Below are 137,542 nucleotides of genomic sequence, written 5' to 3' on the forward strand. Positions count from 1 at the left end.
TCAGAAGATTTTCTTTTTGAAATATTATCTCTAACACTTGTTAGAATAATAGATGTAATAAGCTTCACTCTATTCTCAAGCATTTCATTTGAGATATCTTGACCAGAATTTCAATATAGCTCATTCTGTCTTTCAGATTTTAACAGTTTTATACTTTCTTCAACTGCTTTTCAATCAGCTTTTTCAAAGTTATACTGATTAGAGAGAAGAGGATTTTCACTCATTTATTTTTCACTCAGTTCAATATCAAATTGAATAATCTCATGACCTGATTCTGATGTCTTATTTGAATCAATAAACCAGTTTACAAGTCTTCTTTCCATTAGATTTTGTGACATGAATGTTAGATCTATAATAGACTTCTGTTTCATGCCTTTTCTAAAGAATATTTATTGATCAGACTTATTAACCAAATCTATTGAATGCTCAAAGGTTCATTCAACCAGATTATCAGCTCTCACTGCTCTCTTGTATTCTGAATTCCATCAGAGATGATGTGCATTGAAATCTCCTACAATTATAGAGTTTCTTGATGAAGTTATGTTCAGAAATCCTCTATCAATTGTCCAGATATTGTTATTTTTCTTCAATGACTTTTCATTATAGATATTTATGAGCTGTATAGTATCAAACTCATTTTCTTTATCTATAATATCACTCACCAGAATATCAGGGTCAGACATGATATCAAATCTTAGATTAAATTGATATCTTGATCTCTTTCTTTCATAGATCACTACTCTTGACTTTATCTCAGACTTTTGAGGTAAAAAGCAGTAGTAGCTTGAATGAGAAATGACATATTTTTGCTCAGCATCAAAATTCGGCTCCTGAAGCAGTACAAAATCAACTTTTTATTCAAATGCAATTTGAAGACAAGAATAAATGCAATTTGAGTTTCTATCCACATTATTTTGAATACATTAAGTGATTTGTGATAACTGACTTAAGAAGAATTCTAGAGAAGAGATCTATACTTCTATCATCACTGATACTGTTAATCATATTCTTTTTACAATAGCAGCACTACATGATTGAATACTTTATCAAGTGAATATAGTGATGATATATCTTTATAAGCATCTCACTAAGAAGATCTATATAAGACAACTTATCAGATTTGAGACAGGTTCACTGAAAACACTTATCTGCATAGTTGAGAGTAGTCTATACAGTCTGAACTCTGTAGTGAAGATCTGATATAATTACTTAACAGCTCTGTTAAGTGATCTTGAATTTACAGTCAGTGCTTATAATTCAGTACTCTGATATTATACATTCAGATATCATCTCTATATAATAATTTATATTAACAATCTCAACATCATATCTGAAGCTTCTGAGAATGCTGATTAGCTAGTGAGTATACTCAGTGAGAAATTGAAAGTCAAGAATCTATATCAGTCAATCAAGTATTTAAGTATGAAGATTAATTATTCAGACAAGAGAATTGATTTAATACATTGTTAATATATTAAATATCTTATTAAAGATTTCTATCTTGATAATACAGCTGTTATTAGAATATTAATGAAGAATGAATTCTGTATTGATAATTTCTCTATATCTGAGAAAGAGGCTGATTTCACAATTCAGTGATATTAATATAATGTGAGTTGCTTGTAATATCTTACAGTTAAAACATATTCTAATATCACTTGCACTGTCTCACTACTTACTCAATGAAACATTGATTTAACATCTCAATATTGAAAGACTCTATTATATGTTATACATTATTTAAAAGAGATTATGAATCTGAGTATTTTCTACAGATATAATCTGTATAAGAGGTCTGTTTCTACTGATCTTTTCATTTCTATCAATCTTTTCATTATCTCTGATTTCTCTGATAATTTCTATTTACTCTTTGACTACTCAGATTCTGATTGAGCTGACCTCTTGAATAATGATAGAAAATCAATATTCAGCTATATTTTTAAGCTTGCAGATGACCTGATTTCATGGCATTTAGTGAAGTAATCTTGTGTATCTCTTGTGATTCAAAGATTGCTTAAGCCAGCGTACGATTACAGGCGTACGCCAGCTTCTTATATATTGAATCTCGTACACTAAATTAATTAGTGGCCGCTAGAGCTCTCTTTACATTCGTACACTAGTAGTTCAGAAGTGACTGTGCTATTATCTGACAATCATACATTCTTCTGAATCACATTCTCTCTTATCAGATTCAGTCACACTCATGTGATCATGTCATACACTCTAGCTTCATGCAGATTAGCTCATCACTAGTGTTTCACAATTGTGTGACCTATTTCTGATTCAGCTAGCATTCTGTGTACATTCTCATAAAGAAACTTTCACTATATTATATCACTCATTCACTAACTTTTCTCATTCTTCAATCATTATCTTCATCATCATTATCATTGAATATTATCATCATTTCAGATTTCTACTTTTTCTTCTGTTCAACTCTTTCTATCTGTTCATCTATCACATTGTATATGTTTCTGGTAATGGCTCTCTGTTCTCATAACAAGTGTTATCATAGTGCTCATACCAGGCAGTTCATTAGCAGTAAGTGTAACACATTGTGAAATATGATCAGAACTTGTTTATCTTCTAACAATCATCAGAACAACATATTATCATGAATGACACATCTTCTTCATCTTCTCATATGCCTCTGATCATTTCCTTCTCAGTGAGTTTCTGATTATGTTTTCTGACATGATTTTACATGAACACAGATGCTGATGTTTATTTTTATTTGTGTAGAATCTTCACACATTGACATATTCACATTCACTGATGATAGTGAACTCAATATTGAATCATTGATCAAGAATCTGAAGAATGTGATAATGAAGGAATTATCTGTGTCATGTGTGACTGAGTCTCTCATGTCTTCTCTTACTTCTTCTGCTGCTTCTTTCTCTGCTGCTTCTCTCTCTGTTTCTTTCTCTGCTACTTCTCAATCTTCTACACTTGTCTCTGTGTCTGATTCTCCTGCTTCTGCTATCTCTGTTCCCGCAATTTCTACTCTCACTACTTCTGGTTTTACTGTCTCTGCCTTTGTTACTAGCTCTCTTCATTTCAAGAAGATGTTGTATAGACTCAGTAAATCACATTTCTCAGCATATACACTTCTGCCCTTCTTATCAATTCCTAGAATGATTTATTATATGAAGATGATGTATAACATGACTATCTGAAGCTCAGTTATGAACACTGATTATTACATTCATTTTAAATATTTATAATAAGAGAATTATTCATTCATATCAGAGAATCACTTCTCTTCTTAACAGTATCAAGATTGTAAGTCTTTTTCTTTTTATCTTTTCTTTCTGATACTGATTTTTCTATTCTTAGAAGAAATCATTCTAAGTTTTACTATACACAAAGTCATGATATTCACAGATATCAAGAAACTTTTCATAATTGTAAAATTTAATATTATAAGAATATCTGCTCTGATGAATTTCTTCAGAATGATAGATTCATATCAGTCTATTCTCTAGTATCTATTATCTGACTTTGTAGTGCAGGCAAAAGATATCTGTGTTTTCAGAAATGAGAATGTGAATATCATACTCTTTTACACTCACAGATGTGAGGCTCATACATCTTATCTGAGATGTTATTGTAAAAATGAGCTGTTTACACACTATATTCTGCTTTCTGCATTCTCTCATGTCTCTCTCTCTCTTTCTGAGAAGCCTCATGCATGTTGTAATTACATGTACAACTCTAAGATCAGTGAGTGTTCATTCAGTAACTGTTCTCATCTCTGATTTTACAATTTTCATATACTAATAATGATTCTTAGTTGCTCTGATGTCAGAGGTCATTCTGATCAAAAATAATAACACTGCTGAGACTACTCTCTCTCACTCTCAAGCTTCTCTCATCACTTTCTCTTTCTTCTCTGCAGAGAAGGTTGTGTGCATACTGAGTTATAAGCATTCAGTCTCAGATGACTTCTGTCATTCATCTGATTCTGCATCTTCTTCTTCTTCTGTTTCTTTCACCTCTATTCTCTCTGCTCTGACTTCTGATTCTGCAGACTCTGTGCTCTTCTTTAATTTCTCTATGCATATATGTGCGCATTTCTATATTGGCATTTCAGTCAATCTTGCAATAAATGATATTAATGTCATACACAGAGTGATAGAGAAATCAGAGACATGCACAGCATTGTTGCAAGAGCAGCTTACAACTCTCAAATTTCTTACAGATCTCAAGTTTTGAGATTTTCTTTATTTTTGATGTTTTTCAGATGACATGATGTTGAAAATAGATTAAACATGTGATGTATGAAAATGAATAAAGTGTGTATAATAACATTTATCTTTTACAGTCAATTCTTACAGTTGATGATCAATTCATTATTTCTTTTCTTATACTTTTTCTTTATCTGCTAGTCACTACTCTTACATGACCTCTATATAATACAGCATTCAGTGACTAAGTTCAGCAGCTTTCATCTTTTATAATTCTGTCTCATGCATTATACTGTCTCTCTTCACTCACTCAGATCACTACAGTGAACAGCTCATTGAAACTAATCTTATCTGATCTCTGAGCATTCTCAGAGATTGAGATGACTTAATCTCATGCATCTGTGAATGTTTCAGATAGTTCATTCTCTGTGATCTTCACAATTGAACTGATATAAACAGTTAAATTCAACTCTGAATTTCTTTTTCTTCTGTGATCTGATTCACATGTAAGTCTGCTGCTTTGAGACTGCTCTTTACTGTGTTGCACCTGCTGTCTGCAGTATGTTATTATACAATCAGCTACAGTCTCATCACTTATTGAAGTGTGATGTTTGTCTGATTTCTTCATTTCTTCCCATTCTTTTCTTATAATTGTGAAAAGATTGAAATAAGTGAGATTATCTGATTTATAAGCATCTATGATTTCTCTTACTTTGTGAGACTTTTTAATTGTAAGTCTCTTCTTTTTCAACACTGATAATAGTGCTGTGAATAATTATAATCTGCTCAGATCTTGTATCTTTGCTTTCATAAGTCATGAATCATTGATTAAGTTGTATAAGACTCATTTCTCTGATTCTTTCAATGCATACATTCTCAGAGAATATGATTTGAGTATCTTATATGACTCAAATCATCTAGATTGAAACTTCTCAGAACTCTTATTATATATAAGAACTTACATTCTTATCTTGAGACTTGATTTCTTAATAAGTGAGTCTCATATTCTTTTTGATTGAATTGCTCAGTTCAGGAGTAACTCATTAGCTTTTGTATGTATGTGACTGATCTCTTTCAATCTTGGTTCTGCGTCCGTGACTGCTGTGTCTGCAACTGCTGTTCCTGCTGTGTCTGCAACTGCTGTTTCTGCTGCGTCTGCAACTGCTCTCTCTCTCATCTTTTCTGAAGCATTCTCTGAGATGCGCGGATGCAATTCATACAACAGATAGAATGGTGAATGCTTGAAGACTGCATGCTGTTAAATCTATGTGATCAACAGTGCCTGTCTGAGATATTCATTTCATAGTCTCATAGACTTACTCACTAGATATTTCATCAGCATATTGCTCAAGATTTTATTCAAGCATTTCATCTTTCTGTTTATTGACAGATGATATGATATTGTTCTATGATATCTTGTCTGTAACTGACTCATGAAATGTCTCACTGCTTCTCTCACAAGGTTTATATCATTATCAGTTAGAATCTCATGCAGTATTTCATAGTTGACATAGATCTCATTATATAGAAACTTTGCTACTATCTTCTCTATCATCTCTGAAACTGCTTTCATGACTAACCAGTCAGTAGTGTAATCAATAGCAGTGATTATTCATCAATTTTCATTTGACATTCACAGTAATATGTCTATGAGATTCATTCTTCATCATTTAAACAGTTGTATTATACACTTCATCTGATATTGCACTTTCTCATATTCTAATTCTTTCTTAGATTCTTTCACAACCTGACAATTCAGGCACTCATGAGTGTATGTCTGAATGTTCTCAGCTATGCTTGACTAGTATACTCTTGATTTAAGTACACTCATGAGTTCAGAGCTTCTTAAGTGACTGAATTTCTTGTATATATGAGCTATCAAGTTGCATCTAAATAAAGATTCTAGATAGAAAGCTTCTATGTATTCTAGATTACAGTAAAGCATAATATCATTTTTCAATTTTCTCAGCTTGAAGTTCAGAAGCATCTCTTCTACTACTTTCATAAGATGCTTGTTATCTGATATCTTATTATTCTCTAAGCAAGAGATTATAGCATTCACTCATTCTAATTTCTTGCATTCTCTCAGTGCATTTAATGTGAACATTTCTTATACCTGATTTGCAGAACTCTTATCTATGAAATCAGGTCTGTGACTGATTGCATCAGATATCACTGTGTTCAATTTCTTTCAGTATTTGATATGAAGATTGTATACTTGAAACTCTGAGATTCAATGTACTAAGCATTTGAAAGGTTTTATCATTAATTGTAGATAGACAAGACTTTCATGATCTGTAATTATCATTGTTGTATACTCATTATTAATATATTTATCTTACAATGTCAGTGCATGCTTGATCACTAGTAATTTCTTTTCATACACTGAGTAATTGAGCTCAGTGTCTGATAGTTTTCTACTATTATATATTATCAGATGCAGCTTGCTGTTCTTACTTATCTGTAGAAGAGTATCTCTGATAGCTTATTCAGATATATCTGTCTCAATGTAGAAAGATTTATTATAATCTGATTGAATAAGTACTGAAGATGTTGTTACACATTCTCTCAGTGTGAGAAAAGCCTCTTCACACACAGCATTTCAGATAATTGAATGAAACTTCTTCTTTCACAGATTTGCATCTGTTTCTCTTAAGAGATCTGAGAGTGATACAGATATTCATGCAAAATTCTTGATGAACCTGTGATAGTATGAGATCAACTCAAGAAACTGTTATATATAATATATGTTTCTCAGCTGCAGCTAATTCTCTATGACATTTAATTTCTCTGAAATGAGATATATACAGTCATCACTCACTACATATTCTATGAACTTTAACTCTTTCATTTCAAACACATACTTGATTGATTTGATATAGAGCTTATACTCTGTCAGAGTTATAAGCACTTCATTGAGATGCTTCAGATATTCATTGTATGAGTTTGAAAAGACTAGAATGTCATCAAGATATATAAGATATGAGATTTCATTCTGTTTATAAAGAATTATATTCATCATTATTTGAAAGATGATGAGTGCATTTATCAGATTAAATGACATTGTCAGGAATTTGAACTTTCTTCATTGTGTATTAAACACAGTCTGTGAAACTGACAGTTCATCTACACAGATCTGTCAGTATTCTGAGAGAAGATTGATCTTTGATAGATATCAGGCATTTTCAACTGTATTCAACTGTTATTGAATCTGTGACAGTGAATATTCATTCTTGATTATAAGCTTGTTAAGTGCTCAATAATTGATACATATTCATCACTTCTTATCTGCCTTTTTCACAAATAGAACTGGAAAGTCTCACATGCTTGATAAGAGTTATATAAGATTATATTCTAGAAGATTAATGATCTGACACTTCTATTCTTCAAGATATGTTTGTGACAGAGAGTATGCATTCTGGTTGACTGATTTTGCATCTCTTATATCAATCTCATGTATAAATCCTCATTTCAGCAGCAATTCTGATGAAAGATCTGTTCAAAAGATCTTCTCATGCTTCTTCAGAAGCTTCTTCATATGCTTATTCTTCTGTATATTCTTTATCTTGATTTTCTCTGCTTTCAGGTTCTGTATAATATACAGAATGCTTTTGAATGAGGTCTTGTGAATCATTCTCTTTGCTTATTAATGTGTAAGCAGATTTAACTCTTCTATATCAGAGATGTGAAATGTTCTTCTCATATCAGTTGATAGAATTGTATGAACTGTTTTCTTTCTATCAGTCAACTGTATATAACATGTACATTATTGAATCTGCAGATTGAATCTTTGAAATTAATTAAGTCTGAGAATAAAATCATATTTCACATTCTGCAGCTCTCACACTCAAATATAGTAAGATTATTCTCTGAAGTGCAAGAGAACTCTTACTTTTACAGATGATATCAAATATCAGTTATCAGATAATCTTATATATCAGAGATCTTTCACTCAGTGAATCTCTTTCAATCTTTAAATTATATAATTATTAATATATTGTGTTGAAGCTTCTGTGTCTGCTAACACTTTTACAGCCATCTCTCAATTCTTACTCAAGTGTCTCTTATACATTAACATTTCAGGTCTTAAGACATTGAGATGAGTGTTCACTTTATCATTCTCATCTATATCTCATTCAGAAGTCTGCTTCTTCTTTATATTCACAGAATTCAGAGAGTCATCTAATATAAGCATCTCTTTCACTTTGAAGACTTTTTATAGAATATCAGTGAGTGTCTCTAAGCTCACTGATTCTACTAGTTTTTTAACTCTCTTACTTCTCTTGACTGTATAGTGTATACACTGAGTGTAATCTTTTGCATCATGATTTTGACATCTACAGTTAAAGCAAGCTCAATACTTATAATACTAAGATTTTCACTCAGAGAATTTCTTTTTCAGAGAATTCAGTGCTTTAGCAATGATATTCAGATCTAGATTCATCACATTTAGATGTATGACTTGTGTTATAGAAGTCTGATTACTCATTCTTTACTGAGATATACTCAATTACAGTATTTTCTGTTGTAATTGACTTACTTATTCTCATATAATGAGAATGTTATATACTTTCTTCACTGTATCTGACTGTGAGGTTAAGCATTTCTATTTCACTCTTAACTTGAGTGTAAGATCATGAATGGAGATCTGTAAATAGAAAGATGTTAAAAGCTCTTCATTCAACATAAGATAGTATAAACTGAAGTGTGTGAAGTATAATGTAAGATCACTCACTTGTCTACACTCAGTGAAGCATTCATAATACTTATCTCACACATTCACTTTCTCAAAGTTATGCAAGATTCATTTGAAAAACTTATTTCATATTCATGAAAATGAATATCACCAACAGATCAAACCGCTCCACCACGAACTCGCTCGATTTTTCGAATAAGAACCCGCCGATAGATCCATCGAAAAGCCCTCGATCATACGAGCATTCTGACCCCATCGCCGACCGCATACCCTGTGTGGTGGTGGAGTTATCCAGCCAAACGTGAACCGGACGTTGTTCGAAACTCCTGTGTGGGAGTATCCCCCGTTCTCCCCTACCACACCACAACCCCGGGCCAAAGTGCCATACAAATTGTAAGGTGAAGAGACCTAGCCATATGCACCAATCTTCTCGATTTTGGAAGATCCCCGATCTGTAGTTGTGGAGATATCTGAGGAGCGACCTCCGCGAAAACCCTGTCCATCTTTGATGTTCCAAAACACCAACGCCAAGTCCCACCGTTGTACCGCCCTTCCTAATCTGGCCCATCCCCAGCAGAAAAATACAAAAAGATACCTCGGCAATAATATCAAGCACATAACCAACGGCCACTTCTGAAGTGCAACCTCCGCGGTCTGTCTTCAGTGTATCTGAACATCAACGCCAAGTCTCGCCCTCGTACCACCCCTCTCAATCTGGCCCATCCCCGACAGAAAAGTATAAAAAGATACCTCAGCAACTGTACTCAATACATAATCAGCAGACACGACAACTATAAAATCAGTATACTTCAAGGTCTGACTGAGCCTTTGATCCCTGCACAGTGAGATATATTAAATCTAGTTTTAATACCTCAATATTCAATAGATTCTGCAAGGAATTGAGAACAGCAACACTAGGTTTCTATTGAATTTGAGAATTAACTCTATATTGATATAATCATTGACAAAGTCTTCTATTTTGAGATATAAATAACCAGTTCCTCTACATCCTGCTGGCAATATTTATATTATCATATAGAAACAGACTTATATTCTCTATAATATCAAGACCCTGAAGAGAGAAAGTCTTGATAGAGAGTATACAGTAGTGCATATCTTAGCAGTTTCTATCTCATTCTTCTGCAGCAGTTAATGCAAAAAAAAGATTTTAGAAATAGTTTTTTACTTCTCTTAAAAAAGTAAGGTGTTTTTCTCTGGGTTTTACACAATATTCTTACAAAGAATTAAAAACAGAGTTGTTTTCTGTCATAATTTCATATTCTTTTAAGTAAGAATTACTTTTTCAGTGGCTGAAGAGCTTTCATTAATACTTAATTCTTTTTTACACTCTTTATTAACTGATTTGAGTTGCACACCTGTTGTGTGAGGAGAATTGAATAATTTAGAATAAAATTGAATAGTTTTAATCAATTTCTCTTCAAAAAATTGATTTATTTTTTATCAGTTTTTCTCTCAAAAACTGTCATATCATCTGATTTACTATCAATTGATATCATACTTTTCCTCACTGTATCCCAAGAAAGAGATTGTAAAGATTTTATTGATTTATCTTAAAAATCAATTTTAGTTTATTAGATTCTCTTCAAAAATCTAACCTAGTTACTGAACTAGTGTGAAAAAAATCAGGTGTTTTATACATAAAAGTCTGCAATTCTTCTTTTGAAATAGTCTGATCAACTTTTCAATTGAAAACAGACTTAGAAACCTCTTAATTGAAACAGTCTGATCAACTTTTCAATTCAAAAGAGTTTAATAAATATCTCAATTGAATTAGTCTGACCAACTTTTCATTGAGTAAGAACAATGAGTTCAAAAGTACACTCAGTTGATGTGGAAAAAGATGCTTTCTCAAATACTATCTCTGAGATTGAAATTCTGAAGAGAAGAAAGAAAGAAGAGATAGAGAAACAACAAGTTCTTGAAATACAGGAACTTGAAAAAGCAAGTAAAATTCTTGAAAAGCAGTGTCTGAGTGAGATGAATGAAGAAGTTCTGTTAATTCTTCATGCTCAGGCTAGACAACTACAGGAAGTGATCAAGTTCAAACTTGGAATTTCAAACACAGTTCAAAAAACTTTGAAAATTTCTAATACAATCACTGACTCTTCAGTTTGCTCTTCTTTCTTATCTACTTCTTCTTCTTCTTCTTCTTTGAATCAGAAGAAAACATATGCTCAAGCAGCTGAATCTGCTGTCTCTAAACCTGCTGTCTCTAAACCTGCTGTCTCAAAACCTGCTTAAAATCCTGAGAAAACTGAGAAGAATACTGCTCATGCCTCTATTCATAGAAAAGTGGAAAAGAAAATGCAAAAAGAGAAAAACTTTCAAATCTTCAGAAATAGAAGACTTATTCTCAAAGTCTCAAACCAGGACATTCTGCAAAGAAACAAGCTAAACTCAAATCTCATTTTCAGAATCAGAAATGAAATTAATCAGCAGTTCTTTTCTCAGTTGATGACTGATATTGAAGTTCAAAAACCAGTTATAGCTTCAATTGAATCATCATTCTTTGAAAACTCCATCATTCTGACTACAATGCCTGAATTCAGTGCTGAATTCCTTATTCAAAATGAGAATCTCTGAAAGTCAGCAGTAGAATCTTTGTTAAACACAATAATTCTATCTGAAAGAGATGAAAAGTGGGACAAATTCATTCTTCATGATATTCCAGTTGAAATTTTTGACTGTGAAGAAGAAATGCTACTTCTCAAAAATGAATTGAAAGAATACAACTCTATTCAACTAAGAAAGAAGCCTGTATGACTAAATTCAATTGAGTTCAGACAAAGCAGGAGAAATGCCTCTATTCTAGTATATATAAAAACACTTGAACAGTCAAAGATCTCTGAAGTAAGAGTAGCAGGTTTGAAAATGAGAGTTCATGAATACAAAGACTCAAGAATGAATCTCAAAGCTCAAACACAGTGTTCAAACTGTTAAAGATATGAACACTTTGCAATCTCATGTTTTAGAGACTCAAAATGTGCATTCTGTGCCAGAGATCACAAAACTAGTGAGCATAAATGTGAAACATGCTCAAAAAGAGGTGAAATTTGTCAACATACTCTGCTTAAGTGCTCTAATTGCAAAGAAAAACATGCATCTAGCTCAAAAGAATGTATATTTGCTCCTAGAACTTAAAAGAACTGGAGAAAAGAAGAAGCTCAAAGTCAATCTAGAACTGAAGAGAAGAGTCAAGTCAGTAAACTCACAACTGCAAGCTTAAAAAGAAGAAACTCTCAACTATCTAAGTCTTCAAACTCTAACTCTCTAGCTAAATGTAAATAGAACTTGAATTCTCAAACTTCTGTTAAGATTAGAGAATTGAGAAATGACTCTGATGATAAACTAGATATAATGCAAGCAGTTGAGATTTCTACTTTTCAGAACAGTTATAATCTACTATCTGATGATAGTGATTAGATTCTACTCTACTCTCTTTTAGTATGAATATACAACAAAAACAACAAAAAAAGTTTAAAAACTCTTTAAAAATCACATTTATTCAAAATAATGTGAATAGAAACTCAAATTGTATTTATTCTTGTCTTCAAATTGCATTTGAATAAAAAGTTGATTTTATACTGCTTCAGGAGCCGAATTTTGATACTGAGCAAAAATATGTTATTTCTCATTCAAGCTACTACTGCTTTTTACCTCAAAAGTCTGAGATAAAGTCAAGAGTAGTGATCTATGGAAGAAAGAGATCAAGATATCAATTTAATCTAAGATTTGATATCATGTCTGACCCTGATATTCTGGTGGGTGATATTATAGATAAAGAAAATGAGTTTGATATTATACAGCTCATAAATATCTATAATGAAAAGTCATTGAAGGAAAATAACAATATCTGGACAATTGATAGAGGATTTCTGAACATAACTTCATCAAGAAACTCTATAATTGCAGGAGATTTCAATGCACATCATCTCTGATGAAATTCAGAATGCAAGAGAGCAGTGAGAGCTGATAATCTGATTGAATGAACCTTTGAGCATTCAATAGATTTGGTTAATAAGTCTGATCAACAAACATTCTTTAGAAAAGGCATGAAACAGAAGTCTATTATAGATCTAATCTTCATGTCATAAAATCTAATGAAAAGAAGACTTGTAAACTGGTTTATTGATTCAAATGAGACATCAGAATCAGGTCATGAGATTATTCAATTTGATATTGAACTGAGTGAAAAATAAATGAGTGAAAATCCTCTTCTCTCTAATCAGTATAACTTTGAAAAAGCTGATTGAAAAGCAGTTGAAGAAAGTATAAAACTGCTAAAATCTGAAAGACAGAATGAGCTATATTGAAATTCTGATCAAGATATCTCAAATGAAATGCTTGAGAATAGAGTGAAGCTTATTACATCTATTATTCTAACAAGTGTTAGAGATAATATTTCAAAAAGAAAATCTTCTGAGTATTCAAAACCTTGATGAAATGAGAATATCTCATCTAAAAGGAAAGAATTAGCTACTGCTAGAAGAGATTGGAAAAATGATATAATATCTGATAAAGAGTTCAAAGCTGTCAGAAATGAATATTTTTCAGATATCAAAAGAGCTAAAACAGACTGCTGGAATAAATTTCTTGAAGAAGCATAAGAAAAGGAAATTTTTAAAGCTTTTAACTATACTAAAACAAGAAGTGTAGCAAAACTTTCAGCCTTAGAATATGAGTTTCAGAATGAATCATATACAGCAAACTCTTTTGAGAAAAAATGTCAAGCTTTCATGAGAATTCTCTTTCAGAACTTATCAGACTCAGATTCAGATTCAGAGAAAGAGAATATATCACTTCTCAACTACATTGATGAAAATGACTGGGAATGACCTGATCTTACACAAGATGAATTAGAGTCAGCTATCTTCTCAAGTTCTGTTAAAACTGCTGCAGATCCTGATTCAATTAATCACTTGATTATTCAAAATATATATTCCTACTTAAAGAATGAATATTTTGAGCTCTTTTTCAATCTCTTGAAAAATGAATATCATTCTGAATGCTGGAGAGAAGTCACTGGAGTGATTCTTGCAAAATCTAATAGAAAAACTTCAATTTCTAAGTCATATAGAGTAATATCTCTTTTGAACTGTTTAGAAAAGGTTTTAGAAAAGATAATAGCAACTCAACTATCTTTTATAAGCTCTATAGATGATTCTCTTTTATTCAGTGAACAAATGAGAGATAGAAAACAGTGTTCTGCAATTGACACTGTTCTCTCAGTTGTTCATGATATTCAAATAGCAAAGCATGAGAGTCTGGTCTCAACTGCAGTTTTTATTGATATAAAGAGAGCATTTGATCATGTTTCAAAGCCAAAGTTAATTCAGACATTGAAGATATTAAAACTGCCACTTTCTCTAATAAAATGAGTTAACTGTTTTATATTTAAAAGAATTATACAACTCTTCTTTGATGAAATGAAACAAGACAAGACTGAGATAAAAATAGGAGTACCGCAGGGATCTTCAATCTCACCCATTTTATTTGCAATATACACTGTGTATCTATTCAAAAATAGAAATATGAGAATAGTGTGATCTCTGAGTTATGTGGATGATATTGATCTAGTCTACAGCTTAAAAACTATCAAAGAGAATTTAAAAGTAATTGAAGAAGCTGTAAAGGAAATCTTTGTTAGAGCAGGTATCAATCAAATTCAATTTGATATGAATAAAACTGAGTTAATTCATTTCTTTCCTAGACTCAATGAGAAAGAACTATCTCTAACTCTTTTAAATAGAGAGATTAAATCCAGTGTAAATGTCAAATGATTAGAAGTATGATTAAACTCCAAGTTGAATTTTAAATATCACATTCAACAAAGAACTGTCAAGGCAGAAAGACTATTGAACAACATAATCAGACTATCAAATACAGAGAGAGGTCTATCCTTTCAGGCTATGAGACAGTTATATATAGTCTGTATTACATCAGTAGCTGATTATGAAGTTCAAGTTTGATGAAATAATCAAGGGAATTTCACTGAACTCTTTCAAAGTCTGCAAAACAGAGTCTTGAGAAGAATTCTGAGAGCATTCAAATCATCTTCTATTAAAGCAATGAAAATTGAAGCTTCAATTCCTTCTCCTGCTATTAGATTTGAAAAGGCCTGTATGAACTATGCTCTGAGAGTTGTAAAGATGAGCTCAAATTATATAATCAGAGAAAGAGTCTCTTCTTCATTTCCATCAATTAACTCTGGAAATGAACTGGATTGGAATAGATTTCTTGATTGGAATGAAAATAATTCTTCAAAGAAAATGTCTTCTCAACTGTACAGACTATGCTCTCTGATTAAAAATCAATTTTCTTCTTTAAATGTTGAAAAAGTTGATCATGAGAAGTTATCTCTCTGAAGAGAAAAGCTTGAATCTCTTATAGACTTACAAATAAGTGAACTATCAAAAGAGAAAGAATATGAACAGCATTTGAAGAGAATTTCTACAATCAATATAAAAGACTCTATTCTGGTTTATTCAGATGACTCAAAAAATGAGAACTTGAATAGATTAGGTGCAGGCATTGCTTATACTGAAGATAATATTAATTTTATCTCAGATTTCTGGAATCTAGGCTCTGAATGTGAAGTCTTTGATGCTGAACTATTTGCAATAGTGAAAGCTTTCAAACTCATTGAAATAAAATCTCATAAAAGAGGAAATTGTTTGAAAGAGGCATGAATATTCTCTGATAATCAAGCTGCTTTAAAAAGACTTAGAAATAGTCAGATTCATAATGATCAAATGAATCTTGAACTGATCTTAAACTCTGTTTTGAAAATTCAAAAGAGAAGAATATCAAAGCTGATAATCTATCTGCACTGAGTTCCTGCTCACATGAATATTCATGATAATGAATTGGCTGATTCAGCTGCAAAAAAGAGTGCAGAATTAAGCAGATCTATTCAAAAAATTGTGTCCTGGTCTTTTATAAAGAGAAAAATAAAAGAATCTTGTTTAGACAAGTGAAATGAAAGCTGGCAGAAACAAAAGAAGAGTATACATTATTCAAGATTTGAAACAAAACCCAAGTGGAAATCTTGTTCAATTAAATGTAAAAAGAAAATATTCTCATCTATAATACAGCTGAAACTAGGACATGGCTATTTCAAATCTTATATACAAAGATTTGATGATAGATTTGACTCAATAGAATGCTCATTCTGCAATACAAATGAGAATCCTGAGTATATTGTAATACACTGTGCATTATACAATAGTCTCAGAGCCAGATTGAAAGAGAAGTATGATCTAAATCAATTAAATATGAGATTCTTATTCTCAACTGAGACAGGAATTAAATACTTAATAGACTTTCTATCAGAAACTCAAGCAGCTACAAGAAAATGACTAAATTCAGAATTATCTGAGTATGAAGAGGAGGAAATTAATCAGATATAGTCTGTTAAAACAGCTATACACTCTCTTTTAATAATTTGTTTTGTTATAGTCTCTCTTTACTTTATCTTTTTCTTTATCTTTTTCTTTCAATTTCTTTCTATCTATTTATTTAATGTGTCTATCTTTGAGACTGTGTTCTTTTTCTCTTTTCTTTTGTCATGATATTGTCAAATGGTTTCAAAGTATCAAAAGATGTTAAAACACTGCAATTTGTAAACAGTTTTTGTATTCTGAGCTGGAATTTTCTGATTTTGCATATCTGAAATTGATGAATGTATAATAGTTAACTTTACAGATATAGAAAAAAAAACTCTGAGAACTAAAGTTCTCAGGTAGATATCATAGTCTCTGACTGCATACATCTATAATTGAAGAATAATAATAATAATAATAATAATAAAATGAATATCACTCTGAGTCTGTAAGATTCATCTTTTCATCAGTCATTTATAATGACTTCACTTTTTCACATAGAAATGTGACAGATCTTAAGACTTGTTGAAATTTTATTAACTGTCTGTCTGTGAGTTCACATTTAATTTAATAATATAATCACATCTGACTTAGTCAGCTGATTGCAGCATCATTTTTTCAGTCATTATTGAAGTTTAATAACTTCAGCAGATCTCTCAGCTTAATATATCTCATGCTCAGATTCTCATTCTGCACAGCAGTCTTCAATAATATATACACTTCTGAAGAGATCATGAACAATTATGATAAGATCTTCAGATTCAGTATAATTGTCTATCTGTGTAAACATTCAATCTTCTGCTGCAGGTCTAAGATCTGATTTTCTCTATTCTTATTAATAATGATGATTGCATCAGTGAAGCTCTTCATAGTGAATACTTGATTCACAGTGAATGTCAATTGTTATTTAACTTCTGTCTCAGCCTGTCACTGCATACACAAGGTCTTAATCTTATTTAGAATTCTCATATATGTACAGAGCTTCAATTTCAGTTCAGTGATCTCAGTTACTTTTCTTACTACTTTAAGTAAACTCTCTAAGAGATTCTGTATATCTTCTGATTCAGATAGCAGAGAAGAGTGTTGTTCATATTAACTAGAGAAGATATTCATTTCAGTGATTTCTCATTAATTATACAATGTCTATTGTTATATCACTGTATTATTATATCACTATATTATTCTATCACTATATTATTATATAATTTCTGTTATCATTGTATGACTTCAGTGAGAATTAGACTGGCTGCTGAGATCATGAATTTCACATTTGATCTCATTTGATCTGGTTCCATACATTTCTTGGTGTGAATCCCGCTGGGACTGGCTATTAAAAAAACATGTAAAGTGACTAGACTGGCCGGCGGGACCATGAATTTCACATTTGGTCCCATTTGGTCTGGTCCCATACATTTCTTGACGTGAGTCCCACCAGGACCAAGCCTCAAAAAAATCTGAAAATGGACCATTTCTGAGAGAAATGGTGTGAAAAATGACCAGATTTAATTCAAGAACAGTGAAATGAGAGTAATTTTCCAGGATAAACTGTGAAAGATGATCATTCTTTCAAAATCAGAATGGGACTGGGACTGAAGATCAAAATCAGTCTCATTCAGTTCATTCAGTGATTACTTATATAATCAGAATTTGATAACAATTATTGATAACACTCATGAAACAACTAAATACATTCTTGTGTAAGTTTATTCTTCACTTTCTCATGAAAACTACACTCCTCTGATATACTGTGATCAGAGATATTAAACTGTCTGATAATTCCATGTTTTACAATCATGAGTTTCTTAATTGTTTCTCCTTGTAATTGTCCTCAGCAATAGTGATAAATATCTCAACTTGAGTTGAACTTTCACTTCATTCTCATCTCTGTCAATGAAATTGTCAGAATATCACGCGCCATCAGTGCAACAGTTGAATATGTACTCTCAACAATTTTTCATAACTCTAGAATTGATTTGATGTGTAAATTTGTCAGATTATCTTGAAGATAGCGGTCAAATTCAGTTTTATAAGTATGTAGTTTTGCCTGATTTTCAGTTGCAATTAATGTATATAAGTCCTGTTTCAAAGTTAGTATTATAGTCCTATGTGATATGGAGTGTTACCAAAGATCATTACTTACTAGGGAATTGTATTTCACTGTCTTCATATCTTGAACATCTGCTTGTTCAAATCTCTGATAGTTGGCATTGTAGTAGTCTCAGACTAATTTGACATATGAGTCTCATTTCTCCTCTGTTCAATCTTGAGAAGTGTAGATATTAACTTGACAGAAGAGATCTAGTAGAGCTGCTACAGCATAGTACTCTGCAAAAGATTGTTCTATTTTGCTGTAGTAATATGCCAGTTTATCCCTTGCAGTAACAATAGCCTGCACTATAGCATCATCCCAGACTGAATTTCTTTTTGAGTGATTCAACTGCTTCTCAAGATGAGTAAATAAACTGTTATACACTCACCAGGCTGACTGCAGCATTGGTGTATGAGTGATTGAGACTGTCTTTGTTATCTTATAAAACTGAAACAGTAAATCAATCACATATTTCAACTGAGTTCACTTCATATCAGAAAGTTTCAATATCTGAATCTTTTCTCAATCAGAGTGTTGCACTCAATGATCAATCATCTGATACAATCAAAGAGCTCAAACAGTCATCTCATATGTTGAACTCTACCATGTTCTAACATTCTGTATCATATTCAGTGGTGTGACTGATTTGTTTATTTGTTGAATATCATGAAATCATTGTTGTTATTTAGAAGAGATACAAATCACATTAGCAATGTTTCAAATCTATGATATTTAAATTATTAGTCAATCTATTCAAAATTAACAGTAGTGTTATCAAAAAGCATTATCAAAAAGCAATATTAAAAAGTGTTGTCAAAAAACATTATCTTTTGCAAAGTGAATGCAAAAGTTACTTGAGTAATCACTTTCATCTCATTCTCATCTCAAGAATCAGTCATCTCATTATTCTTCACCTTGATGTTAAGATTCTTTATCAGTGTTTGCATCACAAGTTGAACCACATGAGCAATGCAGGGGATATGACCTTGTTTATCATTCTAGAAATGCAAAGCCAATTTTTGCTTCAAGCTCTTCACCATAGTGTAGTTATTCACAGCATTGTTAGTTGTAATTGCAAGAAGACTGGGACTAATATCTCAATAGTCATTTTTAATCACAGTTATTAATATCTCTGTCATATAATCCCCAGTATGACTACTGATCAATGATTCAAATTCAATTAATGTCTCTTGATAAGTTCAGTTCTCATCAATGTAATAACATGTAACTCTCATAAATGCAAGATTATTTATACTAGTTCATGCATTCACTGTGAGAGACACTCTTCAATGATTCTTCAACTCTGATTCTAGATGTTGCATATTGACTTTGTAGTGTGTCTCAAGGTTGGACCAAAGACAGAATTGATGTGAAATATGAAGATTTGAATTAAGCATTTGAAGAAGTGTTCAGAATTCAGGGTTTTCAATTGATTGAAGAGAAAGATTCAGAGATATACACATGCAAAGTAATTGTTCACAGAAGTTATCAGGTGAGAGTTGTGGAATCAGAGTACTGGTACAGAGTTGTTTTTGTATGATTTCCTTCAAATTAGAAAGTTAGCATTATCAAAAATCATTATCTGGTAGAGCAACTTACCAGCTCAGTAGTAATTTTCTGATTATTTTTCTTTTATTGTCTGCATTCTGATGACTTCAGATGTCAGAAAATTTCTTCAGAGTCATAATCAGTTCATGATGAATATTTCTGAATGAAGTTGCAGTGATTGCAGTAAAGAGATGACTCTTCAGTAATCTACAATACAATCTGTTAATAATTATTCCATAGTTTATCTCAATATTTGTGTTGAGTTTTTCATAAATTTTGTGACCTGGAATCAGATGTGAAGAATGAAGTGATCATTCATCATGATTGAAAGAGAGCATTCTGTGTTGAATTGTAAATAATGTAGACTTTGTGATTCACAGTGATTTCTTGAAGAGTTTATGAATCTTCAATAGAAGTAAAAGAAGTGAAAGAAGTGAATTCAGAAGACATGATAATAATTTGAGAAAGATGATAATTTATTTTCAATAACTGATCACTGATGTGTGTAAGAAGAATTAATATAAGAGAAAATAATCTTGTTTCTTAGCTTAGTTATAATTTTAGTACTAACTCAGATTGAATATCATTGATGTATAAAAGTAAATAAACAATCTTGATTAATCTCTGTCATATTTCTTGAAATATATTAATATTGTGAAAGAGAGTGTTATCAAATTGCATTATCAGATGATATCATTAAAAATATATTAATATTATGAATATCAATGTTGAAAAAATGTTGATACTTATACATTATAGTGATTTATGAATCATGATAGTTAAATATATATATATATATATATCATTCCTGACTTGATTACAACTTGTACAATAATTTTTGAAAACTCAAAATCAATTTTAATTATTAATAATTAAAAACTTAAACTTATAACTAACTAATATAAAAAGAAAAAAATCTACTTCTTCTCTTTCTCATTCTTCTTATCATTCTTCACAATTCACTTCTCATTCTTCTTCTTCTTCTTCTTCTTCTTCTTCTCCTTCTCCTCATCTGAGATGATAATCATCTCAAAATCTCTCTTCACTGTCTTCTCAGAGAAGGGTTTCTGCTGCTCCCTCTCAGCCAGGTCAACCTGTGCCTCAAAATCCCGCATTTTCTGGTCTGCTGCCTTGGGTTCCATCCCAGTGATAAGCAGATTGACATGTTCAGAGAGCAGGGCTGTCTCCTTAATATCCTGAATCATGAAGTGCATTTGAGACCTGAATAAGGCCTCAATCCTCTCCTTCTCTGCCAGCTCCTGCTAATCAATTAGAGAACAGAAGTATTATCAAAAATTGTTATCTCTTAATAAAAAACTTATCAGTTTTGGCTTCTTTGTCTTCTACTTTAATACCTTCTCAATCTTCTTCTGCTGCTGCTTATTTACAGTAACACTCTTCTTCTCTCTCTCTCTCTTCATCTTGGCCTTAAATCATTCTCAGAACTTCTCCTAGTTTCATCACTGCTGCATGAGGCTCTTCACTGTCTTCTTTTTCAATCTCTCACAGGCAGTGTCATCTGCATTATTCCTATACTTAGTTCAGTCTAAATCTATCAGAAGTGTTACTTAAAATCATTATCATTCTGCTCTCTTGCAGAGCCTCTTCAAGACATTATAATATGTCTTGTGATCTGTCTCCTCGTGCTTGAATGCCTTCTTCTCCTCTCCCTTCAATCTGTGACAGCGCTCACGCGCCTTAGTGGTCCACAGGACCGCAGAATATTTGAAGAGGGATAACATGATTGGTTTTGATGAGTGTTGAAGAAGGAGTGGAGGCAGGCAATGATATGATGATGATGGTGATGATGATGATGATGATGGTGATGATGATGATGATGATGATGATGATAATGATAATGATGATGATGATGATGATGGTGATGATGATGATGATGATGATAATAATGATGATGATGATGATGATGAAAGGGAGAGTGCATCAGAATATATTATTGACTTATCAAACATAAAGAGACAAAGAAACTATTAACAGCTTTCAGAGATGTACAGAAACAGCTACAGTGTTGTATAGCAATATTATCTTCATTCAATGCATGCACTATTGATATTCTTTATATGCATTTATCATATAATCTATATCAGGGATACATGCAGAAAACAGATCTTTGTTACTAGGAAGAATGATTGCAGCAATTCTCTGTTTTCATATTATAAAGATAAGTTATTCTCATTTCTTTCTTCTCTCTTTTCTCTTCTTCTTCAATTCATCACTAAGTTCAAGCTGATATGAAAACTATTAAAACACTCATAGAAACTCTCAAATTGAAGAGTATAAACTAATCAAATTTTAAATGCAGATGAATCAAATTAATTTAATAATACTAATTATTCATTCTTCTCTCAATAAAACAACAGTCATGTCTTCCTCTCCCTCTCCCTCAAATGAAACATGGCTCATGAAAAGTGAGTACCATGCCAGGCCATAATGGCCAACACAGCCTCAGCATGCAGGGCTGCATACACACAGTGTGTGCTGAACTGAGAGGCTGTCTGGGTTGCAAACTGATGACAGCATCTCAGGGAGAGCTGTGCAGTGTGGGAAAGCTGCAACTCTCAGTCATGTACACAGAGAGTGAATCATCACAGTAAGTGCATATGCATTGCATGAAAATAACACTTTTTGATAACACTCAGTCTCTGATATCATGAAAATAGAGTCTCTCCATGAGATCTGTTTTTACCAGAAGTCAGAGAATCTTATATTTCTCAAGACCACCTTCACATGCCTTGTCTGTGAAATTGATGAGAAGAATCATTGATTTCAGTGTTCTGTCCTTGATACTATTCAAGTAGCAGCAGAGTCCACTCTGACCACACTTTTTAAGTGTATGTTTTCTAATTATTCACATTTATACAGATATATACTGATTATTTATTAGATGATGTTAAGACAATAGCTCATCACAGTCATATTATTCTCACTGTGAGAAATACACAGTTGATGATGAACATTGTGAAGACTCTGAGAAGTGAGTATTTTAGAGATGCTGCAGCTCTGTGACCTTGATTTTTTTCATTTTTATTTTTTGTTTTTTTCTTTTCCTTTTCTTTTTTTTTTTTTTAATGTGATTTTTTCTTGTGTTTGTTTTGTTTTTTGTTTTTTGTTTTTTTTTGTATTTTATGTTTTTTTCATAATTAAAATTATATGAATTATAATCTGTGTTCAGAAAAGTAATGATATTTGATAACACTCTCTGTTGAATTTTCAACAAATGAGCACTATGTTATGATATTATGTAAGTGAGAAGTGATTTCATGATCTCATTTGATGTCATTCTCAATAATGAGATCAGAATGAAAATGTGACTAAGAATTCAAATATATTCTTTATCTGAGACTAGATTTTTATTTGAAAAGTGAATCTGAGACCTTTAATATTTGAAATAATGTGATTTGAGATCAATGTGATGAACACAAACCATGATCAGAAGTAATACTTTTAGGCAATGTGACAACTGTAAAGTTTAATCCTGGTCTCAGACACAGTCACATGATCAGTCTAAAAGTGACTATATATCAGATCTTAAAATGAAATCATGACTTGAAAAAAATGAGAAAGTGATCTCATTTGATCTCATTTAGTCTCATTCTTGGCATAAAGTTACTATTTTTAGACATTTTAAGGTTTTTTTAAACTATTTTTAATTTTTTAAAAAGTAACACTTTTTGATAATGCTTAAATAAGATTTAAAGTCATTTAAAGCCATAAAAATAATTTAAATTGAGAAGTGGAAATCATGGTCTCATTTGAAAAATGTGATAAGAGTAGACAGTAAGTCTTACTGAGACAGTATGAAACTACTATCTAATGTTAAAACTGTGTAATGAGATCAGTCAAATTGATAATAGAACTATCAAAAAATCTGGTCCTGGTCTCAGACACGGTCACACGGTCAGTTTAGTGATAATCACTCTCTCTTTTATTCTTCTTTTGAGTAAGGAGTGAACTTCTTTGAATCTGATTCACTGCTCTTATTTTCTTTCTCACATCTCATCTATTCATATCTTATACATGGCATTTGCCTGAGTATGGAGTTTTCCCTTAACAAGTAAAGCAGTATTAATCAGATGCTCTTTCACTCACTACTCTTCATATACTATCTTTTGAGACATTTCTAGAACCACACTGGTATAATAACTATAAATCACTTCATAGATGAAATTATCACACTCTGAAGAAGTCTGCACTTCTCATCAGTTTTTAGACATGCTATCAGATGTGATTCAAAGATTGCTTAAGTCAGCATATAATTACAGGCATATGCCGGCTTCTTATATATTGAATCTCATACACTAAATTAATTAGTGGCTGCTAGAGCCCTCTTTACATTCGTACGCTAGTAGTTCGGAAGCGGCCGCGCTATTATCCGACAGTTGTATGTTCTTCCGAACCACACTCTGAGTTTCAATGAGACTGAATATATGACTCTTAGTAAGGTGATCTGTGAGACAACATAAATCTGAAATCTTATGATTAAGCTTGACTTCATCACTATATCTCTGATACAGATTCTCACTGATAATAAGAGTATCATAGATCTTATAAAGATAGCAGTCATTACAGTCTGAAGTAAGCATATTGACATGTATTTCTATTTTTCACATTAGCAGTTGAATTAAAGAATTCTTGATTTAGAATATATTCTCACTACTCAGATGATAGTGAATGAACTCACTAAATCTCTAGATACTGTGATATTTGCATAATTCATGATTTTACTAGGTCTTACAGATGTAAAAGTTGAAAATGTTTAATTTTACATTTGTATTTAATTTTGACAGACTATCTTGATAATTTAAGTGTTTTTGTATGTAATTCTTGTTATCTTGAGAGAGAGTGTTGACTCTTACAGCTGTTGCAGTTAGCAATCTCACTAGATCACATGACTCATTACTATAATATATTTCTATAGATAGATCTATCAATACAATCTTTAACTATTCTACAGAAAACTTGACCTTGCTAAGTGCGTCACTTGATCTTATTACATAATCATGACCCCGACCTCGCACAATACAGTAATAATCAGTTGGTAATTGACTTTCAATCTTTCAATTCACTCATTTATTCATTCATTTAGCTCATTAATCAATTAAAAAGCATGTATAACTAATTCATAATTAATTAAATAAATAGATAAATTCATATAGAATATAAAGAGATGTTTTACAGAATTTTAAAATATATTAAGATAAAAATATTTAATAATTGATTTTAAATTGATTTTAAATTGATTTTGAATTGATTGTAGAATTGATGGTAAATAATTGAGTGGTTTCAAATTACAAGAAAAGATGTATTGAGCGAGGTCAGGTAGTGGCACGGGCCACATTTGCGAGGTCAGCTTACATAACGAGGTCAAGTGGCGCACTTAGCCAGGTCAAGTTTTCTGTATACACTTGACTCTCGCACGCCCTTGGTTTTTCGTAACTTTTACCCGAAATGCCTTTTCTTGAGTTGCTCACGAATGTCGCGCTCTCCCGCGAGCAGAGTAAGGATCTCGCCTTATCGCTGTCCAAAACAGCAGCAGAGATCCTTCAAAAGCCCGAATCTCTAATTTCAGTTCAAGTTCGTGCCGATGAAATCTTGACTTTTGCAGGCACCCACGATCCATGTATCTAATCCCATCCATACTTGTTCTTTCGAAACCATAATTTCACAGTGTTGACCATTTGGAACAATCAGGCTTCCAGCTACGCATAACATCTCTGGGAAATCTCACACCCGAAAATAACATTTGCTACTCCGAGGCCTTTACGGAGTTCCTGAAGGCCAAGATTGGAGTTGAAAACAGTCGAGGCTATATCGTTTTCTACGACCCGAGTAAGCCATACCCAGATCTTCTTTCGCTTGCATTTCCATCTATCGACTTCACTCTAAAGAGAGAGCCCTGGTCTGGAGTATACAGATTAAATTCTGACGTATCTAGTAGATTATCCAAATATAGGGTACAAGGGAACAACTGCTGCCAAACTGTGGGGTTAAAAACACACTGATCCGATATGCAACCCACCCACATGCACAAACACACGACAGCATACAGGCAGCTTGTATCGGAGCTTCTTGGTACACTATCCTGGTATTGTAACGAGCTCTCCTTTGGCTTGGAATGCCTCAAAAGTATTGACATATGTGGCTTACTGATTGGAAGTTGTGTGGTGGATTGACGCAAATGGGTGTTCTAGTTTCATGTCTACAGAGCAGGCGTGCATTATCTAATTATGTATGTGTACTGATGAGATTTCAAACCCTGTATTGAGACTTAACAGAAACCTGGTTGAATTTCTCCATGAATTCCAGCTCAATTGTTCCAACAAATAGTAGCGCTCAAAAGGTGAATGTCGGTAATGGACATAAATTAAAGGCTTTGCAGAGCAAATGCTGGGGAGTTGGGGCAAGATATCACGTGGTTTACAGCATCATCAGATAAGATAAGATCGGATTATCATTTGACCGCGGCGATAAAACCCTAAATATTTTTGAAGCTTCAAAATGTTTCCCAGCTGTATCAATGGTTCTTGAAGACACCTTCGTTTTCCAATTTGGCAGCCTGCAACATGGCGACAGCACATTCTGGGCGCCAGGGCAAGCCTGCCAAGCTCTTAAAGAAGGGCACAGCTACGACAAAATCCCACCGATTCGAGTCTTTCTCCCAGCGCGTCGCCAAATTAAAAATCGATCCTATCCATCGTGTGCGACGGGCCAGCGTTGGCGATGACAGCGACTCTGAGTCCGATTCGTACTTCAGGGCCTCCCTGGAGCACTGGGTGGAACTTAACCTGTCAGAAAACTTCACTCAGTTCTCCCAGCGAGTTAATCGGCTTTGCGAAAGCTTACCGCAGATTCTGCATCATGAAGATCGAATAATGGGATTATTGGCCGAGTATATCGGGAAAAGAGATGAGTTGAGCATGGAACCGCTGCTGAGTCTTGTAGCTCAGTTTGCGCGAGACTTGGGCCAGCGATTCGAAAGACACTTTGCGTCGACCGTCACGTTGGTGGCCTCCGTCGCAGCCACACATCCAAATATCGAGGTTATAGAATGGAGTTTTACATGTCTGGCATGGATTTTCAAGTTCCTGTCCCGCCTCCTTGTTCCGGACTTACGCCAACTACTCGGGATAATGTCCCCGTACCTTGGGAAGGAAAAGCAAAAACACTTTGTGACAAGATTTGCTGCGGAGTCGATGTCCTTCCTGGTTCGGAAGGCCGCGCTTGTCTACTACAAAAATAAGGCGCCACTCGACAGAGCCGTTACGTTCCTTTTTGAGGATCTCGCCAGCACTGATGGGGAACGTCAGATTTCAATGTATCAACAAGGCCTTATGTCAATGTTTTCTGATGCGATTAAAGGAGTGAATGGTGGTATCCATTCGAATGGAGCTGACATCATACGTTGCCTAATCAGTGCCGCCGCTGTGAAAGATGAAGCCCAAAGCGCCCTCGCAGAGCAGGTTCTTAGTGGGGTTGTAATTAATTTGGTTCATCACACATCCTCAAACACCTTTGGTTCGGTGCTTGATGTGATCTGTGATCACATTGGATCCGCTAAACCGAATGGTAACATTGCAGCGACGAAGATTGACATCCGCTTGATTTTTGTTGCCGTAACCGCGCGCAAGGGTTCTAGAGTTAGCAACTGGAAAAGAGTACATCAAACTCTCATGACCCTTCTTGGTCGCATCGCTAAATCGCCCAATATCCCGGCGGATTCAGTTCAACTCCTTTTAGCTTCCGTGGTGACTGCCGTGCATACGTCCCCGATGGACGAATTGCTGTCGTTTATGCGTCCTATTATGGAGTTAATTAGCGGCGACCGATTGCGGGACTACTTCTTCCCGTTTTGCTCGTTATTCTCTACTTTCGGGACCGATCGATTTCAAAGCGTTGTACTCCCATACTTTCAGCGGTAAGTGACTCGTGAATCAAAATATCATTTCGATACATCTCATGACATTTTGGCTTTAGGTTCATTACTTCGTTCTGGAAGGATTACGAATCTGGACTTTGTCAGATATTACCCAAACTTCATGCCGCCCATTTCGTCACGTCTCAACCTAACAGGCCCGGATCTTTAAATTGCCCTGGTGGCTGGAAGGAGGCTATCGTGGAAAGATTCAGCAAACTCGATCCCACAGCCGAGGATATCGCTTTCCTACATTCCTATACCAAACTCCATGAGGCTATATCACTCACTTCCGAGCCCTCGATTCTTCCACAGCTAACCCACTGCCTCCACGATCGGTTAAAGATTGCTATGGCACTCTCCCCCAACGTTGGAGAGGGCCAGGTCACATTTGCCCGAGGCCAAGGGTTTTTGGCTTACGTCCGCCTTGCTACGGAACTAGGCTCACTTGATTTAGGTCTTTGGAGTATGATAGTGTCCAACGGCCCTGAGTGCTCAAATTGTCCGGTTTTCCTTGAAGCAACCTTGGCTTATTTGTCTGCTTGTACCAAATACGAGCAGGTCCCGGACGCAGACCTTGAACCATTTGCTACAACTCTGATTAATAACCTTTCTGGCCCATCGCACGACATCAGACAATTGTCACTCAAGATTCTCCAAGTTTTATTGTCCAGGGTGAACGATAGCGACAGTACTTGCATAGAAATAGCGATCGAAATCGAACAGAGCGAGCTTACTCTGCATGCATCAAGGGCTCTATCCATGCAGGTACGCAAACTTGCGATTGCATACCCAACGGTGTGTTCCAAAAAGTGGTTGGATCGAATTATTCCAAATTTCTGTTTTGGTTTGCTATCTAAACGGCTCGCGTCGCTGTGGGATGACGCATGTGAGGCAATCAAGGCAATTTGCGAGGTTCCAAATGGAGAAAGCATTGTTACGGAGCTCGCCATGCGCGGGCTACAAGAGCCTAGTCCGCTTGGAACCAATGCAAATACCCCCGAAGAAGAATCCGCTGAATCGCATATTTCGTCGGAATTCGAATGCTTTAACGTTTCAAATGTCGAGAAAACTATGTGTGCGACTTTCGCTGACTCCCGCAACTCTAATTCGTTGCTCGCAGAAGATTTCAAGCGTGCTCATGTTACGGAACCTCAACGTTCTACTTCTAGTCGAACACAGGCCCTCAAGGTCCTGGGATCTGTACCTCAAGTGGCGGAGAAACGATCTCGGCAATTTGTTCCTCTATTCCTGATATGGGCAGCTCATGATGATGACATCCCTACCGCCAACGAATCCAAGCCTTCTGGTACAAGTGGCACAGATGATAGTTCTGTTTCTTCCTGGAATCTGCGTGACCGGAAAGCTATGCTGGACATCTTCGGAAAATTCGTCAACCCCAAAGTTTTATACAAAGCAGCAGAGGTCCATGAAGCTTTGCTTGGCCTTCTCGGTAATGGAGATACTGAAATTCAAAAATCTGCACTGAAGGCTATTTTCACATGGAAGTCACCTGCAATTCAACCTTACGAGACGAACATTTTGAATATTGTGGATGATGCGAGATTCCGAGATGAACTATCAGTGTTCTTAAATGCTGGCCAGGAGGCTAGTACGATTAAGGAAAATCATCGTGCTGAGCTATTCCCTATTCTGCTGAGACTTCTATATGGCAAGATTGTCGCCCGTGGGGGCTCTAGGGGTGGACAGGGGACCCAAGAGGCACGCAGAAAGACCATTTTAAGAACAATATCCCAACTCTCTGAAAGCGACTTTGGTCACTTCGTTCAAATAGCGTTTGGTCCCCTGAGCGATATTCGCGTCCTCGAAACCGACCCTGGACATGGCCAGTGCCTCAATCAGGAGGTGATGGGTGTTAGAAAGCAATATGGCCTTCTGAAGATGGTGGAAACTATGTTCGAAACCCTGAAAACCAAGATGTCACCTTTCGTTGACCGCTCCATGAACGTAGTTCTATACTGTCTTGTCAGAGCTTGCAGGCAGTTGAACGATGCCAGTTCAGAAGAGAATCATTCGTCTCTCATCCGCAATACTCGGCAGACAGGTGTCCATTGTCTCGATCTGATATTTTCTGTTTCGCCCGATTATGATTGGACTCCATATATACCCCTGATTTTAAACGAGATCATCAGCCCAAGATTAGGAAATTTCGCCGTGGAAACAGCGCAAAGTGTGTCCGGCCTTCTTCATCTGTTCCACACCTGGGCGTCCAGCCCCAAGTCAGCTCTCTACTTCCTGCATGCTGACCAACAGGTCATTCAACGAATTGTTGACTGCCTTGGCGTTGAATCTGCTCGCGAAGACGTCAAGATATTTGTTCTGAATGAAATTCTTAACAACCTCGTCAGTCGCGCGAATGGCGAGACAGACGACCCAGAGAATTTGCCAGATGCCGCAACAACAGATCTAATCTGGTCTAAAGTGCTGGCACCCAATGTTGAACACATATTGACACATGTCGAATCCCTGCTCAGGAATCAATCTACGCGGCAACTTACGATGGCTGCAATTGAGACCCTATCTAAACTCGCGCCGTTTGTCCAGTCATCGCAAGAAACCACGAAACTAATTAGTACGGCTACATTTCTCCTTAACGAACCTGCAGATCGAGTACCCCCCAAAGCCAAAAGCGGACTTCTGCGTGTTATGCATCATTTCCTCCCCCTATATGATCCACGCCAAAATGTGGACCTCAACCAGCGAATCTTTGAAGTAATTTCCTCCCTATTCGATTACTTCAAAGATAACCCGAACCGTGCTATGCTCTCATCCGTGTTGTCTGCATTTGCAAACCACGAAGTGGACCTAAAAGGTGTTGCCGAATTATGTGCAGACCTCAACGCTATATCAGAGAAAAAGCTTGATGAATTAGATTTCGACCGACGGCTTAGGGCATTTAACACAATAAACGAACAGAAGTACAAGGAGTTCACAGCTAGGCAATGGCGCCCGCTGTTATTCAATCTTCTATACCATGTTAAAGACGAGGAGGAACTTGCAATTCGATCAAGTTCATCATTTGGACTGAAAAGGTTTATCGAGAGCGTGGGTTCAAAACCAGAGGGTGATAGCGAAGACTACTCATTTTTGCTCGAGAAAGCTTTGTTGCCTGCGTTGAGGAACGGAGCAAAACACCCTGCCGAGATAGTTCGGGCCGAGTTCGTCTCTGTCTTGGGTTATTTCATAACGCATAACCCGAACCATCGGGCCGTGACCGACATGGTGGACTTACTAGCAGGTGGGGATGAAGAGGCATCGTTTTTCAATAATATTCTCCATATTCAACAACATCGTCGTCTTCGTGCCTTGCGGCGACTGGCTACTGAGGCTAGACAAGGAAAGTTTGAGTCATCAAATATTAGCTCCTTTTTCTTACCTCTTATTGAACATTATGTGTTTGATCAGGCAGAAGACGATAGTGCCCATAACCTGGCCGCGGAGACAGTTACATCTATTGGGGTGCTGTCTGAAGGGCTGGAGTGGAGCCAGTTTAGAGCGATATTCCGCCGATACAAGGGATATGTACGAAGTCGCCCTGGGATGGAAAAGAACGTTATACGTCTTCTAGGACAGATGACCGATGGCTTGTCTCGAGCAATGAGTATTGATAAAGAAGAACAGCCGGTTGCTGGGGATGGAGAAATGGAAGGAATTGAGAAAGAGTCTACGATTAAAAGCACGCTCTCGAAGACTTTGCCTGCGGAGGCTCGCATCGGGACAGAACTGAAAACCAACTTCATCCCTTTCTTATCCGAGTTTGTACACCAGAAGGATGAATCCGAAGTTCATCTCCGTGTCCCAGTCGCAGTCATAACTGTTAAGTTACTCAAACTTCTTCCTAAGGATGAAATGGCACTTCTTCTCCCATCGGTACTGCTAGACCTATCGAACGTTCTTAGAAGTCGGTCTCAGGATGCTAGGGATATGGCCAGAAAAACACTCGCTGATGTCGCGCTTATTCTTGGACCTTCTTACTTTGGATATATTCTGAGAGAATTGCGGAGCACGTTAACAAGAGGATACCAACTCCATGTGCTGTCCTTTACAGTCCATTCGATTCTTGTAGCCACCAGCGACCATTTCGAGCCTGGTGACCTCGATCACAGTCTCGACGCACTAGCAGCCGTGGTGATGGATGATATTTTCGGCACCGTCGGCCAAGAGAAGGACGCCGAGGAGTACGTGAGCAAAATGAAGGAGGTAAAGAGTAACAAAAGCTATGATTCAATGGAGCTACTCGCGAAAATATCGACAATCCGCCATCTCTCGGCTCTTATTAACCCAGTGCAAGCGCTTTTGCGAGAGAAACTTACGGCTACCATCATCAGAAAAGTCGACGAACTGCTTAGACGGATCGGTGTCGGCCTGCTGCGGAATCCTGGAGCTGAAAGCCGTGATCTTTTGGTTTTCTGCTACGAGGTGATAAAGGAGTCATACAAAGCAGACACACCACAAATTGAAACACAGGAGCAAGGTAACAGGGCCCGTTTCATCGTCAATTTGCTTAACCCGAGGAACCGTATGAATCGAGGAAGCACATCTTCCTATTCCTACAAGCTTTCTCGCTTCGGACTTGATGTTCTCCGCTCCGTGCTAAATAAGTACCAATCTCTCATGACAGCCGCCAACGTTGCAGGGTTCCTTCCCATTATTGGAGATGCATTGCTACAGAGCTATGAGGAGGTCAAACTGTCTGCCATTAGACTCATATCCACGATCATCAAAGTCCCACTTTCCGAGCTCGATAGAAACTCTGATGTATATCTAATGGAAGCTATTAAGTTGGTCAAAGAAGCTCCGAACACAAATACCGAAGCTGCCCAAGCTGCCTTGAAGCTCATCGCTTCCATCCTACGTGAGCGTAAGAGTACAAAGCTCAAGGACTCCCACCTGGGCTATTTGTTGAAACGAATAGCTGCTGACATCGAGGAGCCTGACCGTCAAGGAGTGGCTTTCAATTTCATTCGGGCAGTGATGTCTCGCAAATTTATTGTTCCCGAGATGTACGAGCTTGTCGATAATGTTGCTGCGATGATGGTAACAAACCACACAAGAAGTGCTCGCGATCTCGCAAGAGGTGTCTTTATACACTTTATGATTGAATACCCTCAAGCTAAAAGCAGGTGGACGAAGCAACTTGGATTCCTCGCCAAAAACCTTGACTATCAACATAAAGAAGGCCGTCAGTCCGTTATGGAAGCAGTTCATCTTCTTCTCTCCAAGACCAATGGCGACCCTGCTCAGGATATTGTGGGTAACTTTTTTGTGCCAGTGGTAATGGTAATGTCTAATGATGAGGCAGTTGAATGTCGAGAGATGGCTGGTGTTCTTCTTAATGATCTCTTCAGCCGTGCTGATTCAGAGCAGCTAAAGTCTATGCTCTCTCCTCTTCGCTCCTGGTTGGAGCAATCCCAAAACACACTGCTCACTGCCACTGGGTTACAAGCGATCAGGATATTCTTTGAGTCGCATAGGAACAATAAAGAAGGCGAAATGCGTTTTGTTACGGATTTATTGCCTCGAATCCTTGGCCCCGCAGTGGAGAACTGCGAAGGGGAAGAGTGGGAAGTCCTCTACCATTCGCTACAGCTCTTTACAAAACTATGCCAGCTCTATCCAGCGGTTGCCATGTCCGAGGATTGCGAGAACATCTGGCGCTATGTTTGCGAAAGCCTCTTCTATCCACACGCGTGGATCAAGTCATGCGCAGCAAATTTAATTGGAATATGGCTTGCAGACGAAGCGAAAGGAAATGCCGTTACTGGTTATGGCTCTGTCCCACTCATCGGCGCATCTGGTCTTAAGCTCGAAGGCTGCATGATGTTAGATATTACGCGAGCCAGTCTGCTATGTCTGAAATCAACCACTATTTCCGAAGATCTCGCAACTCAGACAATCCGGAATCTGGTGTTCTTAGGACGCTGCTTCAGCCAGAATAACCTTGCGTTTTCGAAGAAGGCTGAGGAGCTGGCTGGTGATTTCAGCGACGACAGCGACGATGAAGACAACATTGACCCAGCTACGGTGAATTCCGCAAAGCAAAACAAGCCAGCAATTGAATATATTTTCGAACGAGCTGCTGCCATCCTTCGACGAGAGCCTCGAACCACCCGTGCAGACTCTTCAATCAATAAAACGGCTTGCATGAAACTTCTCGCAGCTCTCTGCACTCATCTTGACGTCGCTCAAATTACTCCGTCCCTCCAGACAATCCTTCTTCCGTTAATACATCTAACCGACCCATCGATCCCTGCGCCTCGCTCCCTCGATGAGCAGTTCCAGGCTACTTACAAAGCCCTTGTTAGCAGCAGCCAGGAGATCCTCGATTTGTTACAGAAGAAGTTAGGTACGACTGATTTCGTGACGCAAATGGCGGCGGTTCGTGAGAGTGTCAAGTCAAGACGGGAGGGTAGAAGAGTTAAGAGGCGCATCGAAGCTGTTGCTGATCCTGAGAAGTTTGGCAGAGAAAAGAAGCGGAAGAATGACCGGAAGCGAGAGAAGAGGAAGGAAAAGGGCGCAGAATATCAAGATCGGAGACGTGGCTGGTGAATTATTTTCTTCGTGTTTACGATAACTTTAGTATATTGCATTTTTATCCGTTTTCTTTTTTGTGGCACTTGGGAAGTTTGTGTGATGTTTGGGATAATATAGGCTAAAAAACTGGTCTGAAATTTTATCAGGTGACAAGACGAAGCGGCGTTTTATATCCCAATTATTCGTGTGCAATGTATTGTTATATAGTACATACATAGTCGAACGTGTCTAGAGAAGTCGTCAGCAGGAAATTCTAGCCCTGGTATCATATGTCAAAACATCCAACCAACGCCATAGTATGAAAAGAACCCGCACCCTCTGTAAATATAAATATTCATAGCCTATATAATGACACCCTAAAGGGGAAGTCAAGATTGGTGCTATCTATGTCCCGGTTGCTTGATTTCATCCGGCTCTTGCTTCTGCTCCTGAGTCCGTTCCTGCCCCTGTGCAACACCGGCATTGTCTTGTTGCTGAGCCGTCTGGCCGGTCTGCCCCTGTACGTCACTCGCAGGGCCGCTTGCAACAGCCCTTACGGTGCCGTCTTCCCACCACTCCATATCACCGTCCAGCTTCCCCTTCAAAAGCGTCTGTCCGTGCTCCGACAAGATATCCTCTAGCGTAGACTTTTTATCCATGAAGATGTTCAGATGGTCGCTGATGACATGTCGATTCTTGCAACCTGGGCAAGAAATAAGCACTGTGCCTTTATAGTAGCCGTGTTGCGAGATACGATGTGATGAGCGGTGGCCGCATGGCTTGCAAGTGAATGTAATTTGAAACGCGCGCTCTTCTGCGCGGCGTCGGGCATTCTGCGCGGCATCTTCGGGGGTCGCAGGTTTGCTATCTGTGAGAGGCTTTGGAGGTCTAGTGGATGTTGTGTTGTATCTGCAAAATTGTGAGGAGAGGAGCGGCGGAGGATTTGGGCGGCATGCAGGAAGTCGGGATGCAGTGAATGGACGTATCCGGGATGATATGAAAGATTGAGTTCTAGATGACTGTGAAGTGAGAGAACTATGATTTGCGCGAGTTGCCAAGCTTTGAACCAGTCGTCGAGAGGAAGCCATGATTTGTGACAAGGGATAGACCGAACGAATTATTATATTGCGTCGTCTTCGTATGCTGAAGGGGGTTTGGTTATACAACTTTCGTTCCGCAGTCCGAAGTACTTTTTTTTTTTCTCTCTTTGGAATGACATAATTGGATTCACGTGGTTCTCGGATAAATAATATTCCTGTCATCTGGACCGGAAATATATTGTTCCGGCGCGCCAGTGATATAGTTCGAGGCAGCATCAAATGTGTTACGCCCAAGCAACAATTCCACCAGCTCCCCGTTGCCGCTATAGAGGGAAGAGGGTGAATTCTATATGTTTTTCAATGCTATTGGGCTATGGAGAACCGATATTCAACTTGTTTTCAAATTAATTGTTGTAGTTGGAGCTGGCTACATACCCTCCTTTCTGGCGTCTTCCGCTCTCCCCCGCCAAGTTCACAGTTGTCTTCATCCCAGCGGCTCACTCTGTTTCTTCAGCTTCAAGGGTGATTTTGTTTCTCACTAGGAATGATACTTTGCCATTTTAAGTGAACAATGGCGATGAAACCGAAAAATAAGATTCGCGTTCCGCGACGGGTATGTTTTCTCATCCGACCCCCGCACGACCTCCGTTCCCTCCCCGCTTTTCACCAGCCCAAGCGCAATATTTTCTCCATGGAATCAAACACGCTATCGGGGCATTTGAGTTGACTTTTATTATTTAAATTAGAGCATGGCCGCGCGAGACGGCTCCGCTGATTTCGATACCTCGTGGGCTTTACTGGCTGCCTCGCTTCAAGAAATCCATACAAAAAACGCCTCGAACCTATCATTCGAAGAATTGTACCGGAACGCATACAAACTCGTTCTTATTAAAAAAGGTCCAGACCTTTACGATCGCGTAGTTGAACTAGAAAGGAACTGGCTTCAAAATGAGATGCTAAGAAAAGTCACCGCAATTATTTCCCCATCACTTGCACTGGAGGGAGACGCGGTGGACACCCTGGATCAAGCCAACGAGAGAAGGGTAGCTGGTGAACGTTTTTTGTTGAAACTGAAAGAAGTATGGGAACATCACCAGCTTTGCATGGGCATGATCACAGATGTACTTATGTACATGGTAAGACTCTCACTTTGTTCTCTAGTTCCGAGGCTGCTACTTGTATGTACTAACACATCTCCAAAAAGGACAAAATAATCCTCCAGGATAAACTCCGACCATCGATTTATACCACTGCGATGTGCTTATTCCGCGATTACGTCTTGAGATCAGACATTGGAGAGGATAGACCAATAACAGTTGCTGATGTATTCGAAGCAACGGTACTATTCATGATCCGGCTAGAACGAGAAGGCAACATTATTGATCAAGCTTTAATACGGCATTGCATATACATGCTTGAAGGCCTCTATGAAACAGAAAAGGAAGAGGAATCTGGGAAGCTTTATTTTACCTCTTTTGAGCCCGCTTTTTTGGAATCGAGCCGGATTTTCTACCTCGGAGAAGGCCAGCGTCTCCTTGCTACAGCTGACGCCTCCACTTTCTGTAAGCGGGTAGCTGAAAGGCTACAAGAGGAGGAAGACCGCTGTCGATATACATTATCTCCTGCGACAGAGGACAAAATCAAACAGGTTATCGATGAAAATCTGATTGAAAAACACATCGGAGATGTTATATCTCTGCCAGATAGCGGTGTCAAATACATGCTAGACAATGATCGATTAGACGATTTGAAAAACGTCTACGAGTTAAACTCGAGGATTGACGGGAAAAAGAGGGCCCTAACATCCGCTGTACAGGCGCGGATCATCGAACTAGGGTCGGAGATCAATAATGCAGCCATTGAACTTCCTCAAGGCCCTCCACAAAGTCAAAACCCGCCAGACCAGGCCCAAAATGGAGCGAAAGGCAAGGGAACTGATGACAAGGGCCCAGTCAATCTGCAGACTGCAGCTGCAATAAAATGGGTGAACGATGTTCTGCGGTTGAAGAACGTGTTTGATAAAGTTTTGGAGCAGGCTTTCAAGCAGGATCAAGCAATGCAGTCCTCCATAACAACAAGCTTTGCAGATTTCATCAATATAAACTCTCGAAATTCGGAGTACCTGTCACTTTTCTTCGATGAAAATTTGAAAAAGGGAATCCGAGGTAAAACAGAGGAGGAAATAGATGCACTGCTGGATAATGGAATCACTCTACTGAGGTATATCCGCGACAAAGATTGCTTCGAGAGCTACTATAAGAAACACCTTTCCCGACGGCTCCTCATGAAGCGGTCCGCAAGCACAGAAGCAGAACGACAGATGATTGAAAAAATGAAGATGGAAGTCGGCAATACCTTTACGCAAAAATTAGAAGCCATGTTCAAGGATATGGAACTATCCAGCGGTCTCACGTCCAACTATGCGAACTACCTGTCACAGCAAGAAGACCAGAATACAAAACGGATTGACCTCGAAATTAGTGTGCTTACAAGCACAATGTGGCCGATGGAAATGGTAACCAGCTCCAATAAAGACGGCACGCCTTCGATGCAATGCAATTACCCAAAGCACATCGAACAGCTCAAACAAAGCTTCGAGCACTTTTACTTAGGACAACACAATGGGCGCAAACTTTCATGGCAGTCTGGCATGGGTACTGCCGATATTCGGGCTACTTTTTCGAGACCCAATGGAAAGGTTGTTCGCCACGACTTGAACGTTTCCACATACGCAATGGTTATTCTACTCCTATTCAATGATTTACCTGCGGACGAATCTCTCACATTCGAAGAAATCCAAGCCCGAACGAATATCCCAACCAACGAACTCTCGAGAAACCTGCAATCTCTTGCTGTGGCGCGGAAAACTCAAGTTTTAATGAAGGAACCTATGAGTAAAGACGTGAAGCCGACGGATCGATTCTCCTTCAATGAAAAATTCCATAGTCCGTATACCAAAATTAAAATAGGTGTCGTCAGCAGTGCAGGCAACAAGGTCGAAAACAAGGACGAGCGGCAAGAAACCGAAAAGAAAATGAACGAGGAGCGCGGTGGTAGCATCGAAGCTGCCATTGTACGGATTATGAAGTAAGTTTTTCTGCTCCCCCTCTGAATCCACGAGGTTGATTTGCTAGAGACCCTATCCACAATATCTACCCCAACAATCTACTCCCAAAACCTCCAAAGTGTAAATAGAGAAACAACGCTAACTATAGATCTCCGAACCTATCAACAGACAAAGAAAAACGCTTTCTCACTCCCAATTGATTGCGGAAGTAATCTCGCAACTCGTCTCCCGGTTCACCCCCGAAGTGAACATGGTCAAGAAGAGAATTGAGAGTCTAATAGACCGCGAATACATCGATCGGATTCCAGATTCCGAGCCCCCAGCTTATGTATATCACGCGTAGACAATACACTCACACGCACGCTCCCAGCGAAAGATGAGGACTACAACCTTTTCACGTAGTTTGATGATGACACTAGATGACCCCCTCTGCATTCCCCTCTTTTTCTGATTTCTGGGATCCTGAGAATCTTTTGCCATAGCCTACCCTACCTACCAAGGACTAGGTAACCAGTTAGTGCTTCAAGCGGGTTTGTCTTCTTCCATAGGTTCACGACTTTCCCTTCCAGGCTCATGTTCTCAGCGACATATGCTCATTTCCATTTCTTTTCTTCTCCGCCAAACTTTTGGGTTACATGGGGCTGGTATCATATGGGAAATTGGATGGTGCGAGCAATATTGATTTTTGTCTTTTATATTTCTTCATATTTGTTCCTGAACGTGGTAATGAACTTACGGCATGCATGAGAAAGAATATTGAATAACCTCAGCCTGGACTTTATATTCAATGGATATGTGCACTTTCCCTCCGCTTTAACGATCTCTAGTTTTACTGCTACCAACCCTCTGCACGCGCTCCTCCCATCTTCGGTTTTTTATTTATTTTATTTTTTTAATACCTTTTCCGAATCGGAGTAAGTCCTCTCACTTTTTATTTCGACGTAAAATGTTAATCGCCATGCCCACATTTCCCAATCATTCCACATACAATTAATTCTCCTTCCTTGTCTATTCGGTTTTACTTTGCGAGCTGTAGACTAGAAATGTCCTCTTCAACACGATGGTAATGAATTTTTGTGAACGTGTCCATTAATCCCCTCATCTTCTTCCTATTTCCCATTCATAAAATCAACACCATCGCCAGGCAATGCAAATGAGAAACAATGGGACAAGTGAGGGCTGTAAGCCGAGTATAGAAGGTCAACAAAAATGGGAACCCATCCATCCAAGACCATAAAACGCCCTGTAAACGCCGTCCATATCTATATTTCACATCTAGTATTCTCTTTCTCTATATATATATAAAGACCCAAACCAGCTTGACAATACGCCTCACCATCCCAAAGAAAAAAAAAAAAAAAAAAAAAAAAAAGAAGAAGCCAATATCATAAAACCTCCACCTCTCCCCTGGCCCACGCCTCTTTAACCCCTTCCCACCGCGCAATCCAAACCTCCCCCCACCTCATTCTCCTACCATAAACATCCCCATCGCCTCCCATCCCATCACCCTCACCAGAGGGGATGACAATCCTGACCTCATCCACCAAACAGCGCACGAACACCACCTCCTTCGTCTCGGGGCCTTGGATCATAGTTGTCCCACCAGCATTGTCATCCAATCGCCGCAGCTGTGCGGGGAAAGTTGAGAGGAAAGAGTTGTTGTAGTGTGCCGTTAGGAGGGATTGGTGGGTTTGGAGGAAGGCGGATTCTTGCGGGGAGAGGAGGGGTTGTTGGTGTTGGTCTGTGGTTGATGATTTATAGGCGTTTGTGGCTGTGCGGTGGGGATGGGTGGGTGTGGGTGTGTTGAAGGTTGCTTGGGAGGATTGTTCGTGGGATTGTGAGGAGGCGACGGATGACGAGGGGAGGGGGGTGGAGAGGAGGAGATAGTGTAGGCTGTGCTTTGTGAGTTTTGAGAGGCGCTGGCGTAGTAAGGAGCGGATTATATATTGGGTGCGTGAGAGGTCTGTTTGCAGGATGGAGAGTTTGAGGTTTGTGGTTGGGTTTGTTGATGGGTTTGTCGCGGAGGGATCGGAGGCGGCGGCGGTGAGGTCTTCGATTTTTTCAATCTGGAGAAATTTATAATATGTTTTCTTTAGTTATCATTTTCCGCCGACAGTATTTACAATATATATATACATATATATATAGTATGTAATTCTCAGCCGATAAATATTCCGGGGCTCTTCTCCCCGCACCACCCCACGCGGAAGCAAACCCCACCACCACTGTTTCTCACAGAACATATTCAAACCAAATACTCCGGAAATCTCAAAAGCCTCAATTCAATATAAATCTCACTCACCTGTCTTCGAACCCTCTCCATAACTCTCTCCATCAGCGGGCCCGGCCATGGCAACAGCTCCGGCACGCCCCTCTCCGTCACCCAGAATCGCGTCAGTTGCTGAGCATCGAGCGCGGCGGCCTCTGGCGACGTGAAGTCAGGTCGATCGACGGAAGCGAGAATATCATCAATGTCCATTTTCTTGTTTTTAATATCTGCAAATTGGGGTTGTGGTTATAATTGAGGGTAGAAGGTCTTGTCCTTGGCTGTTCTGGAGCGATTGAGCGCGCGGTGAGCTTGTGTGTTTTTGTGGTTGTTTATTGGGTGAATTTCCCAAAACGGTTAAATTGAATCGCGTGTTTGGTTGCACCAAAAATGCGTTTCGCGATGCGATGGACAAGCTCATGAGAGCCAGTACGGAGTACAGAGCATACAGCCAACAGTATGTACTACAAAGAAGGACTGTTAATAATTTATAAATCTTTTTTTTTTTTTCATTTTCATTTGATTCTCTAAAGGTATTGTAATATTTTTTTAAGAGATGGAAAAGGAAAAGGAGGAAAAGGAAAAGGAAGAAAAGGAAAAAGGCAAGGGACATCCCCGGAACGCTCCAACCCGCCAGTGGTAGTCCATAGTCTGTCAGAACACCATTCTTCCACCTCGCACATTCTTCAATAATTCAGTCACTGTTTTCTAATATCCCCTCCACACATCCTGATGATTGAGGGCGCGGGCAAGTGCGCAGCCATAAAATCAAACGAATGGAAACCTCTCCATCTTCCATTTCAGGCAAAAACAACATGATGGAGCCCAGCCAATCATAATCAGGTTCCTCAGTACCGCCCCGGTTTGATTCAAAAATGTCTGATCTTTTCGCTTTTCACCGGATTATACGCATCATCGGTGAGAAAAAATGGTCGCAAAGAACAGTAGGCAACACGCGATAGTTAAAGGCCGGTAGAGTTAAGAACCATTTCGAAGAAGGTAATGGTTAGAATAAGGGCCTTGGTCAAACAGGAAAATTGAGGTAGGTATTATGGTCGAGAAATATAACGTAATTGAGGAGTGTTGAAGTCAAGCAAGCAATTTCGGAGAAGCAAACCCAGGACAGAACAAAACATAGGAAAAGTTTTTTTTCAGCAAGTCGAAGAAATCGGATATGCTTCTGTAGCAGAGAAGATTCCGGGATCGGTGGAGGATGGATGGATAGGCAAGTGTCTCAATTTGTTCCTCGCGCGTGTGGGTCGCGCTTAGATATGCAGATGCAAACATAAGAAATAAAGTTCGATGCGGATGAAAGTGGTTAAAGTATGTCATATCGTAAAAGCTGTTTTTGTCGAAACTTGAAAGGAAATGTATAGGCCGATGGCGGCGAGGTAATAACTAAACCACTCATTATGAGTGAGATATCGCACAATGTGGATGGATAAGGTATCGAATAATTAGTAGTGGAGGCTCAAGGCTGGCTAAGCCAATAACTGTAATTCTCCCAAGTATCCTATAAGGGGGTAAATGTTTTCGTTGTCCACCGCAAATTATTCTATTAGAATAAAAGAGTTTGCTTGGTCGACCTCGACGGTGGCGGCATGGTCAAAAGAATGATAAGGTAGGTCTCACAAGTATATTAGCCATTTCGTCTTGTTCGAAAGCTGTTGAGATGTCAAAAAACGTCGGCGCGGGGGGGTGAGATTGAAAGGATAAATTGAAGTGGTCCAAGATTCAAAACGCGGGTGTTGGCAGTGAAACACCATTGAAACAGGAGAGGAAAAAAGGTAGCAGGCAAACGTAACTCCATCAAGCGTTTAGCGCCATAATTCAGGGATCATTAAGAGAAAGATGTCAGTAACTGAACATGCGCCGTCCAGGCAAACGTCCAGGTTCCGGGATTTCCAGGGACAGGTTGCGGTCACCACCAGTATTCCGGCAGCGCCCAGTAGGGCTGTCCTCCATTTGGGCGGAATGCTGCCCGAAGGCAAATGTCTGGGCTCTGGCAAGCTTCGACCGTTGTTTTACTTTTCCGAGACCCCGTTCGCAGGCAAAAGCGTGCTCCTTTGCGGCCATCTCGACATAGTTTTGTGGAATGCAGAGAGTGCGGTGCACGGAAAAGAAAGCACTGTAACCACCATCCAGGATGTACATTTCGGGGTATGTGAGTTTGGGGTATTCGTCGATATTGACCGCACGATCTTTGTGCCGAATATACTTGGCCCTAAATCGATAATGTGTAAGAATGAGACGACGTAAAAGGATGTTAAAACGTGGAGCAAGGGAGTTCCAGACTCACATAATAGGGGCACGGTGGGCAGAATACTCGCAATGAAACACCAGCATGGTGTTTGGCTTCATGCCCTCGGAGAACAACTTTGAGGCGAGATGGTCCTTGTCATTGTAATTGACAGCACCATTGATATGGCCACCTTCATATTCGTACTCAAATCTGCAGTCAATAATGATTATGTCATTATATTTATCGTTATACTTCCCATCAAGAATATCAACTAGAACAGCACTCTCAATTCGGGGGAGACTGTCAGGTTGATCTTCGGGGATAAAGTGAGGTAAATGTAGGGTAGGTGTCTCTTCCATGTCGCTTAAAGATTGGATATTCACACTGGAGTCGTCGTCTTGATTCATTACATCGTCAGGATGTTCAAACATGCTGAGCGATCTTCTACACTGTTTCCTAGGTCGAGCAAAAGGATTAGAACCCTTACGCACGGCACCATGCCCTGGAGAACCGTTTCCACGAGATTGTCCGAGAGAACCTGAAAAGGGAGCTCGTGGGCGAGGCGGTCCCATGTGTTCATTTGCAACGTTGGCCCGCGAGGCCGGCCTTTCCGGTGACCCCTCAAATATCTCAGACAATGAAAGCGATGTTGACGTAGAGAGCTTACTGCTTCCATTTCCGAATTTCACCAACGGTTGAGAATGGCCCCCTGCTGGACTTTTAGAGATACCACCATGAGTTTTGGTCCGCATTAATGAAGGGCGAAGGAAAGCAGAACGTTTACGTCTAGAAGGATATGAGTATACGGAAGTAGAAAGAATTGCTCTCCGTATAACACGGCGGGGGAATACGGCACTTACTCTGGTGGAACATTGTGATGAAAAGGCTCTATTGGTGAATCTTGCAGGGGACTAGGCATGTAGATATTTGGCTTCAGGTTGGAGAGATCAGTCGTGGGAGACTCCAAGTCACTGTCCGATTGGTGAGAGTATGGCAATTTGTGCGGCAGGGGGGACATGTCCATCATATCAACAGATATTGCTGGTGAAGATGATGGTAGAGGGGGCGTTGTCATAGTATCTAGTTGCTGTTAGCTTCACTGGTGTGTTCTTCGGCTGGGTGACAAAGATGGCGTATATACCTCGACCATTTTCCGGACCAAATAAATTCGCTGAAAACAGCGATCTCCGGGGCGTTACTAGTTGAGGACTGCAGCCCAAGTTAGCAACAAACCTAGGAAAGAAAATGGCGAGAAGGAAAAGAAGGGATTAACTGGTAATATTCCGCTCGCGATGTACGTACCTCTGGTCAATGTGGAAGTTCTGCGAAAGATCAGCAGCTAGACTGGCCGTAGGAGAAGATCCTCCAACGGGCTTCACACTGAAGTAGTCTGGATTCCCTTTCTTCTTGGAGAGTTCCTTAAAATTGAAGCTGTTCGGGCCAAAATTCCGCACCGCAGGGAACGATGTGAATGAAGTAGCTGCTTCTGCTCGAAAACAATGTCCGAAAAGCATAGAGGGTGGCTGCATAGCAGCAAGAGGAGACGAATGTTCCATAGCCAGCTCTTTAGCTCCGCAAAACGAGTATTATTCTATCACCTTATATTTTTTCCTCCGCTCAATAAACCAGTACACACAACCCTAGCCAGTTCCAGCTCGAGCGTAGGATTGTCCACGAGGGGAGGTAGGGAGGACGGAGGGAGGAATGGAGAAATGGTAGCAGTCAAGCAAAAAGTCAATTGGCCTTGAAATGCAGATCTGCAGGCACATCCAATGCACTCGGCAAGACGTAGACCCCTCCTCAAGCTGGTTTTTCAGCTGTCTCAACTTTTCGTCCGAAAAAAACGAGCTATGCCCACCGCAATGACTTCGAGATCCGAGCCACCTAGGAAGACAGGCGTTAGATGCCGAATTCCAGATTAAAATGACATCGTTCAAAGTCAAGAGTGAGCAAGGTAAATTGGTTGTAAGGCGTTGTGAGGAGGGAGATCGAAAGCAGGAGCAGAACCGTGCAGCTGCAGCAGAGAGCAGAGGGACGACGGGGGGGAAGACCGTCGACAAGGTTGTAACGGGGGGCGGGGAAACGAGAAGAGGACTCCTGGACTGGGGAGAAGAAGAGTGAGCACAGAAGAGGAGGAGGAGGAGAAGGAAGAAGGAAGAGGAAGAGGAAGAGGAAAAGAAGAAGAGGAAGAAGAGAGGAAGAAAGCGGAATCGTGGGTTGGGTTGGGGATAGTTTGAAGCTGGCGGCTGAACGTGTTGCAATGGGCAACGGTACGCCGGAGTGGGGAGGGGGAAGTCTTTGCAGGTCCCGCGCCCGCCAACAATGCGTGGCGTGGTACTTCTAGGTACATGGCCAGCCTTAACCAGCGTTGCCTCAAACCTCCTTCCCTTTTGACCTCGCAGCAAGGCCTAACAAAGCGAGGCGGATCCAGGTACTGGAACCTAGGATGCAGGCTTCAAGCTGGACTGGGAAAGGTACCGGTACATCGGACACCTTCAGCTTCCCTGATCCCAGCAGTCTCTCCGCTGTTGCTGGCTTGGTCTGCTCCGTATCTCTTCGTTCTACGCTGCGACTGGCCCGCCTGGCTGTTCTCCTTACCGCCCAGTCCAATAAACTACTGCATAGTCTTTACCGGAACCTTGCTAGTAGCTTCTTCCTACTATCGTCCTCACTGGAAGAGCCGCGATCTGGTTGCTGAAGCGATGGCATGACGTGCAGCCCCAGGAGGAATTTCTTGCCAAAACGACAACGCATTCATGCACGGGAAAATTTTGAAAAACTCACACAAAGCAAAGCTGGATGGAGGTAAACAAACCCCGTTTCCTCCTTTAGAGAGGCGTTATTAACAAGGAAATAATCTACTTTGGCATTCCTATGATTAAAAATTACACGCTGGAGAAGAGCGGGAGAAGAAAAATAAGCGCAGAGATGATTCAGAAACTGAGGGTTCCGGAAGCACTTCCTGGTTCGTGTCGATGTAGAAGAGAGCATTCCAGGCTTACGATGAATAACTACGCAGTATATCATGAAACAATAAAACAAGGATATCATTCTACATCAAGCTTGGTTTTACATCACCACCTCCACCTACCCTGGCTAACTATACTTAGCACATCACTCCGCTAGAAAGCGAGTTGGTTATTCCAATTGCGCCAATATGCCAACATTGCTGTGGAGAGCATTGACTGTGTGTCTGTCTACCCGCGGATCGTCAACCATGTCTCTTTGCTCAAGGTTAGAAGCAAACAATATCTGCGTTCATCTCCAAATCTTATTTTTGCAATCAAATGGATGGAGATCTACAGTTGCCCTTTCATCGGAATAGCCCCCATGGTAAAAGAGAGGAAACCTGAGATTCTTCCCATCATCTGCCTTGCTTCAAGTTGCTTGACGATCCCATGCCGTGCGCCTCTTCCCTGGTCACTAAAAAACGCTTCAGCTCTTCATGGCGCAAGCGTCGGCCGTGGGTATTTATCCGAAAACAGGGAGACAGGGAGACACGGAGACAAAGACAAGGATGTTGCTATGGAAAATAGCTCTCTTTAACCAGATATTTAGCGTATCAACAGCCACGATACTTCGGAGAGAGACTCCAATTCAGCCAGCCTGCACTGATGGATCCTGGTCTCACGATCCACTTACGTGTACCAATCCTCCTGTCTCGACTCTCAAGCAGGAGCTTTGGCTTCAGCGTTAGCCAAAAATGATCCTGTTAGTTCTTTTTCGTAACAAGGCCTGCAACAAGAAGGCAAATAACACCGCACGCAACCACAAACTGGGGTTCTACTCTGTATTCTATTGTGCCATGGCCCTCGGTGCCACCCCTTACTGACACCACCGGAAGCACCCGCCATTGAGACCGAATCCGCAAGGCTCTGAATGAGATTAAATATTAACCGAGAGAGGAAATGCGAGCATCCAATCAGCGGTAGCTAGCTAGCCCGCGCAGAATTCTTCCTTCGGTCACCACGACACAGCAAGAATGATCATTGACTGTATTCGCTCTAGCTAGCCCTTTAATAGTATCGTATACAGTCTTTGTCGCTGAACTTGATTCTCTGTTCAGGCTTGGAATCATTAAATGCAGCAGTGGGGTCACACTGTTTATTTCTCTAGCCCATGTTGATGTCATGAGATTCGCGGGTCAGCCCTTCTCGTCCCTTCCCCTCCTTTCTCCTTGGGCTTCTGCTCTGGGTGTCAATGGGCACAGCAGATGCGGGCATTTGCTCCTCATCTCCCTCTTCTAAACCAACCATGTCGTACCAACGCAACGCCAACAAGCAAATCACATTCCCTAAAATAGCAAAAGAAAAGAAAAGAAAAAGGGACGAAAAGGATTCGCGATGTTACTCTCCCGTCGGCGTTTCCGTCCCAGCTGACTCGCATGTTCATCAATCACATCAATCAACCCCATCTCCAACCGCCCATCCATCACTTCCAGCCTGATGGCGTGCGGCGGCACTTATTAGTTTACTTTCGCGATATTCTGGCGCCAGGTTAACCAACCCCGCACCGTTGCTTCCTTCGGCCTTGTTTCAGTTTCTCGTGTCCGTGGGGCATGAACTATTATTATTATTATTTAATATTTCTTCCTTCTCGTCACTGTTGTCAGCCATGCCCACGGTTCCACGCAGCGCCGCGGCCCGCGTCTTGCCAAGAGGTAAACAATGCGGGTGAGCCACGAAATCCCGTGACACACCAGAAGATTTAGCCCTAGTCCTAAAATGGGAACTGGGAACGGCAAACTCAGCGCTAGCTCATGAATTCAATCAAAAGGAAATTGTTTGCCAGTATCAGGAATGGACCGAAAGAGATTGAGAAAACATATCCCAGGCAGAAGAAAAGGTTGGGACGCAAAGAGAACGACAGAGTTGAAATTCTTAGCATATTTTTTGCTTGCTGTCGTTCTCCGATCAGATATCGCTGACCGGGCGACTATTTCGATAGTCCATCGACTAGCGAAACGAACTCAATTTACAGCGTGTACAGCGAGTATCTTTTTCTCCGGACCGGATCTACCCTTGGGTGGATTCTTTTTTTTTTTTTTTTTCTCCTTCATTCGCCTCTCCTGAGGACCTGTATTCATGCGCATGCACTCTGGGGCGCCTATCTTCTAGAAGCCAATAGTTTGTGTTCGCCGGGAAATTGAGAGCTTTACTCATTGAAGCAAGGCGTGGGTGGCACGTCGTTGTCATGGTGAACGGGAAAAATTTTTCCTCAGCAAAGATGCTAATTGAACAACCCAAAATCCTTCCGTGGTTACACGTTCGTGGTTACATGTTCCCTGACATTCACCTCAACAATTTCGGCGATGATTAAAGGCCGGAGAAAGCCTCGGAGTGGCTCCACTTCTTTGCTATGCTGACTCTTGTCTTCAGACGACTGAGACGAGACGTCTGGGTATCGTGAAGATAAAATGCTCTGGGATTGGCGCACATGTTGCTTGGCCCGACATGCAGCTGCATATTGTACTCCGCTTATTGTGTGCCATGTTACCCTGATATGAATACTTACTTATTCCGGTATCTGACCAAGAGCTTTGCTCGTTCATTCTTGAAACGGTGTTTTTATTCCATCACTTCTCTTCGTTGTTTTCCAAGCATAGCTGCTCGTTCTTTCATAGTGTCCTCCCTTGAGGACATAAGAATACTCTCACGTTTTCCCGTCTCCAGCTTCAACAAACATAGATGAGCTTTTCATCAGCTGGCTTGGAACAAATAACTCGATTTGGAAGTCTAAAAATAAGGATATATCTATCGCATATTATTGACAATTATTTTCTACGAAAACCCAATATTTAGGTCCCCACGCTGACTTTTTGGAGTGGTGTTGAATAACATCATTTAGTTGCTTGTATGCGAATGGGGCAAGCTACAATTCTATTGACAATATATATTACTATATAAGGGTTTATGAACGCTACTAATTAAATATAACTATTCAAGCACGTGAGCGCGCCTCTCCAGAAATTTTCTTGCGGTGTACTTCGACAAATCGGGGGTCGGACAACCCAGCATACAGCAAACCTATCACCGTCACGGTCGTTTAGGACTCTCGTCTGAGATGAAAAATAGTTTCGAGAGTCCCCTCCCTCTCTTCTCTCTGGCTACGGATAGCTGCCACATGTGCGTTGCATCTCGTCATCATGGGCCATGTCGATAAGGGAAATTCCCAGGGATGAGTGATCAAGAAACGCTTGGAGACTGCCTTAAATGTTCAGACCTCATCCAGTAGCCATTCATTCAACTTCATCCCAAGTTGTCTAGCATTGTTTGCCGGTTGCTTTCCTTCGTTGGGATCAGGAAATGATACTTACAACGGCAGATGCGGGACGATTTGACAAGCCACCCGGAGTTATCATTGCCCCATTTTTATTAGAACCGTCTCAATTCGGATTTTTCAGATTTTAATCTAAGGTTTAGGCATTGGTCTCTGTTTTTTATAACAGGTCAAAACGCGCAGACTGTCACGAACGTGCCAGCGGTTGTTGAAGGATACCTCCCATCCCTAAAAACCAAATCCTCATTATCCAACCAGTCAACCTGGCCATCGACCGTCTCCGTATCGCCCGTCCGACAATCCATCGCCACAAGATCAAACGGGTAAACATGATACAAAACCGTGGCCTTAAGATTAGGCATCTGCCTCGCCGCCATATTCGCCCCTCCAATCATCTGGTTTATCAACACATCCCTCCTGCAATGTGTACCAGCTGAACACAGCTTCGCAGACTTTGCGCTCATCACCCTCTTCAATGGGTCATACAGGCTCAGATGGAACACAAAATCCTTCCGAGCCGTCGTATACTGATTATCATTCTTACTACCAACGCCAAAAACCTCTGGGCAGATCTTATGCATCCTCACTCTCAACCGCTGCAGGTACGGCACATACCTCCCTATAAGCGGGCAGATATGCTCATTTTCCGAAGGATGTCTTCCCTCAGCACAATCCGCACCCGCCTCCATAAACGCCGATCCGCATGTATCCAACTCCAGAACCCTCAATCGATCCGCCGGGATACTCCTGCACATAAGCGCAACCGCATCCGCGTGTAGATAACTCTTCATGTGCTCGAACAGATGCGCCTGCGCGATGCCGTGCGAGTTTGATTCTCCTTCGGCCTGGAATCGGAATCGGGTCAACGTCTTCAGTGTGCCCAGCCAACTGGAAAGACGGGTCATATCCGCCCTTGTCCTTTCGACCCAGTCAGCGAGGATCTTGAATCGTTCCGGGATGGCCTGCTGCGTCTCAGGGTCGATCAGAGTAGACCATCCTGAGTAACCGGTCAGGCGGATGGAGAGGCTTGTTGTCTGCGTTGGCGTGGGCGTAGTGCACTCATTCACGGGAGATAATTCCGAATCTGATTTCGTTTCTGCTCGTGTACTTGTAACTCCCAGGTGTTGATGTTGATATTGAGATTCATGGTCCGGTATATCATTCCCAGGTGCAGTCATTTCTAGCTGCTGCAGCGCGAGGAATTTCTTCAAGCCGGTCGCTGAGAGTTTCACATCTTCCATCAGGACTGTTGATGCAATGCTGTGCCAGTATTTGCATATGAGTAACATGTCTAGGTTGTTGGCCCTGAGCTCGTCGGCGCCAACATATTGGAGAATTTCGAGGAGGATCTCCGGGGGGAGAGTCGTTAGATAGCCCCTATCTTTCCCAACGCCGCTGCTCGAGTTGAGGGTGAGGCGAGTGTAGTCATGGTAGTCGTCATCGTTGACGCTGACCTCGTCTCTCGCTAGCATGGTTCGGCGGATAATGATGTTTCCTATCTCGGCCCAATATATTTCCTATTTATTCCCTTGCGGAGTTGGCACTTTCGGCCCAAGTTTTGTGCGGGTGGTTTGACGTAGGACTAAGTAATAGCAGTAAGGAGAGGGGAGTGTTGTTTTCTTTCTACCATTCAATGCAAATATATAAATAACTAAAGCGGGAAGTGAAAGTCATACGAATAAGACAAGCACAAAAGAGACGGGAGAGATGCTGAATGATGATATACTGGAAAATGAAACTGACAGAAGAGTATGATTGAAGGGGAGGATTAAATATCAATATAACAACCAAAAAAAAAAAGTTTTTAAGCAACAGCTAACCTCTACCCGCCCTGCAAGACGTAGGATTATTATCCTGGATTTCAGCTCCGGCTCTAGGTACGGATCGAGGCATGTTTAAGGAATTACTCAACACCTCAGCCATCAATCCCAAGCCAAGCAACAAAAAAGCGTAGACGTCCGAGGAAGGTGTTGGTGGGCCCTTTGTTGCATCCAGCAGACGAAATCACGCCGGCGCTGAAATTCAGTTGCGTTTAAAGATTTTTCTATATATAAAACCCTCCCCCCTCCCCCCTCCCCCCCCCTTGGCAGCCTGTTCGCCGCTGGGTGGAGCGGTTTCAAGATTTTCAGAAACATACCGAGCCGACTGCTGACCTGCAAATCACCCGCTCACGTCATCGGCATCCTGCTCTTTTCTTTGAGGCCCGTGTGAAGGCCCGGATAGCAAACACCATTGCGATCATGTGATGGCTTGAGTGCTGATTTCAACAGTGGATTTTCTGTGTTAAAGAGGGAATATGGGGTAGCACAGGGGGAGGGGGGACTGGAATGATATTTTGATGGGTGGTGGATGGGCCAGGTAAGTTCTCAGCAGGACAGGTTGGTTTAGGTGGATAGTTGTTCAAGCTTTATTATTTAGTGGAAGATGGGGAGAGACAAGGCGCTCTCCTCCTGGTCTCGGCCTTTTTAAATATCTATATAAGATCAGCTGTGAATAGTTAAATGACTAGATGTCTGAGAGTAATGTTCTACTCTTCGTCATAGCCAAAGTCGCTTTTTCACACAATATAGTATAGTGGACCAGATATATATAAAGATGTTTCGTTTCGGTCAGTGGACCGGCAGCTTACAGAGTAACTTTCAGATATGTGAAATCCTGAGAATGATGGATGCGGTTGGCAGCAAATCTCCGCTCTCGGCTATTCAACCGGGGGCTTCCCTGCTTGATACAGCCGGGATCGATCGCTATGAAGATGGAATAGACGCATCCTAAATACACCCGAAGCATTTTTTTCCTTATCCTCCTGGATGTCCGACTGCCGCGTTGTTCTCTGCAGCATTGGTCCCCGGCAAGGTGTACAAGCTGGTGATTATAACCATCTACCTATCACCGAATAAACAGAGGAGAAGAAGAGAGGCAAAAAAATGAGAAACCATGTCTTCCTCAAAACCAGCGAATGATGGCGCCGCGCTCCCGTGTTACAAAATAGCAGCTATACGTGGGGACGGCATTGGGCCTGAGGTGATAGAAGCTGGTAACTATCAAAGTGCTGAAGAAACTAACCGCGTGGCTTGGATACTTTTGAACTGGCCTTCGAGAACTTTGAGTGGAGCAGTGCGTATTACAAGAAACACGGCAGATATCTCTCCCATTTCATCTTCTACCTTCCTCTGGTTCTCGTTTGTGAACACTCCAGACGTACCAGATCATATCTCCCTCTAAGGTCTTCGACTAGCAATATGCCAACCAGGGTCTTTCACGGCATCCAATCGCCGCTCCATCTCGACTGGGTGATCGTCCGTGAGAACTCTGAAGGGGAGTATGCGGGTCACGGTGGGCGCAGCTACGCCGGCAAGCCGTGGGAGGTAGCCACGGATATATCCATCTTTACCCGCCATGGCGTGGAACGGATCATGAAATTTGCATTTGAGGCTGCGCGGAGTCGGGCGAAGAAGCACATCACTGTCGCCACGAAGAGCAACGCGCAGAGAAATGGGTTGGTGGTGTGGGATGAAATTGCGGCGGCGGAGGTCGCAGCGCAATTTCCCGATGTGACGTGTGATAAGATGCTGGTGGACGCCATGACGGCGAGAGTGGTGCTGACTCCTGAGAGTTTGGATACCATTGTTCCGACCAATTTGGTATGTCGGTTTACCTTCCCCTTTCTTTTAAGCGGGAAGAGATGGACTCGTAGGGTCCCGAGCTGGGTGCGTGGTTTTTCATTATTTGATGTGAAGTTTGACATGCCTAATCCTCTACCCCCCACGCCCCCCTAGCACGCCGGTATCCTGTCCGATCTTGCATCAGCTCTTGCAGGATCAATTGGCATCGCTCCCACGAGTAACCTTGATCCCACGCGCGAGAACCCATCCATGTTCGAGCCGGTTCATGGGTCCGCTTTCGATATAGCCGGAAAGGATCTTGGTATGTCCATTTTTGGTTACTTCCCCCAATGTGATGTTATTCTATACCGGCTGACAGGAAGAAATATATTCATTTCACAACATAAATAGCCAATCCCATAGCTACTTTTTGGACAGTAGCTGAAATGCTCTCTTGGCTGGGACAAAAAGGAGCTGCGGCTGAGCTGCTAGAGTGCGTGGAATCCGTCTGCAAGTAGGGGATTGTGGCAGTGGATTTGGGTGGCAACAACAGCACAGCTCGGAGTCAGTACCTAAACTGTCTAAGTGCTTTTTTATTTACTCCGGTTCCTAGAAGGGAGAGGGTTTGATATGAGGATAACAAAGGACGAGGGGTTTGTAGAACAAACAACGTGCGAGTTTTCAAGGGTATTTGACAAAGGAAGTATTCGTTCACGAAACACGAATTTGGTCCCAGCCATTGCCCTGGTCAGAACTGACTACACTGATGTTGATGTATATGGTATATTTCCACAATTGAAGATAGAAAATCCACTCCTGCTCAGCTGAGACCTTGAGCCAGTTCTAGAGAAGAAAAAAATAGAAAGAAACAAAAAAGAAAAAAAAAAAAAAAAAAAACTACAAAAAGACTCGTCCCTGGGAAGGCTCGAACTTCCAACCTCTCGATTAACAGTCGAACGCGCTAACCAATTGCGCCACAGAGACTTGTTGATGTCATCCGGACCCGGCGAAGGCGAATATCCGTCGTATAGTTATTTATCCGAGTATCGAATCGAGATAGATAGTTACTTTTATTAGCCCTAACTCACGAATCCACTTCCGTATAAAAGGAATTAAGGAACGACTACAGCAACCACGCACCGAACAGGTCCCTAATTCTTACGCTCGGAAACATCGCTTTTTGTAGAGAGCAGCCAGGTCTACTCCACTATACGGAGTACAATCTCATATGCCTGATATCTACATGTAACTACGTTTACGGCAAATGAGCCTTTCTACCCTATATTCAATATCGAACCTGAGCAACAAAACATGCTATTTTCCCTCCACCTCCCTTAACACCAGTAAAAAGAAAGACAACTTTCCCTATTCGTGCTCTCCCCCGTCATATCGTGTCATATTTATATATTTGCCCCTTCCATCCCTCGCACCTCTCGGCATCACCATGCCAGCTCCATCCTAGACCCTGTAATCCCCGTAATGAACTTCCCTCCATCGTTCTTCCTCGTCGCCCCATCCACAACTTTTACAAGCCCCTGGATCGACTTGTCCAGATTAACCATAATCCCAGCCTCCACCATCTCCTTATAATTCACCCCCCACTCACCCGCAGCCTCAACTCCCATGTCCGTCGACACCCAGCCCGGATGAACCACAACACTCACTAGCCCCTCACCGTCTCCATCCTTGCCAACAATCTGCTCATGCAAGCTCTTCGTAGCCCAATTCATGGCCACCTTGCTCATAGCATACGCGGAGCCGACGAGCGACTCCATGGTCCCGATCGAAGCTACAGAGGATGAAATCATGATGAACTTTTTCGGGCCCTCTGCCGCCCTTAGAAGCGGCCACAGGGCCTGAAACACCATCAGCGGCGCGATTGTGTTGGTCTGGAAGCACGTGCGCAGATCCGCGGCGGTGATGGAGAGCGTGGGCACCATGGGCGTTTTCATGGCAGCGGCGAGGATGAGGGTGTTGATGTGCGGTACGTTCTCTGTACCGGCAAGAACTAGCTCGCGAATTTTGTCGGGCGAATCCGTGATGGTTGGGTCGGAGAAGTCGAGCTCGACCGTATAGAGGATGCTGTTCGCGCCTCTGGTTTCTGCAGTAGTAGAGGTAGCTTCACGAAGCATGCTGGCGCCAGCGCTGTTGCGTACCATGCCTATGACTGTGGTGTTAGGGCGGGAGAGATAGGTCTTCACAAGCCCCAGGCCGATGCCCCTATTGGCGCCGGTGATGGCATAGACGGTGTTGGTATGGGCGTTTGAGGACATCTTTAATATGGGGATACTCTTTTTTCCTTTCGTTAAGGTAGGGTTTGAAGCGGGATAAGCTGTTAAATGGGCGATGTTGAATGGGGGGCCTGAGGAGAAGAAGAGGGAAAGTTGGGACCTGCACTTCCATTTTTATAATAGTTGGCATAGGCGGACAGATTGCATCCAACTTGGTAGGGGCTGTGTGCCCGCTGCACATCCAATTGTGAGGGGCAAGTCTCCGAGACGTGTTGTCTGCGTCATTTTTGATATGAATGCGTTGTTGGCTTCAACTAAGTGCGGTACCTACTCATAGTAAACTCCCCCGGCCGGATGTACGAGGCGTTGCTCCGTCCGGATATGAAGTCGTCCGAGTTCTACGCCCTACAGTTTTCCCAGAATGCATGATAAAGTTTGCAAAAAGCAAAAAACGAAAAAAAAAAAGGGCTCGACATTCTCCTCTCCTTGGAGAATACTACATGTACTAGATGACATCCCGGCGCTAAAAAGCCCCTAATTTACAATTAAGTTCTAAGCACAAACATAAAATATGCGTAGTTCTAGTTAATTGGCTAATTCATTCTCGACCAGATCATTTCTGAACTCAAGAACGACCTTATCACCCTCTCCATTCCAACAACAACCACTCTGTTCAAGTCTTTCACTATCCAATCCGGCCCTGGTAGTCTGATCTGCTCGGCAGTATGTGCTAGAAACCACGCCCATAACCTTGCAGGCTAGTCTGCCGCCTTCCCAGCTATGATACCAGCAGGGGTATCCTCGAAGACAAAGCACGTCTTTGTGTCTTTTGCTTCAAGTCCCAACGACTGGCGTCCCATAAGGGCATTCTCCGCAAGAACCATGTGCTTCGGTTTGGGGAGACCCAACACTTTGAGCCAGCCAGTTACAAGACCAGTCGTTCCGCTCGTAACGATCGCCCAAGGGACTAACTGGGCCTCAGCTTGGTTCAGGAGGGCTTTTGCGCCGGGCATTTCCTGGGCGTCAGACCCGTACTTCACGGGGAGAGCTGCCTCCAAGGATTTCAAAACACAGGCGCCCTCCTACGAACCTTCAACGGCCACTCTGGTGCAGTGTGGGCGGGCGGTGGGCTTCTCTCCAGACGGAAAAACAGTCATATCTGCTTCTTCTGAGGACAGGCAATTATTCTCTGGGATCGAGAGACAGAAGAGGCCATTTGGACCGAGTTAGAGCCGCCGTCTTCTCTCCAGACGGCAAAATGGCAGTATCTACATCCGAGGATAGGACGGTTAAACTGTGGCGCTCCGCCACGGAAGAGCTATTGCAGACACTAAAGGTGACATCTTGGCCGCGTCAGGGCGGTTACGTCCTCGCTGGATAATATGTCAGTTGCGTCTGGATCTGTAGATCGGACTATTCGGCCCTGGGACTACCGCACAGGGGGGAAGCCCTGCATCTCCCTCAAGGAGCATTCCAATGGAGATGGGCAGTGTCCTTTTCACATGCCGGCAAACTGATCCTCTCTGCATCTGCAGACAGGGTCATTATTAAAGTCTGGGATCACCCCACGGGCGCTTTTTTGCAGACTGTCGAACATTGTTCGCCTGCCGGTAAGCTCTAGGGGAGGGGAGAGGATAACTCTGTCAAATGATATGGCCATTTTGATAGAGTCGAAATGGCGTGGTATGCTATACTCTTGAGCGGCAATTCCGGAATATAAATATCAATCGACCCTTTTCACTCCTCAACGATGCGGAATGCCGCCCGTTGCGCTTATTTTGGTGCACGTATGTGCGGAGGCAGTTGGAGAGGGGGGGGTGGTGATCAGGTCGAGTGTGGATGAAGTTGTATAGATGGAGTCATTAGTTATATATCTAACTTTCTACATGAGCTTTTGCATCTTTGACCCTGGCCGTTCAGACAACTGTTGATGGGCCATGACGTGTGTGTGCCGTCCCTGGGGGGACTTCAGTGATTTACTTACTGCGAACAAAATCTTTGCTCACTCCATGATGAGGGATTGTTGCTCCTTATCGATTTTTGGCTTGGGAGGCTGTGGTTTCACCCGCAGTCCTTTTTTTTTTTTTTTTTTTTTTTTTTTTTTTTTTTATTCATATTTGCAAATCTTTGTTGACTTGTTGTTATTTACAGCTATATACCCCAGTTGAATACTTTGTATCTGTTAATATGAGATACAGTGTACAGTACAAGGAGGAGGAATATCCCACGTACTCCATATATACTAATTAAAACCGGGCTTTCGTAATTCATTCTCATATGATTTTTTTTAGCAGTTCGTTCTCTGTTCCTCTTGAAGCTGCTTTCTGCTATTATACAGCCATCTCGCTCTTTTCAATTTTACGCATCTCCTCTCAATGGTTATACGGAGTACTTCAATTGATTTAAAGCTACTAAAATCGTGTCACCGGTGTTTTCATTCATACCCCATTCATTCACTACGTCATCGTTATAGAAATCGTCAAACTTAGTTGTTTGAAGCTCCGTGCGGAGTACAGGATGTATGTACAATTATTGTATCTTCAAAATTAGCTAACCAGGCAAGAGTGCTATGCTAGAGATATCTTAAAAGAAGCTATTATCATCATCACATCATCACATTAAGAAGTGGCCCCATACGTACAGTACATGCGAAGAAACGACACGACACGACACGACACGACACGACACGACATGACACGACAGGGCGGGAGAATAGTTTATTTGACTCAATCCCCCTTTCCAATCCCAATTTCACTTCAATACCCCCCCCTCCCTTCTTTTTTTTTTCTCTAAAACCTTCATTCAAACAACCCAGCAAGCCACCAAACACCTCACCAGCCCCACCGCAACGTCCCTCCCTAGATGGATCCCCTCCTCGTCCGTCCGTCCAGGCACATGCAGGAACACGACGCTCCGATTGCGCCGTTCCTTGTACGCATGCGCCAGGCTGGTATAGTAGATGAACTCGCATAGATAGCGGCCGGCATCGTCGGAGAGGCGCACGTCAGCTCCGCGCGGGGCGAAGGATTTCCAGGCGTTGAGGAAGCGGGCGTCTGGCGGGGAGGGGGAGGTGGGCGTGTGGGAGGCGGTGGTGGTTATGGTTGTTGTGATTGTGCTAAGGGGGGGGTTTGTGGCTGCTGGGGCTTCGGTTTGTGGTTGTTTGGTGGGCTGGTCTGGTGCTGGTGACGGTGATGATGATGATGATGATGATGATGATGATGATGATGGAGGGGGGGAAGTCGTTGTCGTCGTTGTCGTGGTGGTTGTGGTTGTGGTTGTGGTTGTCATGGCGTTGGCGTTGGCGTTGGCGGCGGGTATTGTGATGGTAGTGTCAGTAACGACAGTAGCTGATATCCCCCTGGTGGTGTAGACCGTGGTAGACGACTTTCTCTGCGTAGCAGCACTTCCATCACCCTCACCCACCGCCTCGCCGCCCCTGGTCTCCTCATCATCACCATCAGCATCACCAGGCATAGTGCGTGGACCCGGCCTAAGCACCTCCGGCAAACCCGCCGCTTTCCAGATAGCCTCACCATCCTCGAAGCCCAGGCGCCCCTCTACGTCTGTGTAGTTGTACCCGTCGCGGCGGGCCAGGGTTTCCACGGCGTAATAGTCCCGCGTGGACGCCATACCGATGTGGATGACGAAGTCCGGTGGGCGGCCGTCATGGTCGTTCTTGAAGGCATCTATTATGGCGGGGATGGCGGAACGGACGGCGGAGTAGGAGACACGGATTGGGGCGGGGTGAGTGTGGATGAGGATACGGCGCGGAGGGGAGGTGGGGGTGGTTTGTGGGAGAGTGATTATTTTTGGAAGGGCGGAGGTGATTAGATAGGAGGGGTTTAGAGGGTTAGTTTTGAAGGGCTGTTAAGTTGATAGGTGTTGGTTGTTGGTTAGCTGGGTGCTCTTTATTGGTGTGTAAGTCTGTCTTATCCATCCACTACTTGCCCAGACTAGTACGGCATTGGGATGGAGATGTGATAGGATTGGATAAGTTTGATAAACTTCCACATACACCAAAGCCAGTAACTAGCACATGGATGTCCTGAACGGACTCCTTGATCACAACGAGGCTATCGCGGAGCTGTTCTCGCTCGTCGGACACCGAGGGGCCAAAATCACCCATGCTGGCTGTGGATGTCGGTAGGCTGTGGAAACAAAAAGCGATTGATACCAGGATGCAGCAGTCAGGCTCCTGTGCGAGAGATGGAGATGGTGCGAAGTGAATAGCGATGGCAGGCAGCTCTCTCTCTAGAGGTTGGAGTTGAGGCAGCTTTATATCGATTGTAACTTTTAGTTGTGAGTTGGCGCCTTTAACTAACATAACTAGTTAGTTAACTAACATAACTATCTTATCTTATCTAAGCGGACGCCAACTTCTTCCCCGCATTTTCATGTTCAACAGCAAAAAGAACAACAACTCACTCAGTGCAAGCTAGCTAGGGGTGGTGTAACTATCTCTACAAGCTTCCAACCGTCTAGACCAACCCAGATATTTAAACAGCCGACCCTGTCCATGCCGGTATTAGAGATAGATGTGTGGAGAAAATAACACCCTCTGATATCCGACGGGGTCCTACTACTTTATTTGCCCCCACAACGCGATAAAAACCGAGGAGAATAGTATGTCTCAAAAGAAAGAGACAGATATTCCGCTGAGGGACTCTTCGCAACACCCTCGCTGCCGGTTGAACCCAGCCGTTTGGTCGTTTTCCGATATGATTGGAGAGAGTCACATAACAACGCTCAGATCTCGTTCTCATTCAGCGCATTCAGCCAGTGGATGGCGGGGTAACTAACTTAACTAGGCCAGCTAGTTTATCTCTCGGACCCCGTCAATATAAAAATGCTATCCCAGACTTTGGCGCCAGCCAAGTTCATTAATTAATAATAAAAAACAAAAAGGCAAGCAAGTTGAAGCGAAAGGCATTCGGGTAACTTAACTTAGGGTGCAAAAAAAATAAATAAAAATAAAAATAAAAATAAAAATCCAAATCCTTGTTTGTCAAGAGCAGACTAGCGCCCAAGAGTCATTTTTCTTCCTCTCTGCCCACAGCTCCAGATGTCCCTCTCTCTGTTCTGTCGGCTCTAACGGATTGAGGATTGATTCATCCGTTTGTGCTATTGGAGCCGACCAAGAGTCATTCTCATTTCTCTAGAGGAACGGGTCCGATTGGCCGCGGTTAGAGCGGGGGAAGAGCCGGGATATTGATTTCACGAACGAATGTGAGGAAGATAAACTACACAGGATGGATTCCCCTTGGTGGTGCACCTACTTCTTGGTGTCCAGGCGATAAAAATCCCTCCCCCCTTCATGCATTCCCGGAAGGAAGCTTGACGCTGATCTTCTAGCCCTCTAACTCACTACCAACCAACAAGGACAAGGACAAGGACATAGGACGGCAGCAGCAGCAACAGCGGCGGGGACGGGGACGGGGACGGCAAACGGAAACGGCCACAACATTGATGCTGGCGAACAGGTTGAACGCTTGGCTGGCAGGTTTTGTTCCAAGCGGCCGGAAAACAAGACCTACTGCGTAGTCTTGTTTCTTTTCCCTCTTCGTTGTCTTGCGGAGGTTTATGCATATAGCTAACGGGCGTGTTTACATTGTTAAAAACGTGCGGCAAATACCAGTGCGGATATCTTTACAGAAATGTGAAGGGGGGAAGAAAAGAAGAAGAAGAAGAAGAAGAACAAGATTGATTGCTGTCCCTATTTTCAATTTTTGTTTAGTCGTGTTATTTATTTATTATACTGCTGGATGCTACCAGAGAGACACATCCACAGAACCACTGAGATAACCAAGTAGTTAGTTACACCTTTGTAGCTGGCTCTCTTCTCAAACAGATATTTAGTTATAACTTAGTTACAAACTAGTCAGTCAGCCAAGTTTTCAAGCCCTCTTAACACACACAGACACACTTTCTTCTCTCTCTCAACTTTCAAACTTGTGTGAACCTGCAAACCAGATCCAAGTTTCAGAAAAGAACATGAGACGACCCGAATAGTTAGTTCCACCGTTGTCAAACAACGTCATTAACTTTCCCCCTTCTACTAAAGGAAAAACTCCCTGGTACGCGCGTGTTTCAGCTGTTGTGGATAACTAACTAACTATTCGTTTTACATTCTTTTTTTTTTTTCGTTTTATTTCATACAAAAAACGGCTTGCTCACCAACCATACGCTGGTACAGCATATAGATCGAAGTACTATGTACAGTGCCTATGCGAAACCAAGCTGGGCCTGCAAAACGTAACCAGGTAGGTAGGGTATATCTATCCAGGTAAATAATTAGGTAGCTAGCTAGCCCAGCTCAGCTCAGCTACGTGTTTCGAGTGTTTTCAAAGACCAGCACAGCACAGCACAGCACAGCTCAGCGTAGGCATGGCACAGGTTCAAAACATCTCAACGGGAAAACGTTGCGGAAAAGTCTCGCTTGCCAACACAGCCTTGATGATCTTGGAAGTTGCCCTCTCTCAGAGCTCTGTACATGTACAATGTCATGTACATACATGCGTACTGTAAGACAGGATATGTGTTGTTGCTGTGCAGCAGGGCGTTGGGCGTGTTGAGAGTTTAGATAGGTGGTTGGAGGTAGTGATGGAGCCGAGGAAATAATGCTGGAGGGAATGAGCTGTTTTTCATTTTTTTTTTATATTTTATTTTTTTATACGCTGATATGTCTGCACCTGCATATGCATTTCTTGCTAGCTCTATATAACTATAACTATCTTACTAGAGACATTAAAAGTTCTCTTTCGAATATCCAAGAGAGATAGAATTCAAAATTAGTTATTGTACTGTAACTAGTTACGGAGTATCTTTTTCTCACATCATCACATCATCACTCACATCAATCAATCCCTCTCACTCCAACTTCTTACCCAGCTTCAATTATTCCACTCACCTGAAACATGAAACATAAAACACACACTCTCTCTCTCCCTCTCCCTCATCGCCTCACAAGAACTGTGGGGGGGAGAGAGGGGGAACATACCACAAATGATACCATACCTACTCCGTACAGTACATACACAGTACCGTGTAATCATACACGTAATAATATAACCACGAACGCGCGCCAGAAATACCCGACGCGCATTTTTCGCGCGTCGGATCGCGCTAACCAGCCAATCATCAATAGCTTATAGTAGTTAGCTACCTACAATGGCCGCGTCGTTTTTCGCGTTCGCAAGCAAGGGCGGGCGAGAGTGGATCCCATCCAGCCCCGATTTTAGCGCCCTGCGAACTACGGCTGCAAACTAAAGCCCGACCTACGGGGTTGATGGAAGGAGGAAGGAGGGAGGAGAGGAGAGAGGACATCTGGCCTATATTTAGGTCTCCGATGGCTATTTCACGGGTTATGATGATGGGGTAGTTAATTAAATGATGTATTTTATTTTTGATATTTCTACTCTCACCCGTGGTGATGGATTTGTGTTGGTTGCTCCCCCCCGGGCTTCGGCTTCTTGGTTGGTTCAGCACAATGGGAATAATGGGGCTTTCGGCACCTGCAGCAATTGTGTCTAAGCAGAGTACAGTACTCCGTTAAGCTTTCGCACCGTTTGTTGGCTGGTATGTATGTATGTATGTATGTATGTATGTATGTATGTATGTATGTATGTATGTGTGTATGTATAGTATGTATGTACTTCGTTATGGGGCTTGAGGAGTTTAGCGATGCGGCTTGCATCTACGGTATAACATATATGGTAAGGAACGCGGAACATAGAGAGACTGGAGGTAGTTCACAGACAAAGTACTCCCGTACTCCGTAATCAATCAAAGCATGCCGAGCTAGCTTCCATATTACCTGTTGTTGTTGTTGTTGCGAGTAGGAAGGCCTAGGTAGGTCTAGAAGGAGTCAAATGACTTGCTTGATATGGGGATGCAGGGAATGAAGGAGGAGAGTTTGGGTAGTTAGCGGGGGAAGAGAATGATGAGCTCGACATTTGTTGGGCATAAAGAATACCTGCTCAATTCAATAATAATAATAATAATAATAATAATAATAATAATAGACACTTTTGTAAACCCAATTCCCAGATATTCAATAATACAGAGTTCGCCGTATGCATGGCAGACGTGTGTTACTCCGTAGAGTGTATATAACTAGGTTACTTTACCTGTTCCCGAGTCTCGGGTCTTGCGCATCATCCGCATCGCATCCAAAATCCAAGAGAACCCAGGAGAGCCCAAGAACTCGCTCCCAGGGGACGAGGCGGGCAAAATCCCACACAGTCCCCGGCCCAGTCGCTGAGATTGATTCCTCACTTCAATACCCTCATTACCCCCCGAATACCCCCAATTACCTCCCATTACCTCCCATTACCTCCATATTACTTCCAATACCTCCCATTTACCTCTCCCATTAACCTCCCCATTGCTTGTCACCACCATCACCCATCCCATCACATGTTCTATTCTACTATTCCCATCCCAAGCTACCAACTACTGCAACAACGCCCCCTTTTTCTTCTCCCTGAGCTTTCTTCTTCTCCTTCTTCTCCTTCTTCTCCTTCTTCTTTTTCTTCCTTCACACCTCAAAGATCCTGTTTTGGCTCCGTTTTTGGTTTCCCCCTCGCGCTGTCTATCGCAAAGTGACCCCCCCCCCCCTAGCCACATTCTACTACTATACGCATTGTGCATACAATACAGACTACGCTTTCTTCCTTACCCTTGCGCCAAGTGTCTACACAGATTAGTGGCCCTCTAAGATCCTCCAAGGGTTATTCGCTTCGGTCCGTTCACGCGCGAACTGCTCTTAGGCTGAACATCCCGTCATTCCAGCGGTGTGTGTGGTGTGTGCAAGGACCCTGAAGAGTCGAGTCCACCCGGCCTTTTTCCTCCTCCTCCTCATCCCCAGCCACCCCTTTATACTACCCTCTCCTCTTTCTCCCTCCCTCTCTCTCTCTCTCTCTCTCTCCCGCTGCACCCCCGAGCCCACTCCCCATCCCAAGGAGGACTCGACCGTCCAGGCCTGCGAATACGATCCTCTCCTCCTCCACTCCTCCTTTCAACCGCTCCACCACACCACACACCCCCCCCCCCGGCTCTTTTACCCGCCATTGCTCGACTCCTCTCTTCTCCTCCCTCTTGATCGCATATCGCCATCTTGCGCAAGGTTGGCTTCTACTCATTACTATTCCCTTGCGGCCTGGACAATCTAATTTTTGGCCGTCACTTTGCCAATTGACCCGGCCTGACTTAAACAGGCCCGCTGCTGCTGCTGCTGCTGCTGGTGGTTAGGTCCAAGCGCTGCGATATTGGAGCCACCGATTCGCTTTGGAAAAAAAGAAGAAAAGAAAATCAAGCGCTCCTTTTTGGAACTGTCAATAAACCTCCAGCGCTTCCCATATATCAGGAACACTCTTCGCGATACTCTTCTTTTCGTCCTAACGAACCTTTTTGGGGTTTTCTCGCTTTGTCGCCGCCATCCACGATGCTCGCCAACTACTGCTACTCCTGATCAACACAACACATCCGGGTCCCGACCTGGCCGCCTTTTCGTCCCGTAATAACACACACAAAGTCCCCGTTTCGAATGACCTGAACCAGTCGGCCCTCTGGAATAAAACCCTGTCTTGATCCTTATCTCCCAGCTTGAGGGGCCCCTTATTATTACGATATCCACGACTCCCCAGATTGGCGACACTGCAGAATCGATATTTCTTATTAATTAACACGACCAGACGTTTCTTTTTCTTTTGTTCAACCATAATCCATTGCCATTGCCATTGCCATTACCGTTCCCGTCTTTGGCCGTATTTCGAACCCGGGAAGCCCACCTGGATATTTTTCTTCCCCTTTTTTTTAACTTGTGCTGAGCAATGTACATGTACAATTGAATTGAAGCCTTGCGACTTCTCGACCCCCACACCTTTATCGACGACCGCACTTCAGCATCTTTATATTAATCGTATCTTTTGCTATTTTGAGATGTGCATGGATTGAAAAAACGAGAACCACGAAATAACGCGACTACGATTTGAACTTTTGGGCGACCATATTCACTACTACTTTCGTTGAATAAGAATCTTTTTTATTCTGTCTATCCATTCAGCAATCGATTACCGATACATTCACGGTTTGTTTAGACGTCCATCGTCCTGGGGGAAAAAACCTAAATAGATAAACAAGATTTTAAAAAAAAAAATTCAAAAAAGCTACAAACCATGCCCTACAGACAGCCAGGGTTGTCCCGAACCCTACCCAAGGACTTCACGTTTTACACTGGCAATGAGCAAGCACGACCAAGGACTCCAGAGCAACATACCAAGGAGCTGACCATGCCGCCGCCACCTTCTCACCATTCTTCCTGCCGTTTCCGCAGACCTCGGCTCACCATGGAAAATCAGCGCGAACTTTTCTGCTCACCAGATATTCCGTTGCCGTCAATCGAGCTATCTCACGATGCTTCGGCCTCTGTAGCGGACATTTTCGACATGGCTGCCCCTCAACTGATAACTGATAATGCGCTACAAGTCCCCCCAAGGGGTAGGGTCGATCCCAGAACGCCTCCAGCTCAAATCAGGGGTACCCCCGTTGACGAAAGGCCTTGCTGGACTTATGGCGATGCTGATCCCATACAACGACCATCATCTGCTTGTTCCAATTTCTCGGATTCTTCTGCTGCGTCGTCGACATCCTATATCTCGCACCCGTCTATGGGGGGAAGCTGTACGAGCCCTGAAAGCGAAATCCAGGACCCTTTCCTCTCGTATCCCATCACTAGTGACGTCAAACAAGAACCAGAGACTCCTTCCAAGCCAAGTAATGTGCAGGAGAAACCTGGCAGAATAGCAACAACTGGACCGAAATGGACAGCTGAGATGGACAACCATCTGTGGAATTCGTATCAGATATATCTGCAAGACCCCAGAATCACCCCGTTCAAAATGGTTCCGGGGAGCGTGCCGCCTTTGGGAGTCTCCCATCGTGTTGCTCGTGAAGCCAGGAAAGCTTGGTTCAGGTCAAAAAATAGACAGAAGAATGGTGGCCCTTCAACCGTAACCTCAGCCTCTGTTCCTGTTATACATGCGGAAGACGTTTGTGGGGATGGAAATAAACAACGAGCAACCGACGATTCTGCGATACGAAGTGGAAGTACGACGCCAACGGCCAGTACCGCAGCTCCCAAGCCAACCTGGCCTAGGTCGGACTCCTCTACTAGAAGACGCTTAAAGGAGCTTTGCAAACGGAAATTTTCAATCGCGCCCCATTATCAACGACTGCTTCAATCTCGTAGTCCGTCTCCTTTCATGGAAACGTTTCCAGAATCGACTGCTAGGACTCCTTTACAATTAGGGGTATCTCATAGAAGAGCTGCCTCTTTCGCGACTCGAGATCTTGGAGTATCGTTGGTGTCCAGCTCTCTGCCAACTCAGGTCGCGGAATTGGGACCTCCAGTGAACGATCTGGTCGGTAACAGCTCAGAAAATGATTGGTTTAATAACATTTCAGGTGAACACGAACTACCACCCCTGAGCTCTCAAAATCGCCACAGTGACCCATCATCATCGCTCGACCACTACTACCACAGCAAAACAACCCGCGCCCTTTCCAACCCAATCCCTCGCCTCGGATCTCCATTTATGTACCATACCTGGGGTCCTGGCAGCTCCCGTCGCCGTCTCCGTTCCGTCACACCAGCCAGCCAGTGCGAGACAATCCACACAGCCAGCTTAAAAACCCGATCGCCGGGCGCCCGCATTGACCCGCTCGGGAACGCTCACAAGCGGCGAGCCCTGCACCAGTTGGAAGACGAGTTGGACTCGAGCGGTGGCAGTCTCCAACGTCCCTTCCCAGATCTCATCCGGCAACCTAGATACAATGATATTATTGGCCAGAGGCGCATTCGCGTGCGGAACAGAGGTGTCACGACGGGCGCAATTGGTGGTTCAAGAGGACGATTGGATCAGCTTTTCAACCCTCCAGCTCCATTTTCGGCGTTTTCTGGGACTTCTTCTACTTCCATTTATACTGCTACGGATACGGCTGCGGCGACAACGGTTACGACTGGTGCTAGAGAAGGCGCCAGTGACAGACAAGAAGCACAGCAACAGGATAATAATATTAATCATAATATTAGTACTATTGACCACCATTTGCGACTGGGCGATGATATTAAGCGTCTCGGCTCCCCGTTCCACTCTGACCCTTTCACCAAGTACCTTAACAAAAAACGTCATATGCCATCCCACTCCCCCCGTCATGCACCCTCGCTCTCCGATCCATTTATCTCAACTTCCTTCGCCAACATGCTCTCTGCTACCGCCAGGGAACGAGAACGTTACCATCCCATGTCGATGTCGAATTATCAGGAACCGCCCAGTGAGAGCACTATGACCACTCCCCGCGCGTACTACGACACAGACAAGGAAGGGAAGGAAGGCGTGGGTGCTGGTGTAGCGGATGGCGAGGTAGTGAAACTTGATACGCCTAACACGCCGTTCTCATAGCGCCTCCTTTTCCATTCCTTTTCCGAATCTCCCCATGCGCGCTAGAAAAATTCATCTTCGATTCAGTGGACATTTTGTTTTATGAAAAAAAAAAGATGCTTTTTTTTACTGCTCTTCTGTACGAAAACGATGACGACAATACGACAACGACTATGAAAACGACAATGACAACGAAAACGAAATCAAAGGAGTCTATACATAAAGACATAAATCTCTTTTTTTTTATGAATTTTTTTTCATGACCGGCGACGACTTGTGAAAAAAATCATGTGAATGCACATTTCCTTATCTTTGTTCTCTATCTTTTCTCCTTTCTTTTCAAACTTTAACATTACCTTCTTTACATCATTTCCTTTTTTCTCTTTGCCTCTATTTGTTCTGAATATATCTATTTTGCTCATATTGGGATATATCTGGGGACTTAAATTGGTTTTTTTCTAGTATGTGTCGCGGTTGGAATATGTCTGCCTGCCTACGTATCTATCTACTTACCAGATCCCGACTGCATTCCTGCGCCTGCAATGATGCTCGTAGGAACAACGCTTTTGCTCCGGGCGGATATGAGGAGGATTTGATCCTAGGACGACTGGAAACGCGACTTCGATACCGTACCGAACAATTTGCGAAGCTTGATTCCCATTACTCACCTCTTTATACAACCTTGCCTAAGACTAAGGGGGGACACAAGGGGAGATACGGACGAAACAGCTTGAATTCGAAAACAATTCCACCTCCAACAGAAACACAAAACCTACACCGCGAAAAGCAAAGCAACAATACGTTGTAATTGTCCTTCCTCACCTCACTCACTATCTTGACGCTTTCCACTTTATTTCCTTAACTGCCTTCTGTTTGGATTTATATCCTCCGCTACCCAAATCAAGACGTAGCCCTACTACTTGCCACCTTTCCCAACCATGGACGATCTATCGATGTACATGACGGATGGAGTCGACGGAAAAAAAAAAAAAAGAAAGAAAATTAAATATAAATATCGCGCTGAGCAAACACAACAAAACGTCGACTCCATCTTAGGCAGAACGAAGATCGTGGGATGGATGAGATGGGATGCGTTTGGGGCTATCTTGTGGGGGTTATCCGGGACATTTCAAGTCTCCAATCTTCAACAAGACTCTCACTCTTTTTTTCTTTTCTCCTTTTATACTTTCTATTTTGACTATTTATGTACCAAATGGGCTCATGCAACAAAGCCAATGAAACAAATGAATGAATGAATGAAACAACTGCAACATAAATGATATGAACAACAATATGAAAAAAAAAAAGAAAAAAAAAAGAAAAAAAAAGTCAAAAAAACAAAGAAAGAAAGAAATAGAATGATGAATAAAACAAGAGAGGAAATAAACACTGTTGATGTTCTGAAATAAAGGTCTTTTTTCTTTTTATTTTGATATTTTTGTTTCATCTTCATCTTCATTTCAATTTTCATTTTTCATTTCATTTCATTTTTTTTTATTTTTTTTTAACATACATAGTTAACTATTACTTTTTATATAACAAATGACTGACTAACTAACTGATCTATCTTTGAGAGCTCTTACTTGCTGCTAGCTATCTATTCTGTTCACCATTTTTTTTTTTTTTTCCTTCTCTTGTTCTTCGTTCTTTCTGTCTTAGATCATGTTCCTGCTTCTACATATGTATGTACTCTGTACATTGTACTTACATATGCTGTATGTAAACCATGCGTGCTCCGCTGTGTTTGGTTTTGCTTTGAGACCTATTTTTCCCCTTCTCACATAATTGATGTATACTGTACCTGAATAACAGAAGGCATAAGATCCTGTAGAAACATAGTGAATAATAACACAGTCAGATTTAACTGGAAATTTTTGCATGTAGGAATGCTCATTATTATTTATTTATTTATTTATTTATTTACAGGAAATAGAAGACAGGAAAATGAAGAAGAAGAGGGGGGGGGGGGGGGGGGGGGGATTCTAGGAATGCCAGCGTGTGCCACTCACTACCCACCACCACCCCCTCTCAACTCATTCTCGCGGGAGCAGTTTTGTAGTATGTACTATACAATGTGTACATGTAGAGCACATACACAGGGTGGTCAAGTAACACACAGAAGATGGGGAAAACCCCCGGGGAAGTGATTGTTTGTTGTTGTTGGGGGTGGTTGTAGGAGTGTAAAAATAAGCAAATAAGAGTTTCGGTTGAGTTATAGATTTGAAGGAAGCGGGAGGGAGGAGCCCGAGTCCGGACACGAGAAACGATAACCCGGAGGAGACGACAGGATCGAGATCAGATCACAGGCTGGCTGGTGAACAAAGGAAACAAAGCACAGCACGGCCACGAGCTGCTCTTCTGTCATCGTTGCTGGGAGTTTGACCGAAAAAAAAAAACCAAACTAAAAAAAAGACGGCTCCAAGGTTCCACGCACGGTAGATCGTCTAGGCCAGCCAGGTACAGAAGCTTACTCCCAGACAGATCCTTGGAAGCATGGAAACCTTTGACCTCCGTCTACTTGGCAATCATCCTCTCCAGCTTCGCTAACTGGGCCTGTAACCCCTTCCTCTCCGCATTAGCCACAAGCCAACCCTCCATCTTCTCCCGAATATACCTCATCGAATTAAGAACCGGCAGCGTAGGGCCAGTGTGACCACCACCATCCTCCGCATCGATATCCGAGCTTGGCGGCGAGGGAATCCCTTTCTCCATCTGCACCCACTTATCGCCTTGGGGATTTAGACATAAATCAAAGGTCTCAGCCCAGATCTCCCGCTCCCAGTATCGCTTCAGAGACTCCTTGATTCGATATGCCTTTTTGGCTCCGAGACCCGTTCTCCCGGCGTCGGACATGCCTAGTCCAAAGTCACCATCTCCTGACCTGCGGCTGCCAGTACTTCCATTCTCCCCACCCGAGGCTCGACTAGAAGTAGCAGGTGCAACCTCCATGTACTTGCCGAACAATAGAATATGAATGACACCTGCGAGCCCGTACATATCGACCTGGTACGTCCAGGGCCGGCATTCCCGCATCTCGGAACACTCGTGTGCACCGATTTTCCAATCAGCAATAAACTGCACGTTTTTTGGGAAGACCTGCATGTCAACGCCACGGCCAAAGTCAATCAAGGTTAGCCCCTTATTTCTCCAGCCACCTGCGCCTGTCGGGGAATAACCCGCCTGGGCGTCCAAATCGGACTCGTCAGCTAGGCGGGACACAGGGGAATTGAAACGTTCGTCTAATCTGATAAGGCAGTTGTCCGCTTTCAGATCGCCGTGGAGAATACCGCAGGCATGTAGGGCTTCTATGGTACGGAATAATTCCACAGCGAAAAACATAACAACAATCTCATCGAGCCCTTGTTCCGTTGGCACAGGGGAGTTATTGTTGACAGCGTTAATAAGGTCAATCACCGTCCCTTGGTTTTGGTAATCTTCCACAAGATAACCCTCGTCTTTGAAGATATGCATCTCATGTGCTTGTATGATGCTGTCCGTAACCCGTCTATAGGTGGGAGATGAACCGATGCGTGCATGCGCGATTCGGAGCATATAAAACTCCCAAGCAGAAGGTGATTCCGACTCCACCTTGATTGCCTCCAAGCCTCGTCGTTCAGCATCCCGTCGAGACTTAAAGGGGCTCACACTCGCAGAAATTCGACTATGATTATTCGCAGTTATGGTACCATTTTCTTTCTCAGAATCCGAAGTGAGAGTGTCTGGCGAATCAACGCTTTCAACCAGGTATACAGGAGCGAAGCCACCTTCCCCTAGCTCCTGATTGATAGCGTAGCTCCGGTTTGCCCCTGTAAAACAGAGAACCGGCGGTGTTAGAGCTGGGCGGTCGGCTCCGCTACCCTTAGGCTGTTTCGAGACACTTTTGATGTATTTGCGAATATCGGAAGCGCGGCCTGCTCTTTGGCTTCCATGATCATAGTAACCCGGATATGTGTGAAGAGACGGGTAGATATTCTTGAGGATCTTCTCTCTAATTTCCGGGTCGATCGGATTGCATTGGGATTCTTCGATGATAAGCTGCGATTTGTGTGGGTACTTGGCCTTCTTTGGTGAACGTTTCATCTTTTTCGCGAGGCGGCTCGGAGAACTCTCCTCAGGCAAGGACGAAAAGACGGTGTCGTTCGACTGGGTAAACTCATGGAATGGGCTACTCAAGAGCAGGTCATCCATCTCTGGGATCATAGGGGTTGAGGGCACCGCTTTTCTCGAGGGAGTCTTCGTATTCGCAAACATTTTGCCTTTGAATGTTGTCGATCCAAGTGATGACTCCGTCATTTCCACAATTGGGGTCATAAATGGCAGTCTGTTCTGGGCCACTATCGTAGCGTCGCGGTAAGGGCCTAAAGGGGCATTGTAATCTTCTGGAGGAACAGGCACAAATCTACTTTTGGTTTGAGACATTCCGGCTGCTGGAGTGGACATGTCGTTCATGGCAGGGTTCGTTAAAGAGGAATCATGATGAGTTATGCCTGTTAAGGATTCAATATCTAGAGTGTGTGGTTGTGTTATATCTTGGCCTTGTCCATTGCTTCCTTCAGGGTAGAGACTTGGGACATGTCGACTGGCAGTGAATTCTGTCCAATCACCTACACCAATACTTTCAGCATGCGTCTCATCCTGCTCGAAATGACTGTCCTGTCTTGTCTTTCGGAAGCCAGTTGTCTCGTCCTCTCCAACCTCGCTGGTTGTTCCGGATATCCTGCCTGTACATGTGCTCTCCCCGGCACTCGTGTAGTCATCGTCCTCATAGTCGCTCCCACAAAGGCTCTCTGCAAGATCCCTTTGCCTTTCTGATTTAAGCGGCTGGTTGAAAATACTGTATATTTCATCTGTGGCAGCTCGAGTATGGAACGTCATGGTGGGTTCTGACGCATTTCTGCGTTTTAGTTTGGGGCCAGTCGGCGATTCCAGGTTGGTTTTGACTGTATTTTGTGATCAGTTCATCCGCATATGTTAAGAAAACACAACTATTTTAAACTATGAAAGGAATAACACAACAAAACGTACCTGTTTGCGTCTCCCCTTTAATTTCGCGAACTTTTAGACGTCTCGATTTCGATCCTTTCCCATCACGGTTAACTTCCACACCTTGGGGGTCCCCTGGTTGCGGGGACTGTTCATGTATTACAAGCTTGTCCTTCAATTGTGTTGACATGTTCTTAGCCATTCCATCTTCTCCATGCCCGTAGGTAGGCGGATCTCTGTATGGGACATTGGCAGATATCTCCTTCAACGGCTCTATTTCTTGCTTCGACCAATCTTTGTCCATCCATCCCCGGCTGAATGCTCGTAGCTCTTCAAGACTCATTTCAACGAGCGGATTTTCGGGGTCAGGGTATATAGCTTCAAGGTTGACATACACTCGTTCAACTTTACCAGTTCTGGGATTGGTTGATTCCTTCTCATTGCGAGGAAGCGGTATATTGTTTACTATTATTGCTTGTGGGTGTCCTGATAAGGACGGTGATGTAAATGTCTGAAATACACAGAAAAAACCGAAGAAAAACGCCATAGGTTTACATATCAGAAATTAGTCCTGTGGTCGTAAATATGGGACATCAGATATGCGTTTGAGTAATGGGGAATTCAAAAAAAAAATACGTGACTTACCTTATCCTTAAACACCGTCATCTTTGGTCCTGTTCCAACCCGCTTTCCTGCTTTCAAAGTTTCTCCTACCCAAGGCTTCACCTCCACTGTATTCTCCTTCCTGCGATCTTGAAGTGACCCGATACTCTCCCAACCTTTGGTTTCACTACCGGCCAGCGGTTTTCCACCATCCTGCGCGCTGTCAGCGTCAGAGAAAATCGTCATCTTTGGCTTCCCCGATCTCTTTGCTGTCGGCCCTCTGGCAACTGTTGGCGCTGGGGCTTGGGGATCAACAGGAGACGGCGTAGCAGAAGAGAAGGGGTCAATTTTCGCTGCCAACGCTGGCCTCACTTTGGGCAAGGCAGGTGAAGATGGTCCGTCCGAGGCCCTTGGTTGCTGTTCAAGACGGGCTCGAAATTCACTGAATTTTCGTAGCAATCGTTCAGTAGGCCGCGCCTCTCGCTGTAGCCCTAGTTGATAAACCTCCTTCGCCTGGGTAAACCTCCCAGCGCCTTCTAACCAGGAAGCAAACTCTTCGTAAAATAAGGCAAGTCCCTCTCCAATACCGTGTCGTGCCATAAATGCAAATGTCTCGCGTGGTGCGTCGGAGAAAAGTCGAATATAATGTAGCCAAAGCCTTAGATATCGTGGGTCATTCTTATAATGGGCGGACGGCAAGAATGCCTTTGTTGCCCGCTCTAGTAGCGGTAAAAGGCCAGACTGTGGCGTAGCCTGTGCTGATGGGTATGCATCCAAAGTCCACTTGACGTAGCGGTCATATATATCTAGCGGATCGTCAGATTCTGCGATAGATTGAAGCTCGAGTTCGTATTCTCTCCGGATTGCGTCGTTGAAAGTTCTCGTCTCGTTCAATCCCGGTGACGACGTAGCGCCGCCACCAGGGCCGCCGGAAAGAACTGCAGCAAGCGCCCTCGCTGACCGTCCACCTGGGAGGGATTGAACATTTTCCTTTTGTGCCTCAATTAAGTCGAAGTCGATCAAATCCCCCGGCGCCATTGTGGATTTGGGGCGGTAATGGGAGCAACTGGGCGGTCATGCAAGGTCAAGAATACAAGGAAAGTGAGGAACCTGATCGTTAGTATGGCATTCGTTGAACTAGAGGGGTCAAATGGCGAGGAGCTGTCTGTTGGATGTCGAAAACTATCTTCTCGACCGTTTTTTTTTGCTGGGTGTTGTTGATTCGTCAACAAATGATTGTCGACCGCTGTTGCCGTGGTAACAGCCACGTGAACACAATGAGTCAGTTCTTAGCTAATCATTTCGCTCCGGAGCTTCACATCAAAATGTTTCCAGAGTCCATATGGCAGTACACAGGGTCACTGTCGCCGTCCACTTTCGAAGAAACACTTCAACTTTGCCTTCTAGAAGAGTGAAGTTCCAGCAATACTAATAGTTTTGTGTGTGCCAACATACCTCCATCTGTTAAAAATGGCAGCATCCCATCTAGCCGGGTTGGAAAGCTTGGCAATAACGCACACCTACTCTGTACATCAACGGTGACAGCCCCGACGTCGCCGTGATGCTCATTCGCGATCTGTTTGGCTGGACCTTCCCAAACCTGCGCATATTAGCCGACTACTATGCGCGCGAGGCCAATGTAACTGTATAGTATACCTACCCGACTTCTTCGGGGGGGTTATATTGTCATTCGAGAACATCACTACTGGCAAGTTTGACTTACTCAACCTCCCGAACCTCATGAAACAAAACGGTCGCGATATACGTGAACCCGAAATCTTCGAGTGCGCCAGGGCCCTGCGTCAGACATATGAGAAGGTTGGCGCCATAGGCTTCTGCTAGGGGGTGGGCCTTTTTCAGACTGGGGGCGAAGGAATACCAACCACCCCTTGTCGACTGTATCTTGATAGGGCATCCAACGTTTCTGACCAAACAGGGCATCGACGAGGTGGTGGTTCCCGTGCAGATTCTGGCTCCTGAAACTGATCACCTGTATCCACCCGAACTCAAAACGTATGCACAGTACGTTTGAGACGATCCAGAAACTGGGCTTGGCAAGCCCTTAGATTATCGGCATTTCCCAGGCGTGGAGCATGCCAGTGCTTGCTTCGTTCGCGGTGATGATAGGCATCGAGGGGAACGTGAAGCGATGACGAGCTAAGAATGCGGCTGTTGGCTGGTTTAAACAGTGTTTATTCGAGTCGTAAGGATGGGATATACCGGGTCCTTTTGATCCCTACTTTGTCTGATTTATGGATGTTGACCACCCGTACACGATCCTTGTCATGAATACGGTGTCTACGGCTGGATATATCTTGATATCGGAATTGCCAAGTGACAATAAGTTGGCTTTTCTTTTTCACTATGCTATATTTGCTACCAGTTGGATATAACACGATGCAATTGAGTACATTTGAAATATTTTAACCCACATTATTCTTATATGCAATTTTGCTGTTCAACCCGTTGTAGGAGACATCCAATGCGTCATTTCTTTCACAGAATTAATGGAGGTATTCAACTCTGCTAGTCTGGAAGAAACAATTTGCTCGGTCCGAGTGCCCAGGGATCAAACTTGCCTATTGTGGCTAGCGTTGGCACGTCCCTAACCCTAGCTCGGTAGCTTGAGTAGCTCCGAGGTCGCGTTATCAAATCTTCGTTCTGCCCATTCTAACATAAAACCTCCTGAGATTTCAGTCCTGGACTCCCACAAATTGTTTCAACTACGGGACCGGAGACGCTCCTTCATATGACTCTGTAATAGTGTCAAGAAATTTCCCCCACCCTAGTCCACCTCAAAAACGTAGTAATGGCGACTCGCGCCACCCGCCGCAGCTCTCGCCTTGCTCCGAACACCACTCCGACGAAGCAATCCCCAAAGACGCAAGAATCAATTAACCGTCCTGTCAGTTCCCCAAAGCTTACATCGAAACGTTCTGAACCTACACCATCGAGTAATAAAATCGATAATAAAATCAACGGCGCCCTCGGGGTAGAGCCATATAACGGAGCTGACGACGACTACGCCGTTGTGGGAACTGTGGAAATAGAACATACGAAAGAGGTTATGGTAAAGCAAGAGACAGTTGAAATTTCAAAACGAGGTACGAAAAGAAAGGCGACAGTATCAAAGTCCCAACAGTACTCTAGTGAGGAGGAACAGGAAGTCGAAGTAAAAACCCGGAAGGAAGAGCGGACGAAAAGGACAAAAGTAAAGGAGGTCACTATAGAAATGAAGCCCCTGGCGCCTCGAACTGCGAATCTGCGGATGTTTGTCGGAGCGCATATTAGCGCTGCGAAAGGTGTGTATTGCGTTCATACAGATATATATTCCCCACCACATCTATATCGCTACTCTATAGCAATATATGTCAATCAAAGCTAATACTTGCTGTAGGAGTCCATAACGCAGTCACAAACAGTGTTCACATCGGGTTAGTATTTTGTGCGGAAAATGCCGTATCCATTCCCCGGTTTTATAGCTGAAATCAGGTCTTTTTTTTCTAACCTGAGGTAGGGGAAATGCCTTTGCCCTGTTTCTAAAATCACAGAGAAAATGGGAGAACCCGCCATTACAAAACGAGCATCGAGACCAATTTCGGCAACTTTGCTCAGATTATTCCTATGATGCTTCGAAGTAAGCCACCATTTGACCTCAACCCTTCCAAGGGAAAGCACCTACTATGTAAGCTAATTCAGATCCAGATATGTTCTTCCTCATGGCTCGTATTTGGTGAATCTGGCGCAAGAAGACCCGACAAAAGCGAAGCAGGCATACGATTCCTTTCTTGATGATCTGAAACGTTGTGAAGAACTTGGTATCAAGCTTTATAATTTCCAGTACGTTTCAGTCCAGGATCTAGTCCCCATACATGCAAAGCATTCCATGGAATAGGTAATAATTGATTCATTACAAACAGCCCGGGAGCAACCAACCAGACTACCCTTGAGTCTTCATTATCTCGATTGGCACAAGCTCTCATCTCTGCTCTCAAAGCTACGACAACAGTTGTTCCAGTTCTCGAAACAATGTGCGGCCATGGAACCACAATAGGAGGCTCACTATCGCATTTCAAAGCACTTCTTGCCCTCATTCCAGATACCTACCGCTCTCGCATTGGGATATGCGTGGACACATGCCACAGTTTTGCGGCCGGGTACGACCTCCGTAGCCCTAGTAGCTGGAATAATTTCATGGAAGAATTCGATAAAGAAATAGGCCTGCAATACCTACGAGCTTTCCATTTGAATGACTCCAAAACGCCACTGGGTAGCCGACGAGATTTACACGCGAATATAGGAACAGGATTTCTGGGTCTGAGGGCATTTCATAACTTGATGAATGACAAGAGACTAGAAGGCATCCCGATGATATTAGAAACTCCCATTGACCGACCTGCGAAATCGGACGCAGAGACGGCAACTGGACAACCGGACGACGAATACGGAGTGTGTAAGGACGATCATTCAACCGAAACAACTACCAAGAAGAAAAATAGCCGTACCAAGAAGGGGCCAGCTAAGAAAGCAAAACCTGGTAAGCCGGTTATGATTGAGGATAAATCCATATGGGCGAAGGAGATAAAACTTCTCGAGTCGCTTATTGGAATGGACACTGAGAGCGAGGAATTTCTCAGACTGGAGGCGGAATTGGCAGAGCAGGGGAAAGAGGAAAGAGAGAAACATCAAGCGATGTGTGACAAGAAGCGGGATAAGGAGGGAAAACAGAAGGATCTACGAGATATGTTTGCTGTCAATGGAAAGGCGAAGGGGAAGGGGAAAGCGAAAGTGAAAGCTAGTCCTACTAGTGTGGGTAAAAGGAAGAAGGCCGAAGAGGAGAGCACTGATGACTCCGACTAAGTGAATATTTTTTCGTAAATTCGGGGAGGGGCGTGCTCCAATTTTTGATGTCAAGATCCCTTTCATTTTTCCGATATATTTGGATCGTGGCCCTTGGTTATCCTTTCCCACCAAACTTCTCTCTCTCCTTATGTTTTGGGGGCCCAATTGGTTAGCGCTTTCGCCTGTGGGAAGTTTTAGCCTTCCCGGGGGGGGGGGGGGGGCGGTTTGATGGTTTTGACTCTCACCCACCCCCTTTTTTATTTTTTGATGTCATGTTCTGGCTGCTTTCTTCCGTTGTGGAGAATAATAGAATCTATTCAGAGGTAACTAGGGGAAATATTTAATTGAAGGCGCAGGTTAAGGTGAAGTTCAACCAACGCTTGAGATATTGCCGGGTATATTCAAGTCAAGTCTTGTCTTTGGAAGGGTGTTCGGTATAAAATTATGGGGCAGGATTGGGACAAATGTATTTCGAGTGGAATTGAGTTTTCGGGGGGTGCAAAGTTCAATATGACAGGAAACAGGAAATCTACTCGATATTAGAAACGGAAGCAAGAAAGGCGGTAGATGAAACAATGCAAGGCGAGTAGCCACCGGGAAAACAGAATGGATACGGAGAGGCTAAGATATATGCCTTCCCTCCTCCGGCATTCATTATGGATCCAACCGACCGGCTCCTACTCCTTCATCTGCTTGCTCGCAGAAACACACCAGTTATTCCAATCCGAGAAGAACGACGGCTGGACATGACACTTCTTGCTGGTAAGCTGCTTCTTGCGCGTCTCGGCATAAATATCGACAATACCGGACAAACTCTCCTTATCATGTGCCACAAGAATCTTCACCAGCAGCAAACTCGCCTGGCTACAGGACGACGCGTGAGCAGCCGGCGCGCTATGCGTAGCTTCCTGATGCACAGCTTTCAATAGCTCCCAGACCGGCTCCGCAGATTCAATGGAGGGGATGCTAGCCGCTCCCTTGCATTGTTTCGTATATTCTCTGAGCACATTGCTGGCGCGAGCAGCGATCTGTTTGGTCCTTGACTTGCGGCTGAGTTGTAATAGCGGCATAAGAAGGTCCAGGGCGAGGATGTTGGAATGGCACTTCTTCACATAAATTTCGAGCAGGTCGAGCACGCGGTTTTTGAAATTCAGCATGGTCTCCTTTGCGTCTTTTTGCTCTTTCTTTTTGCTGTAGACTTGTTTACGGGCGCGGAAGACTTTTGCGATTTGGTCGTCGAGGGCTTCCATTTCGTCGTCATCCATGGAGGCATCCTCAGAGTCAGAGGTGGCATCAATGTCCTTGTCGGCTCGGTGGGTACCTAATGCTGAAGCAAGCTTCGCTTCGAAGGCCTGCAGTTCATCATCGTCTTCCTCTTCCGACTCTTCTGATTCGTCCTCGCTGTCGTCCTCGGAGGCCTGGCTGATTACTTCAACATCATCCTCGTCTTCGTCATCATCATCATCATCATCGGAGTTTTGAGCATCAACCATTTCTATATCACTGCCAACTTCTTGACTCTCAAACATTTCCTCTTGGCCAGCGAGCGTGTCCTTAGCTTCAAGCACCTTTTTGGGAAAAGAGAGTCAGCATATGTCAAGTATATCAAAAAGCAAATAGAATGGGGACAAGCATACATCAATCAAAGATTGAAGACCAGTCGCAGTAACCTGATCCGCAAAAGCGCCAAACACTTGTTCACTCATCCGACGGAATAGTTGCGATTGTTTCGACGAGAAGCTGAGGAGGATTTCCACGAGCGCATCTGACGCCTCGTTTGCCTCGTCACGCTCTGCCTTGTGACCGAGAAATTTAGAGTAACAGAATTTTAGCTCGTCAAGCATCGAAACAGCGTCGGCATCCCCATTATACACCTGCAATATCGTCATCGAGTACAGGAGTTTGAAAGCCTGGATACTAGATCCTTCCTTTTTCTCGGCGCGTTTTTCCTTTTTTGGGGTCGGTAAAGTTAGCCAGAATATATCAAACGAGGAGGGTTGATGTACTGTTTTCTACCTTAGAAGTAAGCTTCTTTAACGTTTTGAAAGCCGCCGCAACAGATCCCTTAATGTCTTCACCCATTTCAATGACAAATTTGCCCCAGTCCCCATCCACATCCATTTCATGGATCTTGCGAACCACGGCGTAAGGGATGGCAGCTGGGCTTTTCCGGCCACTGATGACGATATTCAGACATGACATCAGTCTATTACGAAACAATTCCTGGGTGGCTTCCATGACAGGAGGTTCTGCTGGCGTTTGTTTGCTTTTGGCGTTTTCGTTAGATATAAAATAAGCAAAGCGAGCCAAGAGGAGCAAAACACTCTCGATTGACGACTGTAGCTCGTCCGAAACAGTGGCGTTAATGGCAGCCGCTTGTGTCCTCACAACCGAGAGTAAATATGCTGTGAGTTGTTGGCGAGTCGACGCGGCAGCTTTTACATCTTCCATGCCGGGTCTCGCAATCATACTTTCAAATAACGGGATAATCTCCTTCAAAGTATCCGCACTGACCGCAGAAATCATCTTTTCAACAGTCTTGGTCTTCGTAATGTGGTCAAAGTTTACCGCACCAGTCGGGCCCATTAGTCCGTTAATAGCGGCCACAATAAACTCCGGCTCTCTCGCTACACGCGCCTGGACGGATTTCAGTGCTTTGGCAGCTATCCGGTGAAGATACCGATCTTCAACAGCTAGCTGATTCATGAAACACCGCATGAGGTTTTTGGTGAAGACTGTCTCAGCGAGATGTGGAGGAGCCTCGTTCATGCTCTTTATAAAAAGAAGGAAACCCCAGTATTTACGTTCCTCGGAGGACGCAGCCGCAAATAATCCTTCTACTCGACATTAGTGCAAATTCCAAAGTGCATGTTTAAAGGTTAAAACTTACTATCAACAACCTCAGTCCAAATATCAGTGAAACTAGCCTGAGTGGCTTTTGAATCCTTGGTCTTTGACGATCCGTTCTGTCCGGGTGGTTGTGTAGAGAGCTTTTGCAAGACAATTTCCCACGCAAAATGCAATTTTGGATTCCAGACTCCCGAATTCTGTGCTTTACCATTCTCCCTCCCAGGTTCAGATTGTGATTCGGACGTTTCTTTCATTATTTTCGCAAGGGAAGCCTTTTCCCGTACGTGTAGTGGACTACCATGCTGCCATACATCCTCAGGGAATTTCATTGTTGCAAAAAGATCTTTCGCCGCAATCCATATGGCGACACCTTCCGGGGTTTTAGCAAGGCCATTCTGACAGAGCGAATCCAATGCCGCCTCAGCATATTTAACATCAAATTTGTGAGTCTGAATTTCTCGTAAAGAACAGAAGACTATCCATCCGCACTCTTCACGAAGCCATGGTTTCTTCTTGGCTAGGTCAAATAAGGTATTGAGGATCTTAATCCATTCTTCGAACGGCACCTGGGACTGAAAGAGCACTGAAGATTTAATAAGAGCTTCCGCTCCAAAAAGTCGTCCAAAATGGTGATCTCTCTCCTCCTATCATCAAGGTTAGCAAGAACGAATGATTTCATATACTTGGGGATATCAATAAAAGAGCTAATCTTACCTGGCCTGATGCGGAACCTCCAGGATTTGACTGCGCTTCCCAAATCTCAATCGCTCTTGAGATATCCAAACTCGAAGATGGCAGATCTCTACGAGACGAGAAAAGTTGAGAAAGTGTTTCCGTCAAAGCAATTGAGAACCCGATTCTAGCGGCCTTTCGGCCGCTGCAGAGTCCACGAAATAAGCGTTGCAGTGTCTTTTCGATTTGCTCATCTGTAGGTTTCTGATCGGGAGTAAATCGAGACACAAGCCGCTGAGCAGCTTTTAATCTAATCTCGTCATTCTCGTTGGCTAGGTCTTCGTAGATTTCTACCAGCTTAACGTCCACGTTAACGGGTTCGCGACGTCTTTTTCTGGACGGAGGTGGAAAGGAAGCCATGCTTTTCTATCCCTGGTAAATATGAGGATAAGAATGCAGAATTACTCTCTATGAATGGCGGTCTCTTTCCTCCTTAATTGATATATGTCTTAAGGGCTATGAAGAATTTAGGTGTATATCTAAATTAGTTATTTTGACGAAATTTCAACCAAAAAATTATTTTGATGCTTGGACATATTCGGACTAGCGCCATCAGATAAAGCTTTCCCAAGAGTTTAGCATAAAAATCATGGCGTGACAAATAAAGAGGCTAATCGCCAGCGTCGCTTCCCCAGCGGCAAGTCTCTGTGGCGCAATTGGTTAGCGCGTTCGACTGTTAATCGAGAGGTTGGAAGTTCGAGCCTTCCCAGGGACGTTTATTTTCTTCTTCTTTTTTTTTTTTCCCTCCCTTGTGTGCGTTTCCTTCCCCTAAATGAGTAACTATTCCGGGCACACAGCCAGCGAAAACTCACCTCACACAAATGGTGAGAGCCATCCAAGAGGGAGAACGCTGATTCTTTTATTTTGGCTTTCAAAGCAAGGACGAGCAGCTGCCGCTTATCTGACGGATCAACAATTGCGTGAATTGTTGTTGTGTTCAGATGGGCTGGTCAAAGAGATACAAACGTTGAAGGATTCAGGGCTTCGCGTTTCCACGACTTGAGAGACCAATATACATTCCCTTTCTCCCATGCACCGACCCGCAGAAAACTGACGAACACGAAACCCTAGGGCAGGGTCACCTCAGAATATTTGTGGCGGACATATTACTTGCGAAAACAGAATTTTCCCAGCCCCCTCTGAAAATTAGTAGCAAAACACCACCAAAAAATCAAAATATCTGCATTTCTCTAGAATCATTCAATATCATTCAATACGCGTCTTTTTCAATCAAATATCATCCAAATACGCGTCTTTCTTATCTTTATCATCAAATCCACATATATCAATCAACCCTTTTTTCAATATGCCTCATAACACCTGCTGTCCTGCTGCTTCACAAGCCTGTACAGAGACTCCTGCCCTGCATCTCAGTCTCCCCAAACTACCTGTTTCAGAAGTTCTGGATAATGGAGAGGATTCAGTCAATGATGAGATGGAGAAGCAGATGAATGAGAAGGATATAGAGACTCAGTCTGAGGATTCTTGATATCCGCGAATCTCTACACCTGAGTCTGACATCTCATACAGATTGTATGAATGGGTGATTATCAATGAGATAAAGAACAAGAGAGATGACAAAATGATTAATGAGTAGAAAGAAGAAGAAGAATTAGAAGAATGAATCTATAATTTCTACAATCAATTCTTCTATACAGATCTCTCAAATGTCAGTGATTATATTCCCTTCTTCAGCTCTGGCAGCTTCAACTTCATTCAATATGACATTCTCAAGTGAGATAATCAATGTGATGATGATGAAATATATGATGAAAGGAATAGAAGAACTGAATTCACAATCTCATTATCATCCACATTCAGATCTGCTGTTGAATCTTCCATCAAATCCACTGTTGAAATCTTCCATCAAATCTGCCGTTGAAATCTTCCATCAAATACACTGTTGAAATCTTCCATCGAATCCGCTGTTGAATCTTCCATTGAATACACTGTTGAAATCTTCCATCAAATTCACTGTTGAATCTTCCATTGAATCCGCCGTTGAATCTTCCATCGAATACACTGTTGAAATCTTCCATCAAATCCACTGTTGAATCTTCCATCGAATCCGCCGTTGAATCTTCCATCGAATACACTGTTGAAATCTTCCATCGAATCCACCGTTGAATCTTCCATCGAATACACTGTTGAATCTTCCATCGAATCCGCCGTTGAAATCTTCCATCGAATCCACCGTTGAATCTTCCATCGAATACACTGTTGAAATCTTCCATCGAATCCGCCGTTGAAATCTTCCATCGAATACACTGTTGAAATCTTCCATCGAATCCGCCGTTGAAATCTTCCATCGAATCCACCGTTGAATCTTCCATCGAATCCACCGTTGAAATCTTCCATCGAATACACTGTTGAAATCTTCCATCGAATCTGCCGTTGAAATCTTCCATCGAATCCACCGTTGAAATCTTCCATCGAATCCACCGTTGAATCTTCCATCGAATCCGCTGTTGAATCTTCCATCGAATCCACCGTTGAATCTTCCATCGAATACACTGTTGAAATCTTCCATCGAATCCACCGTTGAAATCTTCCATCGAATACACTGTTGAAATCTTCCATCGAATCCGCCGTTGAAATCTTCCATCGAATCCACCGTTGAAATCTTCCATCGAATCCACCGTTGAATCTTCCATCGAATACACTGTTGAATCTTCCATCGAATCCGCCGTTGAAATCTTCCATCGAATCCACCGTTGAATCTTCCATCGAATCCACCGTTGAAATCTTCCATCGAATACACTGTTGAAATCTTCCATCGAATCTGCCGTTGAAATCTTCCATCGAATACACTGTTGAAATCTTCCATCGAATCCGCCGTTGAAATCTTCCATCGAATCCACCGTTGAATCTTCCATCGAATCCGCCGTTGAATCTTCCATCGAATCCACCGTTGAATCTTCCATCGAATCCGCCGTTGAAATCTTCCATCGAATACACTGTTGAAATCTTCCATCGAATCCACCATTGAATCTTCCATCGAATCCACTGTTCCATCTCCAATTCAAAGCAGTCCAATACCTCAATTTGATGAATACTTCAATTGATTGACAAGGGAACAGTTGCTTCATATGAATATTGACAAGAGTATATTTCAAATTATAAGAGATGGATTAAAAAGTCCATTATAACAGACAAAATTGCAGAAATTCAAATCATCTTTATTCACTATTTATAGTGATGAGAACAGATCTCATACTACTTTCACTTCTAAATTTATATTATAATGAATTGTAATCTGAATCTTTCTAATTATTATAATACTATTCTATATAAGTAGATCTGAAATATTCTTTTATATCTTTTTCTCTTATGAAGTTCTCAACTGCATGATATAAAAAAGCTTCAAAATCTTCATCAAATCTCTTCAGAATTGAAGAGATATCTGATATAATCTTTGACTTTATATCACATGTTGAACAGAGTTCTCTAGCAGTTTCAAAACAGTGAAGATTTCATTGAATTCAATATACACAGGTGATAATCAATGCTTCGCGCGATCTCAGCAGACATATAATCATTCTTAAGGTGTACAATCTTGTTGATAATGAAATCACAGAGTTGAGGTGGCATATTGATGATAAAGGTAAGAAAGACGCGTATTTGGATGATATTTGATTGAAAAAGACATGTATTGGATGATATTGAATGATTCTAGAGAAATGCGGATATTTTGATTTTTTGGTGGTGTTTTGCTACTAATTTTCAGGGGGGGCTGGGAAAATTCTGTTTTCGCAAGTAATATGTCCGCCACAATATTTGCCCTTCCTTCCTAGACAATTTGCGGGAGAAGGAATGATACCTTCCTCGTACCCCGTATATTACGAGGAAATTCTTATTACTCACGGAGGTTTACCAGGGGCATATTGCCTGACGAAGGACGCGACAGATTTTCACCCCTTGCGCTTAAAATGAATTTCATCTTGGAGGTAATATGAATGGACACAACACCGTTATGTCCATGAGAACATTGTCATCGAGCTGCCAGGGGTCTGTCTACACAACATCCACAAGGGCCGCCTAACACCCGTGATCCTGAGCAAGAAACGCAGAAAGTCCAAAAAGTCTGTGCAGTCGTATTGGGCTTCGCGTTCATATGGTGAATTTATGGATCAAGCCACTTCTCCTGAAGAATAATAAGAAGATATACTTGCAGGAAGTCTAGTCATTGAGTGTGTTCCGCCTTGGCTCTAGGTGAGGACAAAATTAGAAGTGACATAGGATTTATGTATACTGAATTTAACGAGGTTATCAGCGGAGTTTACTGTTCTATCACCGGAGAAATTCTCTGTTCGAATAGAAGTTGATACAGCAAGTCATCCGCTTTCGCCCTTATCCAGTCGAAAACAAGCCAACATTGAACCAACTTCCCACAGATATGTCTCTTGCATTCAAAAAGCCCACCCAACGGTCCCATTAGTCAGAATCAAACGCCACGAACAATCCTTCCTATAAAAGTAAAAATTTGGGGAGTGCGTCCATTGTCATCCAAAAAGGTTATCAGGAAGACAAGTAAAAAAATCGAAAAAAATGAAAAAAAAATAAAAGAGTAAATAAAAAGTGAACAGTTTTTTAAAAAGACTCGTCCCTGGGAAGGCTCGAACTTCCAACCTCTCGATTAACAGTCGAACGCGCTAACCAATTGCGCCACAGAGACTTGTTACTGGTTGATTTCGTAACCCCCGCCATATTTATTACTATTGACTATGCTCTCGCAAATTGATGGTTAAACCCCACCGAGAGAGTCCGTCGCGATTACAACTTCAATTCGAAAAGAACAGAGACCAGGTTCAGCCAACATCCTCCACGGCGGGGACCCGATATATCAGCTGGACCTTACCACAGACATTCTGGAGCCAAACCAACGCTGGTGTCCAATTCGACACAGTTATGCGGCCGAGGAACAGCCCAAGGATAGGATGCTAACCTAGCTATCCTAGATCCAAGCTCCTTCGCGATCTTGCCGCGACCCCACAGCAAAGTGCTACAAAGACGTCTTCCCAACCCAAATCAATGAGCCAATAAACGACTCCACTTGCTTTGGGTGGGGAATAATATCTCTCTATGATATTGTGGCTGGCTGGTTCATTTGGTGAGCTACATAGCCAGATACTTGTACAACCTGCTGAAACATCATCCCCAAATACTCTTTGAGGCACTCTGGTTTATTAAACAATAAAATTCATGACTTGAGACCACCTGGCTCCTCGTCGGCACCTCAGCGAATTTCGGTCTAAGTCATGTTTGACTTGGGCTGCTTCTCTGCCTCTATGGGATCGTGGATTGTTCGGAGAATACAGAGTAAAGATTCTTTGCTTGGCAGAGCGGGGAGTGATGAGGGGTACTTGGATGTCATCTTAATCCATGTGGCGAATTTGGTTTTGAGGAATGCGGAAACGCCCCAAAACAAAGGATCTAATGACAATGGGGGAGCTGAGGGCTGCTGGAGCTCGATGGCCTCAGGAATGGAGTGCGGCGGTGCAGTTTGCTTCGCTCTGCCACCTGTTTTTCCAGATTGCAGATTCTTTGTTAGCTTGATCGATAGCACCCTTTGGCCTCCTGATTCAGTCCACGGGTAGATAGCTTCTTAAAGGGGCGATCCTAGCGGTTAGCTAGTTTGATATTGGTGCAGACCTCACTCACCCCAGCATCGTTCCCGAGCTATTTTCCACCCCGCCATCAATTTTTAACCAGCTGGTTCACCACACAACTATATAAGCATTACTCCACCCCCATATTTTCTAGACTCTCAGTTATTCTCATTCTAGTTTCTACCTAAACCCCGCAAACCAAACAAGCAAACAAGCAGATAGATTGAACAAACAATGGACTTCATCAACAAAATCGCTCGCTCCCAGGACCAGCAGAAAGAGAAATCATCCGCAACAGACCACAAGAAACAAGGGGCCGGAGGATTCCTCTCCGGATTTGGTGACAAGCTCAACAGCGCTGCTGGCGGCGGCAGGGAGAGCGAGAAGAATGAAGATATGCTCGATAAGAGTACGTTAACTATATATCACACCACTTCTTTTCCTAAAGTATTTCATTATTTTCTCCATCCACTATCTGTTCTTCTTTTTTCTCCTCTGCAATATCACGCACCGCGCACCGCGCACCGCAAGCGCCTCTTTCTAACTCTCCTCCACTCGAATCGCTTCAATACATAACTAACATGTGGACATGATTGTATCAGGCATCGACTTCGTCCAGGAACGCTTCCTGGGCCAGGGCCCGCAGGACAACGAGAGCGCGTTAGAGCAGGCTAAGGATGAGAAGATTTCAGACTTCATCCGTGACCAGTATAAGAACAGGACTGGTACGGAATGAAGAAGCTCTTATATATGTGTACAATGTACATGTACATATTACGTGTGTATATGTCAACCACTGACATAGATATTTGTTGCTCACAGGAAAGGATTTCCCCATCAAAGATAAGAAGACGCGATTCGGCTGAAAAGTGATGGGATTTCCTCCCCTGCATCTAGGCGGTTAGGTGGTGTGGGAGGCAGGAATACGCATACATCCTGGGGGGTTGTGGGGTGAATAAGATCTTTTTTTTTTTTTTTTTTTTTTTCAATGTGAAATGATGATGGGTATGAATGAGATATATTCTATGCATGCATGATGTCTGATATATATGTATCTATATATGTATCTGGGTGAACAGAACATGAAAATAGAAGAAAGATATCTATATAACGAACATCTTCACCTCTCCCATGACTATGTATTGATGAGTGAGCTTGGTTTTTGTCAGGGATCCTTGGATGGATATTTATTCCCGGATAGTAATACATAGCTATATATCAAGACGGACTAGGGCCGTAGGTGCTGCGCAAATTATGCTGAAACTACAGACCATTTGCGGGCTGCACAGAATCCACCTATCCTAGGAATTAGAGTGAGCCAGGTATCAAGAGGATTTCCATAATTATTCAGTCTCTAGTGATGAGGTTAAAATAGCACACTGTCACTAGGAGCATAAAACAAGTTCAGTTGTGTGACAGGAAAATCCAGGCAAGCAAACAACAGATCCATGAAGATATATATAACGTAGTAAGGAATTGAAGCATTGTCACTATGGTGCTGCTAATGAATAGCAATGAATAGAATTAAATAGATCTACGGAGTAGACTGAGCTCCATTGGCTTGTTGAATGACCCCTAGAAATATGGTGAAAGAATGAACAGATCGAGGTTGGCCCAGACCACGCAGAGCCTCAACTTCGACGTCCAACGTCCAACGTTCCTTGACAGAACATCAAATCTGTACTCCATCGTCACCATTGTCTGTGTACAACTACTCAGCGTATATGTTTATTTACCTCTCTCATTGAGTAATTACTTCCATCCACGCGACTCTCTTTGCCTAAGTATTTGCTAGTGCCAGCTGCTCCACTCGCTGACCGCTGCCAAGCCCAGTTCGACGTTTAAAGTCCAGCTGCCATTCGGCTAGTCTCCAGACCACCAACACCTGCAGCCAGGAATTTCTCTCCTTTCTTAGCACACTCCGTCCCTGGTACCCACGGTTGAAGGAGAGGAGTGTTTTATAGCACTCGGGTCTACACATTCACGCCCAATGGATTGAAACTAAGGGCAGCCTCTCCCTACGTTTGAAACCCACCTTCTACGGTTGCATCAAATGGGCGAAGGCTCCCTAGACTCCAAGGGTGCACGGAGAACCTCTTTGATATCGGTCCACAAGAGCCTATCCCTGCCCCCTCCTGCTCCCTACGATCCCGATCCCCTCAGCACTCACGAAGTCGAACCCTTCACCACCTACAGGAAGAATAAAAGTAGACACGAAGAGGGGGCCCATTACAGCGAGGGAGAGCACAGGCACCTACAAGAGGAGGATCAGGAGAAGGAGGAACGGGATCCTCTCCTGACGGGAATTGGCGCCCGATCCGATCGTTCCCGCCATTCCTCTTTTGCTGAAAGCGAGGTGCTTGAAATGGATTTCCTCGCCTCGGATGACGATCTCAACGATGACGAGGAAACCGGATTGACCGCTAAGGAGCGCAGACAGAGATGGAAGCAACGCAAACGACACCGTCGGGAACTAGATGCTAGAATTGTCGAGGTCAAGATCTCTGAGGATGGCCGCCGGCTGGCGGATAGGGCAGTGATCAAAAGACTAGGCATAAATGCGATATTGATTGGATCGTGGTATATATTTTCGTTGTCGATATCAATTGTATGGACGAATCCCGTTTGTTGATATCTTCCTATCTTCCTATTTTGCGATATTATTTTTCTTTCCCCTTGAGCTGACTATATCTCAACTTTTTGCAGTATAATAAATGGATGTTTTCATCCGATCACCTTAATTTTCAATTCCCCCTCTTCACAACCGGCCTACATATGGCTGTGCAATTTACCCTATCCTCTATTGTGCTCTACCTTGTCCCCTCGTTACGACCACATAACGCATCCTCATCCGCCCATTCCGCCATTACTGGCCAGCCGCCGAAGCCCTTGGTGTCGAAACAATTCTACTTCTCCAGACTTGTCCCCTGCGGAGCCGCTACATCTTTAGATGTGGGACTGGGCAACATGTCTCTCCGATTCATCACCCTCACATTCCTAACTATGTGCAAGTCATCCTCCCTCGCATTTGTCCTTCTCTTCGCATTTCTCTTCCGTCTAGAGACCCCCTCTCTAAAGCTCATTCTCATCATCGGCACCATGACCATCGGGGTTGTAATGATGGTGGCAGGAGAAGCAGCATTCAATGCCCTCGGCTTCAGTCTCATCATCGCATCTGCATTCTTCTCAGGCTTTAGATGGGGTCTAACCCAAATCCTCCTTCTCCGACATCCTGCAACCGCAAACCCTTTCACCATGCTCTTCTTCCTCACCCCGATAATGTTCGTTTGCCTCATAACCCTTGCACTCGCCATTGAAGGAGCTGGCGAAATCATCGAGGGCATCGGCATCCTGACAGCAAATGGCATCCTGCGCGGTATCGGCATCCTCCTTTTCCCCGGCTGCCTGGCTTTCTGCATGATCGCCTCAGAATTCGCGCTCCTCAAACGCTCCTCAGTTGTTACTCTGAGCATCTGCGGCATTTTCAAAGAAGTCATCACCATCAGCGCCGCCGGCCTCGTCTTCCACGACCCATTGACCCCAATCAACATCTCCGGGCTCATCATCACCATAGGCGCCATTGCCTCGTACAACTACATGAAAGTCACAAAAATGCGCCGTGACGCCCGGCTCAATGTCGCCGAGAGCGCTAACCCTATTGACGCCGACTCGGACGAGGAGGAATCACTAAGACCACCCGCAAGCAGCAACCCACTCACTAATAATGACGCTAATAGCATTAATAAAAATTATACCAACCCGAGCCTAACTACTCGCCTTGGCCTCTCTCTCAACACATCCCCAACCAACAAGGACAGCATATATACCCCCACAAACACCAACGTTCCCACAGACGAGAATACCGTCCTAACCCAGAGCGGCAGCGGCGAAGACCGAGGGCGCAACTCCATCCGCGCCAGGGTCAGTGGAACGACAGGCGCATCTTCTTCCCTTGTGCCCGGCGCAGCAGGACTCTCCGGCGCAGTTGCCGGGGACCCATCCCTCCGCCCTCCGCTCCGAACCAGCGGTAGTGCCTTTGACGAAAATGGTCCCAATGCTAATGACATGCCACTGTCTTCGTCTTCGTCGTCGTTGGCATCATCAACGCGCGCACCGATGCCGGGAGTACAACAACGGAGTTTGAGTTGGAAGGGAGGCAGATCGATTTCTCCGAGGCCGCCAGCACCGTCCCCGTCGAAGATGCCGTCACCGGAGAAGATGAGTCGAGATTGAACGTTTCCCCTCCCCCTTTTTGGTTCCCTTTTATTTTATTTTGCCTGTTCCCCTTTTACCGTGCTTTCCATACTTTTGCTTCCCCATTTTTCTTTTTTCTTTTCTTTTTCTTTCTTTTCTTTCTTTTCTTTTTCTTTCTTTTCTTTCTTTTCTTTTCTTTTTCCTTTTTCTTTCTTTCCTTTTTTTCTTTTCTTTTTCTATTTTTCTTTTTTTTGGATAGCGTTGGGTTGATTTCAGGGCTGTAAAATTTGCCCTTGTTTTGTATTCGTGAAAGTTAGGCCCTGAGTTGGTTTCTGGTACTTAATATTTTTTTGGTCTTCCTTTCCTTTGATTCGGGTTGTTTAAGTTAGTTTGCTTTGCTTAGAGTTGGACATTAAAGGGATACAGAAGTGCGATTCCATTGAAATTTGTCCACCTTTTTTTTTCGGGGAATGGTTTTTATTAGAGCACAGGGATTTCGAAATTCGGGGTTGGTGGAAGTTTTGTTTCTTCCTTAACTCCCCTTCCCCCATAGTTACCATCATCATCCTCACCTAACGTTTGTAGAAAGGAAGTAAACGGGATAGACAGGGGAGGTAGATAGATGGAGGTGGTGTGACAAGCAGGTGGTTCTATTTTGTTATAGCCTGTTTTGCTTTACCTATATATTAATTAAGTATATGTATGGATTATATATATTACTTCCTTGCTTCTCTTTTCATCTCTAGCCCCCCTCTCGGAACGTCATATATATATCCCACTTCCTTCTATCAACTAGCCTCACGCTATCTCACCAGTCTATATAGCTATACAATCTCACAGCGTTTTTTTTTTTCGGCTTTTGCCTTTTAATCTGCGCGATTTACAAGTTGGATCTAACCTCCGGATTCCATTATTCCCTCCCCAATCATCCATCCACCGCTTCCTGATTTCTATAGAGTAATATATATCCATCCCTAATCACCGTATGCTACCATCACGCGCAAGGTTTAACCAGGTGGTCAATTCATTCATAACATACGCTGCGAAAACTGCCCGAGCCGTCAGCCATCATCCCCCTACCTCTCGGTAGCAGGAAAAACAAGTGTTATAAGCTGATATATGTGTTACCTACTACCCCCGAAAGAAAGCCTACCTACAAAAAAAAAAAAAAAAAAAAAAAAAAACGGATAACAGATAAAAAAAGACAAAGGTTCACTTGGAAATAATAATAATCAATCACCCTCTTTTCTTTCTTTCCACTCGAACCCATCCATCCATCCATCCCTATTCCTTACACAAAGGCACAGAGCCACCTAGGTCCTAGGTATGTATATCCGCCCAACCCAACCTTGGAGGGAAATTTCCCCAGGCCGCCCGTCCTGGCCTCATTGAATCCATTCTTTTTCACCCCCTGCTTCTCCTCACCACACCCCCCCCCTCCTTGCCATCGCTACCCCGGTTGTATCTCGCCGGCCGGTTGGATATATTATATATATATACACCTTACATGCGTAATGTATAGAGAGGTATATACCTCCAAAAAAACTCCCATTGCACTCGCACCCATCAATCCAACCAATCATCCTCACAAGGAAGGGGAACGAAGGGGGGGGGGCGGATTCTAAAACAAGTAGATAGGATAAATAACAGCTCCCATCCCATCCCATCCCATCCCATCTTATTATTCCCTTCTCTTTCCCCCACCACCCAACCGCTGAACAAGGCCATACATAGATACCTTCTTTAAAAACGAAAAAAAAAGATATAGCCCTGTTTCAACTACTACCTACCTCCATAATAGAAGTCCAAACCGTCCACTGTGTGAGTGAGTGTGTATATAGTGTGTTTTTATTACTCCATATCACGCCAACGCCAACGCCCTCATGCTCATGCCCCATGTTCCATGCTCCGTGCTCCATGTCCCATGCTTCCATCCTCATGCCCATACCATCTCATCACGTCTCCCATTTCCAGCATACCACCGGCAAATGTCCACCACATAAAAAGAGAAAAAGACGAAAGAACACAAATATGTAACTGTATATAACGGGATTGAAAAGACTGGAGAGAATCAGGTAGATACGATATGGGCATTTAATTTTTTTGGGGTTTAAAAAACGACCATTTCTTTCTTTCTCCGCTCCTTTCCCTTCTTCTCTGCATTCCCCTCCTCTTTCGCTACCGAAATTTATTATGTTTCCCCGCTTAACCGCCTTTCCTCTGGTTAGTAGTAGTAGTCGTTCCGGGTGTCGATGACCGGGCTCCATTATTGGTGGCGTTGTTATTGGTGATGGGAAGCGCTACGGCGGCTGCTTTTGCATTTCGATCGCGGTCCCTGGATGTGGAGGTGGAGGAGTTATTCGTGTTCGCATTTGCATTTGTATGATGGTTATTAGCGGTATTACTATTGCGAGACTGATGGGAGAAGTGGCTGGAATTGGCAATTGCGGCGCTGGCGCTCCGGAGTTCGATCTTCTTGCGTTCCATCTCAAGCTGGAATGGGGAAAACAACAACATAAATATTAGTTTCAATGACTCGAACCCACCATTGTTGTTTTTTGGATCAAATGAAAACGAACGAGAAGAAATAGTGAAAAAAACTGGGTAAATCTGTCACTTACCACTTTCCTAACTCTCGTCAGCGCCGCGCTCACCCCGCCGTTATCAGTCGTTAGAGAGCGGCAGTTATCAATGTGATACGGCTTAGAAATGATCACAGTATCAGCCACGACAATGCTCGTGCCATCCCAGCGCGCAGGCATTGTCCTGCTAAACGCATCGAAGAGATCCTGGGCTTCCTTGCTAACCCCCTTCCCGCGCCGTTGTTCGCGCTCATGGAGTTTGGCAATAGCAGCCGCTTCCCGATTCTTTAGGGCGCGGATATCGAGAGGGTAGATGGAAGGGTACGCGTTGGTGAAGGATGGGTTTTGCTCGGTGGGACTTGATGATGTAGAGTGTGGGGGTAAGGAGAGTAGTTGAAAGTTGTGGATACGGGATATGGGGATTATGTGATAGTCGCTTGGATGGGAGAGGGCAGGAGTGCCGGAGGTCATTGGTGTTGGTGGAGGGGGAGATGTATTGATTGCGATAAGATTGGTGATGGGACATGCGGTGAAGAGAGTCCCCTCGTGCGTTGTGGAGGTTGGAGATGTAGTAGTGACGCGGATACTATTGACGAAACCAATTACCAATTTCATGTTAGCATAACAAGGGGAAAATATTGAGATGTAGAATCAAGCTTGCTCCCAATCAACCAGCAGTAAGTAAGGTATGATAGCCGTCCACTTTTTCACTGGCAGACATCTATTCCAGGCAAGATCGATAAGAGTGCCACTACATATATCAAACACTTACCGGGCACCAATGGCTCCACACAAAGCCATCTCCATCGCGACAGTACCCGACGGCCCAAGGCCCGACGCAACAGGGCCTTTCCCTCCAGTGCTCTGCCGCTTGTTCTCCGCTGCCATGGTGGAAGCGCGTTCGCTAAAACGCAGTCCTCAAAAACCAAGGTTGGAGCACGACGTGTAACAACAAGCGGGAAGCGGGAAACAGTGTGTCGGGTAAATTTACTGCTTCACGAAGACCATGGAGAGACACGTTGGCGGTTTAAAGTGTCCCTTCTTTCCTTTTGCTATAAGAGAGTTGTTGTATACACTTCCCGGCGATTACGCCAATCAATGCAGCTTTTCAATGGGACGATGGGGGTGGTGTAGCGTTATTTTTGAACGTAATTATGGCGGTGCTGAAACGGGCAAAATGAGGCGGGCGGCGGCTGGCGGCAAGGAAATAGCAACCCAAGCTTGTAAAACGATACCGGGAAAGGAGCGACAGAAGGGAAATAACAAGATGAAGAGGGCAAGAAATTAGGTGAAGGGAAATAAAAAATAGAAGAAAACAAAAAAGGGGCAGAAATTAATATAGATAAATTAGGTTGCTAAATTAAGACAAGACAACAACCAGAGCACTCAAATGAAGCAACCGCTCCTCCTCCACCAGCCAGAGAAAACAAAGCACCAGGACTGGTTGAGAGAGCTTCCTGCGCACGACGAGCGGAGAGGAGTAAAAGGACACGAGGGAATTAATTGGGGGGTGATTGAGGTGCTGGAGAGTTGGAGATGGGTTTGGAGATGTTTTCGTTGAACTTCAGAAGGTTTTGCTGCGGGAGGCTAGAGTCAGATGGGCTTGGCGGATTAGTCATCGGCGAGGATGGCCAGAGGGTTTATTTACAAGAATCATTATATACGCTGTATGTAGATACAGCGTGAGCCGGATAAGAGGTAGCTAGCCACATATTGCTTCTGTCTAAAATTCAACTTAAGGAAGAATATTCAATTTTTGGGCTTATATAGGTAGATTAGTTTATAATCCATCCTTAAATGCTCCAGCCGAATGTCGATACAACCTCCCGCTTTTACCTTCTACCGTGTCCGTGCTTGGCTCTCTTCTTTCTCTCTGTTTTCCTCGTTCATCTTGTTTATTTTTATTTTTGTTTTCATTTATTTGTTATTTGTTGTCCACCTTCCCTTGCTTTTTTTTTCTTTCTTTTTTTTGAAAATTTCCACATCCCCTTAAACCCAGTTGATCACATTCTGAGTTCGGTGGTATCCTTCCACGGTCCTCCGTCTTTTCGTGCAAGATCGAAAATGATGATTGGTGACAATGAACAGATGAAATAATGCCCCCTAAGCTGTTGTCCTAGCTGTTTACTTCGATATTTAGGAACGGGGCAAATCTAACCCCCATTCTTCCTCTTCCCCCTTACACAGGCCACGCCTCGCTTCATTTTCACCACATAGCCATGACTCTATGCTTGGTATGTAGAAGCAGAGACATTACCACCGCGCCCAGTCCAATTGACATGATGATACTGGCCCTCGGGATACTTCTCATTTGCACACTCGGGCTTGATAAGGAATGTATGCGCGCCAAAGTAATCCCGCTGAGCCTGGAGCAGATTGGCCGGTAGATCGCGGGTGCGGTAGCCGTCGTAGAAGCTGAGTGCGGTGCTGAACGCTGGTGTTGGGATTCCCCATAGCGCACCCTTGCTGACAACGTCGCGCCAGCCTGCTTGGGCCTTGTTGATGGCATTGTGGAAGAAGTCGTCGAAGAGGAGGTTCTCCAAGTCTGGGTTGTTGCGGTAGGCGTTGGTGATGTCCTTGAGGAAGACGGAGCGGATGATGCAGCCGCCTCGCCACATTAGGGCGATGGAAGGCTTGTTTAGTTTCCAGCCATATTCTTTTGCGGCCTGGTGGTTGAAGGTTGGGTTAGTTCATATTTTGGTGGAGATGGCGTATAATATGCCCTTGGAAGACGAATGGGAAAGGACAAAGGATGAATAACTCACGTCCTGGATCAGCATGAATCCTTGGGCGTAGGAAATGATCTTGGATGCATAGAGGGCCTGTTCCAGGTTGTCGATGAACTCCTCTCTGTTGCCAGTGAAGTTCGGGTTGGGTCCCTGGAGAATCTTGCTAGCCCGGATACGCTCTGATTTCAACGAGCTGAGGCAGCGGGCGAAAACAGCCTCGCCGATCAAAGTGACTGGCATGCCGAGATCGAGGGCATTGATAGCGGTCCACTTGCCAGTACCCTTCTGCCCAGCAGAGTCGAGGATCTTTTCGACGAGCGGCACACCGTCGTCATCATTGTAGCGCAGGACGTCGCGGGTAATTTCGATCAGGAAGGAATCCAAGACGCCCTTGTTCCATTTTTCGAAGACGTCGCCCATCTCCTTTCCGGTCATGCCTAGACCGCGTTTCATGATATCATACGCCTAGAATAACACAACACTCCCAGCCCTTTTTAGCCACAGACCCTTCGGAATGGTATGAAAGAATGAGGAATTGATGGGCAGAGCAATTGTTGTCCCGGCTTGCTCACCTCTGTGATCAGCTGCATATCACCATATTCGATGCCATTGTGGACCATCTTCACATAGTGGCCAGCGCCCTCATCACCGACCCAGTCACAGCAGGGCTCGCCATCACTCTTGGCAGCAATGCTCTGGAAGATGTCCTTGATATATGGCCACGCCTCCTCGTTTCCACCGGGCATCAAGCTGGGCCCATATCGGGCACCTTCCTCACCGCCGGAGACACCAGATCCCACAAAGCGGATGTTCTTGCTGGCTAGGTATTTTGTGCGACGGTTGGAGTCCGGGAAGTGGGAGTTTCCGCCATCGATGATGATGTCGCCGTCTTCAAGGTGGGGCAGGAGGGATTCGATGAAATCGTCGACTGGCTTGCCGGCCATGACTAGTAGCATGATTCTGCGTGGTCTTTTGAGCTTTGCGCAGAACTCCTCGATAGAGTGGGCACCGACAATAGATTTGCCTGGAAATATAGTTGTTAGTCATGTTTCAGTCTTTTTTGACGGCTCCGTGGGCTGTTAAATTCGCAAAGAAAATGCAACAAGAAAATTAAAAAGCAGACAAGAAGTTGTTTTCCAATGCTGGACGATTTACCTTTAGCTTCATTTTCCAGGAAACGGTCGACTTTAGACACAGTGCGGTTGAATGCTACGACGGTAAAACCATGATCTGCCACATTTAGGATGAGGTTCTGGCCCATAACGGCCAGACCAATGAGGCCAAAATCACCACTGGGAGCAGATGACGCGGATGAACCGGCATCGATGCCGGCCAGACGAGCGCTGCAAGTCAGCAATCAAATTTTGTCCAGGTTAATGCTGATGGATTTTGGGAGCGCAAGTTTGGGGAGAAGGTTGTTGATAGGTTTTCCCACCCAAATTGATGGGAGCCATAGAACAAGGCATTGAACATTGGGAGTCAAACTCGTTATTGGTAGAGCGAAGCGCACTTACACTGCCTTATCTGCCATGGTGAAGGAGTAATGTAGAAGATTGATTCGTTAAAGAGGATTGATAGGCGGCTTGTATGTATTCTGGAGCGGCAGGTAGATCTCTGGTTAGCTTGTAAAGTAATCCCTCGAGATGCGGAGGAGGGAAGACATACTACTACTGACTGACTGGAGGGGTTTGGAAGTGATAGGAGAAAGTTGGGAGAAGCGATGGAGACAGGAAGTGTAGAAGTAGTGATAAAGGTGTGGTGAGAAGAGAACTGGAGGAGAAAAGAAGTGGGATGGGATGGTTGAGGGAGGGAGGAGGGAGGGACGCCCGAAACAGAGAACAGAGAGAGAGATTGAACTAATTAATAACTAAATAAATATGACGACGAGGTTGAAAAATAATTTGTGCCTTTGCCGAGTTACGAGTTACGGCTTCTTGACCTTACTGCGTAGGTCTGCTACAATAATTAATACCTTGGCCCCAACTATATCAATATCAGTCAGTGTATTGTGAGATTAATAATTAATTAATTAATAGCCTTCTATACACGCATACTCCGTATCCGCGCTTCATTATCTGGATGTTGTTGAGGCGGGGTATTTCCAACCGCTGAGAATGAGGGGTCCTTTTACCCAACAACGCCTTTTTTGCGATGACTTGACGGCTGTTGCTGCTTGCTTGCTGCAATTATTATTTGAAGCCACCAGGCTAAAACCCTTATAATTAGTAAATCCTGCATCATTTTACCCCTAGAACATGAAGGGAATACTCGTTTCCGGATGGACCCAGCCGACTGAAATAAGTTAATAAGTTAGTTAATAACTGTGACCATTTTGTATACGCAGTTTGCCCTTGGCCACCCGGAGCACTGTTCACCGGGTATTATTATTATTATTATTAATCTGGGAATGCATTTCGATCCCCGTTTCAAAATGAGAGTCTTTTGAGTCCATTTCCAGCCCATGCCGTAATTGGATTCCGGTATAAATCTGTGGATAAAGTGGTCAACAGCGGAGGTTGAAAACCGGACAATGCCCAATAATGCGCCCAGATATTTGCCCCCCAACCCAACCATACTCTCATGTTTATCAACCTTCATCTATGCCCACATAGCCCTTACTGTTGTTCTCTTCCTTTCAGTTATTTAATATTAATTCTCCTGAGTCTTTTCTTCTGCTCTCTGGCCTTGGTGTTGGGGCGGCGGCCGCCTCAGTGGCGTTAAATACGTTAACTTACCCTCTAGCAATCGCTCCACCCACACGTGATCTCAGATGTAATAATGGATAACTAACTATAATAACGCGGCTCGAATATGTAAACCATCACACACTTGTGGCAACACCCCGAGGTGGCGGCCGCTACAAACTCTAGACCAAAAACAGCTCTTGAGTCTTGAACCATTAACTATCACAGCAAATCAAGCATATCAACAGGCAGTCTCTTGTCAGTAACAGCAAGGTTTCGCTTTCCGCCAGAAGGAGTGAAAGAAGGATTGTGTGCATCGGGGACCTATATCAGCAAATTAGAGTAGAATCAAGACTCATTACGCGGTCGCGCTCTAAGGCTGCCTTGCCTGTCAGTCACGTTTCATCCGGCGCATTTCATCCTTTGGTGGACGGACGACTCATCCCAACCCATCAGTCGATACAGTGACAGTTGAAGCACCACTTGCGCTGCTCTAGATCTTGAACCACATACGAGCCTTCTAGTTCGTTCCCTGGACGTGCGCAAGGTACGTGTGTCCTTTGTTACTGCACATCTGTCGCCAAAAAAGGCTCTCTCCTGTGCAATAAACATACAAAATATATATATAATCCCTTTTCGACGAACTTCCGTTCATCATGTCCCTTCCGCCACCTCCAGGTCTCCAACAACAATCGTCTCAACCTCCGTCCTCGAAACCACAACCGTACACGTCTCTACCCGCACGACCACCTCCCTCTGCATCTTTCCAGCCAGCAGGAGCCCCCGGGGCTTCCAATACTATTCCCCCTACTCCTTCGACTAGACCCAGTACCGGTTACAGCTCCTTCACAACCTTCCAGCCCCGTACTGTAACTACAAGCCAGTCAGCTTCTCCAGCTGGCTACCAACACCATCACCAATCCCATGCCCCGCACTACTCCCGGCCGCCCTACGGGCAGCCCAACGTAGCATATTACGGACAACACCACCAATACCAACAACAGCAACATCAACAGACAGTGGGCGCTTACGGCCAGTCGGGTGCCCCTCACATCCAAAACCCCTTCCCGTATCCCAACCAAGCATCAACCAATGCATACGGCGGCGCCGGAAGAGGCTATGCCCGCCACACGGCGGACTCAGGCCTCGACCCGGACACCGAAGCGCAAATTGCCCAATGGCAGAGCGCGTATATGGGTAGGGAGAGCATTGAAGCTGCCCAAGCCGTAGCAAATACTGGAGGCACTAAAGGCGCATTTGCCGCTACAGGCGCCAACACAGGACCTCTAGGAACCGTCCAGCGCATGCACGACTCAGCCATATCGACACCAATCTCTAGCGGTCCGCACACGACTTCGTCCACGCCTATCCCGCTAGGCGTAGGCGCAGGCGCAGGTACAGCCGCCATCGGCGCACCACCGGCGGCAGGCACAGGCGGAACCGCAACTCCAGACGAACCAGCCAAGACCGTCCTCCGCTCGGGTGGCGGGCAGAGCTGGACGGACTCCACGCTCCTCGAATGGGATCCGGCCCACTTCCGTCTCTTCGCAGGCAACCTTGCCGGCGAAGTCACAGACGATTCGCTCTTGAAGGCGTTTTCGAAGTACCCATCCGTGCAGAAGGCGCGGGTGATTCGCGACAAGCGCACGGAGAAGAGTAAAGGGTATGGGTTTGTGAGTTTTAGTGATGGGGAGGATTATTTTCGCGCGGCGAGGGAGATGCAGGGGAAGTATATTGGGTCACATCCGGTCTTGTTGAGGAGGGCTATGACGGAGATTAGACCTGTGGCGGCGTCGAAGGTTGCGGGGACAGGGGGGAAGGGCGGTGGGAAGAAACGTGGAGGGGGTGGTGGTGGTGGTGCTGGAAAGGGTGCTGGAAAGGGTGCTGGTGGCGGCGGGGGTGGTGGTGGCTCGAAAGTTATCGATGGTGGTATACAGAAGAAGCAAGGGAAGACGAAAGGGGGTTTGAGGGTTCTTGGGTAATAGGCTTGTGCCCCAGTTTCTTTCTTTGGTTCGGTTGCTTTCTTTGTCATGGATATCTGGCGAATCTGAATCTGTGGTGCTTTGTGTGTTCCTTTAAGTTTCCTGCCCTCCCTTTTATTATTGCTTTTTTCCTCCCACTGGCCTCGCAGGTGTTGCTGTAAATTTTTTGGATTTCAAATGGTCGTTAAAAGCGAACGGAGTTTTTTGTTCTGCTGAAATTCTTTCTAATAATTCCTCTTCTTTCTCTGAGAAGAACGCCTTGTCTCAATATATCTGCCATCCGTCATATAACCTATCACATACACATTATTACCTGTTCCCGTCTTTTGCCTGCAGACGCTATATCAATGCTACTACTTGTATAGAGCAAAAACCGCCAGTCTGGATCTAAAGAAGTTTCCAGGAAGAGGCTAGAAAATTTAATGGTTTTGAGGCCTCCCCTTGGCACCCGACCCTTATGCAGTTTGGAGATGCATTCATTTAGTCGCTCAACATTCATGGATAGGTGGCAGCTTCCTAGAAAATGATAGGTTGGGACCACACTGCTCCATACATACCACACGCAAGCCAAAGGCAGACGGTCTATCGGTATCTGGTGAACAAAACCCGCAACGGGAATTTTAGCAGAATATCTCTGGGACCCAAGCTCGCACCAGGGCTACTGAGAAGTAACTTAACTACCAGAATATATAAACTTACAGCGTGTGGGCAACCAGGCGGATGCTGAAACTTAGCTACGCCGTCACTAGGCTAACTGGTAAGTTATTAAGGGGCCGAACCATTCCATACATCAATATGCTGTACAGTAGTAATTGTCTAACGGATGGCTGACCGTATATCTCCATGAAAGGAAATGGGCTAAATGTCGGCAAGCATGTCTTTGTTAAATAAGAATAAATTGACGATAAAGGAAATTGTTTAAAGATTCAAAAAGAAAGAGAGAGAAAAAGAGAGAAAAAGAAAGAAAGAAAGAAAAAAAGAAAAGGAAAGAAAAGAAAAAAGTTGTGTCTAACCGTGCTCGCTTTGAGTCGGCTCGAACTTTATCCTTTGCATCCGCCTTGACGAGAAGAGGAAAGGGAGTAGCTGTTATCATTGGGTGGGGGGACTGGCAGGACCAATGTATATGTGTATACCCAACTTCTTTTCTGGAGGTACCTGTTCAGCCATGAGAGGCGGAGTGGATACTGGGTTTTCACGCTTCCACAGTCATTCATGCACCCAGATTCCCACTCCTTCTCTGCACCTTGTCCCTGCCTCCGTTGTTGCTGCCAAGCCCTCATATTTTTCCAGCCGGTATAATCGAAGATACCTGCGCAATTTTTCCAGTTTTGCTCTTTATACTTGCAGCATTGTCTATCACTCTTCAATTTGAAACTAGGACAGAAATAGCACTCATTGTAGAGACAGCAATTAGTCATCTCAAGGAAGAACTTTCTGTAACACCTGGGGCATTTCCACAGCTAGGGTTTTGAGACTGGCAGAGTTGCTGGTTGCTGATCTCTATCAGCATCCCCTGGGGTTTCACAGGTACTGGCAGGTGTTAAAATGCGGCTCTGTTGTGGAGACGAACAAGCACTCACGATCGGTGATTCAGTGCTTCTGTTTGAGGCAGGGCTGTGTGGCAAGTCGATTGAACGGTATTCTCGACGTCGGGAGAGTCGTGGGAGCTTGAGTCCATGATTATCAAACTGAAACGGTAGCAATGTAGTTTTAGGGAGGAAATGTTTTCTCACTTGTGAAGATTTGGTGTAATAGCCTAGTACTTAGGAAGATGACTTTCAATAAAGACCTTCATAGGTAAGGGAGCTTCTGGAAATACATATCAATTGCTATGAAGGGCTGGGTATGGCCGAAAGGAGGTGTCCGGCAAAAGTCTTCCACATCGGGCGGAAGAAACCGATGTTTTGATCTTTGCAAATAGGGACCGAGATGATCAATCGGTGAGTTCTAAACCTTGTGAATTTCTTCCATCCAACACAGGAATAAAAGCAAAAAACCAGTAAGAAAGTATTCATCTTGTGCGAAATCTGAAATATGAAATCAGTAAACCATTTGTAGAATCCAAAAACTAGGAACTAGGGCTTGATACTGGGGTGCAACAAAGATCATTGTTCTCAGGCCTCAGACAGAAACATCAAAATATCAACATGAAACAAGACAGCAAAAGCTCAAGTGAGAATAGAATCTTCAGTTCTCAGGATGAACAGAGATTGTTACATTGTGCTGTAGAAAAACTGGAATACATAGTACCCCATCGTGTTTATCAAGAAGGTAAAACTCATCTTGATAAACTTGAGTTCTGGATTGAATATCAGAATATAGAAATAGCTCACAATGCTGCAATCATCTGATATGACTCTCTGCAACACCACAGCACCCTGTCTCTTTGACATAAGAGGCAGAGATATTATTGTATTGAGCCTTAGAGAATGAAGCATTCATAGCTGTGGAAGTGTCTTGAAGAATTTGAGCAACCAGAGCAAGTTAGAAAACTTCAAAAATTGAAAGATATATAAATGTTTTGCTATTGGAGAAGAATGAGACTTGATTTAGACTGCGAGATTTTTGATAGAGCTTATCGCACGTGACCCTCCTACAAGCCCTGGCTAAGCAATGCTGTGATATAAAGTTGTTTTGATGACTCGAGGCCCTTATTTCTCTGCGCCCCAAGACGCAGTTACAACACCCTTGGTCGCGCTTTATTAGCATTTGAATTTTGTGACAGATTTTGAGTGGCTTCTTTCGGATCTGATCTGGCATTTCTCATTCGAATTACCCCGCGAGTCAAAATGGCTACCCCGCCTCCTGGTGCAGCGGAGGTCGTAGTCCCCGTACACGATGGTGAGAAGAAAGGGGCCACCGAGCAGCAGATCGACCCTTGGAATGTTGAAGCTGGGCATGACGCTCAAGGAAATGCTCTTGCTATTGACTATCTTGCGCTTTCGCAGTACGTCTAACCCCGCTGTTTCGCTTGGGAGACCTAGGCTCTGACGCATCGGGCACAGGAAATGGGCGACCAAGTTAATAGATGACGAGCTCCTCCAACGCTTCGAGCGTCTTACTGGCCACAAACCCCATCGCTGGCTGAGGCGCGGCCTTTTCTTTTCGCATCGCGATTTCGACAATATCCTCAATAAATACGAGCGGGGGGAGCCTTTCTTCATGTATACGGGGAGAGGCCCTTCAACGGATGCGCTACATTTGGGTCATACGATCCCTTTCTCGTTCACAAAATGGCTACAGGATGTATTTGATGTTCCATTGGGTATGTTGAAGGATATGGACGGTGTTATTTAACGTACGACTTTTGCTTGCTCGTGGGACTATGCTGATCTTTTCATAGTGATTATGCTTACAGGTGAGCAGCGTACGTAGTCCAATTTATACGAGGTCTATGTTGACAGTCAAAGACGACGAAAAGGCCCTTTTTAAGGACAATCTCACATTCGAAGATACATATAAGTTCGGGTTGCAGAACGCGAAGGATATCATCGCTTGCGGTTTTGACCTGAAGAAGACTTTCATATTTAGTGATCTGGATTATGTCAAAGGTCACTTTTTGATGAACGTTTGGGAATTCTCGAAACTCGTAACGTTTAACCAGGTTCGAGGAGCCTTTGGGTTTAATGAGAGGTTAGCACTATTAGGCCCCTGTTTGCGGGTGATGCAGGAAAATTGAGGGAACGGGAGAGGGCATTGCTAGAGCGAGGAATTGTCCTATTAGGCGGTATGGCTAAATCAGTAGCTTCGCCAGATTCGCTCCTGCTATTTCCCCCCTCGTCTCTTCTCTTTGCACTTCAAGAATTGCTCGATCTAAAATTGTCGCTAACACTTTGCAGCACAAATATCGGCCGGATAATGTTCCCCGCTGTGCAATGGTATGTTATTCACTCTCAAAAGACATGTATTCAGCTGACCGCGAGATAGTGCCGCTGCATTCGCAACGTCATATCCGGAGATCTGGTCTGATAACCCCTCCACTGTGAGGACGAAAGACATAGGCAAAATCCCTTGTTTGATTCCTATGGCTATTGATCAAGATCCATATTTCCGACTCGTCCGCGACAATGCTTCTCGTATGCGATTTCCAGGGCCAAAGCCGGCGCTGATACATTCTAAATTCCTTACGGCTCTGCAAGGTATCGGAGGAAAAATGAGCGCAAGCGACCCGAAGTAAGAATATGCAAACCCCTCAAGTAACGCCGGATTGTATTGAAACTTACACCCCTGCGCATAGTTCTGCAATTTTCATGACGGATACGCCCAACCAAATCAAGGTTCAATTGATTCCTTCCTATGATACACCTAATTAGTATTGCTTACTCGTTCACTTTGCAGAAAAAAATCACGAGGCATGCATTTAGTGGGGGCCGAGACAACATAGAAGAGCACAGACGGCTAGGCGGTAATCCTGACGTTGATGTTTCGTTCCAATGTGAGTAACTATCCTTTACTACAGTTTCAATACCTAAATTGGTTGTCTCTGACTAAACACGCGCGCATAGACCTCTCGTACTTTGAAGAAGACGACGAAAAGCTCAAGAAGATTGAGGAAGGTTACCGGAAGGGAGAGATCCTTACTGGCGAGCTTAAGATGATGGCCATCACTTTACTGCAGGAGTATGTGGCAGAGTTCCAGGAGCGGAGAAAGCTTGTTACGGATGAACTTTTGAAGCAGTATATGACTCCCCGGAAGCTGGAATGGAAGGGAAATCCCAACCCGAAGCCCAAAGAGGTCAAGCCGAAGGAATCAAAACCGAAGGAGCCCAAGGTAAAGAACGAAGCGAAGAAGCCCCAAGACGACAATTGACAGGAAATAAAGCTCGAGATATGTCGATTTGATTAGTTGATTAGATAGAGGTTTGGATGTAAATATTAGTGTTTGCATGCAAAAACCACACCTTTCTATATCTAGAAATCTAGAAATATTGAATAGATAATAAGAGTTAAGAGTGTAAGAAATCCCGCTCCTCGCGGATCCTTTACCCCTATTTTTATCTCTTGTGTAATCAATAGAGTTAGCAGCCCTTGACTACAAACAACTATATAGACTGGAGTTTGTGACTACTATTCATAACTCATAGACTGACTGTGTGACCGTGTCTGGGACCAGGACCAGATTTTTTGATAGTCTCATTACCAATTCGACTGATCCCATTACACGGTTTTAACATTAGATAGTAGTCCCATACTGTCCCAGTGAGACTTACTGTCTACTCTTGTCACATTTTTCAAATGGGACCATGATTTCCACTTCTCAATTTAAATTATTTTTATTGCTTTAAATGACTTTAAATCTCATTTGAGCATTATCAAAAAGCATTACTTTTTAAAAAATTAAAAATAGTCTAAAAAAACCTTAAAATGTCTAAAAATAGTAACTTTATACCAAGAATGAGACTAAATGAGACCAAATGAGACCACTTTCTCATTTTTTTCAAGTCATGATTTCATTTTAAAATCTGATATATAGTCACTTTGCATGTTTTTTTGATAGCCAGTCTCAGCAGGATTCATGCCAAGAAATGTATGGGACCAGATCAAATGAGATCAAATGTGAAATTCATGATCCCGACGGCCAGTCTAATAACTCAGCTTGAATACTATTATACATTTGACTTTTATATTTATCTTTCTACTGTAAACACTTCTAATAATTATTATATATTATATCAAGCTGCAAATCTCTGAATAATTATTTGTGAGTATTTATTCTTACATTTCAAACTCTATCAGTCAGTAACTGTTTATTATAATTGAAAGAATTAGAAATTTATATATTTCAATCTCTGCAAACTCTACTGCAGAAACTCAGAAATAATTAACTAAATTATGAATAATTTCTGTGAAAAAAATCTCAGAAAACTCACAATCTATTTATAGAATATTACATTTTATATTTAAAATAAAGAAACTTTTTAAATCTGTAAATAAATTTATTTTAATGAAGAATATTCTTAAGTATTTATCTATAAGAGATCTATATTAAATAGATCAGAATTAAGATATAGATCTTATATAATAAAAGTAAAAAATATTAGAGAAGAAAAAAAGAGAAAGTGCAGAAATCTGTGATTCAAAGATTGCTTTAGTCAGTGTATAATTACAGGCGTATGCCGGCTTCTTATATATTATACACTAAATTAATTAGTGGCCGCTATGACCTTCTTTACATTTGTAAGCAAGTTTGAAAGCAGCTGTGTTATTATCTGATAGTTATACATTCTTTTAAATCACATTCTCTCTTATCAGATTCAGTCATGCTTATGTAATCATAACATTCATCCTAGCTTCATGTGAATTAGTGTGTCACTAGTGTTCATAATTCTGTGATTTATCTCTGATTCAGCTAGCATTTCATATACACTCTTATAAAGAAACTTTTACTATATTATATTACTTATTCACTAACTTTTCTTATTCTTCAATTATCTTTTTCATTATTATCATTATTAAATATTATTATCTTATTCAAGATTTCTATCTCTTTCTTCTATTCAACTCTTTTTATCTGTTTATCTATTACATTGTATATATTTCTGATAATAACTCTCTATTCTTATAATAAGTATTATTATAGTGCTTATACTGAACAGTTCATTAACAGTAAGTGTAATACATTATAAAATATAGTCAGAACTTGTTTATCTTCTAATAATTATTAGAATATATTATTATGAATAACATATCTTCTTTATCTTCTTATACACTTTTTAATTATTTTTTCTTCTTAGTGAGTTTCTGATTATATTTTCTAACATAATTTTACATAAATGCAGATACTAATATATTTATTTTTATTTATATAGAATCTTTATATATTGACAGATCTGTATCTATCAATAATAGTGAACTTAATATTGAATTATTAATTAAGAACTTAAAGAATATGATAATGAAGAAATTATCTGTATTATATATAATCAGATCTTCTGTATCTCTCTTTATCTTTTCTACTACTTCTTTCTCTGCTACTCTCTCTTAATCTTCTACACTTACTTCTGTGTCTGATTCTCTTACTTCTGCTATCTCTGTTTCTGTAACTCTTACTTCTGCTACTTCTAGTTTTTATCACACTCTCAGCCGCGTCAAGGCTCTGTTGCGGTTTCACACAGCTCATCACTTTCATGCGAATGATTTCATTCATCCCGCAGGTCATCTGAACCGGTTTTCAATCACTCTATGATATCATTCAGATATATCATAGAAAGATTCAATTGATAAATATAAGAACTCTACTTCTATATAAAATCAGCAGATTACTCTTTCTTAGTAATGAGACACTGCTGAGATATCACTTCAGCTATTCTCACTCATGAAATGAGAGAAGAGTATTCACTCATTATCTATATAAAATAGCTAGATGCTGACTTCTTATTAAAGAAGTCAGTAATTTATTTTTCTTCTACTGAAATATATATAAGAGTTACTGTATATTTCATACAATTTTCTCAGTATACTAAGTACTATATCTGTGATATTCTTATAATAACTCTGTAGTCTATAAGCTCACTATTTAAGTAAGATAGTTAAGCTTACTTATACAGTTTCTTAAATAACTATCTCTATATAACACTGTTAACTAGTCATCACTTCAATTCTATTATATTATAATTTAAATTACTTAATCTAATTATATGTTTAAATCAGTCAAGCTCTAACAGACTAATATAATTTTATACACTTATACTGAGACTGATCTGACTTCACTCTCTGAGAGAAATACTATATTATTCTCTAAAGTGTATACATCTCTACTCTGATAGAAATCTGAGATTTCTGAACTCACTGCATATTTTAACATGAGCTCTTTAATCACTCTATTACTATTATAATCTCTACACATCTATATCTATTATAAAGATAGAGAGATTAAGATCAGAGATTTTTTAAAATATAAGAAAAACATCTTATCTGAATTTCACAGCTTTATCTGTACTCTTGAACAGAAATTCTGCCTTAACTTAAGTCAGTATAATACTTATAAGATATAAGTAATATATACTATCAATCTTCTTGAAGACATCTCTATAACTACTTGAGTTATTAAGAAGAGAGAGCTTGAGTGTACTAATATTATTATAATTTAAGAAGAATTCAAGAACTTTCTACTGAATTAAATTAAAGATCACTGTAACTGCAGCTTCACAGCAGCACAGTAGTTTAACTTATTATATTAATAAGATAATAAGAATTCTTCTAATTTCAATATAAGATTTAAAGAGTATTGAGAGAAATTGACTGATGATTTGAATTAATTAAAAATACAGCTTTATCTTATAAAGCTGACTTATAAGATGTGAATAATAATATTATAATATCAGAGTTTATTAACTAATTACACTGAGCTTGTCAATCTGACTTTTCAGATCTACTTAAATAATCAATTCTCTGAGAAAAAGATTAATAAGACTTCTTCTAAGTAATTAATAATAGAATCTAAACAGTACTGTGACAGCTTCAGTGTAGAGAAAGTAAGAAAGAATTTCAAGTATTCTGATTCTTCACTCACTATAAAGAAATATTAAAAAAGATTTAATAAAGATCTCTGTTTCAACTGCAGAGCTAATAATTACTATGTCAGTGATTGTAAGAAACTAAAGAAGAGAAGAAACTGAGAAGATATCTTCTTAAAGTTAACTTCTCTTCTGATAAATGTATTCATAAAAGATAAAGAAGAGAAAGAAAAGAATTAATAATTCTCACATCTCTGAGTTTATATTACAATCACAATACATACTTTAAATAAGAAGATATCAGTGAGATGTCTACTCAACTCTGAGATAGATATTAACTTTATATTCTATCTCTTTTCTTTAATAAAGAGTTGAAAGAAGATAGATCTGTCAGATTATATAAAATTTACTGATGAAATGAAATATCACTGTTTTAACATAATTTAAGCAAAGTGTGTGATCACAGACTCAGAAGAAATCTTTAAGAAGAGCAGTCTACTTCTTTACATAGTTAATATTATAAATGAGAACATTATTCTAGATCTTCTATAATTGAGAGAAAACAATTCTCTTATTGACTGAGTCACTCAGATGTAACAGTATTATCTCACTAATAAAGAGACAGTAATAGAGAAATCTGAAGAGTTTTATCAGAAGAATCTTGAGAAAAAGATTGAGTCAATATACTGTATAGCAGATGATTGAAACTTGAGAATAGATAAAGAAGTTATCACTCTCACTGTAAGATTAACAGCAGTATTCATCATTGAAGATGAATATATATAATATCTCTTTACAGATTTTAAGAATGTCTTTTCAGAAAGAGAAGCAGTGAAGTTTTCTGACATTAAGATATAATATAAGATTTATCTTGAAGACAGTGTAACAGCACTGTACAGACTTCTTTATAACTTATTTATAAAGAAATTGAATATTCTGTATAAATATCTTGAAAAAGCACAATCAAAGAACTGAATATATTCATTAAAGAGTTCAGTAGAAGTGTCTATACTTTTTGTACTTAAGAAGAATAATAGACTATATCTATACATAGACTACAGAGATCTTAATAAGATGACAGTTAAGAATTACTATTTATTATCATTGATTAATGAGATGATCAATTGATTATCTGAAGTAAAGATGTTCTCAAAGATTAATATACAAGATATCTATCATAGAATCAGAGTTAACAAAGACAATGTTTGAAAAATAACTTTTTATATCAAGAACAGTAATTTTGAATATCTTGTTTTATCTTTTAATCTTTATAATACTTCAGTCATCTTTCAGATCTATATAAATAAGACACTGTAAGGCCTTGTCAACATCTTCTGTATAGTATACTTGAATGACATTCTAATCTTCTCAAAAATGAAGAAAGAACATGATACTCATGTTTGAGAAGTATTAAGTTACTTAAGATAGTATTAACTCTATATAAACATTGAAAAATACTCATTCTATATAGAGAAGATTAATTTCTTAGATTATATTATTAAGATAAACAACATTTCAATAAACAGAAGCTGAGTCTTCATTATTAAGAACTGATCAGCACTGTGAATATATTATAAGATATAGATGTTTCTAGAATTTATGAATTTCTACAGATGATTCATCTATACATATTCACAGATTACTGTCTCTCTTACAGATCTGTTAAAGAGAAGTGTGAAAGATAGAAAAATAAGACTATTTATTCTTATTCAAGACACTGTGCAGATGTTTACAGAATTGAAACAAGCTTTTATAGATATTATAATACTGAATTACTTTAACTCTGACTTACTCAGTTAGTGTGAGACTGATACATTCAGAAATAAAATCTGTAGAATCTTTTCACAGTTGACACTGAAGATCTTTCAATATTGAAAGAATCAGAGAATAATTATCTCTGAGAAAACAGACAATAAATTGTCTGTGAGAGAAGACTTTTTCATAGAGTCTATAAGACACTGTAAATAAAGATCAGTGATCTTCTTCTTTAAGAAGTTATCACTTATATAGAGAAGATATAATACTCATAATCAGAAGATATTAGTAATTATTAAATTCTTTAAGATCTGATAACATTATCTCTAGAGTAGTAAGTACTCAGTACAAGTTCTCACTGATTATGTAAATCTGTGTTACTTCTTGATAATAAAGAGCTTAACAGAACATTAAGTCAGATGAGTAGAGCTGTTTTCAGAGTATAATTTCTATATCTGATACTGTTCAGATTAGCTTAATCTTACTGACATATTATCTAGACAGTCTGATTATAATATTATTAATATAGAGAAGAATTCTATAAAAGAACCTCTGTTATCACTGCAGAAGAAGCTAACTGCAGAGAATTAAAGTTCTCTAAAGCTCAGAAACAGTGTCAGAGAGATAGCTGTATAACTTAGTATAGAAGATAAAAGAGAATCTGAATCTCTGCAGAAGACTGATACTGAAGATTATAAGCTTCTCATATTACATCTTATAATTATTGAATTGATAAAGAATGAAACAGTCTATAATTCTTTAACTTAACTACTTTTGAAATTCATTAATAAGTTATAGAAGAAGAATATCTCTACTACAGCTCAAATTTAAAAGTTGAAAAAGAAAGAATTCAGTTTAAACTTAAAAGAGACAGACTCTGAGCAGAGTGATACTGCTAAGAAATCAAGTTACTGATAACTAGAAAAATATAAACTTCTACTACTGAATAATTCAGTCTTCATCTCTCATAGCAGAGCAGTGTGTTAGAAGTTATTGAGAATTTATTATAATAATTCTCATACAGAGCACTTCAGATTAGAGAAGACTGAGAAGCTTCTAAAATATAAATATACTTAAGACAAGCTTTAGACAGATATTAAAGAGTATATTAAGACTTATAATATCTATCAAAGAATAAAGATTCTGTGATATAAGTAATATAGTAAGTTAATATCACTGTCTGTTTCAAAGAGTTTATAACAGAATCTATTAATGAATTTCATAGTTAATCTACTGAAGTCAATAAGAGTTAAAGAATATAACTTAATTTTAATCATTGTTGATCACTTTATAAAAATAATCAGATATATTTCTACTTATAAAAAGATTAAAGCCTCTGAATTGACTGATCTGTTTTTAGATACTATCATTTATAATCATAGTACTCTGAAATTATTAATAACAGATTGAGAATCTCTCTTTATCAGTAAATAGTAAATACTGATTGACTTTTTACTATTATTTTATAATAAGATATCTTCTCAGTATTACATTTCATTCACAGACTGATAATCAGACTGAATATCAGAATCAGATACTAGAACAGTATCTTTAAATATTCTATTTATATTATTAGAATAATTAACTTAAATATCTTCTAACTACTGAATTTATATATAATAATATAAAGAATATAATCTTAAAGATATCTTCTTTCTATACTTATTATGAATATAATTCTTCATTACTCAGTGACATTGTAAATAATATTTCAAAGAAGAGAATAGACAGTCAGAATATTAGACAGATATAGAGAATAAAGTATCTCTTAATATCAGAAGTAAAAGTAAGATTGAAACTTTTAAATAAAATTCATGAGAAGATAGTAAGAAGTATTTATTATACTCAGAAGCAGCAGATGAAATACTATAATTAAAAACATTTTTCAATGAAGTTCTTAATAGAGAATTAAGTACTACTTTTAGTAAAGAATATCAAGATAATAAAATTATATAAGAAGCTCAGTAAGTGATAACTAGAATCTTTCTCAGTAATAAGAGTAATAAGTAAACAGATATATAAGTTAAAATTACTTATAGAATTGAAATTAATTTATTCTATTTTTCACATTTTCTATTTAAAGCTCTATAAGTAACATCTTGAGATGAAGCTGTCTCAGTTAAATAATATTAAGATTAAGAGTGATACTGAATATCTTATGAAGAAAATATTGAATAAGTAAATATATTACAGCAAGCTTTAATATCTTATTAAATGAGAAGAATATTCATTATCAGAGAATTCATGAGAATCACTTAAGTATTTGAAAAATGCTGAGAAAGAGATTGTAAGTTATAAGATAGCTAGTAAAGACTGTCTTATTATACATCAGAGATATTAAGTAAGAAATACTGCTTAAGACTTCTCATTTTTCTCAAAGAGTTTTTTAGAGATAATCTTATAATAATAAGTCAGTATCTTATAAACTCTGTAGCACTTTTCTTCTATTTTCTCTTAAAGAATTTTTTAGAAGTTTAATAAGACTATACAAGTGTAAAATTTCTGAAGCAGTTAGAGAAAAGAAATATTGAAAATTAATAAAAAAATTAATATTATTAATCTGTGAGTTACTGCTATTTTAATAGAGTTACAGTCTGCTGAAAAAGTAAAAAGAGAGATCAGAGTCTACTTATTAATAACTATATTCTTATTAAACTCATTCTTCACTGTTAAAGTCTCTGATATTAATATCTTTATTTATTAAGAAGTTAGCACTGCAGTACTGCAGAGAAGTATACTACAGAAGAGTATAAGAGATACTGAAAGTATTAATTTATTAACTTATAAAGTATCTCAGTTATCTGCTTCAACTGAAGTGAGATTCTCTTTAATTAGTGATTAGTCTCTGCAGTGCTTTTAACAGTAGTATTAATTAATCTCTTCTTAGAACTAGTTATTCTGAGATGTTTTTTTATTTCAGAGATTTATACTTTCATCTTCTTTTACAGATGAGTAAGAGAAATCTTCTCAGTCTTGACAGAATTTATTAATACTTGAAGCTCTGAGACTCTTACTCTGTACTGCTTAAGCATCTGAGCTTCTTATCAGAGCTGATACAATATCTTCTTATAGAGTAGATAATACTTACAGAGAGATAGAAGTTATTATTACAGATATAACAGAAATAATGAGAGTGAGAGAAGAGATAGATATATAAAATCTCTCTCTTCTTCAGCTGCTTAGCACAGTGCAGATAGATGATAATACTGATTAGAGACTGCATCAGAGCCTTCTCACAGAGAGAAGATAAAGAAATCACAGAATTCTGTGAATTCAACTCAGCAGTATTCTGAGCAGAGCTCAGATATATCACAGAAGAGAAACTACAAATTAAGCTTCTTAGAGCTACTGTTTCTGAAATCAAGCTCTCTTCAAGATTCTCTCTGAATGACTACATGAGATCATATGTCACTGTGTTAATTGAGAGAAGGGGCAGTGTTACAACAGCAGTGAGAAAGACAGAGAAAGAATCAGACACAGACAAACTAGTCAGCAGAAGAGATGACACCTCACTACAAGGCACAGTCACTACCACCGCAGCCGCCAGAGATGCCAGAGAGAGAGAAGGTGTGACAATGAAAGCAGTGCTCCCGCGGCTCATTGACATCATCACCTCTGTCTTCAACCAGGCTTTCTTAACAGTCACAGAGACTGCAGCCGCATCATGAAGACATTTACTCACTAGAAAACATCAGAATAAGTTCTTAATTGTTCTTCAAGAATGATACTCTCATACACTTACTGTTATAATTGAGAGAGAGAAAAGAAAAATATTTCATAGAGAGAGAGAATCTTTTTAAAAAATCCTGTTACTACTGTTAACTTTGTCTCTAAAAATACATCACTTTTGCAGAGAATTTCATATATAGAATGAAATATGTTAAAAGATCTACAAGTCACTTATTAACTATGTTTTTCATATTTTAAATTGATATATAAGAAACTCACTTATCACATGTTTGATTTGAATGAAGATGAAAAAGAAAGATTTACACAGTTAGTAGAAAAACTCATCTATTTCTTTATATCACATGTAGTATATATACTATTAATCAGTTGATAATCATTGCTATATAACAAAGATAATTTCTAATTCAGTAATCTTAAGAATATAGAGACTATACTCTTAAAAAGAAGAGTATTATTATACTTCTAACTATATCAAGACTCTGTTACAGTTTCATATAACTTATTACTTTTATATGAATAATTTCATTCATTCTATAGACTGTTTAAATCAGTTTTCAATTACTCTATAATATTATTCAGATATATTATAGAAAGATCTGATTAATGAATATAAGAATCTCACTTTTATATAAGATCAGCAGATTTCTCTTTCTTAATAATAAGATACTGCTGAGATATTACTTTAACTATTCTTACTTATAAAATAAGAGAAGAGTATCTACTCATTGTCTATATAGAATAGCTAAATACTAGCTTCTTATTAAAGAAGTCAGTGATTTATTTTTCTTCTACTGAAATATATATAAGAGTTACTATGTGTCTTATACAATTTTCTTAGTATACTAAGTATTATATCTGTGATATTCTTACAATAACTCTGTAGTCTATGAGCTCACTATTTAAGTAAGATAGTTAAACTCACTTATACAGCTTCTCAAACAACTACTTCTACATGACACTGCTGACTAGTCACTGCTTCAGTTCCGCCATGTTACAGTTTTACTGTCTCTGCTTTTATTATCAGTTCTTCTCATTTCAAGAAGATGTTACATAGACTTAATAAATTACATTTCTCAGTGTATACACTCTCACTCTTCTTACTAACTCTCAGAATAATTTATTATACAAATATTGTATATAATATAATTATTTAAAGCTCAGTCACAGATACTGATTATTATATTCATTTCAAATATTCATAATAAGATAATTATTTATTTATATCAGAGAATCATTTTCTCTTTTAATAGTATTAAGATTATAAGTCTTTTTCTTTTTCATTTTTTCTTTCTGATACTGATTTTTCTATTCTTAGAGAAAATCATTATAAGTTTTACTATATATAAAGTTATAATATTTATAGATATCAAGAAACTTTTCATAACTGTAAAGTTTAATATTACAGAGATATTCACTCTGATAAATTTCTTTAAAATAATAGATCTATATCAGTCTATTCTCTAGTATCTATTATCTGACTTTATAATGCAGATGAAAGATATCTGTGTTTTCAGAAATAGAAATACAGATATCATACTTTTTTATACTTATAGATATAAGACTTATATATCTTATCTGAGATATTATTATAAGAATGAGTTATTTATACACTGTATTTTACTTTTTATATTCTCTCATGTCTCTCTCTCTCTTTCTGAGAAGTCTTGTATGTGTTGTAATTACATATATAACTCTAAGATCAGTGAGTGTTCATTTAATAACTATTCTCACCTTTAATTTTACAGTTTTTATATACTAATAATAGTTCTTAGTTGCTTCAGCATCAGAGATTATTTTAATCAAAGATGATAATATTACTGAGACTATCTTCTCTCACTCTTAAGCTTCTTCTATCACTTTCTCTTCCTTCTCTGCAGAAAAGATTGTATGTATATCAGATTATAAGTGTTCAGCTCTGAGTAACTCTCACTGTTATTTATTCAGTTCTGTATCTTCTTCTTCTTTCATTTCTTTCATCTCTGTCTTCTTTACTCTAACTTCTGATTCTATAAGTTCTGCACTCTTCTTCAATTTTTCTATTCATATATATACACATTTCTATATTAGCATTTCAGTCAATCTTGTAATAAATGACATTAATGTTGTACACAGAGTGATAGAGAAATCAGAGACATGTATAACATTGTTATAAGAGCAGCTTACAGCTCTCAAATCTCTTATAGATTTTAAGTTTTGAGATTTTCTTTGTTTTTAATGTTTTTCAGATAATATGACATTGAAAATAGATTAACATGTGATGTATAAAAATGAATGAGATGTGTATAATAATATTTATCTTTTATAACTGACTCTTACAGTTAATAATCAATTTATTATCTCTTTTCTTTTCTTACACTTTTTCTTTATCTGCTAGTTACTACTCTTATACAATCTCTATATAATACAGTGTTTAATGACTAGATTCAGCAGCTTTCATCTTTTATAATTCTGTCTTGTGTATTATACTGTCTCTCTTTACTCACTTAGATTACTATAGTAAACAGTTTATTGAAACTAATCTCATCTGATCTCTGAGTATTCTCAGAGATCAAGATAACTTAATCTCATATATTCACAGATGTTTCAGATGCTTCATTCTCTGTTATCTCTGCAATTGAACTGATATAAACAGTTAAATTCAACTCTGAATTTCTTTTTCTTCTGTAATCTGACTCACATACAAGTCTGCTGCTTTGAGACTGCTTTTTATCACATTACACTCACTATCTGCAGTGTGTTATTATATGATCAGCTACAGTTTCATTACTTATTAAAATATAGTATTCATCTGATTTCTTCATTTCTTTTCATTCTTTTCTTATAATTATGAAAAGATTGAAATAAGTGAGATTATCTGATTTATAAGTGTTTATGATTTCTCTTACTTCATGAGACTTTTCAATTATAAGTTCTTTCTTTTTCAATACTGATAATAGTACTGTGAATAATTATAATCTGCTCAGATCTTGCATCTTTGCTTTTATAAGTAATGAATTATTTATTAAGTTGTATAAGATCTATCTCTCTGATTCTTTCAATGTGTATATTCTCAGAGAATGTGATTTGAGTATTTTATATAACTTAAATCATCTAGGTTGAAACTTCTCAGAGCTCTCATTGTATATAAGAACTCATATTCTTATCTTGAGACTTGATTTCTTAACTAGTGAGTCTTGTATTCTTTTTGATTGAATTTCTCAGTTCAGAAGTAACTCATTAACTTTTATATATATGTAACTGATCTCTTTCAATCTTGATTCTGTGTTTATAACTGTTACATCTGTAACTGCTACTGCTGTATCTGTAACTGCTATTCTCTCTCTCATCTTTTCTGAAGCATTCTTCAGAATGCACAGATGCAATTCATACAATAGATAGAATAATAAATACTTAAAGACTGCATACTACTGAATTCATGTGGCTAATAGCATCTAACTGAGATATTCATCTTATAATCTTATAGACATACTTACTAGATATTTTATCAGCATGTTACTCAAGATTTCATTCAAGTATTTCACTTTCTCATTCATCTGTAAGTGATATAGTATTGTTCTACAATGTCTTGTCTATAACTAACTTATAAAAAGCCTCATCACTTCTTCTACAAGATTCACACTGTTATCAGTTAGAATCTCATGCAGCATTTCATAGTTGATATAAATCTCATTGTGTAGAAACTTTGTCACTATCTTCTCTGTCATCTCTGAAACTGCTTTTATAACTGATCAGTCAGTAACATAATTAATAGCAGTGATTATTCATTGATTTTCATTTGATGTTCATGATAATATGTCTATGAGATTTATCTCTCATTATTTAAATGATTGTATTATACACTTCATCTGATAATACACTTTCTCATATTCTAACTCTTTCTTAGATTCTTTCATAACCTGGTAATTTAAGCACTCATGAGTATACATTTGAATGTTCTCAGTCATGCTTGGTCAGTATACTTTTAATTCAAGTACACTCATGAGTTCAGAGCTTTCTAAGTGACTGAATTTCTTGTGCATGTGAGTCACTAAGTCATGTCTAAATAAATATTCTAGATAGAAAGCTTTCACATATTTTAGATCACAGTAAAGTATAACATCATTTTTCAATTTTCTTAGCTTGAAGTTCAGAAGCATCTCTTCTACTACTTTTATAAAATACTTGTTATTTAACATCTTATCATTCTTTAAGTAAGAGATCATTGTATTCACTCATTCTGATTTCTTATATCTTTTCAGTGCATTTAATACAAACTTCTCTTATATCTGATTCACAGAATTCTCACTCATGAAATCAGATTTGTAACTGATTATATCAGATATTACAGTATTTAATCTCTTTCAGTATTTAATATGAAGATTGTATACTTGAAAGTTCAAGATTCAATATACTAAGTATTTAAAAGATTTTATTATTAATTATAGATAAATGAGACTTTCATAATCTGTAATCACTATTATTATATATCTGTTATCAATATATCTATCTCATAATATCAGTGTGTGTTTAATTACTAGTAATTTCTTTTCATACACTGAGTAATTGAGCTCAGTATCTGATAGTTTTCTACTATTATACATCACTGAGTGCAGCTTGTTATTCTTATTCATCTGTAGAAAAGCATCTCTGATAGCTTATTCAGATGCATCTGTCTCAATGTAGAAAGATTTATCACAATCTGATTGAATAAGTACTGAGAATGTTATTACACATTCTCTCAGTGTGAGAAAAGCCTCTTCATACATGATATTTCAGATAATTGAATAAAACTTCTTCTTTCACAGATTTGCATCTGTTTCTCTTAAGAGATCTGAGAGTGATACAGATATTCATATAAAATTCTTGATAAATCTACAGTAATATGAGATCAACTCAAGAAACTGTTGTATATAATATATGTTTCTCAGTCACAGTCAATTCACTATAACATTCAATTTCTTCAGAATGAGGTATATACAGCTATCACTCACTACATATTCTATAAACTTCAACTCTTCTATTTCAAACACATACTTTATTGATTTGATATAGAGCTTATACTCTGTCAGAGTTATAAGCACTTTATCAAGATACTTCAGATATTCATTATATGAGTTTGAAAAGATTAGAATATTATCAAGATATATAAGACATGAGATTTCATTCTATTTATAAAGAATTGTATTCATTATTATTTAAAAGATGACAGATGCATTTATTAGACTGAATAATATTATTAGAAATTTGAACTTCTCTTATTATATATTAAATATAGTTCACAGAACTGATAGTTTATCTACATAGATCTGTCAGTATTCTAAGAGAAGATCAATCTTCAATAGATATCAGATGTTTTCAATTATATTTAACTGTTATTGAATCTATAACAGTGAATATTCATTCTTGATTATAAGCTTATTAAGTACTTAATAATCAATATACATTCATCACTTCTCATCTGTCTTTTTCATAAATAGAACTGAAAAGTCTCACATACTTGATGAGAGTTATATGAGATTATATTCTAGAAGATCTGTGATCTGACACTTCTGTTCTTCAAGATATATTTATGATAGAGAGTATGCATTCTGATTGACTGATTTTACATCTCTCATATCAATCTCATGTATAAATTCTTGTTTTAGTGATAATTTCAGTGAAAGATCTGTTTAGAAGATCTTCTAATACTTCTTCAGAAGCTTCTTTATATACTTATTCTTCTGTATATTCTTTATCTTGATTTTCTTCACTTTCAGATTCTGTATGATATACAAAATGCTTTCAGATAAGATCTTATAAATTATTCTCTTTACTTATTGATGTATAAGCAGATTTAATTCTTCTATATCAGAAGTATGAAATATTCTTCTCATATCAGTTGATAGAATTGTATAAATCATTTTCTTTCTATTAATTAACTGTATATGACATGTACATCATTGAATCTGCAGATTGAATCTTTGAAATTAATTAAGTCTGAGAATAAGATTATATTTTATGTTCTGCAGCTCTTATACTCAAATATAATAAGATTATTCTCTGAAGTGCAAGAGAACTCTTACTCTTGCAGATAATATTAAATATCAGTTATCAGATAATCTTATACATCAGAGATTCTTCACTCAGTGAATCTTTTTCAGTCTTCAGATTATATAATTATTAATATATTATATAGAAGCTTCTATATTCACTAACACTTTTACAGTTATCTCTTAATTCTTATTCAAGTGTCTCTTATACATTAACATTTCAGGTCTCAAGGCATTGAGATGAGTATCTACTTTATTATTCTCACTCACATCTCATTCAGAAGCCTACTTTCTCTTGATATTCACAGAATTTAAAGAATTATCTAATACAGACATCTCTTTCACTTTGAAGACTTTTAATAGAATATCAGTGAGTGTCTCTGAGCTTACTAATTCTGCTAGTTTTTTAACTCTCTTACTTTTCTTAACTGTGTACACTGTGTGTAATCTTTTACATCAAGATTTTAATGTTCACAGTTAAAGCAAGCTCAATACTTATAATATCAAGATTTTCACTTAGAGAATCTCTTTTTCAGAGAATTCAGTGCTTTAGTAATAGTATTCAGATCTAGATTCATTACATTCAGATGTGTAACTTGTATTATAGAAGTCTGATTATCTGTTCTTCACTGAGATATACTTGATTACAGTATTTTCTATTATAATTGACTTACTTATTTCTGTACAATGAGAATGTTATACACTTCTTTTATTATATCTGATTATAAGATTAAGTATTTTCATTTCACTCTTAACTCAGATGTAAGATTATAAATGAAGATCTGTAAACAGAAAGATGTTAAAAGCTTTTCATTCAATATAAGATAGTATAGACTGAAGTATGTAAAGTATAATATAAGATCACTTACTTATCTAGACTGACCGCCGGGACCATGAATTTCACGTTTGATTTCATTTGGTCTGGTCTCATACATTTCTTGGCGTGAATCCCGCTGAGACTGACTATCAAAAAAACAGGTAAAGTGACTATATATCAGATCTTAAAATGGAATCATGACTTGAAAAAAATAAGAAAGTGATTTCATTTGATCTCATTTAGTCTCATTCTTGACATAAAGTTACTATTTTTAGACATTTTAAGGTTTTCTTTAGACTATTTTTAATTTTTTAAAAAGTAACACTTTTTGATAACACTCAAATGAGATTTAAAGTCATTTAAAGCAATAAAAATAATTTAAATTGAGAAGTGAAAATCATGGTCTCATTTGAAAAATGTGACAAGAGTAGACAGTAAGTCTCACTGAGACAGTATGAAACTACTATCTAATGTTAAAACTGTGTAATGAGATCAGTTGAATTGATAATGAAACTATCAAAAAATCTGGTTCTGATCTCAGACACGGTCACACGATCAGTCTATACTTATCTACACTCAGTGAAGTATTCATAATACTTATCTTATATATTCACTTTCTCAAAGTTGTATAAGATTTATTTGAAAAACTCATTTCATGTTTATAAGAATAAATATTACTTTAAGTCTGTGAGATTCATCTTTTCATTAACTATTTATAATAACTTCACTTTTTCATATAGAAACATAGCAGATCTTAAGAATTATTAAAATTTTATTAACTATCTATCTGTGAGTTCACATTCAATTCAATAATATAATTACATCTGACTTAGTTAGCTGATTGCAGCATCATTTTTTCAGTTGTTATTAAAGCTTAATAATTTCAGCAGATCTCTCAGCTTGATATATCTCATACTCAGATTCTTATTCTGCACAGTGATCTCTGATAATATGTATACTTCTGAAGAGATTATGAATAATTATAATAAGATCTTCAGATTCAGTGTAGTTATCTATCTGTATAAATATTTAATTTCTCACTATAGATCTAAGACCTGATTTTCTCTATTCTTATTAATAATAATGATTGTATTAATGAAGCTCTTTATAGTGAATACTTAATTCACTATAAATATCAATTATTATTTGACTTCTGTCTCAGTCTGTCACTGTGTACACAAGATCACAATCTTGTTTAGAATTCTTATACATGTATGAAGTTTTAATTCTGATTCAGCAGTTTCAGTTACTTTTCTTACTACTTTGAGTAAACTCTCTGAGAGATTCTGCATATCTTTCAGTTCAGATAGTAGAGAAGAGTGTTGTTTATATTAACTAGAAAAGATATTCATTTCAGTGATTTCTTATTAATTGTATAATATCTATCATTATATCACTATATTATTGTGGTTCGGAAGAACGTACGACCGTCGAATAATAACGCGGCCGCTTCCGAACTTGCTTATGAGTGTATAGACTGGCCGCCGAGATCATGAATTTCACATTTGATCTTATTTGATCTGATCTCATACATTTCTTGGCGTGAATCCCGCTGAGACTGGCTATCAAAAAAACATGCAAAGTGACTATATATCAGATTTTAAAATGGGACCATGACTTGAAAAAAATGAGAAAGTGATTTCATTTGATTTCATTTAGTTCCATTCTTAGCATAAAGTTACTATTTTTAGACATTTTAAGGTTTTTTTTAGACTATTTTTAATTTTTTAAAAAGTAACACTTTTTGATAACACTCAAATGAGATTTAAAGTCATTTAAAGCAATAAAAATAATTTAAATTGAGAAGTGAAAATCATGATCTCATTTGAAAAATGTGATAAGAGTAGACAGTAAGTCTCACTGAAACAGTATGAAACTACTATCTAATGTTAGAACTGTGTAATGAGATCTGTTGAATTGATAATGAGACTATTAAAAATTCTGATCCTGGTCTCAGACACAGTCACACAGTCAGTCTATGAGTGTAAAGAGGCTATAGTAGTAGACTGACCGTGTGACTGTGTCTGAGACCAGGACCAGATTTTTTGATAGTCTTATTACCAATTCAACTGATCCCATTACACAGTTTTAACATTAGATAGTAGTTTCATACTGTCTCAGTGAGACTTACTGTCTACTCTTATCACATTTTTCAAATGAGATCATGATTTTCACTTCTCAATTTAAATTATTTTTATTGCTTTAAATGACTTTAAATCTCATTTGAGTGTTATCAAAAAGCGTTACTTTTTAAAAAATTAAAAATAGTCTAAAAAAAACCTTAAAATGTCTAAAAATAATAACTTTATATCAAGAATGGGACTAAATAAGACCAAATGAAACCACTTTCTTATTTTTTTCAAGTCATGGTTCCATTTTAAGATCTGATATATAGTCACTTTACCTGTTTTTTTGATAGCCAGTCCCAGCGGGATTCACGCCAAGAAATGTATGAGATCAGATCAAATGAGATTAAATATGAAATTCATAGTCTCAGCAGCCAGTCTACATAGCAGCCGCTAATTAATTTAGTGTATAATATATAAGAAGTCAGTGTATATCTGTAATTGTACACTGACTCAAGCAATCTTTGAATCATATCTGATAGCATGTCTAAAAACTGGTGAGAAGTGCAGGCTTCTTCAGAACATGATCATTCCATCTACAAAGTGATTTATAGTTATCATGCCAGTGTGATTCTAGAACATCTCAAAAGATAGTGTACAAAGAGCAGTGAGTGAAAGAGTATCTGATTGATACTACTTCACTTGTTGAGAGAAAACTTCACATCCAGGTGAATGCCATGTATGAAATGTGAATGAATGAGATGTAAGAAAGAGAATAAGAGCAGTGAATCAGATTCAAAGAAGTTCACTCTCTACTCAAAAGAAGAATAAAAGAAAGAGAGATGATTATCATCAGAGTTGTATAATAATAACAGAAATTATATAATGATATAGCGATATAACAATATAGTGATATAATAATACAGTGATATAATGATAGACATTATACAATCAATAAGAAATCACTGAAATGAATACCTTTTCTAGTCAATATGAATAACACTCTTCTCTGCTATCTGAATCAGAAGATATGCAGAACCTCTCAGAGAGTTTACTTAAAGCAGTAAGAAAAGTGACTGAGACTGCTGAACTGAAATTGAAGCTCTGTATGTATATAAGAATTCTAAATGAGATCAAGGCCTTGCATACACAGTGACAGACTGAGGTAAAAGTTAAACAACAATTGACATTTGCTGCAGATTAAGCATTCACTATAAAGAGCTTTATCAATACAATCATCATTATCAATAAGAATAGAGAAAATCAGATCTTAGACCTGCAGTGAGAGATTGAATGTTTACACAGACAGATAACTACACTGAACCTGAAGATCTCATCACAATTATTCACAATCTCTTCAGAAGTGTACACATTATCAGAGACTGCTGCATAGAATGAGAATCTGAGTATGAAATATATCAAGCTGAGAGATCTGCTGAAGTTATTAAGCTTTAATAATAACTGAAAAAATGATGCTGCAATCAGCTGACTAAGTCAGATGCAATTATATTATTGAATTAAATATAAACTCACAGACAGACAGTTAACAGAATTTTAATAAGTCTTAAGATCTGCTGTATTTCTACATGAAAAAGCAAAGTCATTATAAATGACTGATGAAAAGATGAATCTCACAGATCTGAAGTAATATTCATTTTTACAAATATAAAATGAGTTTTTCAAATAAACCTTATACAACTTTAAGAAAGTGAACATGTGAGACAAGTATTATGAATGCTTCACTGAGTGTAGATAAGTAAGTAATCTTACATCATACTTCACACACTTCAGTTTATACTATCTTGTATTGAATGAAGAGCTTTTAATATCTTTCTATTTACAGATCTTCATTCATGATCTTACATCTGAGTTAAGAGTGAAATGAAAATGCTTAATCTCACAGTCAGGCACAGTGAAGAAAGCATATAATATTCTCATTATATGAGAATAAGTGAGTCAATTGTAACAGAAAATACTGTAATTGAGTATATCTCAGTGAAGAATGAATAATCAGACTTCTATGACATAAGTCACACACTCAGATACAATGAATCTAGATCTGAATATCATTACTAAAACACTGAATTCTCTGAAAAAGAGATTCTCTAAATAAAAATCTTGATATCACAAGTATCAAGCTTGTTTCAACTGTGAATACTAAAATCATGATATAAAAGATTGCACTCAGTGTGCACAGTTAAAAGAAGTAAGAGAGTTAAAAAACTAGCAGAATCAGTGAGCTCAGAGACACTCACTGATATTCTATGAAAAGTCTTCAAAGTGAAAGAGATGTCTGTGTTAGATAACTCTCTGAATTCTGTAAATGCAAAGAAGAAGCAGGCTTCTGAATGAGATATGAGTGAGAATAATGAAGTGAATACTCATTTCAATGCCTTGAGACCTGAAATGTTAATGTATAAGAGACACTTGAGTAAGAATTAAGAGATGACTGTAAAAGTATTAGCAGACACAGAAGCTTCTATATAATATATTAATAATTATATAATCTGAAGATTGAAAGAGGTTCACTGAGTGAAGAATTCTTAATATATAAGATTATCTGATAACTGATATTTGATATTATCTGTAAGAGTAAGAGTTCTCTTGCACTTCAGAGAATAATCTTGCTATATTTGAGTATGAGAGCTGCAGAATGTGAAATATGATCTTATTCTTGAACTTAATTGATTTCAAAGGTTCAATCTGCAGATTCAATGATGTACATGCTATATATAGTTAACTGATAGAAAGAAAATAGTTCATACAATTCTATTAACTGATATGAGAAGAACATTTCACATCTCTGATATAGAAGAATTAAATCTGCTTACATATTAACAAGTAAAGAGAACAATTCACAAGATCTCATCTGAAAGCATTCAGTATATTATACAGAATCTAAAAGCAGAGAAAATCAAGATAAAAGATATGTAAGAGAACAAGTGTATGAAGAAGCTTCTGAAGAAGTATGAGAAGATCTTCTGAACAGATTTTTTACTGAAATTGCTGCCAGAATGAGGATTTGTATATAAGATTGACATGAAGAACACAAAACCAGTCAATCAGAATATGTACTCTCTGTCACAAATGTATCTTGAAGAATAGAAGCATCAGATCACAGATCTTCTAGAACATGATCTTATATAACTCTTATCAAGTGTGTGAGGCTTTTCAGTTCTATTCATGAAAAAGGCAGGTGAGAAGTGACAGATGTGTATTGATTATCAAGCACTCAATAAGCTTATAATCAAGAATAAATATTCACTATCACAGATTCAACAACAGTTGAATATGATTGAAAATATCTGATATCTATCAAAGATCAATCTTCTCTCAGAATACTGACAGATCTGTGTAGATGAACTGTCAGTTCTGTGAACTGCATTTAATATATAATGAGAGAAGTTTAAATTTCTAATATTATCATTCAGTCTAATAAATGCACTCATTATCTTTCAAATAATGATGAATATGATTCTTTATAAATAGAATGAAACTTCATATCTTATATATCTCAATAACAGTCTAGTCTTTTCAAACTCATATAATGAATATCTAAAGCATCTTGATAAAGTGCTTACAACTCTGACAGACTATAAGCTCTATATCAAATCAACAAAGTATGTGTTTGAAATGAAGGAGTTGAAGTTCATAGAACATGTAGTGAGTGATAACTGTATATATCTCATTTCAGAGAAATTGAATGTTATAGTGAATTGACTGCAGCTGAGAAATATACATTATATATAATAGTTTCTTAAGTTAATCTTATATTATCACAGATTTATCAAGAATTTCACATAAATATCTGCATCACTCTCAGATCTCTTAAGAGAAACAGATACAAATCTGTGAAAGAAGAAGTTTTATTCAATTATCTGAAATATCATGTGTGAAGAGGCTTTTCTCACACTGAGAGAATGTGTAATAACATTCTCAGTACTTATTCAATCAGATTGTGATAAATCTTTCTACATTGAGACAGATGCATTCAAATAAGCTATCAGAGACACTCTTCTATAGATGAGTAAGAATAGCAAGCTGTATCTGATAATATATAATGATAGAAAACTATCAAGCACTGAGTTCAATTACTCAGTGCATGAAAAGGAATTGCTAGCAATCAAGCACACACTGGCATTGTAAGATAGATATATTGACAATGAGTATACAACAACAGTAATTATAAATCATGAAAGTCTTATCTATCTATAATTGATAATAAAACCTTTCAAATGCTTAGCATGTTGAATCTCAGAGTTTCAAGTGTATAATCTTTATATCAAATACTGAAAGAGATCAGATGCTGTAATATCTGATGCAATCAGTTACAGATCTGATTTCATGAGTGAGAGTTCTGTGAATCAGACACAAGAGATATTCATGTTAAATGCACTGAGAGAATGCAAGGAATCAGAATGAGTGAATGCCATGATCTCTTACTTGAAGAAGAGCAAGATGTCAGATAATAAGTGTCTTGTGAAAGTAGTAAAAGAGATGCTTTCAAACTTCAAGCTGAGAAAATTGAAAAATAATGTTGTGCTTTATCATGATCTGAGATATGTGAGAGCTCTCTATCTAGAATCTTTATTTAGATGTGACTTGATGACTCACATGCACAAGGAATTCAGTCACTTAGAAAGCTCTGAACTTATAAGTGTACTTGAATCAAGAGTATACTGATCAAGCATGACTGAGAACATTCAGATATACACTCACAAGTGTCTGAATTGTCAGGTCGCGAAAGAATCTAAGAAAGGATTAGAATATGAGAAAGTACAACATCAGATAAAGTGTACAATACAATCATTCAAATGATGAGAAATGAACCTTATAGATATATTGCTGCAAATGTCAAATGAAAATTGATGAATAATCACTGCTATTAATTATACTACTGACTGATCAGTTATGAAAGCAGTTTCAGAGATAGTAGAGAAGATGATAATAAAGTTTCTACATGATGAGATCTATATTAACTATGAAATACTGTGTGAGATTCTAACTGATAACAGTGTGAATCTTGTAGAAGAAGTGATGAGGCATTTTATAAGCCAGTTACAGATAAGATATTATAGAACAACATTATATTATCTGCAGATGAATGAAAAGATGAAATACTTGAATAAAATCTTGAGCAACATGCTGATGAAATATCTAGTGAGCAAGTCTATGAGATTATGAAATGAATATCTCAGTCAGACACTATTAGTCATGCGAATCTGACAGCATGCAGTTATCAAGCATTCATCATTCTATCTGTTGTATGAATTGCATCCGCGCATTCTGAAGAATGCTTCAGAAAAGATGAGAGAGAAAATAACAGTCACAGACACAGAATCAAGATTGAAAGAGATCAGCCACGCATGTGTAAAAGCTAATGAGTTACTCCTGAACTGAGCAATTCAATTGAAAAGAATACAAGACTCACTTGTTAAGAAATTAAGTCTCAAGATAAGAATGTGAGTTCTTGTATGCAATGAAAGTTCTGAGAAGTTTCAATCTAGATAATTTGAGTCATATAAAATACTTAAATCACATTCTCTGAGAATGTACACATTGAAAGAATCAGAGAGACAGATCTTATACAACTTAATCAATGATTCATGACTTATGAAAGTAAAGATGTAAGACTTGAGTAAATAATAATTATTCACAGCACTATTGTCAGTGTTGAAAAAGAAGAGACTTATAATTGAAAAATCTTATGAAGTAAGAGAAATCATAGATACTTATAAATCAGATGATCTCACTTATTCTGATCTTTTCACAATTATAAGAAAAGAATGAGAAGCAATGAAGAAATCAGATGAATATCATACTCTGATAAGTGATGAGACTGTAGCTGATTGTATGATAATGTGTCACAGATAGTGAGTGCAACACAGTAAAGAGCAGTCTCAAAGTGACAGACTTGTATATGAATCAGATCATAGAAGAAAAAGAAATTTAGAGTTGAATTCAACTGTTTACATCAGTTCAATTACAGAGATCACAGAGAATGAACTATCTGAAACATCTACAGATGTGTGAGATTAAATCATCTCAATCTCTGAGAATGCTCAGAGATCAGATGAGGTTAGTTTTGATAAGCTGTTTACTATAGTGATCTGAGCAGGTGAAGAGAGACAGTATAATATATGAGACAGAATTACAAAAGATGAAAGCTGCTGAATCTAGTCACTGAATGCTGTATTATATAGAGATCATATAAGAGTAGTGACTAGCAGATAAAGAAAAAACATAAGAAAAGAAAAGAGATAATAAATTGATCATCAACTGTAAGAGTCAGCTGTAAAAGACAAATGTTATTATACACATCTTATTCATTTTTATATGTCACATATTTAATCTATTTTCAATGTCACATCATCTGAAAAACATCAAAAACAAAGAAAATCTCAAAACTCAAGATCTGTAAGAAATTCAAGAACTGTAAGCTGCTCTTATAACAATATTATACATGTCTCTGATTTCTCTATCACTCTGTGTACAATATTAATATCATTTATCACAAGATTGACTGGAATGTTAATATAGAAATGTGTACATGTACATGTAGAAAAATTGAAGAAGAGTATGAAACTCACAGAATTAGAAGTCAGAACAGAGAGAGTGAAGATGAAAGAAACAGAAGAAGAAGAAGATATAGAACTGAATAAACAACAGCAGAAGTCACTCAGAGTTAAACACTTATAACTCAGTGTGCACACAATCTTCTTCACAGAGAAGAAAGAGAAAGTGACAGAAGAAGCTTGAGAATGAGAGAAGATAGTCTCAGTAGTGTTATCATCTTTGATTAGAATGATCTCTGACACTGAAGCAACTAAGAATCATTATTAGTATATAAAAATTGTAAAAGCAGAGATAATAATTACTGAATGAACACTCACTGATCTTAGAATTGTATATATAATTACAACACACATGAGGCTTCTCAGAAAGAGAGAGAGAGATACAGAGAAATGCAGAAAGCAGAACACAGTATATAAACAGCTCATTCTCATAATAACATCTCAGATGAGGTGTACAAGTCTCACACCTGTAAGTGTAAAAGAGTATGACATTCACATTTCTATTTCTGAAAACACAGATATCTTTTGCCTGTATCACAAAGTCAGACAACAGATGCTAGAGAATAGATTAATACAGATCTATTATTCTGAAGAAATTCATCAGAGTAGATGTCTCTGTGATATTGAACTTTACAGTTGTAAAAAGCTTCTTAATATCTGTGAACATCACAATTTTATACACAGTAAAACTCATAATGATTTTCTCTAAGAATAGAAAAAGAGTTACTTCTGAACTGAGCAATTCAATTGAAAAGATGAAAAGAAAAAGACTTACAATCTTGACACTGTTGAAGAAGAGAGTAATTCTCTGATATGAATAAACAATTGCTTCATCACAAATATTTAAAATGAATGTAATAATCAGTGTCTGTGATCAAGCTTCAGATAGTTATATTATATGCAGTCTTTATATAATAAATCATTCTGAGAGTTGATAAGAAGAGTGAGAGTGTACATGCTGAGAAATGTGATTCATTAAGTCTATACAACATCTTCTTGAAACAGGGAGAGCTGGTAACAAAAGCAGAGGCGGCAAAATCAGAAGTAACAGAAGTGAGAGTCATGGGAACAGAGGTAGTGGGAGCGGGAGAATCAGACACAGAGACAAGTGTAGAAGATTGAAGAGAGGCAGCAGGAAAAGAAGTGATAGAAGAGGCAGAGAGAGACACAGAAGACTCAGCTATATATAACATGAGTAATTTCTTCATTATCACATTCTTCAAGTTCTCAATCAATAATTCAACATTGAAATCACAATCATCAGTGAATATGAATCTGTCAACATATGAAGATTCTATGTGAATTAAAACATCAGCATCTGCAACTACATAACATAATCAGAAAAACATGATCAGATGCTACTGAAGAAAAGAGAGTCAGAGATGTATAAGAAGATGAAGAAGATATGTCATTTATAATAGTATGTTCTGACAATTGTTAAAAGATAAACAAGTTCTGACTATGTTTCACAATGTATTACACTTACTGCTAATGAACTGCTCAGTATGAGTACTACAAGAATACTTGTTATGAGAATGAGAGATTATTGTCAGAAATGTATATAATATAATAGATAAACAGATGAAAAGAGTTGAATAGAAGAAGAAGTAGAAATCTTGAATAAGATAGTGACATTCAATGATGACAATGATGAAGAAGATGATTGAAGAATAAGAAAAGTTAGTGAATGAGTGATGTAATATAGTGAAAGTTTCTTTATGAGAATGTACACAGAACACTAGCTGAATCAGAGATAGATTACAAGATTGTGAACACTAGTAGCACACTAATTCGCATGAAGCTAGAACAGATGTTATAATCATATGAGTGTGACTGAATCTGATGAGGAAGAATGTAATTCAGAAGAATGTACAGTGATTCAGAAGAATGTACAACTGTTGAATAATAACACAGTCACTTCCGAACTTGCTTACAAGTGTAAAGAGGTCATAGCAGCCGCTAATTAATTTAGCGTATAATATATAAGAAGCCGGCGTACGCCTGTAATTGTACGCTGACTCAAGCAATCTTTGAATCACATTATTATATTACTATATTATTATATAATTTCTGTTATTATTATACAACTTCAGTAATAATTATCTCTCTCTTTTTATCTCTCTGAGTGAAGAGCAGTCTTCTTTGAATCTGATTTATTACTCTTATTTTCTTTCTCACATCTCATCTATTTATATTTTATACATGATATTTGTCTGAGTGTGAAGTTTTTCTCTGATAAGTAAAGCAGTATTAATTAGATGCTCTTCTGCTCACTACTCTTTATATACTATCTTTTAAAACATTCTAGAATCACACTGATATGATAACTATAAATCACTTTATAGACAGAATTATCACACTCTGAAGAAGTCTGTACTTCTCACCAGTTTTTAGACATACTATCAGATGTGATTCAAAGATTTCTTTAGTCAGTGTATAATTACAGATGTACACTGACTTCTTATATATTATACACTAAATTAATTAGTGGCTGCTATGACCCTCTTTACATTCGTAAGCAAGTTTGGAAGCGGTCGTGTTATTATCTGACAGTTGTACGTTCTTCCGAATCACAAATTAGTGATTAAAGTAAATATTTATACATGTATAAGATGAAGCTTTAAAGCAGAAGAATAAAAACTCTGTGAAATTCTCAGCTAAGAATCAGTAATTAAGAATCAGAGCTTTCAGTAGAAGAATTAAATCTTTTAGCAGAAATCTATAAAGTGTAATAAAATAGTCTTATATAATTAAGTACAGTCTGCTACATTAACTTCTCTCTTTTAAAAGTGAGATTTAAGTAATAAATCTGTGAGCATGTAGTTCTTATCAGTTAAGAGTTATTATTTTAGATAATATAAAGCTCAGAGTTCAGATCAGATAATTATAACTAACTTATTTTATAAGATATTATTAACTACAGCTGTAAAGTCAGCCAACTGCCTCATCACGAACTCGCTCGATTTTTCGAATAAGAACCCGCCGATAGATCCATTGAAAAGCCCTTGATTATACAAGCATTTTGACCCCATCGCCGACCGCATACCCCGTGTGATGGTGGAGTTATCCAGTCAAATGTGAACCAGATGTTGTTCAAAACTCCTGTGTGAGATTATCCCCTGTTCTCCTCTATCACATCACAACCTCAGGTCAAATTGCCATACAAATTGTAAGGTGAAGAGACCTAGTCATATGCATCAATCTTCTCAATTTTGGAAGATCTCTGATCTGTAATTGTGGAGATATCTGAGAAGCAATCTTCATGAAAACTCTGTTCATCTTTGATGTTTCAAAACACTAACATCAAGTCTCACTCTTGTATCGCCCTTTTCAATCTGGCTCATTCTCAGCAGAAAAATATAAAAAGATATCTCAGTGATAATATTAAGTACATAATCAACAGACACTTCTGAAGTGTAATCTCTGTAGTCTGTCTTCAGTGTATCTAAACATTAATATCAAGTCTTATCATTGTACTACCTCTCTCAATCTGGCTCATTCTCAGTAGAAGAATACAAAAAGATACCTTAGCAACAGTATTCAATACATAATCAGTAGATAATAAGTTAACAGAATAAGTCAACAGCATATTAACAACTATAAATTCAGTATATCTCAAGATCTGACTGAGTCTTTGATCTCTGCACAGTGAGATATATTAAATCTAGTTTTAATATCTTAATATTCAATAGATTCTGCAAGAGATTGAGAACAGCAATACTAAATTTCTATTGAATTTAAAAATTAACTCTGTATTAATATAATCATTGACAAAGTCTTTTATTTTGAGATATAAATAACCAGTTTCTCTACATCTCACTGATAATATTTATATTATTATATAGAAACAGACTTATATTCTCTATAATATCAAGACTCTGAAGAGGAAAAGTCTTGATAGAGAGTATACAGTAGTATATATCTTAGCAGTTTCTATCTTATTCTTCTGCAGCAGTTAATACAAAAAAAAAAAAGATCTTAGAAATAGTTTTTTACTTCTCTTGAAAAAGTAAGAAGTTTTTCTCTGAATTTTACACAATATTCTTATAAAGAATTAAAAACAGAGTTATTTTCTATCATAATTTCATATTCTTTTAAGTAAGAATTACTTTTTCAGTGACTGAAGAGCTTTCATTAATACTTAATTCTTTTTTACACTCTTTATTAACTGATTTGAGTTGTACACTTGTTATGTAAGAGAATTGAATGATTTAGAATAAAATTAAATAGTTTTAATCAATTTCTCTATAAAAAATTGATTTATTTTTTATCAGTTTTTCTCTCAAAAACTGTTATATTATTTGATTTATTATCAATTGATATCATACTTTTTCTCACTGTATCTTAAGAAAGAGATTGTAAAGATTTTATTGATTTATCTCAAAAATCAATTCTAGTTTATTAGATTCTCTTTAAAAATCTAACCTAGTTACTGAACTAGTGTGAAAAAAATCAGATATTTTATACATAAAAGTCTTTTATTCTTCTCTTGAAACAGTCTGATCAACTTTTCAATTGAAAACAAACTTAGAAATCTCTTAATTGAAACAGTCTGATCAACTTTTCAAAAGTGTTTAATATATATCTCAATTGAAATAGTCTGATCAACTTTTCATTGAGTGAGAACAATGAGTTCAAAAATACACTCAGATGATGTGAAAAAAGATACTTTCTTAAATACTATTTCTGAGATTGAAATTCTGAAGAGAAGAAAGAAAGAAGAAATAGAGAAATAACAAGTTCTTAAAATATAGAAACTTGAAAAAGCAAGTAAGATTCTTGAAAAACAGTGTCTGAGTGAGATAAATGAAGAAGTTCTGTTAATTCTTTATACTCAGACTAGATAACTATAGAAGATGATTAAGTTCAAACTTAGAATTTCAAACACAGTTTAAAAAACATTGAAAATTTCTAGTATAATCACTGACTTCTCATCTTGCTCTTCTTTCTCTTTTTCTACTTCTTCTTCTTCTTTAAATGAGAAGAAAACATATGCTTAAACAGCTGAATCTGCTGTCTCTAAATCTGCTATCTTAAAACCTGCTCAAAATTCTGAGAAAACTGAGAAGGATAATGCTCATACTTCTATTCATAGAAAAATGAAGAAAAAAATGCAAAAGAAGAAAAACTTTCAAATCTCTAGAAATAGAAGACTTATTCTCAAAGTCTTAAATCAGAATATCTTACAAAGAAACAAGCTAAACTCAAATCTTATTTTCAGAATTAGAAATGAAATTAATCAGCAGTTCTTTTCTCAGTTAATAACTGATATTGAAGTTTAAAAATTAGTTATAGCTTCAATTGAGTCATTCTTCTTTGAAAACTCCATCATTCTAACTATAATATCTGAATTCAGTGCAGAATTTCTTATTGAGAATAAGAATCTCTGAAAATCAGCAGTAGAATCTTTATTAAACACAATAATTCTATCTAAGAGAGATGAAAAGTGAGATAAATTCATTCTTCATAATATTTCAGTTGAAATTTTTGACTGTGAAGAAGAAATACTACTTCTCAAAAATGAATTTGAAGAATACAACTCTATTCAACTGAGAAAAGAGTCTGTGTGATTAAATTCAATTAAGTTCAGATAAAGTAGAAGAAATGTCTCTGTTCTAGAATATATAAAAACACTTGAACAGTCAAGAATCTCTGAAGTAAGAGTAGTAGATTTGAAAATGAGAGTTCATGAATACAAAGACTCAAGAATAAATCTCAAAGCTTAAACACAGTGTTCAAACTATCAAAGATATGAACACTTTGCAATCTTCTATTTTAGAGACTTAAAATATGTATTCTGTGCCAGAGATCATAAAACTAGTGAGTATAAATATGAAACATACTCAAAAAGAGATGAAATATATTAATACACTATGCTTAAATACTCTAATTATAAAGAAAAACATGCATCTAGCTCAAAAAAATGTATATTTACTTCAAAAACTCAAAAGAACTGAAGAAAAGATGAAGCTCAAAGTAAATCTAGAACTGAAGAGAATAGTTAAGTCAGTAAACTCATAACTGCAAGCTTAAAAAGAAGAAACTTATAACATGATGAAATCGAAGCAGTGACTAGTAGACTGATCAGTGAGATTATGAATTTCACATTTGATCTCATTTAATCTGATCTCATACATTTCTTGATGTGAGTCTCATCAGAATCAAGCCTTAAAAAAATCTGAAAATGAATCATTTCTGAGAGAAATGATGTGAAAAATGATCAGATTTAATTCAAGAACAGTGAAATGAGAGTAATTTCTCAGAATAAACTGTGAAAAATAATCATTCTTTCAAAATCAGAATGAGACTGAGACTGAAGATCAAAATCAGTCTCATTCAGTTTATTCAGTGATTGCTTATATAATCAGAATTTGATAATGATTATTGATAACACTCATGAAATAACTAAATATATTCTTGTGTAAGTTTATTCTTTACTTTCTTATGAAAACTATACTTCTCTGATATACTGTGATCAGAGGTATTAAACTGTCTGATAATTTCATGTTTTATAATTATAAGTTTCTTAATTGTTTCTTCTTGTAATTGTTCTCAGAGATAGTGATAAATATCTCAACTTAAGTTGAACTTTCACTTCATTCTCATCTCTGTCAATGAAATTGTCAGAATATCACATGTCATCAGTGCAACAGTTGAATATATACTCTCAATAATTTTTCATAACTCTAGAATTGATTTGATGTGTAAATTCATCAGATTATCTTGAAGATAGCAGTTAAATTCAGTTTTATAAGTATGTAGTTTTATCTGATTTTGAGTTGTAATCAATGTATGCAAGTTCTGTTTCAAAGTTAGTATTATAGTTCT

At 39.9% G+C, this 137,542-nt stretch overlaps 30 protein-coding genes and 3 non-coding genes across 42 annotated transcripts; 14 read left to right on the forward strand and 19 right to left on the reverse strand.

Annotated features, from left to right (window-relative positions):
- Window positions 1-9,007: 9,007 nt before the first annotated feature.
- Window positions 9,008-9,499, reverse strand: BDCG_17614 (uncharacterized protein; the record flags this gene model as incomplete). The annotated part of the gene is made up of 1 exon (XM_045426712.1): window positions 9,008-9,499. Exon 1 carries the CDS (start codon window positions 9,452-9,454, stop codon window positions 9,008-9,010), a length of 447 nt encoding a protein of 148 aa, XP_045282254.1. The 5' UTR covers window positions 9,455-9,499.
- An 11,386-nt stretch (window positions 9,500-20,885) lies between these two features.
- On the reverse strand, window positions 20,886-21,347 carry BDCG_07680 (uncharacterized protein; the record flags this gene model as incomplete). The annotated part of the gene is made up of 2 exons (XM_045423465.1): window positions 20,886-21,188; window positions 21,282-21,347. The coding sequence occupies 2 exons, from the start codon at window positions 21,345-21,347 to the stop codon at window positions 20,886-20,888; spliced, it is 369 nt and encodes a 122-aa protein (XP_045278858.1).
- A 4,000-nt stretch (window positions 21,348-25,347) lies between these two features.
- On the forward strand, window positions 25,348-26,410 carry BDCG_07681 (uncharacterized protein). The gene is made up of 3 exons (XM_045423466.1): window positions 25,348-25,564; window positions 25,636-25,773; window positions 25,883-26,410. The coding sequence occupies exons 1-3, from the start codon at window positions 25,393-25,395 to the stop codon at window positions 25,933-25,935; spliced, it is 363 nt and encodes a 120-aa protein (XP_045278859.1). The 5' UTR covers window positions 25,348-25,392; the 3' UTR covers window positions 25,936-26,410.
- BDCG_07683 (DNL zinc finger domain-containing protein) lies at window positions 25,820-35,568 on the reverse strand. Of its 4 annotated transcripts, none has more exons than XM_045423468.1 (3): window positions 34,727-35,568; window positions 26,788-34,639; window positions 25,820-26,713 (listed from the first exon to the last, which is right to left on the reverse strand). In XM_045423468.1, exon 1 carries the CDS (start codon window positions 35,476-35,478, stop codon window positions 34,792-34,794), a length of 687 nt encoding a protein of 228 aa, XP_045278861.1. In that variant the 5' UTR covers window positions 35,479-35,568; the 3' UTR covers window positions 25,820-26,713; window positions 26,788-34,639; window positions 34,727-34,791. The 4 variants fall into 4 exon arrangements, with proteins under 4 accessions (XP_045278861.1, XP_045282255.1, XP_045282256.1 ...); XM_045423471.1 differs by lacking the exon at window positions 25,820-26,713 and having other exon boundaries at window positions 31,563-31,759; window positions 31,853-34,639; window positions 34,725-35,568; XM_045423470.1 differs by lacking the exon at window positions 25,820-26,713 and having other exon boundaries at window positions 31,248-34,639; window positions 34,725-35,568.
- BDCG_07682 (HEAT repeat protein) lies at window positions 26,410-34,735 on the forward strand. Its single transcript, XM_045423467.1, has 2 exons — window positions 26,410-27,859; window positions 27,919-34,735. Exons 1-2 carry the CDS (start codon window positions 26,508-26,510, stop codon window positions 34,424-34,426), a joined length of 7,860 nt encoding a protein of 2,619 aa, XP_045278860.1. The 5' UTR covers window positions 26,410-26,507; the 3' UTR covers window positions 34,427-34,735.
- A 28-nt stretch (window positions 35,569-35,596) lies between the features above and the next one.
- BDCG_07684 (Cullin 3) lies at window positions 35,597-39,876 on the forward strand. Its single transcript, XM_045423472.1, has 4 exons — window positions 35,597-36,043; window positions 36,177-36,566; window positions 36,635-38,517; window positions 38,666-39,876. Exons 1-4 carry the CDS (start codon window positions 36,002-36,004, stop codon window positions 38,838-38,840), a joined length of 2,490 nt encoding a protein of 829 aa, XP_045278862.1. The 5' UTR covers window positions 35,597-36,001; the 3' UTR covers window positions 38,841-39,876.
- Window positions 39,214-41,136, reverse strand: BDCG_07685 (GINS complex subunit 4). Its single transcript, XM_045423473.1, has 2 exons — window positions 40,800-41,136; window positions 39,214-40,563 (listed from the first exon to the last, which is right to left on the reverse strand). Exons 1-2 carry the CDS (start codon window positions 40,974-40,976, stop codon window positions 39,883-39,885), a joined length of 858 nt encoding a protein of 285 aa, XP_045278863.1. The 5' UTR covers window positions 40,977-41,136; the 3' UTR covers window positions 39,214-39,882.
- Window positions 41,137-41,251: 115 nt separating this feature from the next.
- Window positions 41,252-45,944, reverse strand: BDCG_07686 (M-phase inducer tyrosine phosphatase). Its single transcript, XM_045423474.1, has 5 exons — window positions 44,308-45,944; window positions 44,147-44,214; window positions 43,866-44,085; window positions 43,063-43,791; window positions 41,252-42,987 (listed from the first exon to the last, which is right to left on the reverse strand). The coding sequence occupies exons 1-5, from the start codon at window positions 44,559-44,561 to the stop codon at window positions 42,618-42,620; spliced, it is 1,641 nt and encodes a 546-aa protein (XP_045278864.1). The 5' UTR covers window positions 44,562-45,944; the 3' UTR covers window positions 41,252-42,617.
- On the forward strand, window positions 44,929-51,907 carry BDCG_07687 (the record flags this gene model as incomplete). 2 transcript variants are annotated; one of them, XM_045423476.1, is made up of 3 exons in its annotated part: window positions 44,929-45,122; window positions 45,451-48,858; window positions 48,951-51,907. In XM_045423476.1, 2 exons carry the CDS (start codon window positions 44,929-44,931, stop codon window positions 45,701-45,703), a joined length of 447 nt encoding a protein of 148 aa, XP_045282258.1. In that variant the 3' UTR covers window positions 45,704-48,858; window positions 48,951-51,907. The 2 variants fall into 2 exon arrangements, with proteins under 2 accessions (XP_045282258.1, XP_045278865.1); XM_045423475.1 differs by having other exon boundaries at window positions 45,451-51,907.
- Window positions 45,999-48,556, reverse strand: BDCG_07688 (uncharacterized protein; the record flags this gene model as incomplete). Its single annotated transcript, XM_045423477.1, has 2 exons — window positions 45,999-48,464; window positions 48,520-48,556. The coding sequence occupies 2 exons, from the start codon at window positions 48,554-48,556 to the stop codon at window positions 48,265-48,267; spliced, it is 237 nt and encodes a 78-aa protein (XP_045278866.1). The 3' UTR covers window positions 45,999-48,264.
- On the reverse strand, window positions 48,939-53,733 carry BDCG_07689 (uncharacterized protein). The gene has a single exon (XM_045423478.1). It carries the CDS (start codon window positions 50,754-50,756, stop codon window positions 49,455-49,457), a length of 1,302 nt encoding a protein of 433 aa, XP_045278867.1. The 5' UTR covers window positions 50,757-53,733; the 3' UTR covers window positions 48,939-49,454.
- BDCG_07690 (tartrate dehydrogenase) lies at window positions 51,940-53,755 on the forward strand. The gene is made up of 2 exons (XM_045423479.1): window positions 51,940-53,208; window positions 53,298-53,755. Exon 1 carries the CDS (start codon window positions 52,524-52,526, stop codon window positions 53,058-53,060), a length of 537 nt encoding a protein of 178 aa, XP_045278868.1. The 5' UTR covers window positions 51,940-52,523; the 3' UTR covers window positions 53,061-53,208; window positions 53,298-53,755.
- A 41-nt stretch (window positions 53,756-53,796) lies between these two features.
- On the reverse strand, window positions 53,797-53,870 carry BDCG_17615. The gene has a single exon. It is a non-coding gene; the product is annotated as a tRNA-Asn (tRNA).
- Window positions 53,800-55,580, reverse strand: BDCG_07691 (toxin biosynthesis ketoreductase). The gene has a single exon (XM_045423480.1). The coding sequence runs from the start codon at window positions 55,157-55,159 to the stop codon at window positions 54,326-54,328; it is 834 nt and encodes a 277-aa protein (XP_045278869.1). The 5' UTR covers window positions 55,160-55,580; the 3' UTR covers window positions 53,800-54,325.
- Window positions 55,581-55,875: 295 nt separating this feature from the next.
- On the reverse strand, window positions 55,876-56,130 carry BDCG_07692 (glycerol-3-phosphate phosphatase; the record flags this gene model as incomplete). The annotated part of the gene is made up of 1 exon (XM_045423481.1): window positions 55,876-56,130. The coding sequence occupies one exon, from the start codon at window positions 56,128-56,130 to the stop codon at window positions 55,876-55,878; it is 255 nt and encodes an 84-aa protein (XP_045278870.1).
- A 1,182-nt stretch (window positions 56,131-57,312) lies between these two features.
- BDCG_07693 (pyroglutamyl peptidase type I) lies at window positions 57,313-59,243 on the reverse strand (the record flags this gene model as incomplete). The annotated part of the gene is made up of 2 exons (XM_045423482.1): window positions 57,313-58,981; window positions 59,133-59,243. The coding sequence occupies 2 exons, from the start codon at window positions 59,241-59,243 to the stop codon at window positions 57,920-57,922; spliced, it is 1,173 nt and encodes a 390-aa protein (XP_045278871.1). The 3' UTR covers window positions 57,313-57,919.
- A 3,926-nt stretch (window positions 59,244-63,169) lies between these two features.
- BDCG_07694 (uncharacterized protein) lies at window positions 63,170-69,442 on the forward strand. The gene has a single exon (XM_045423483.1). It carries the CDS (start codon window positions 65,293-65,295, stop codon window positions 67,576-67,578), a length of 2,286 nt encoding a protein of 761 aa, XP_045278872.1. The 5' UTR covers window positions 63,170-65,292; the 3' UTR covers window positions 67,579-69,442.
- An 83-nt stretch (window positions 69,443-69,525) lies between these two features.
- BDCG_07696 (BUB protein kinase) lies at window positions 69,526-74,386 on the reverse strand. The gene is made up of 3 exons (XM_045423484.1): window positions 73,186-74,386; window positions 72,583-73,111; window positions 69,526-72,497 (listed from the first exon to the last, which is right to left on the reverse strand). The coding sequence occupies exons 2-3, from the start codon at window positions 73,085-73,087 to the stop codon at window positions 70,072-70,074; spliced, it is 2,931 nt and encodes a 976-aa protein (XP_045278873.1). The 5' UTR covers window positions 73,088-73,111; window positions 73,186-74,386; the 3' UTR covers window positions 69,526-70,071.
- Window positions 74,387-74,478: 92 nt separating this feature from the next.
- BDCG_07698 lies at window positions 74,479-82,146 on the forward strand. Of its 2 annotated transcripts, XM_045423487.1 has the most exons (6): window positions 74,479-76,445; window positions 76,541-76,577; window positions 76,661-76,780; window positions 76,849-76,983; window positions 77,064-80,392; window positions 80,523-82,146. In XM_045423487.1, exons 1-5 carry the CDS (start codon window positions 75,953-75,955, stop codon window positions 78,001-78,003), a joined length of 1,725 nt encoding a protein of 574 aa, XP_045282259.1. In that variant the 5' UTR covers window positions 74,479-75,952; the 3' UTR covers window positions 78,004-80,392; window positions 80,523-82,146. The 2 variants fall into 2 exon arrangements, with proteins under 2 accessions (XP_045282259.1, XP_045278875.1); XM_045423486.1 differs by having other exon boundaries at window positions 77,064-82,146.
- On the reverse strand, window positions 74,629-75,132 carry BDCG_07697 (uncharacterized protein; the record flags this gene model as incomplete). The annotated part of the gene is made up of 2 exons (XM_045423485.1): window positions 74,867-75,132; window positions 74,629-74,743 (listed from the first exon to the last, which is right to left on the reverse strand). The coding sequence occupies exons 1-2, from the start codon at window positions 75,082-75,084 to the stop codon at window positions 74,629-74,631; spliced, it is 333 nt and encodes a 110-aa protein (XP_045278874.1). The 5' UTR covers window positions 75,085-75,132.
- Window positions 78,190-82,081, reverse strand: BDCG_07699 (DNA polymerase phi subunit). The gene is made up of 5 exons (XM_045423488.1): window positions 81,550-82,081; window positions 80,876-81,479; window positions 80,002-80,822; window positions 79,623-79,934; window positions 78,190-79,553 (listed from the first exon to the last, which is right to left on the reverse strand). Exons 1-5 carry the CDS (start codon window positions 81,925-81,927, stop codon window positions 78,663-78,665), a joined length of 3,006 nt encoding a protein of 1,001 aa, XP_045278876.1. The 5' UTR covers window positions 81,928-82,081; the 3' UTR covers window positions 78,190-78,662.
- A 62-nt stretch (window positions 82,147-82,208) lies between the features above and the next one.
- BDCG_17616 lies at window positions 82,209-82,282 on the forward strand. Its single transcript has one exon. It is a non-coding gene; the product is annotated as a tRNA-Asn (tRNA).
- A 591-nt stretch (window positions 82,283-82,873) lies between these two features.
- On the forward strand, window positions 82,874-83,093 carry BDCG_17617 (uncharacterized protein; the record flags this gene model as incomplete). Its single annotated transcript, XM_045426713.1, has 1 exon — window positions 82,874-83,093. The coding sequence occupies one exon, from the start codon at window positions 82,874-82,876 to the stop codon at window positions 83,054-83,056; it is 183 nt and encodes a 60-aa protein (XP_045282260.1). The 3' UTR covers window positions 83,057-83,093.
- A 315-nt stretch (window positions 83,094-83,408) lies between these two features.
- On the reverse strand, window positions 83,409-84,656 carry BDCG_17618 (uncharacterized protein; the record flags this gene model as incomplete). The annotated part of the gene is made up of 1 exon (XM_045426714.1): window positions 83,409-84,656. One exon carries the CDS (start codon window positions 84,654-84,656, stop codon window positions 83,409-83,411), a length of 1,248 nt encoding a protein of 415 aa, XP_045282261.1.
- A 1,480-nt stretch (window positions 84,657-86,136) lies between these two features.
- BDCG_07701 (uncharacterized protein) lies at window positions 86,137-88,624 on the forward strand. The gene is made up of 3 exons (XM_045423489.1): window positions 86,137-87,585; window positions 87,779-87,901; window positions 87,999-88,624. Exons 1-3 carry the CDS (start codon window positions 87,411-87,413, stop codon window positions 88,040-88,042), a joined length of 342 nt encoding a protein of 113 aa, XP_045278877.1. The 5' UTR covers window positions 86,137-87,410; the 3' UTR covers window positions 88,043-88,624.
- On the reverse strand, window positions 86,169-86,242 carry BDCG_17619. Its single transcript has one exon. It is a non-coding gene; the product is annotated as a tRNA-Asn (tRNA).
- Window positions 88,625-88,870: 246 nt separating the features above from the next.
- Window positions 88,871-92,517, forward strand: BDCG_07702 (nucleotide-sugar transporter). Its single transcript, XM_045423490.1, has 2 exons — window positions 88,871-89,784; window positions 89,883-92,517. Exons 1-2 carry the CDS (start codon window positions 89,230-89,232, stop codon window positions 91,407-91,409), a joined length of 2,082 nt encoding a protein of 693 aa, XP_045278878.1. The 5' UTR covers window positions 88,871-89,229; the 3' UTR covers window positions 91,410-92,517.
- A 1,058-nt stretch (window positions 92,518-93,575) lies between these two features.
- Window positions 93,576-94,840, reverse strand: BDCG_07703 (uncharacterized protein; the record flags this gene model as incomplete). Its single annotated transcript, XM_045423491.1, has 3 exons — window positions 93,576-93,863; window positions 93,992-94,538; window positions 94,725-94,840. 3 exons carry the CDS (start codon window positions 94,838-94,840, stop codon window positions 93,576-93,578), a joined length of 951 nt encoding a protein of 316 aa, XP_045278879.1.
- Window positions 94,841-96,177: 1,337 nt separating this feature from the next.
- BDCG_07704 (6-phosphogluconate dehydrogenase, decarboxylating 1) lies at window positions 96,178-98,212 on the reverse strand (the record flags this gene model as incomplete). Its single annotated transcript, XM_045423492.1, has 5 exons — window positions 96,178-96,618; window positions 96,718-97,146; window positions 97,254-97,705; window positions 97,837-98,024; window positions 98,196-98,212. 5 exons carry the CDS (start codon window positions 98,210-98,212, stop codon window positions 96,178-96,180), a joined length of 1,527 nt encoding a protein of 508 aa, XP_045278880.1.
- Window positions 98,213-99,040: 828 nt separating this feature from the next.
- BDCG_07705 (RNP domain-containing protein) lies at window positions 99,041-102,248 on the forward strand. The gene is made up of 2 exons (XM_045423493.1): window positions 99,041-102,104; window positions 102,198-102,248. Exon 1 carries the CDS (start codon window positions 100,022-100,024, stop codon window positions 101,345-101,347), a length of 1,326 nt encoding a protein of 441 aa, XP_045278881.1. The 5' UTR covers window positions 99,041-100,021; the 3' UTR covers window positions 101,348-102,104; window positions 102,198-102,248.
- On the reverse strand, window positions 101,259-103,853 carry BDCG_07706. Of its 5 annotated transcripts, none has more exons than XM_045423497.1 (4): window positions 103,081-103,853; window positions 102,047-103,014; window positions 101,905-101,939; window positions 101,259-101,801 (listed from the first exon to the last, which is right to left on the reverse strand). In XM_045423497.1, the coding sequence occupies exon 2, from the start codon at window positions 102,763-102,765 to the stop codon at window positions 102,388-102,390; it is 378 nt and encodes a 125-aa protein (XP_045282265.1). In that variant the 5' UTR covers window positions 102,766-103,014; window positions 103,081-103,853; the 3' UTR covers window positions 101,259-101,801; window positions 101,905-101,939; window positions 102,047-102,387. The 5 variants fall into 5 exon arrangements, with proteins under 5 accessions (XP_045282265.1, XP_045282266.1, XP_045282262.1 ...); XM_045423498.1 differs by having other exon boundaries at window positions 101,259-101,939; window positions 102,047-102,840; window positions 102,928-102,989; window positions 103,081-103,834; XM_045423494.1 differs by having other exon boundaries at window positions 101,259-101,939; window positions 102,026-103,014.
- A 135-nt stretch (window positions 103,854-103,988) lies between these two features.
- BDCG_07707 (tryptophanyl-tRNA synthetase) lies at window positions 103,989-106,428 on the forward strand. Its single transcript, XM_045423499.1, has 9 exons — window positions 103,989-104,294; window positions 104,353-104,612; window positions 104,691-104,705; window positions 104,758-104,980; window positions 105,187-105,225; window positions 105,275-105,520; window positions 105,585-105,624; window positions 105,686-105,782; window positions 105,853-106,428. The coding sequence occupies exons 1-9, from the start codon at window positions 104,137-104,139 to the stop codon at window positions 106,155-106,157; spliced, it is 1,383 nt and encodes a 460-aa protein (XP_045278882.1). The 5' UTR covers window positions 103,989-104,136; the 3' UTR covers window positions 106,158-106,428.
- Window positions 106,429-114,953: 8,525 nt separating this feature from the next.
- Window positions 114,954-115,226, forward strand: BDCG_17620 (uncharacterized protein; the record flags this gene model as incomplete). The annotated part of the gene is made up of 1 exon (XM_045426715.1): window positions 114,954-115,226. The coding sequence occupies one exon, from the start codon at window positions 114,954-114,956 to the stop codon at window positions 115,224-115,226; it is 273 nt and encodes a 90-aa protein (XP_045282267.1).
- Between the last annotated feature and the right edge of the window lie 22,316 nt (window positions 115,227-137,542).

The sequence above is a fragment of the Blastomyces dermatitidis genome (assembly GCF_000003525.1).
Source record: "Blastomyces dermatitidis ER-3 genomic scaffold supercont1.9, whole genome shotgun sequence".
In the NCBI taxonomy this organism is placed as follows: domain Eukaryota; kingdom Fungi; phylum Ascomycota; class Eurotiomycetes; order Onygenales; family Ajellomycetaceae; genus Blastomyces; species Blastomyces dermatitidis.

Coding starts and splice junctions, on each gene's coding strand:
- BDCG_07681 (XM_045423466.1), top strand. CDS start 25,393: ATGCCTTTTCTTGAGTTGCTCACGAATGTCGCGCTCTCCCGCGAGCAG. Junction 25,565..25,635: donor TGCAGGCACCCACGATCCAT/GTATCTAATCCC, acceptor TGGAACAATCAG/GCTTCCAGCTACGCATAACA. Junction 25,774..25,882: donor TATCGTTTTCTACGACCCGA/GTAAGCCATACC, acceptor CGTATCTAGTAG/ATTATCCAAATATAGGGTAC.
- BDCG_07682 (XM_045423467.1), top strand. CDS start 26,508: ATGGCGACAGCACATTCTGGGCGCCAGGGCAAGCCTGCCAAGCTCTTA. Junction 27,860..27,918: donor GTACTCCCATACTTTCAGCG/GTAAGTGACTCG, acceptor TTTTGGCTTTAG/GTTCATTACTTCGTTCTGGA.
- BDCG_07683 (XM_045423468.1), bottom strand. CDS start 35,478: ATGGCTTCCTCTCGACGACTGGTTCAAAGCTTGGCAACTCGCGCAAAT.
- BDCG_07684 (XM_045423472.1), top strand. CDS start 36,002: ATGGCGATGAAACCGAAAAATAAGATTCGCGTTCCGCGACGG. Junction 36,044..36,176: donor AGATTCGCGTTCCGCGACGG/GTATGTTTTCTC, acceptor TATTTAAATTAG/AGCATGGCCGCGCGAGACGG. Junction 36,567..36,634: donor CAGATGTACTTATGTACATG/GTAAGACTCTCA, acceptor ATCTCCAAAAAG/GACAAAATAATCCTCCAGGA.
- BDCG_07685 (XM_045423473.1), bottom strand. CDS start 40,976: ATGGACATTGATGATATTCTCGCTTCCGTCGATCGACCTGACTTCACG. Junction 40,564..40,799: donor TGGAGAGGGTTCGAAGACAG/GTGAGTGAGATT, acceptor AAATTTCTCCAG/ATTGAAAAAATCGAAGACCT.
- BDCG_07686 (XM_045423474.1), bottom strand. CDS start 44,561: ATGGAACATTCGTCTCCTCTTGCTGCTATGCAGCCACCCTCTATGCTT. Junction 44,215..44,307: donor AACTTCCACATTGACCAGAG/GTACGTACATCG, acceptor CTTGGGCTGCAG/TCCTCAACTAGTAACGCCCC. Junction 42,988..43,062: donor GCCCACCGTGCCCCTATTAT/GTGAGTCTGGAA, acceptor TTATCGATTTAG/GGCCAAGTATATTCGGCACA.
- BDCG_07689 (XM_045423478.1), bottom strand. CDS start 50,756: ATGCTAGCGAGAGACGAGGTCAGCGTCAACGATGACGACTACCATGAC.
- BDCG_07690 (XM_045423479.1), top strand. CDS start 52,524: ATGCCAACCAGGGTCTTTCACGGCATCCAATCGCCGCTCCATCTCGAC.
- BDCG_07691 (XM_045423480.1), bottom strand. CDS start 55,159: ATGTCCTCAAACGCCCATACCAACACCGTCTATGCCATCACCGGCGCC.
- BDCG_07694 (XM_045423483.1), top strand. CDS start 65,293: ATGCCCTACAGACAGCCAGGGTTGTCCCGAACCCTACCCAAGGACTTC.
- BDCG_07696 (XM_045423484.1), bottom strand. CDS start 73,087: ATGGCGTTTTTCTTCGGTTTTTTCTGTGTATTTCAGACATTTACATCA. Junction 72,498..72,582: donor TAAAGGGGAGACGCAAACAG/GTACGTTTTGTT, acceptor CACAAAATACAG/TCAAAACCAACCTGGAATCG.
- BDCG_07698 (XM_045423486.1), top strand. CDS start 75,953: ATGGCGACTCGCGCCACCCGCCGCAGCTCTCGCCTTGCTCCGAACACC. Junction 76,578..76,660: donor ACAAACAGTGTTCACATCGG/GTTAGTATTTTG, acceptor AACCTGAGGTAG/GGGAAATGCCTTTGCCCTGT. Junction 76,984..77,063: donor ATCAAGCTTTATAATTTCCA/GTACGTTTCAGT, acceptor CATTACAAACAG/CCCGGGAGCAACCAACCAGA.
- BDCG_07699 (XM_045423488.1), bottom strand. CDS start 81,927: ATGGCTTCCTTTCCACCTCCGTCCAGAAAAAGACGTCGCGAACCCGTT. Junction 81,480..81,549: donor GAGGTTCCGCATCAGGCCAG/GTAAGATTAGCT, acceptor CCTTGATGATAG/GAGGAGAGAGATCACCATTT. Junction 79,935..80,001: donor TAAAGAAGCTTACTTCTAAG/GTAGAAAACAGT, acceptor ACCCCAAAAAAG/GAAAAACGCGCCGAGAAAAA.
- BDCG_07701 (XM_045423489.1), top strand. CDS start 87,411: ATGGACTTCATCAACAAAATCGCTCGCTCCCAGGACCAGCAGAAAGAG. Junction 87,586..87,778: donor TGAAGATATGCTCGATAAGA/GTACGTTAACTA, acceptor TGATTGTATCAG/GCATCGACTTCGTCCAGGAA. Junction 87,902..87,998: donor CCAGTATAAGAACAGGACTG/GTACGGAATGAA, acceptor TGTTGCTCACAG/GAAAGGATTTCCCCATCAAA.
- BDCG_07702 (XM_045423490.1), top strand. CDS start 89,230: ATGGGCGAAGGCTCCCTAGACTCCAAGGGTGCACGGAGAACCTCTTTG. Junction 89,785..89,882: donor TTTCGTTGTCGATATCAATT/GTATGGACGAAT, acceptor AACTTTTTGCAG/TATAATAAATGGATGTTTTC.
- BDCG_07705 (XM_045423493.1), top strand. CDS start 100,022: ATGTCCCTTCCGCCACCTCCAGGTCTCCAACAACAATCGTCTCAACCT.
- BDCG_07706 (XM_045423497.1), bottom strand. CDS start 102,765: ATGACTAATTGCTGTCTCTACAATGAGTGCTATTTCTGTCCTAGTTTC.
- BDCG_07707 (XM_045423499.1), top strand. CDS start 104,137: ATGGCTACCCCGCCTCCTGGTGCAGCGGAGGTCGTAGTCCCCGTACAC. Junction 104,981..105,186: donor GCCTTTGGGTTTAATGAGAG/GTTAGCACTATT, acceptor AACACTTTGCAG/CACAAATATCGGCCGGATAA. Junction 105,226..105,274: donor ATGTTCCCCGCTGTGCAATG/GTATGTTATTCA, acceptor ACCGCGAGATAG/TGCCGCTGCATTCGCAACGT.